Genomic DNA, 144,179 nt, shown 5'->3' with positions numbered 1-144,179 from the left:
TATCAATTTATATATGTTATTGAACTCCAAATTTGAAGTATAATATACCAAAATGACCAGGAAGAAAAGATCTATATGATTCTAGCATCAAATCATATTAACAACATCAAGAACAAATTTTCATTATTTAATCTTTAATTAATTTGAAATAAAACAATTAAATAAGAAAAATACCTTGATTTCTGCACTAAAATAGTTGATGGATTCAGAAAGAGTTTTTCGAGAGTTTCGATTTGATATATAGCACGCTTGAATCGGAGTTCGATAACGCCTTCGTTCGTGTGTTTGATTATGAAGAACGCGACGTTTTTAGTGTTTTTCTCTGTAAATTCTATATTTCTACTGATCGATTATGATTATACGAATAAAATGATATAATAAAAGGGCTATATATATTTATAGAATATTTGTTCATGTTGGATCGTTTTAGATCGATAAATTAGTTACTAACCGCTAAGTAACTGCAAAAATGATCTGATTTGATACCCGTATTGAATTATTATCCAAACCGGGCTTCTTATAAAACACTTTATACGGAAATAATGTAATAGTATCTCGTCTTTAGAGAATACGGGTTTTGTTGATATATCGAAATAATTATCGTATCGAAAATTGTAAGTCGGGACGCGTACGGGTCAAACCGTAATCCGGATCGAATAAGTCAAAACACGAAAAATGTCCGTAATTACCAAATTAGCTTAGAAAGGGGTTTTCGGAAGAGTTTCGGGTTGTAAAAATGTAAAAACGGTTGAAGTTGGATGATTCCCAGCTTTATAAAATAATTTTGTAATTATTCAGAAAATAATTATTAAATCTGTAAATCATTATAAAATCATATAATGATCCAAAAATTACCAGAAAAATACCACAATTATCTATATTTTATTCTGGACATATTAAAATTAACATACTCATATCTTATTACATATAAACATGTAAATATAATTGTCAATCATCAGATAATTCACCAAAATTCACATAATAATCATATAATAATCATTTATTGGTAAAAATAATTACACGCGATATCCCGGATATTACATCCTCCCCCTTAAAAGGATTATGTCCTCAAAATCACACTAATGATTAGATAATGATGTATCCAAGTATCTCACATCCATTTTCTCAGGTTGATCCCTCAACCTTACAATTTTTCATAAACGTTTACTCGCAGCATCACTCACTACTTAATAGCCTCTTGCTGACATCAAATTCTATTGGTTGCTCATATAACTCAATTCAAGCCTCCATTTTATATAGAATGGAGCTAAATTAGTCTTTATGAGTATACACATATCAACACCAATGAGCCTGTTATACGTGTGGCGGTGAAGCCCACTCACTTACACTTATCTTGCCTATTTTACTGTTTCAAAAGGACCAGCATAATGCCTATTAATTCTCTTTTCTTTTTAACTCTAATAATTCGTGCTCATGAACGTTTGCAATAGTTACTGGTTATTGAACCCTTTTCCCACATGTTTCTCTGTTCAATTAACCTAGTTTGTAATCGCTTCCGATCGCATTCGAGGTTCTTTAATCGTTCTCTTACTCTTCTCGTCCATCTGCGAATGATATAATGAAATCATGGCGTATTATATTTCTAATGTTCCTGAAATTACTGCAAAATTAAAAATTAATGAGAAAATCTTGACTGGATATGATTGACGCACAAACTTATCTCTATATCTTATTTTTCTTGAATCATAATCGAGTATATTTGCTGAGCAAAAATCTCTTACTACTTTGAAGAAAGTACACTAGCCTGCAGGCATCACCGACTTATTCTGACCCATATTATCAATTATTTTGGTTCTAAGCAGTTCTCATAAGAAACTGATTACAATGCTTTCCTTGACGTCTGGTCACATATAACGTTTATTCTTTCTTTGTGCAATACTATCAGAAAGTCTTCTTTGACATCTATGTCTCGTATCATATTCTCGGAGTAGCTTGAATACCTTGAGTTATCGTAGCCAAATTCCTATCTTTTAGTTCCTCCTTACTTAATTCCCCTTCATCTAGGAATGGTGTATACTATTCTGGTTCGACATAATTCATCGTATTCTGAAAATTTCTGTCGAATCTCAAATAAATTAATTTTGATCATTTACAATCAATTTCTGGATCTGATGACGTACCCCCACTTCTTCAAATAACAACTAACCCACTTATTAGACAAACTATTTATTAATAAAAGGGAATGATTAGGTTTGGATAACCTATCGATAATGGTGCAATTAACGCTTTCCTCACCTTTAGTTCTCGGGTGATTTCACCACGACATCTCCTGGAGAAATGCATCCATCTAGCCTTTAATATTCCGCCTTAATTCTTGGGTAGGTATAACAATTATTTACATGTTTTCCTCCATTTTCTCTTCACGTCTGGTCACTAGATATTTTTCTTTTAGCCCTCGGTACTTGATTGTACTCATGGGATGCATTCCATAACTCAATTTACAAAAGTTTCCTAAATTTTTCACCTTACTTATGTCTTTCATATTACCCATATCTTACCTCTATCCTGGCATCTTATAAAGTTTCTTTATCACCCTTTTGATTCCAATTCCTCTCCTATTTCCGTTCTCATTCTCATAGCTCATTCACAACCGAACCCTTGATATTAATACTCATTTTGATGTCATATCGAATTAGATATCAATACAAACTTTGATGCTCACAACATTTCATACTGAAGTAAACATCAATCATCTATATTAATACCACTTTTGATATTTAAAAACAACTTAAGTATCAACATCAATCAAAAATTGAATTAAAACTGTATCTCGCATTTTATACAAAACAGAAATACTTGATAAATCATGTATTGTATGATTATCAAAAAAATTGAGAAACAAGACGTCCTTTAATAAAACTTTATTGCAGATGATAAGATCTCTTTGATTGTCTAGTAAAATCCGTATTGGTGTAGGTATTAACCTCTTCTTTATTCTACCTCCCTTCTTCCTTTCCTTCCTTCCTTCTCTTTGCTCTATCTTAAATCTTGAGTTCTTGAAAACATTCTTCTCACTTGTCTATACAGATAACTTTTTATTTCTTTTATCTATTACAAGGTCATATTCATCCAGGTAAAGCCTCATGCACTTGTAGCAACTTCTGATTTCTACTTGTATCCATACATTCTCCAAATTCCTCATTGCTTTGATTTTTGGATTTGAAAATCATATCAAAATTTGACTTAATCTAATTGGAATCAATTTCTATCTAACTAACCATTAATTTGGTAAAATCAACCAATTAATTCACTTAATTGATCAATTGCACCAAGTGATGACTAGCTAGATGAAATCAAAGACCAATTATATATAGTCAGATTGGCGGTAACAACCTCTTTCAAGAACCGAGATCACAATTGTTTGGAGTATCAACATGAATATCAATAACACACGGAAGTATACTTTCTATTTTTAAAAGTAGGGTATTTTCCAAAAATTTAGGCAACATCTCCTTTATATTATTGACTACCAGTCGGACTCAAGTCGACACCAACAATTAATCACACAACCAACAATCAACCCAGAAGTAGACCAATCACCTTCCGCCTTCAAAACTCACCATTTCACCACCATACATAACACTAACCAGTATGACTCATATCTTTAGTTCAACTTAAGATTATACAATACCTTTTCTCATATCTTTTGATTATAACAGAATATCACTACTGAGTACAATTATAAATTATTCTAGAATCCTTTTAGTTCGTGTTTCAATTCAAGCTCTCTAATTAACAATTTATCCATCCTTGAAAACATACACTTATTCTTGTTAGTCAACTTGTTCAACTTCTGATAACTAGTACGTGGTCTTAACCAACTCTATTATAATCTTGTGAAAGAATTCATTTGGTTTTACAACACCACATCTTAAAAATTGTTGTAGTCAAACCACCATACCTTCATCTCCCCTTATGTCTTTCCATACTGAACCTTCTTTGCTGACCCAGTTATAAGCATCAAATTTACCATAACTCACTTACTTGAGTGGGAAAGCTCAACCATCCTTTGATGAACACACTCAAAGTTTATTGATATCTAGCATTTCTTCGATCTTAAATCTTCATGAAAAATATTTCCCACATGATTGAGGTATGCTTCATCTTCATAACGTATTAATCGTGTATCTGGTTATCATTAAGAATTTCTTCATTCGCTTCACTTGTCCAATCAATCATTTGCCGTATCCGATATACGCAACTTTACTTTCTTATTCCTCTAGTTAATTTACCTCATACGGTTCACTAACTTCTCCAATTCACGCCAAAATGTAATACTTACAACGTATCATGTATATAGATTTCCGCTTCTGATTTGATATCTTCGCAACAACCACGTTATCGGCATAATGGTTCTTCTATGCACGTAAATGTTCACCACTTATTGGCTTACAATTATCCACATAACTCCATCTTCTATACTGGTTCATTTCACTTCCTTTTAAAATATTCAAAGAATAGACCTTTCATAAGAAGGAATTTGTGTATAGGATTCTGATTGGAAACTTTTTGTAAGGGATAAGAGTGCCAAGAAACAATCGGAAGGATTCTATAAATCAATAAATTATAATTGAAGAGGAAAGAATGAATGATGATTTAGATATGAGTGAGATAACCATATTTGTACTCAAGATGGCCAGCCTTTCATACTATATGACATATAGCACATGATTAGGTGGCGTCCCACCAGACTCTTCATCATTTCGACAAAGAGTCACACCATAACACTGCTTATCTCAAACGGAAAATAAGACTTGAGGGAAAAATGATTTTTCGAAAGGAATACAACAATTTTCTTATCACCTCATAGAGCTGATTATGAAAGAAGTTCATACTTCATTCGAGATTCATAAGAATATATAGGATCATAGGAAACAATGATATCATTGGTCGCCATCCACATTTCATCTGTTTACATCTTCAATGCTTGTCCGATCAATAGATCCCATTCCGAGTCATTAATTTTAGAAAGTTCTCTGAAATGCTTTCTTAATTCGATCGTTAGAATAATTTCCCATTTATTAGGTCTTTTATCTTTAGCGTCGCACTTTATAATTCGACCCAAATTGCACTCTTACGAGATTTACAATAATCACTTCAAATTTTGCTTACACTGCTGATTGTTCAACATATCACCTCCTTTGCTAATAACATTCTTCCTTTAAAAAGTCTGGAGATTTCCTCAATCTTCTTTACTCATACTCGGCTTCTTGTGAATCCACGTATTCTTTGAACTCTAATCGTCTCAGAAATTGGATGAATAGTTTCTCCTTACATTGGTTATGTCGTTAAACTTATCAAACAATATTTGCATTCTTCTGCTAGGGACAATCAAATCTTCTCCATAATAGCGAGTCCACTTAGCCTTCTAAATGAACCATACTAACTTCTAAAAACAAGTATTCTTGTGGATAATCTGAATCTTATAACAAACAAGAAACTCAAGTAGTAGTTTGACAACCAAGTTTTTAAAACTTATTTTGTTCCAAAGAATTTTAGAAATTTTTTGGCTAAGAAAATCTCTTTTGAAAACTGGTTTAAAATTTTGAAAATCATACACTAGGTCGTCATTATTATATGAGTTGGTTGTCGTCATTTTCAACTACCAGAAGGAATTTAATTAGGAAAACTATAAGGTCCCGTAAAAGGGCTATTTTAAGCTAGAAGGGGGGTTGAATAGCTTAATTACCAATTTAAAAATTGTTGTGGTGTTTTAAAAATGTTTTATCCCTTTTTAAAACTTTACCGAGTGGTTATGCAGTTTATATGTGTGGAACATAAAGTGTAAGGAAAGAAAATACCACACGGTGATTTTATCCTGGTTCACGATGGCACAACCTCTAATAGATTCGCTCACCCCTACTCCAGTCCCCGAGCTCCTCTCCCGGACTCAGAATTTTCCCTTAAAATAAACTCGCTCCTTTAGTAGGCGGAGAAGCCTTTACACCCTTTACAAGTATTTATCTTGGTGCGTAACATAAGGGTCACCACCTCAAAATAAATGTATTACCTACATAACTTATCTTAGACAATAACTCCCCCTATTTCTTCAAAGTTGTTATAGAGCCTTTGTGTGGACTTGGCTTCCTTAGTTTTTTTCGGTCTTGGATCTTAGTGATCCGGTCTTGGGACTTTCCTCTTCTTCATGGTGCGAAGACTACTAACTCCCCGTTAGTACGTCTAGAACTAGGGTCTTAGAACGAGAATCACCTCACGTCACTTCACCTCACTACAAAACTAACAAGACAATCCACGAAACAAAACAAGTAGGAAAAGATTTGTTTTGAACTAGTATGTTACTGTACTAGCCCACAAGTAGTATAATATTCAAATAAGAATATTAAAACTAATTAGTTATACTTGACTTATAATAAAACAAGATGGTCAGGTATATTTATAATTACTCCTTTATAGATTAAATAAAGTTGTGTAGTAATATGAGAAGTCCGTTTTATATTAAGCATGTATGGCTTATGACTTCATTAGTATTCTTCTTCTTTCGATTAATTATTTATGGATCGAAGAATACTTTAATTACAACCTCGGAGTTGTAATTTTACCTTTAAGTATATCAACTTAAGGTTTTAAGGTATACTTGTCTTTTGACTATTATAAGGTCAAAGTATACTCTTTTAACTTCAAGCACGTTTATAAGATTTATGAGTCTTAGCCAAGATCCAATTAAATAAGTGCAAGTAATTGTCTTAAGATTGTGCTTTCGAAGTTTGATCGAATAATTACGAGTATTTTATAAATATCGTAGTACAACCCCACGGAACACTAAAGATGTTAGAAGGGGCTTATACGATATGACTCGTAATTGTTTATATACACGATATGTGTTAGCCAAGATCCAATTAAATAGCGTAAATTAATTGACTAACTCGTGGATTTGATTCGTCCTTAATTTTAACGGATGATTACGAAGTAGTTTATATGGAACAAGCTATAATCCCCCGGAACACTAAAGACGTTAGAAGGGATTACACTTTTACTTCGTAATATTTTATATGTACGTTATTAGTTAGACAAGATCCAATTAAAGAGCATTAAGTAATTGTCTAACTCATACGATCCATTTTAAGATTTGACAAATTACGAAGTGTTTATATGAGACAAGTAATAATCCCCCGGAACACTAAAGATGATAAAAGGGATTACACTTTTACTTCATAATTATTTTATGAGCACGAATGAATGTTAGCCAAGATCCAATTAAAGTGCAAGAAATAATTGGCTAACTCGTACTTGTGTCAAATATAATCTCCCCCTTGGAGATAAAGTACTTTTCTTTTTAGATCTTCTTGTTGGAATTATTTTTTACGAAGATCGAGTACTTATTCGAATTCTGAGTTCGAATCTAAGTTCTCCCCGAGAACTTCCTTTATAAGAGAGCTTGTATTAGAGCTTAAGATGAAGTAGAGAAGTTAAGTACAAAGCTTAAATACAAAGAACTCAAATAAGAAGCTAAAATTAACCACTTTTGGAAAATGGTTGGAAAAGTTCGCCGGAAAAATTCGCTGGAGGTTCGCCCAGATTTTGGCTATTGGCCGAGCTTGGGCAGCCCTTTGGGAGGTCGGGAAGTGGTAGTGGATGAGCTCACTTGGTGGGATAAAGCTTGGTTTGGTGAAGCTAAGCTTGGGTTTCAAAAACCTTGTATATATGTAAGTATATAGAAGAGAGAGAAGATTTTTGAGAAGAAGTGTGTGTATAGAATTTGAAAGGGATGAAGAGAAGAACTTCTTGAAAAAATACCAGCAACTTTGTGGCTCTTTAGATTTTAGAAAATGGGTTGGGGTGGGAGTTTATTTATAGGAGGAGTTGGGTGGATTGAATGGTGGAGATTTGAGAAGGAATGAATGGTGCATGGAGTGTATCACATGGATTGATGACATGGCAAGTAGGTTGTGTTTCTTTGCAAGTGGGAAGGAAGCACAAGCTAGTATTCATTAAAATCTCAGCTGATATATATATATATATATATATATATATATATATTCCTATGCTTTTAATCATTCTTTAATTACTTTAATTAAGAATTAAGCACCATTAATTATGACCACCCAAAAAAATTTAAATAAATATCATAAAAAATATGATAATTACCTGAATATTATAAAATGATGTCCTGCAAGTTTTGGTCAACTTTAGTCAATGGTAAATAGGTTAAACGTGGTCAACTATAGGACCAACTGCCTCGATTTTTGTGCCCAAACAAAAATTCTCTGAATGCTACGAAATTTTTACCATACTTAGAAAATACCATTTAAATGATCCATACCAAATTTCAAGTAATTATAGCATGTGGAAGTATTTTATCTAAAATTGGAACTGTTCTGTCAACCTTTCTTCCGAGTAAAAATATCATTGGTCTGAAATAAAGGAGATGGATCTTTTGACCAAAGTTTTGACTTGTATAAATACTTAAAATATATTTCCTAATATATGAGATATATTTGGGTGATAGGAAATGTGTATGAGTATTTTTGAATAATTTTCTCCGAGAAATGCTGATTTTACGAACCGGGAGAAAATTACTGTAAGTATACATAAATGAGTTGCAGAACTGGATATTAATATTCGAAACATGAATATTAATAATCTTTGAATAAAAACTCTTTTTAATTTATGTAGAGATATATTTTGGAGCGAAGAGTTTAAATATTTTTGATATAGCACGAGACTTCTAAAGAATATTTCTGAAATATTCCTTATTCGAGCTTGTTGCCATATTTCTATTACAACACAGATCTAAAAAAAATATCATATCTTGATGTTTCTTCTTTGATCATATTGCCTTAGAGATATATTCCTTAAAGATATAGTTTTGATATTTTGCAAGAATGGAATATCTCTTTTATTTGTTTAAAAGACATGATTTTGCTAGTTTGACTTTGATTTGGATCAATTAAATTCATGTCCTAGTGGAGAGAATCTACGTGTTCTTAATTTTATGTTTAATCGTACAAATACCAAAATAAATAATATATCGAAGATATCTTTTCAATCTTCCCCTTTTTGGTATTTTCCAAACAAACATAAAATTATCAGTGTATGTTTCCCCTTGGTGTATGCATAAATTTTTTTGAAAAATATTTTGCACATTAAGCATTTATGTACTTAAAGATTAAATCTCTTTCTTGAGATCCTGCAAAATACTTTGTTAGATGTATCATACAATAATAGAACACAGATAGATCCTTGTATATCAAAAAGATAGCAAGTATAAAAGATTGGAATTTAGGAGTCCAAACTTATATTTGTTCAAATTGATCATATATGCCAAAAAGAGTGTATATATATTTATGAGAAAGAGTTTTATTTAACATAATTGACTAGGTGAGCATAACAATTTGATAATAGATCTAGTCAAGTGCATGCAGTTTTGAGCATATAAAGATGAATTCAAAAACTGTTTTGCATTGATTGACCTTAACTAGACTATTTAATAGAAGTGGAACTCGTTAATCAAATACTTAAGTTTAAACAGTAATGCAACACCTTTGAAATATATCATACAGTGAACAAAGCAGTTGTATAAATTCATTTTTATATCATGAGTATGGTTTTTGTTGATTGTATATATTTTTGAGAATACTAGACTATGAGTTTTATTGATTGTATTAATGCAAAACAATGAGACTAGTGTTTATCATGCATTTGTAATATGAAAAATTGTATTTGTTAATGATTTCTAATTTTACGCATACATGCATTTTTGCATTTTTTTTCATTCTTTAGAAATCAACAGGATACATGAATACAGGACTTAGTGTTTTACAAAGCATTCTAATTTGTCAATCACATTATACACCAACTGTCACTAATACAAACTATTCTCTTGGTACAAAGTCTAACACTAATACATACTATTTTGTCTTTTAGACAATTCTGGCCAATTTCATGTTACAAATTCCAACACTAATACAATCTATGTCTATTCTAGGTCTGAGTAACAGACTACACAGTTTGGAGGTCTAATATATTCTAAGGAAAAACCACATTTCTAAAATAACCGAAAACAATACATATAAATCCATATTACTGATACGCTAGAAATTTTACACAGTCAATTACCACAAAAGGTACAGTTGGATTGGTTTAAGATGGAACACAATACATCAATCTAGTGTGTGTATGTGAAGTAAAATGACCAGAGGTTGAAAATATATACCTATTTTACCTTATGGATTCTGACAGACTGCTTGGGAATTCAAGTGGTGTTCCTTGTGTACTTTGTAAAGCTCTTGCTGGATTTAAAGGACTCAATTTTTCCAATCTTTTCTTCTGGAGTTCATTCAGGGACATATGAGTCTTCTTGCACGTCAATTAGATACAATACAAGGACTACCCTTTGGTAATTTGTCAGTCTTAATAGTGCACAGAGGATGTTAAAGACAAATTACATATGCATTGTATAAAGTATCCGGTCATAGCACATGCAGCAGATCAATTTAAGTTTATTAACTATGAAAATCGTGCAGAATGGTAAAAAAAACATATAGTTTGATTTCTGATTTTATAAATATCTCTTTTAAGTATAAATTAGAAGTTACTAATTGCCACAAGATACTGGACAAGGCAGAGTACAACAAAACTGAATTTGACAAACATTATCGACTCTTATACTAGCAGTATTATCAAAATTAGAATAGAGAAACATGATAGTGTTCACATTTTCCTGCATAAGATGGATAAAGACAGATTTGCAAAAAAATAAGCCATGATATATTACCAAAAGTGTTCTCAATAGTCAGTGTGGTTCACTGATTATTTAGAACAAAATCCTGAACCTGTTTTAAGTCATTACAAACCAAAGAAGTGCATACACTTCTAAAATTCAAAGATCAACAAGGTTTAAATATTACATACCCCAACACAGAATCCTTACAAAGTACAAATACATCAGAAAATAGCAAAATAGGTACATAACAGCAAGTACGAGTACAATATCATATATCAGACTTCATCAAATAGCAGAATCAAGCAAACTTAACCAATCACATTTCTATTAGCATCACATATATGAACCAAATCAGGCAAATTATCAATGAGTTGACCTTTAGCACCCACATTAACTTCTTCTAACTCATGAATCATAGCAGTGTTATCATGCATAGGGACTTGAAAGGAAGAGACAATGTCATGATCATTCATGCAAGGAGTTCCTAGAGTAGATGCAGCCAAATGCTCTAATTATGAAATCCTATATTTGCAAGAGGTAGTGAGACTCTCTAATGCTCCTACTTTTTCTTTAATCTCATTATTTTCTTCCTTAACCCTCTTAAGTTCAAGTTTTAGTTCATGAAACATGGTTTTTACAGACTCAAACTTAGACAGAAACACATCTTCCTCTCTAATGAATTGAGGAATAACTGTGGGAGTTGCCTCTTGAGGCTCACAATGCATCAGGGGCACTTATGGCCTAATGTGTTCATTAGTGATTTGAGAATCAGCAAGATTAGAAAATGCTTCAGGCATGCTAATGTTGCAAAGTGCAAAGAAAGATGAGATTAGCATACCATAAGGCATATAATCTACAAGATGTGCATTGATCATGTTTAGAGGAATAACATAAGATATGCTGAAATGGATTTTGTTTGCGCATAAAAGATACATGATTTTCATATCAAAGAAATTAAAGTAATTACTTTGATTTGGTTTTGGCATAACATTTTCCCTAATGATTAGAGCAATATGCTGAAAATTGCCAGTGAAGTGTTTGAAATGAATATCACAGTTAACATCACATAAACCATCAGGAATGTCAGATTTACAAAAAGTGGCAAGCATTAGTTCAAATTCAGATTTTTTAAAAACAAAGAGAGAGAAGATATCCTCACAAGACAACTCATACAAATGCAAAGGTAAATGCAGTGCCCTATTAATGCTTTTGTTATCAACACAAATGACCTTTTTGTTGACTGATGTAGTGAAATGCAATATGCCATCTACCACTTTTATGACATTCATGTTACAATAGAACTCTCCCATGAGGTGTGTGCAGTAGTGCTTACCTAAGTTATACATGAGACCATCCCATCTAGCCCTTCTAATTAAGAATTCCACTTCACCCTTCACATCAACACAAGTACCAGGTTGGACATTTTTGATAAGTTCAAGAAACTTTTTGGTGTTTGAAGGGTTTGACAGTTTTGGTGGAGGTGGCTTTGGTGTGTTCATAGAGGTGTTTGTGTTTTATCTTAAGTTAGCTTTTCTGGTGTATACTTTGGCTTGCAAGGGTTTAGGAGGTCTAGGGTTAGGGGATTTAGGGTTTTGATATTTTCTGCTTTGATAGAAAGGTATGGTATGGTTTTATATCCCTTTCTGAATTGTCTTGGAGGGAGGTGTCTTTTGTGATAGTGTTTAAGTTGTGAGGTTTGAACAGGTTTGAAAGCAGAGCTCTTATGGTGATGAAACTGATTTTTCTCCATATCTTCAAGAAGATATGGGTTTTCAATCAGTGGTCTCGGTTTAGGGTAAAAAGGGTTAGCATTTGGGTTCATGTTGCAAGTGAAGTGGATTTTATGCAACTAGTGTGTGTGTGTATGAATGCAGCATACGAGATATGCATGTATATATAACCATTTAACACAGATGCATAGAGAAAAGAGTTTTTTTAAAAAAAAATTAAGATTTTTAGAAACTATTTACTCTTCATGAACAGTGAAACACATTTAATGCATGCATGGCTGTGTTACAGAAAAATCCAAGTCTTTTATGAGTAGATACTAGGATGATGCATATGAGAGAATGATGTAATGCAGCACATATACATAGATTCATAAACTATGACAGCAGAGAATAAAGAATCTATTAATTCTTTATCTTTTTGTCTACTTTAAAAAATAGCACAGTACATAAGTACAAATTTTAGAAACTATGTGACATAAAGTTGATATCCTAGCTTACTCTATTACACAGGAACTGTACTTTTAGTGCAGAAGCATTTAAGGATGAGATGTGTGTGAAGTGAGTTTGATAGAAGAACTGAATTTTTAATGTAAATAAAATCTGTTACATTTATTTCTCAAGAAATTATGTTATTAATGAGATGCTGCCAAGGGAATGTCATGCATATTAAACATATAACAGGGCATACACAATCAGTTTTCATTTAATTCAAATAGCATTCAAGGCAATAGAACACTCAGATCATTTATATCAGATATAACACTTTAAATGCAGTGAGTTAAAATAAAATATGACCTTAATTTTCTAAGTGGCCATTAATCACAGCAGTGATCCAGATACAGGGATGCTCAAGGCTCCCCTGCCAGGTCTTACTATGAGGTCAGTGTATGTTTGTGCAAATATTTACTAATTATTAACCAAAGTTTAAGATTGCACAGAACTGATTAAGTTGATAAATAAGTCAAATAAGATCACTGAAATTATCATGACATGTTGTTGCAGTAAACAAATAATCCAAACATCACAGAAATTTTGATGATATTGCATTTATCTTATCACAGGATTCCATAGCACTTAGAAATGATCAAGTGAATGAGCACATATGTACACAGTAGTAAGTAGCTTATAGAGGTGATAGCTATATTGTTTTGACAGATATGATATATCTTCATAGAACAGCTCATATTTTGCAAGTAATCAGATAAGCAACATAAACAAAAGTTTATCATTCATCCATACCTTGGATTATTTATACAAAGTATATTTTGCAGAGTTATTGACATATAATTATTCATACATTTAGCATAGAGAAGCATGCCAGAGTCTTTATACATAAATTTCATTCAAGATTTATAACTCAGACTTTGCCAAATTTTACCTTAAACTGCATAAGATTCTTTAATCTGTTAAAACAATTAATCCATAATAAACTTGATTAATCCAACATATTATGATTTAGTATAAGTTTTGAATCTTAACAACAAATTTCAAACAGGTTAGCAAACACAGACTTCACAAATATATATCTATTAAATCAGGCTCTGATTTATTAACCATCAAGCTTTATCATATCTAATTTGCTTCTTAGTGCTTAACAAATAGAGTTCAGACAATTCATTTTAGCAATTCTCAGTTTGTTAAGGCAAGCAGATCAAGTCTCATAGTTAAAAAATCTAGTTATATATTTATAAATACACACCATTAGTCAGAACAAGGTAGAAATATATATGTAAAAAACAAGAATTTGACTGTCAAGCATACAATATTCATGAATTTTATTTCAATTAACCATTTTAATCACAACAACAAGAATACAGTCGAATTCAAATCAACTGAGTCATAAATACAATAATCAACTCCAATCTGACCAACTAACATTATCATGAATCAAAGCATCAATCATAATTCTTATCCAAGGTTCATGTTATAAAAACAAGCAGAATTGAGTTATTAAATCAATTCAACACAGATTTTCAGAGACTTAAACAATATATATTAATGGAATTTAAAGAGAAAGTTTCCAAAATGAACTCATAAACAGTCACAAACTCCATATCAACCATATGATTTTGCAATAATCCGAAACTTAATACTTTTAATTCGAGCAATCATAAAATAAGCTAAATATCATATCACAATTGTATCAACCATATACCATTTACTACATTCTTATCAAGAATAAGATATGATTTAATCAAATCATGCTCAATTCAATTTCAGTCGAATGCCCTTAACCACAGATTCAACCAAATGAGACTGAAATAAACAAGAAAAAATCACCTGAGCCTATAGTCTGGCCTGACTAATAGGACTTACCTGGTTGACTCAGTCGCGGACTGAGTCAACTTCCGATTCATCCTTTTTCCGCATGCAGCCGTTGTATCTTCTTCTCCGAGAAGATATCACAATAACCAGTCTTCTCCTGTCACACAACTTGAAATCGAGTTAGGTTTTTGCTGAATCAATTATTCAAATAAAAAAATGAGTGTGTATATATATATAAAACATCGATTTAATGTCCGATTTGATGATTCTCGTTCGATTTATGTATAAATCGTCGATTTTTATCACCGGAAATTGATTTGATTTCACCAACCCAACCATGATTATTTATTAATCGTATGTTCCTAACTACGACTAATCCACTGTAAGTATAATATCTGATGAATTTTATCAAGAATCGAAGATAAAAGATGAAGAAATTGATTTAGGGTTCTTCGAAAGAGGCGGAGAGAAAAGGAGAGGTGAGAGAGTTTAGAGATTAGGGTTACGAATGAATAGAGTGAGTGCACTGTACAAAACAGTGAATGGTTTATATATTTTGTTGAATGAACGATCATGATTGATTATGGCAAGGAATAGACGGTTGAGATTAGAAGTTATAAACAAATTTTGGGCTTTTGACAACAAATTGGGCCAAACAGCAAAAAATGGATTGGGTTTAATTTTTGATAAATAGTTTTATATTTTGTTAAAATATATGGGCTTAGATAGAAGTTTTTGGGCCTGATAAATTTTGATTGGGCCGGTTAAAAGTAATCCAAAAAATATATTTGAAAAACTATATTTATTAATATAGCTAAAATTATTATATATTTATCCTTGTATAATTTTTGCTGAAATTTATATATATATATATAAATATTACATAAATATATATATACTAAAAGAACATATATTTAGATATATCTCAAAAAGATGAGACTAAATATATATATATATATTTAAGAACAATATATATATATATATGTATATATATATGAATAATAATCAGTTTATATAAGAAACACTTCTAAATATTTATAAATCTCATGGAATAATAAATATTCACTCAATTAAGTTTATTTTCCCGGTTAATCTGGGCTATTTAAGTTATCTTAATCCGATCAATAAATTTCTTTATTGAAAAATCTGAGTTTCAGATAAACTTAATAACCTGATCGGGAGAATATCCTTATCGTTGAGACTTCTTTATAATTCTCAACTGTTCTTTATATAAACCATTATTTCGTAAATTCCAACATTCCTAAATCCAAGCGGAGTTTAGTGTATCTTTCGGAATTTAATGGTTTTTTTAATATGTCAGTGAGATTGATCTCAGTATCAATATGAGTCATTTTTATATCGCCTTTATTGACATGATCACGTAAAAAATGATGTCTCACATCTATATGTATAGATCTAGAATGTAATACAGGATTCTTGCTAAGATTAATAGCACTCGTATTATCACATAAGATTGAGATCACATCAAATTTTATATTATAGTCAGCTAGTGTTTGCTTCATCCACAGTATTTGAGCACAACACTTTGCAGCTGCTATATACTCAGCCTCAGTTGTTGAGATGGATACAGAATTTTGTTTCTTTGAAAACCAAGAAACTAAACATCCACCGAGAAACTGACAAGTACCACTAGTACTTTTTATGTCGACTAAATGCCCGGCATAATCCGAATCAGAAAAACATACTAAGTCAAATGGTATTTCTTTTGGATACCAAAGACCAACATCGGTGGTTCCTTTAAGATATCTCAATATCCTTTTTACGTCGGACAAATGAGATTCTTTAGGTGCTACTTGAAACCTAGCACACTTACAACACTATATTGAACATCGGGACGATTTGCAGTTATATAAAGCAAGCTACCAATCATTCATCGATATTTCTTTGTGTCTACGGGAATTCCTTTTGGAGCTTCCGTTAATTTATCGGATTTAGACATAGGAGTAGAGATGGGTTTGGCATTATCCATTTCGAATTTTTTCAACATCTCTTTACAATACTTGGATTGAGAGATATGGATGCCTTCATCAGATTGCCTTATTTGCAATACCAAAAAGAAGTTTAATTCTCCCATCATACTCATCTCGAATTCTTTACTCATATTTTCAGAGAATTCTTTACATAGTGCATCATTTGTTGATCCAAAAATGATGTCATCTATGTATATTTGTACGAGCAATATATCATCTTTTTCTTGCCTCGTAAATAAGGTTTTATCGGCCGTTCCCATCTTAAATTTATTGTCTAGTAGGAACTTGCTCAACCTTTCGTACCATGCTCTTGGGGCTTATTTTAAGCCATATAGAGCTTTATATAATTTATAGACATAATCGAGATGTGTTGCATCTTCAAACCCGGGAGGTTGTTTCATATATACTTCCACTTCCAAGATCCCATTTAAGAATGCAGATTTCACATCCATTTGATAGACTTTGAAATTTTTATGACAAGCATAAGCCAATAGCATTCGAATTGATTCAATTCTTGCTACCGGTGCATATATTTCATCAAAGTCTATACCTTTCATTTGGGTATATCCTTGTGCAACTAACCTTGCTTTATTTCGAACTACCGTTCCATTCTCGTCTAATTTATTTCGAAATACCCACTTTGTGCCAATTATGGAAGTATCATGAGGCTTAGGGACAAGTTCCCACACTTTACTACGAGTAAATTGGAGCAATTCATCTTGCATGGTAGAAATCCAATCCTCGTCTAATAAAGCCTCTTTTGCGGTCTTAGGTTCTATTTGAGATAGAAAACTAAGCTGATTCACAACATTTTGAACTTGTGATCGCGTTTGAACTCCCTTCCTTAAGTCTCTAAGTACATTATCTAATGGATGACTTTTTATAGTGGGAATTGCTTGAGGAAGTTCATCTTCCTTTTCGTCCAATTCTAATGGATTTTTATGTACGGGAGTCCCGAGATCCATATTTTCGAATTGTCGAATAACCTTTTCAATATCATCTTGTTCAACATTTTCTCGGTCAACAAGATCTTTATATTTGGCCGGTGGTTTACTTTCATCAAAAGCGACATTCATAGATTCTTCCACCACAAGCAATTTAAGGTTAAACACTCGATAAGCTTTACTATTGTTCGAGTATCCAAGAAATATACCTTCGTTTGATTTAGGATCAAACTTCGTAAGGTACTCTTTTGAATTTAATATGAAGCACTTGCTTCCGAATACTCTAAAGTAACTTAGTTTCAGAGTTTTTCCAAAATATAACTCATAAGGAGTCTTTTGTTTTATAGGTCGTAGCAAAACCCGATTAAGAATATGGCAAGCGGTTGACATAGCCTCGGCCCAAAAATATTTAGGTCGACGATATTCATTTAGCATTGTGCTAGCCATTTCTTGGAGTGTTCTATTTTTCCGTTCAACTACTCTGTTGGATTGAGGAGTGTATGGAGCTGAAAAATTATGTGTGATGCCATATTCATCACAAAAGTTGGTGAAACTTAAATTCTCAAATTCTTTACCATGATCAATCCTTATATAGACTATGGTTTTATTTTGTTGATTTTGAATCCTTTTACATAAAGATGAGAAGGATTCAAAAGCATCACTTTTGGCTTTGATAAATTCAGTCCATGTAAATCATGAATAATCATCCACAACTACCAACATATATGAGCAACCTCCGAGACTTTGTATAGGAACCAGACCAATAAGATCCATATGTAGTAGCTCGAGAGGTCTCGAGGTAGATACCATAAACTTTGCTTTGTGAGAAGCTCTAATTTGTTTACCAACTTCGCAAGCTTCACAATCTTTATGATAGTTTAGTTTTGGTATATCCTGGACATGGTCTTTAGTTGATATATTCTTTATCAACTTCATGTTGGCACGTCCTAATCTTCGATGCCATGGCCATGGATCATCATTTATAGTGATTAGGCATACGTTCACTTGCTTGCTCATGTCACATGTATAAACATTTTTATTTCTAGGGCAAGTGAGAACCAACTTTCCAAATTTATCTAATATAGAACAATGAGTAGTGTAGAAAATTACCTTGTAATCATTGTCGCATAGTTGACTGATGGAGAGAAGATTGTACCTTAACCCGTTGACCAATTGAACGTCGGAAATTTTAACTTTCCCATTTCCGATATCCCCGATGCCGACAATGTTTCCTTTACTACTATCACCAAATGTTACGCTCCCCTTGGTAACCTTTTTAATGTTGTTCAAGAGTGACTTATTACCGGTCATATGTCTTTAACATCCACTATCAAGGTACCATATGTCTTGTTTCGCGGCAAGACAAACCTACATACATGATTAGTTAAATTTATAGGTACCCCCTTGTCTTGAGGGTCCTGGGGTTAGTACATCATATATAACATTTGATTTATGAACGAATCTAGGCATGGTATAATTATCATTAGGCATATAAATATTTCTAGATGCATAAGGCCTAGTTTGAGGTTGATAATACCTAGAGCTATCATGAAATCTTGATGGAGCATGATAAACATTATATATATTATTAGCATGGTAAGTAGCATAAGCATTTCTACTAAGAGGTTCTTGTTTTCTAAATGCATTACCATTTACATGATATTGCGTGTTTCTATTTTGAAACATAGTTGGTTGATGAGACCATTGTTGCCTTGGATTCTTATATTCCATATTTTTATGAGGCACACATTTATCATCTTTCTTGTATGCTTCCTTGCGAATCCATACATGCTTCCCCTTAATTTCATCATTCTTGAATTTGCAATATTGAATGGTATGTCCCATTTTATTGCAATAAGAGCATTTATAAGATGGTGATTCGGGTGAAGTCTTTATTGGTGATACAAATCTCCGAGTATTTCCTTTAGGAGGAGAATTCTTATTATATCCCAAACCTTCATGATTATATGAGGTTTTTGTATGCACCATTTGATCCAACATCTTATTGCCTTTTATAAATCTTTGAATGACTTCTTCAAGATTTTCATTTTCTTTCTTTAAGGCATCAATCTTGTTGTTAAGGATTCTTTCTTGATCCTTAATTTGAGCTATGAGTTTATAATTTTCTTCTTTTAGCCTTAGAGCTTCACCTTTAAGCTCATTGGTTTCTAATAGCTCATTTTCATTATCAAGATTGTTTGTATAAGATGTTTCTATATCTTGAACATTTTATTCATTTAGAATCTTTAAGTTCAATAGATCAACGTGAAGTTTATAAATATTATCATTCAATTGTATCTTTTCACGTTCCATCTCTTCGTCTTTGAGAATTAATGATATATTATCTGTTTCAAGGTTGATTATATTTTCTTGAAGTTTATTTACTTCAACCTTAATAAGATGGTTTTGATCTTTTAGAGATGTAATCTCTTTTTCATCTTGGACTCTTGAGTCCATCATCCGAGTATACTCTTTATTTTGAGTATGATGTATTTCTTCTATTTTCATTTTCTCGGACCATACTAAGTGAAGCCTTTGATCAACATCTTTGTATTTACTTTTATATTCTACCACAAGTCCAATTAAATCATACTTATTCATTTCCATAAGTGATAAATTAGATTCATTCAATAATGATTTAATTGAGACATAGTTAGATGTTACCTCTTCATTTGTAGAGGAGACTTTCCTAGATGTAGTTTCTTCTCCGAGAGACATCAAGCATAGATTCACCACTTCTTCACTAGCTTCCGGAGCTTCTTCATCTTCACTTAGATCCCAACCATTTTCGGCCACGAGACTTCGTCCCTTTGAAAGTTTAGGACATTCTCTTTTATAATGATCGGGTTGTTTACACTCAAAACACACGTCTTGTGTTTCTTCCGGAGATGGATCTTTAGGTTTTGGAGGAGTGTAAACAGGATGGTTTGTAGAGGCATTGGCATTACTATAGGTATTTATATTTTGATTGCCTTTGCCTTTATTGTAGCTCGTTGACGGATAATTATTCTTATAGTGGGAAGAATAATTTTGAGAGTAATTTGGCCTTCCGTTAGAGTTAAAAACTCTTTCTTGATTATTTGATTTTAGGAAGCCTTTTCCGTATCTTTGAGCTTTGCTTTGAAGCACACGACGAAGTTGTTTCGTGAGTAGAGCAATTTCACTCTCATCGAGATTTTGGAGTTCCTCGTTTAACTCATCGTCGTTTTCATCTTCATCAATTAATATGGCTTTTAGAGCCATATTTTTCTTTTTATCCTCCACTTTTGGAGCAACCTTTTCCGAAATATTATCTTCTTCGTAAGCACGAAGATTTCCGAATAGGTTATCAATCTTATACTCATTTAAGTTGTGCATCTCTTTTATAGTAGTGACTTTAACCTTCCAACTAGGAGGTAGAGATTTGAGCACTCTTCTATTCTTATCATTTTGAGTATAATTCTTTCCATGTTGAGATAACTCATCGATAATATGAGTAAATCTTGTTTCCATATCGATGATATTTTCTCCTTCTTGGAGTTTAAAGTTCTCGTATTCTTGGATCAATGTATCCATCCGATAATCTTTTATATCAGTGGTTCCTTCATAGGTTACCACTAATTTGTTCCACATTTCTTGTGCCGACTTGCAATTATTTACTCTTTTATATTCTTTTTCTGCAAGTGCACTTGTGAGAACCATTTCCGCCTTTGCGGCTATATTCATTGTGGCTTCATCCTCTAAGTTGTATTCACTAACCTTCTTTTCGACGATGATGTCATCGATAGTTTTGGTAGGAATGCGAACACCGTCTTCGATAGCCATCCAAACTTTGACTCCTTGAGATCTAGCATAAATGTGAAACCTCATTTTCCATGTTGCAAAGTTGGTGCCAGAAAATAGAGGAGGTCGTGAGCTAGATAGACCTTCACCATATCAAACGGGATTAATATACGCCATTCCAGATCACTTTTTGTTGTGCATGTAAATCTGCAAATCACTTAACAAATACGTTAAAAAGCACCGCTCTGATACCAATTGTAAGGTCCCGTAAGAAGGCTATTTTAAGCTAGAAGGGGGGTTGAATAGCTTAATTACCAATTTAAAAATTGTTGTGGCGTTTTAAAATATTTTATCCCTTTTTAAAACTTTACCAAGTGGTTATGCAGTTTTTATGTGCGGAAGATAAAGTGCAAGGAAAGAAAATACCACACGGTGATTTTATCCTGTTCGCGATGGCGCACCCTCTAATAGATTCGCTCACCCCTACTCCAGTCCCCGAGCTCCTCTCTCGGACTCGGGATTTTCCCTTATAATAAACTCACTCCTTTAGTAGGCAGAGAAGCCTTTACACCCTTTACAAGTATTTATCTTGGTTCGTAACACAAGGGTCACCACCTCAAAATAAATGTATTACCTACACAACTTATCTTATATAATAACTCCCCACTATTTCTTCAAAGTTGTTGTAGAGCCTTTGTGTGGACTTGGCTTCCTTAGCTTTTGCCGGTCTTGGATCTTAGTGATCCGGTCTTGGGTCTTTCCTCTTCTTCGCTGTGCGAAGACTACTAACTCCCCGTTAGTACGTCTAGAACTTGGGTCTTAGAACGAGAATCACCTCACGTCACTTCACCTCACTAAAAAACTAACAAGACAATCCACGAAACAAAACATGTAGGAAAAGATTTATTTTGAACTAGTATGTTACTGTACTATCCCACAAGTAGTATAATATCTAAATAAGAATACTAAAACTAATTAGTTATACTTGACTTAAAATAAAACAAGATGGTCAGGTATATTTATAATTACTTCTTTATAGATTAAATAAAGTTGTGGAGTAATATGAGAAGTCCCTTTTTATATTAAGCACTTATGGATTATGACTTCTTTAGTATTCTTCTTCTTTCGATTAGTTATTTATGGATCGAAGAATACTTTAATTACAACCTCGGAGTTGTAATTTTACCTTTAAGTATATCAACTTAAGGTTTTAAAGTATACTTGTATTTTGACTATTATAAGGTCAAAGTATACTCTTTTTAACTTCAAGCACGTTTATAAGATTTATGAGTCTTAGCCAAGATCCAATTAAATAAGTGCAAGTAATTGGCTTAAGATTGTGCTTTCGAAGTTTGGACGAATAATTACGAGTATTTTATAGACATCGTAGTATAACCCCACGGAACACTAAAGATGTTAGAAGGGGCTTATACGATATGACTCGTAATTGTTTATATACACGATATGTGTTAGCCAAGATCCAATTAAATAGCATAAATTAATTGGCTAACTCTTGAAAATGGGTTGGGGTGGGGGTTTATTTATAGGAGGAGTTGGGTGGATTGAATGGTGGAGATTTGAGAAAGAATGAATGGTGGATGGGGTGTATCACATGGATTGATGACATGGCAAGTGTAACACCCCCAGATCCGGGGTCGGGAATCCGGGTTGTCACGGTCTTTCTTTCCACAATATCACTTTACTTAATTAATAATAAATACCCTCATGCTGTGACCCCACACTAACACACACCACAACTCGTTATAGTCTCAGAGATGAAATTGAAATAAGTACAAGTCTTTGAATCCAAAATTTAAAATTATTACAACCCAAAATGATTACTTGATAATTTACAGTTAATTGCCATTATCTGCCACAAGTTATAATTATACATAATTGGATTCTCAAAAGTAGATGGTCTAAACTACAATGGATCTACCTCTGCAGCTATAGCAGCTACAATATCAGCGGGAAGACGCGGGACGCTTCCCACGCGCTTGCGCTGGGTCTGCTGGAGTCTGGCCATCTCTCCTAACTGTTGTTGTGTGATGAAGAAATAAAGCAAGAGTGAGCCTTACAGCTCGCAAGATAATATATATAGTGGTAACAATAATATAAGTATCTAAATGGATACTTAATAGCATCTCTATCATATGCAAGATAATTACTTGCTAGATATAAGTAAAAACAAGGAATGAAGTTACCAATACTACACCACACTTATATCATATAAAGTTACTTGAACTGCCACCGTTCGAAGTATTATAAGTTTTAAGAAAAACATCCCATAGATGAGACCACAAGTTAAGACTTGAATAGATTCAATCTTTGAAATATTATTGAATGAAAAAGTTATGAGATACTTTATTTAGTCCTGATATATATACATATCCACATATATATATCCCGAAAACATTTCCTGGAACCTCTGTTATGTGAAGCATGAACAGAGTTCGAAACATCCAATGAATTTTGGAAAGGAAAAGAATTTTGGCATAAACCCGATATCTCGCTGATCAGGCAAAGATACCTATAAGTAACCTTTTCTACTAGTAGATGGACGAATTCCCCACTGGTCATCACCCTGGTCATAATTAAGACCTATGCTGGACTGCCACTCAGCCACTTATGCATTTGATGGACTCCCACTGAGCCACTTACACAATAATAGACCGTACCCCGGCCTGTCGCTTATGCCGACTCAATGAGAGGGGCTTACTTCCCGAACGTTGGGCAAGTAATCAATTCATTTACCAAATCTGCAACCTTGTTGCGAATATAAAATACACCACAGAGCCGGATTCCCCAGGTTTTGAGCGAGTATTTAAATCCCCTTAAAAGGAAGATCTTAAATATAAAAATGAGTTTTGGGATCCGCTCTGACTTTTAAAAATCATTTTGAAGACTCGAAAACACTTTAAAGAGTGTTTGGAGTAAGGCTGATTTAATGAAGTAAATCAGTCCCCAGAATATTTAGAAAATGACTGAATATTATTATTTAAATAATATTCCCATAAAGAATAATCTTTATAAAAATAATTGAAGTAGAAGTATTAAAACTTATACTTGAAATAAACATTAAATAACCAAAGATATACTTATATGAAAGTATTATCTTTATTTGAATAATCGAAAATAAGTTTGATTATTGACATCTTATTCTTTAATAAAATAAAGAATATATCTCAGCAAATAATCGGAGTCATAGATCCTCAAATGAATATTCAAATAATATTCAATAAATAAAATAAGCTGAGTCATAATACCTCGAATGAATATTATAAATAATATTCATTAAATAAAATAAAGGAGTCATACATCCTCAAATGAATATTCAAATAATATTCAATAATTAAAATAAAAGGAGTCATAAGTCCTCGAATGAATATTCAAATAATATTCAATAAATAATATAAAAGAGTCATAAGCCCTCGAATGATATTCGAAATAATATTCAATAATAAAATGAAGTTTAAAGTTATCGAATAAACCTTATTCGATTAATAGTTTGGAAAACTATAACCATATATATATATAAATATATATATATATATATATCCATATCCATATAAAATCTACTCGGGATCCTCGACTCTCGGTTTTAGAAAATATTTTCACCCTTGGGTCCCTATACTAAGGGTATATGCAAGATACAACTATCCTCTAGCATAGGTATTATCAAATAAACCAACAGATATATATCTCAAGAATATAAAATAGGCATGCATATATACCATATCACATGCTACAATATATCGCAACATTTGCTAAATAACAATCATGCAATATCACAAGATAATGCATATACATACATTTACATCACAACAACAGTGTATCGGATAGAATACTTGCCTGAGCGACTTGGGGGTGAGAAAGGCTCGGGACGAGTCTGGTAACCTATAAACAACAAGTAAGTTGGAATTAAACCAAAATCACTTGTAAATCTATACTTTAACTAACTTAGACTCTAACGCTTGTTTTACGCTCACCGATTCGCTTAAGTCACTCGGGTACCCTCAGCTCCATCATTTTTAATAATTTAATCTTTACGAGTTTTAAAGCGATTCCTTCGCGAATGACTTACCAACTGCCTAACACACTTACCATAAATGTTTCACACATTAATTAACCCTTTTTGGTCTTTAACCTAGGTTTCAAAGTAAGGCGAGGGAAAAAGTTTCGTTCGCGAAACGCCGTTACTTGAAACGGTCGTTTCTCCTAAACCGTAAATCGGAATCGAACGAACTACATATCAAAACGAAGCTCGTAACATGAGCTATCTAAACATGGCAGTGGTAACAATTTAGCAGGGGGTTCTCGGGTCCTAATGCTATGCACAAAAACAGTCCAAAGAAAATCGGACGTTACGACGGCTATGTTTACGCGATTTCCCATTTTTAAACTACCCACAATCAACACAAACCATCCTCAAATCCAACACACAACAAACACCCATCCTTATCACATCATAACAACCCCAACCAATTCAATTTAACCATTCATACTTATGCTTAAACTTTACTTTAATCATTCTTAAGTTTCTTTAAATCAAAACCACTAAATTACCATTTCATTTCACTACCATTCCAAATCTCAAACTCTAATCATAACAACAACTACAATAACATCCTACTCATCAAAATCACCTTATAATATATATGAACCTAGGGTTTGAAAATGGTATACCTTCCTTGAAGTGGTGGGTTGAGCTAGGAAGCCTTAAGAAGCTTGGAGAAGCCTTAGGAAAGCTTGGATCTTCAAGAAAAACAAGAAAAAGTTCAAGTTAAAAACTTGAAAACACTATTCATTGTCTTCTTCATTGATTAAATGGAGAAGCTAGAGAAAGAATTAATGGCTTAAACTCATGATATAGCCATAACTAAGCATAAAGATGGTTAGGGAATTTTCTTACCAATTAAGGATGCTTTGATCTTGATTTTGAGAATTTTAGCTTTGAAAAAAAGTGAAAAGCCGAGAGCTAGGTGATGAACAAATGCCTTGGCTGATTTTTTTGATTTTGATGAAATGATTTGCTAGTTGGTTGGCTTGGTTTTGTTTTTGATTTAGCAAATTACCACCTTGCCCTTGAATTTGTGTGGTCCTTAATCAACCACACCTCCCTTCTTCCATGTCATGCTTATGTCACCCTTATGATGTCATCCTCCCTTCCTTGTCTCCTTTCTATTGGTTGGATGACATCACTCCCATTAAACCCTTTGATTAGCTTCCTAATCGTTTGCCTAACGACCGCTGATCTGTTGTACGGTTCGCTTAACTTTCGTTCTCGTTTATCGTTTGAAGGATCATACCCGGGATCTTATTACTTAGGTTCCCTTAACCTTTCTCAATACGTTATATTCCTTTTTATGATCCTCTATTATAATCCTTTAATTTAAATCCTTTTTATTCTGTTACCTTATACTCAATTCTCTCCGTATCTTGTGGATTTCCGGGAAAAACCAAAGTGTTCGGAATTGGGTTCTGACGATATTTACATACACTTATATACTTCATATAGTACTAATAAAATCCCAGAATATCCATAACAGAACCCCTACATAGTGTGGCGTGAAAAGTTTTCTCATTCAGCTAAAACACTATTCACAAGGGTTACAAAAATTTGAAAAATTTTGGGGTTATTACAGTCTCCCCTCCTTAAAAGGATTCCGTCCCGGAATCAAACAGAAAACAATTGGGGGTACTTTTCTAGCATTGCGCTCTCTAGTTCCCAAGTCGATTCTTCCACATTATGATTCTGCCATAGTACTCTGACTAGCTTGATCACCTTGTTCCGAAGCACCTGCTCCTTCTTATCCATAATCCTTACTGGCTTCTCCACGTAAGTTAGATCTGGCTGCATATCCACCTGCTCGTACTCCACTATGTGCCTGGCATCTCGATGATACCTCCTTAGCATTGACACATGGAACACATTATGAACTTGTTGCAAATTAGGGGGTAGGGCTAGCTCGTAAGCTAACTTTCCAATCCGTCTTAATATCTCAAAAGGTCCAATGTATCTTGGGCTTAGTTTTCCTTTCTTTCCGAACCTCATTAATCCCTTCCAAGGGGATACTTTCAACAGTACTAAGTCCCCTACTTCATATTCCTTGTCCTTTCGGGCTAGGTCTGCATATTTCTTCTGTCTGTTTTGGGCTGCTACAAGTCGCCCTCTGATAAGATCCACTATATCTTTGGTCCTTTGGACCACTTCGGGTCCGAGCATCTTCCGCTCTCCTACTTCATCCCAGTATAAGGGAGATCGACACCTTCTTCCGTACAAGGCCTCATAAGGCGGCATCCCGATGCTAGCATGAAAGCTATTGTTATAAGAAAACTCGATCAACGGCAGGTGATCATCCCAACTTCCTTTAAGGTCTATTGCACAGACTCTCAACATATCCTCTAGTGTCTGGATGGTCCTTTCACTCTGTCCATCCGTCTGGGGATGGTACGCGGTACTCATATTTAACTTGGTCCCCGCACATTCCTGAAAGCTCCTCCAAAATCTGGAGTTGAACCTTGGGTCTCGGTCTGAGACAATGGACGCTGGGACTCCATGTCGCGTCACTATTTCCTTAAGGTAAATGTCCACCAGTCTATTGACTGTGTATCTCTCGTTGATAGGAATGAAATGAGCTGACTTTGTCAGTCGGTCTATAATTACCCAAATGGCATCGTGATTGGCTTTCGTCCTTGGTAAGCCTACAACAAAATCCATCGCTATCTGTTCCCATTTCCATTCGGGAATCTCCAGGGGTCGCAAAAGTCCACTGGGTCTCTGGTGCTCTGCCTTTACTCTTTGGCAAGTTAAACACTTGTTCACCCATTCTGCTACGTCCCTCTTCATGTTGGGCCACCAGTAATATTCCTTCAAATCCCTATACATCTTGGTACTTCCTGGGTGAATGGAATACCTTGAACTATGGCTTTCATCCAAAATCTCATCTTTAAGTTCTTGAACATTCGGAACCCAAATTCGGTAGGAATACCTCATTATCCCTTTATCATCTTTCTCAGTATGGATCTCCTCTCCAGTCATTGACTTTCTGTCTTCATTCATTATTTTCTCTTGGCACAATCTGATCTTTTCCAATAATTCTGGCTGCATTGAGATCTCAAAAAGCTTTTCAGTTCCGGTTCCGGTTACCTTTACCTCTATTTCCATTTTCTCAAAATCCCTTATCAACTCTTCCGAGGTCGTTATCATTCTGAGTCTTTCCTTTCTACTAAGGGCATCAGCCACCACATTGGCTTTCCCTGGATGATAGAGAATCTCACAATCATAGTCCTTGATTAGTTCTAGCCATCTCCTCTGGCGCATGTTGAGCTCTTTCTGCGTAAATATGTACTTGAGGCTCTTATGGTCTGTGAAAATCTCGCACTTCTCTCCATACAAGTAGTGCCTCCAAATTTTTAAAGCAAATACTATTGCCGCGAGCTCAAGGTCATGAGTAGGATATCTAACCTCGTATTCCTTCAGTTGTCTCGATGCATACGCGATAACTTTACCGTGCTGCATAAGCACACATCCTAATCCTTTGTGCGACGCGTCACTATATATCACAAAATCTCCTTTTCCATCCGGCAATGCCAATACCGGAGCCGTTATCAACCTTTTCTTTAATTCCTGAAAACTGTTCTCGCATTTCTCCGTCCATTCAAACTTCTCTGTCTTACGAGTAAGTCGTGTCAAAGGGGCTGCGATCTTCGCAAAGTCCTGCACAAATCTACGATAGTAGCCGGCCAATCCTATGAAACTCCTCACCTCTGTGGGTGTGGTTGGCCTTTCCCAATTTGAGACTGCCTCTATCTTGGAGGGGTCGACCAATACTCCTTCTTTATTGATCACATGTCCTAAAAACTGTACTTCATTCCGCCAGAATTCACACTTCGAGAATTTGGCATATAACTGCTCCTCTCTGAGTATTCCTAGAGCTATCCTCAAATGCTCTGCATGTTCTGCCTCAGTCCTTGAGTAGATCAAAATATCATCGATAAAAACTATCACACACTTGTCCAAGTACTTCTTAAATACTCTATTCATTAAATCCATGAAGGCCGCTGGGGCGTTGGTTAATCCAAAGGACATTACCAAGAACTCATAATGCCCATACCTGGTACGGAACGCTGTCTTGGAAATATCTTCGGGCTTAATCTTTAGTTGGTGATATCCAGTTCTCAGGTCAATCTTGGAAAAATAAACAGCATCCTTTAGCTGGTCGAACAGATCGTCTATTCTAGGTAATGGGTACCTGTTCTTTATGGTTAGCTTGTTCAACTCTCGATAGTCTATGCACAACCTCATGCTCCCATCTTTCTTCTTAACAAATAAAACTGGTGCTCCCCACGGAGACACACTGGGTCTTATCATACCCTTATCCAAGAGTTCCTGCAATTGGATAGCTAATTCCTTCATTTCTAACGGGGCTAACCGGTAAGGTGCTTTTGAAACTGGCGCCGTCCCTGGGGCCAACTCAATAGCAAATTCAATCACTCTATCGGGTGGTAATCCCGGAAGGTCTTGGGGGAATACATCTTCAAATTCGTTGACTACTGGAATATCTTGTAAGTTGGGCACCTCCTTCTGTGTGTCCACCACATAGGCTAGGTAAGCCTCACTTCCTTTTCGTAGCATCCTCTTGGCCTGAGCCATGGTCAAAAATTTCTGCGTCTGCCTCTTTCCTCTAAATATAACTTCTTTCTTCCCGGGGATATTTAACTTAACTTTCTTCCCTTTACAGTCTATCTGAGCATCGTTGCTAGATAGCCAGTCCATTCCCAAAATCACATCAAACTCCCCTAATTTAAAAGGAATCAGATCAACACTGAAAGATTGCTCCCCTATGCCTATCTTACAGGCGGGGTGAATCTGGTTAACAGGAATAATTTCATGATTGGCTATTTCTACTTGTAAGGGTTCTATCAAGGGTTTAGCCTTAAGTCTTAACTTACGCGCAAAGTCCTTTGATATAAAAGATTTAGTTGCTCCCGAATCAAATAAAACATTTGCACTGACTGAATTTAGAGAAAGGGTACCTGCTATCACATCTGAATCTTTCATAGCATCCTGGACTGTCATGTTGAAAGTCCTCGCAGTAGGTGGCTTATTAGAAGCAGCCCTGCTTGCTCCCGAAGCTGCTGGTTTGTTCATTGGGCATTCCTTCTTCCAATGACCCGCGCGTCCACACTGATGACAATTGGTGGTTGGAACGACGGCAGGGGTTGATGATGGGCACTTAGTTGAATAGTGGCCTTCCCGACCGCACTTAAAACAGGTTACTGGCCTTCCCTTACACTCCCCAGTGTGGTTCCTTCCACATCTGTTACAGGCTGGCAATGGGGGTCGAGACTGGTTGGAATAGGACATTCTTGACTTCTGGCCGCCCTGGCTCACACTCACACTCATTGGTCGCTTAAACCCAGTGTTCCTTCCTGGCAGGGACACTGCTCCTCGATTAAACCTAGTTGGGAAGCTCCTTCCTGCGGAACCTCCACCCATGCTCATACCTTTCCTCTTTATTCCTTTCTTCTCTCTTTCCTTCTGCATCTGTTCACTTCCGACTTCTACAATCGTTGCTTTTTGCACCAGAGTGGCATAGTCCGTAAGCTCAAGGATTGCCACCCTATTCTGAATCCATGGTTTCAGTCCCTGCTGAAACCTCCTAGCTTTCTTTTCCTCAGTGCTCACAAACTCCGGCACAAACCTTGATAATTCAGTAAATTTCGCTTCGTACTCTGCTACAGACAAATCATTCTGCTTTAGCTCCAAGAACTTGAGCTCCATCTGGTTTTCCATAAACCTCGGGAAATACTTTCCCAGAAACAACTGACTAAATCTCTCCCAGGTTATAATAGCATCTGTCTCCATGTTTTTCTTGGCCTCCCACCAGTAGTTAGCTTCTCCTTTCAGAAGGTAGGTAGCAAATACAGTTTTCTGTGCCTCATCGATACTCAAAATCTCAAAAGATTTCTCCATTTCCTTTAACCATGCCCTTGCCTCAACTGGGTCGGCTGATCCGTGGAACTCAGGGGGCTTAAGGGACTTAAAAGCCCTGAAAGAGTTTGCCACATCATTGTTACTTCCTTGAGGGGGTGGGTTGGGTTGACGTTCCAAATTCTGTCTTAGGAGTTGCATGAACTGGCTCATGGGATCCATGCCTGGGTTTGGTACTGGTTGCTCAACCTCGGTTTCTCCTTCTTCAGCCTCTATCTCAAATCCCTCAACATCATATGTTTCCTCTTCCTCTTCATACAGGGAGTCATCCTGTTCCACATAATCCTCATCTTCCTCTTCACTGTGATCTTGGTTTCTATTGTCCTGATTATGGCTTCCCTGGTCCTCGGACCCAGGGTTCGCCCTAGTTCCAATCTTTCTTGGCGGCATGATTCTGATAATAATAAAAACAATTATTGAGAAAATTCAACACTAGGTCACAATCATATACAACATTGTGCCTTGCACAGCTCTTATAATGGGGAGAACGTATATCGCAATTCTATTATTTTAAGAAAGTTCTAATACGAAGTGCAGTAATAATAATAATAAAACAGTGATCCCGTCACTATGGAACTGAACTGAAAGGAAACAAATATATACATAATGCGAGAATACATAGTTTGATCTGGTCAAAAGTACAACAGTGCTACAGTCATCTGTCCCAAAAGTGATACACAAGAGTCTATCTGTCTAGTCAGAAAAAGGGATGCTATATACAAGTCAACTATCCCGGAAAATTGGCTCTTACTAAGGCCTCGGCTAACTAGACAACTAGACTATTCCATCATCAATCCTGAATCACACACCCGAACGGGTCAGCTCCCAAACCCTTTCCATCGCACGACGGAAGATATAGTCGGCCTGCCGCCTGGAGATCCTACCATGCCTGTCCCCCTGGAGAGATCTGAGTCTCGCTCGGGACGTGAGCTCTATCCCCGTAAGCTCCCTCCTCAAGGATCGGGGTATAGAAGCCCTGGTCTCATAAGCTCGGGCACGCCTACCCGCCCTCTCTGCATCCAACTCCCTCCTGGCCTCATCCAGTCGGGCCTCGGCAACAGCCACTCGGGTCCTCAAAACATCCTGAACATATCCATGAGCTAACGAAGACTGTCTCTGGGCAGGGTCAAGAGGTGGTGAATCCGGAGCCGCTGAGGGTGCCTCCTCGGTCTGCCTAGGCTCGGAAGTATGGGTCTCTGAGCTGTCATCATCAGGAATCCAAGATAGTGGTGGAGGGGTAGGGGCTCTGACCACCGGAAGTGTGGGTAAAGGGATACCAGCATACACTACCATAGATCCAACACGCTCCTCAGCTACTGGGACCTCATCCGGGTCCTCCTCATCTGGAATAGCAATAACCTCTGTCTCTGACTCCTCTGAGGGGTCCTCCTCATCTGAAACAGCAATGACCTCCGTCTCAGGCTCCTCTGGGGGGTCCTCCTCATCCTCCTCCATCTCAGGCTCCTCCTGATCCTCAACATCCAGCAATGCCTCATCATGCTCACGCTCGTACATCTCAGGGTCCTCCATCTCAGGCGCCTACACGTTAAACGAGCTAAGTTACTATCATGATACTTATAAGGGTTCCCGTAAGGGTTTTAGCTGTCAGTACTACTTTAAGTAGTCCGACCATGAACTTGGCAAGAGTTCTTATTATCTTTGTGAGTTTATTATTTTATCGTCGCATCATCTCTGAGGTTTATAACGCTTAGCTCTGATACCATTTCTGTAACACCCCCAGATCCGGGGTCGGGAATCCGGGTTGTCACGGTCTTTCTTTCCACAATATCACTTTACTTAATTAATAATAAATACCCTCATGCTGTGACCCCACACTAACACACACCACAACTCGTTATAGTCTCAGAGATGAAATTGAAATAAGTACAAGTCTTTGAATCCAAAATTTAAAATTATTACAACCCAAAATGATTACTTGATAATTTACAGTTAATTGCCATTATCTGCCACAAGTTATAATTATACATAATTGGATTCTCAAAAGTAGATGGTCTAAACTACAATGGATCTACCTCTGCAGCTATAGCAGCTACAATATCAGCGGGAAGACGCGGGACGCTTCCCACGCGCTTGCGCTGGGTCTGCTGGAGTCTGGCCATCTCTCCTAACTGTTGTTGTGTGATGAAGAAATAAAGCAAGAGTGAGCCTTACAGCTCGCAAGATAATATATATAGTGGTAACAATAATATAAGTATCTAAATGGATACTTAATAGCATCTCTATCATATGCAAGATAATTACTTGCTAGATATAAGTAAAAACAAGGAATGAAGTTACCAATACTACACCACACTTATATCATATAAAGTTACTTGAACTGCCACCGTTCGAAGTATTATAAGTTTTAAGAAAAACATCCCATAGATGAGACCACAAGTTAAGACTTGAATAGATTCAATCTTTGAAATATTATTGAATGAAAAAGTTATGAGATACTTTATTTAGTCCTGATATATATACATATCCACATATATATATATCCCGAAAACATTTCCTGGAACCTCTGTTATGTGAAGCATGAACAGAGTTCGAAACATCCAATGAATTTTGGAAAGGAAAAGAATTTTGGCATAAACCCGATATCTCGCTGATCAGGCAAAGATACCTATAAGTAACCTTTTCTACTAGTAGATGGACGAATTCCCCACTGGTCATCACCCTGGTCATAATTAAGACCTATGCTGGACTGCCACTCAGCCACTTATGCATTTGATGGACTCCCACTGAGCCACTTACACAATAATAGACCGTACCCCGGCCTGTCGCTTATGCCGACTCAATGAGAGGGGCTTACTTCCCGAACGTTGGGCAAGTAATCAATTCATTTACCAAATCTGCAACCTTGTTGCGAATATAAAATACACCACAGAGCCGGATTCCCCAGGTTTTGAGCGAGTATTTAAATCCCCTTAAAAGGAAGATCTTAAATATAAAAATGAGTTTTGGGATCCGCTCTGACTTTTAAAAATCATTTTGAAGACTCGAAAACACTTTAAAGAGTGTTTGGAGTAAGGCTGATTTAATGAAGTAAATCAGTCCCCAGAATATTTAGAAAATGACTGAATATTATTATTTAAATAATATTCCCATAAAGAATAATCTTTATAAAAATAATTGAAGTAGAAGTATTAAAACTTATACTTGAAATAAACATTAAATAACCAAAGATATACTTATATGAAAGTATTATCTTTATTTGAATAATCGAAAATAAGTTTGATTATTGACATCTTATTCTTTAATAAAATAAAGAATATATCTCAGCAAATAATCGGAGTCATAGATCCTCAAATGAATATTCAAATAATATTCAATAAATAAAATAAGCTGAGTCATAATACCTCGAATGAATATTATAAATAATATTCATTAAATAAAATAAAGGAGTCATACATCCTCAAATGAATATTCAAATAATATTCAATAATTAAAATAAAAGGAGTCATAAGTCCTCGAATGAATATTCAAATAATATTCAATAAATAATATAAAAGAGTCATAAGCCCTCGAATGATATTCGAAATAATATTCAATAATAAAATGAAGTTTAAAGTTATCGAATAAACCTTATTCGATTAATAGTTTGGAAAACTATAACCATATATATATATAAATATATATATATATATATATATATATATATATATATCCATATCCATATAAAATCTACTCGGGATCCTCGACTCCCGGTTTTAGAAAATATTTTCACCCTTGGGTCCCTATACTAAGGGTATATGCAAGATACAACTATCCTCTAGCATAGGTATTATCAAATAAACCAACAGATATATATCTCAAGAATATAAAACAGGCATGCATATATACCATATCACATGCTACAATATATCGCAACATTTGCTAAATAACAATCATGCAATATCACAAGATAATGCATATACATACATTTACATCACAACAACAGTGTATCGGATAGAATACTTGCCTGAGCGACTTGGGGGTGAGAAAGGCTCGGGACGAGTCTGGTAACCTATAAACAACAAGTAAGTTGGAATTAAACCAAAATCACTTGTAAATCTATACTTTAACTAACTTAGACTCTAACGCTTGTTTTACGCTCACCGATTCGCTTAAGTCACTCGGGTACCCTCAGCTCCATCATTTTTAATAATTTAATCTTTACGAGTTTTAAAGCGATTCCTTCGCGAATGACTTACCAACTGCCTAACACACTTACCATAAATGTTTCACACATTAATTAACCCTTTTTGGTCTTTAACCTAGGTTTCAAAGTAAGGCGAGGGAAAAAGTTTCGTTCGCGAAACGCCGTTACTTGAAACGGTCGTTTCTCCTAAACCGTAAATCGGAATCGAACGAACTACATATCAAAACGAAGCTCGTAACATGAGCTATCTAAACATGGCAGTGGTAACAATTTAGCAGGGGGTTCTCGGGTCCTAATGCTATGCACAAAAACAGTCCAAAGAAAATCGGACGTTACGACGGCTATGTTTACGCGATTTCCCATTTTTAAACTACCCACAATCAACACAAACCATCCTCAAATCCAACACACAACAAACACCCATCCTTATCACATCATAACAACCCCAACCAATTCAATTTAACCATTCATACTTATGCTTAAACTTTACTTTAATCATTCTTAAGTTTCTTTAAATCAAAACCACTAAATTACCATTTCATTTCACTACCATTCCAAATCTCAAACTCTAATCATAACAACAACTACAATAACATCCTACTCATCAAAATCACCTTATAATATATATGAACCTAGGGTTTGAAAATGGTATACCTTCCTTGAAGTGGTGGGTTGAGCTAGGAAGCCTTAAGAAGCTTGGAGAAGCCTTAGGAAAGCTTGGATCTTCAAGAAAAACAAGAAAAAGTTCAAGTTAAAAACTTGAAAACACTATTCATTGTCTTCTTCATTGATTAAATGGAGAAGCTAGAGAAAGAATTAATGGCTTAAACTCATGATATAGCCATAACTAAGCATAAAGATGGTTAGGGAATTTTCTTACCAATTAAGGATGCTTTGATCTTGATTTTGAGAATTTTAGCTTTGAAAAAAAGTGAAAAGCCGAGAGCTAGGTGATGAACAAATGCCTTGGCTGATTTTTTTGATTTTGATGAAATGATTTGCTAGTTGGTTGGCTTGGTTTTGTTTTTGATTTAGCAAATTACCACCTTGCCCTTGAATTTGTGTGGTCCTTAATCAACCACACCTCCCTTCTTCCATGTCATGCTTATGTCACCCTTATGATGTCATCCTCCCTTCCTTGTCTCCTTTCTATTGGTTGGATGACATCACTCCCATTAAACCCTTTGATTAGCTTCCTAATCGTTTGCCTAATGACCGCTGATCTGTTGTACGGTTCGCTTAACTTTCGTTCTCGTTTATCGTTTGAAGGATCATACCCGGGATCTTATTACTTAGGTTCCCTTAACCTTTCTCAATACGTTATATTCCTTTTTATGATCCTCTATTATAATCCTTTAATTTAAATCCTTTTTATTCTGTTACCTTATACTCAATTCTCTCCGTATCTTGTGGATTTCCGGGAAAAACCAAAGTGTTCGGAATTGGGTTCTGACGATATTTACATACACTTATATACTTCATATAGTACTAATAAAATCCCAGAATATCCATAACAGAACCCCTACATAGTGTGGCGTGAAAAGTTTTCTCATTCAGCTAAAACACTATTCACAAGGGTTACAAAAATTTGAAAAATTTTGGGGTTATTACAGCAAGTAGGTTGTGTTTCTTTGCAAGTGGGAAGGAAGCACAAGCTAGTATTCATTCAAATCTCAGCTGATATATATATATATATATTAAATATATATTTTCCTTTTCTTTTAATCATTCTTTAATTACTTTGATTAAGGATTAAGCACCATTAATTATGACCACGTAAAAAACTCTTAAATAAATATCATAATAATATGATAATTACCTAAATATTATAAAATGATGTCCTGGAAGTTTTGGTCAACTTTAGTCAATGGTAAATAGGTGAAACGTGGCCAACTGTGGGACCAACTGCCTCGATTTTTGTGCCCGGATAAAAATTCTCTGAATGCTACGAAATTTTTACCATACTTAGAAAATACCATTTAAATGATCCATACCAAATTTCAAGTCATTCTAGCTTGTGGAAGTATTTTATCTAAAATTAGAACTGTTCTGTCAACCTTTCTTCCGAGTAAAAATACCATTGGTCTGAAATAAAGGAGATGGATCTTTTGATCAATGTTTTGATTTGTATAAATACTTAAAATATATTTCCTAATATATGAGATATATTTGGGTGATAGGAAATGTGTTTGAGTATTTTTGAATAATTTTCTCCGAGAAATGCTGATTTTACGAACCAGGAGAAAATTACTGTAAGTATACAGAAATGAGTTGCAGAACTGGATATTAATATTCCAAACATGAATATTAATAATCCTTAAATAAAAACTCTTTTGATTATATGTAAAGATATATTTTGAAGCGAAGAGTTTAAATATTTTTGATATAGCACGAGATTTCTAAAGAATATTTCTGATATATTCCTTATTCGAGCTTGTTGCCATATTTCTATTACAACACAGATCTAAGAAATATCATATCTTGATGTTTCTTCTTTGATCATATTTCCTTAGAGATATATTCCTTAAAGATATAATTTTGATATTTTGCAAGAATGGAATATCTCTTTTATCTGTTTAAAAGACATGATTTTGCTAGTTTGATTTTTTGACTTTAATTTGGATCAATTAAATTCATGTCCTAATGGAGAGAATCTACGTGTTCTTAATTTTATGTTTAATCGTACAAATACCAAAATAAATAATATATCGAAGATATCCTTTCAAAAACAATCAGATAAGAGCCCATTTACTTCCAAATATCTTCTTCCCCTTATTAGGTCCATTTTGCCTTCATTGGTCGAGAAAACTCCAGTTACCGTTGCATATTATCTAATTCATAACTTCACTTATAGTCTTCCATAATGGTAACACTCTCATCATTATCTCTTACAATTATTGAGTATAACATGTCTATCCAGTAATTATCAAATCTATTTTATAAAACAAGGTCGACTAATATTACAGCACATTACTACTATACGTATCATATTTGGTCATAACATCATTATCTATTTCCAAGAAAACTTTTGATTTCCAATATTCTCAAACTTCTTTAAAATCCATCTAGCTCACTCCACAAGATAATCATTAGTGGCATACTTACTAGTAGCTCCATATAACCTGATAGCAGCTATTTTTTGGAACACAGGAATCTTCTCTCTAGGTTTCTTCTTACCCTTCTTAATATCTCTTGTACCCACCATATGTTGTAACTCTCGAATTCATTCTCATAGGTGCTATTACTTCAAAAGACGGGTTTTAAACTGATGGTATAGAACAAGGTGTAGGGTAGACAGAAAAGATGCACTCACAACTGAATATTTGGTAGAGCCAGAATCAACATGTGGGGAACTCTCGAATAGGTAGTCTCGCATCAGGGGATGAGATAATGGCTTGAAAAGGTGAAACCTCCGTAATCGGATGTGATATGGCTAATACCGGTGGAAGAGCAGAGCGTGAATCATATGGTAGTCATCCGATTGAAGGCTCTGAATGATTAGAAAATCCTGGGATAAAAGAATCTTCCATCGCCGCTATCTGAGAATCACGTTGCTAGATAAGAATCTCGAATCTCATCACGAATCATACTAAAACCTACTATTTAGTGGCACTCAACCTTTCGATGTCCTATCTTTCTATTTCCTAATCCTAATCCTAACCCTCTATCCATTCCTGAAAATCTAGGCTTGTTTCAGTGACTTATAACTGGTGGCTCTGATACCAAACCTGTGAAGCCCTCCAAACCTAGGTCTGAAGTTTGGGGATCAAAACAAACACACATAATATATAAACCTGTATATAAAATATTATATGCATTGACCCTTCTTTACATAACCACGGATCACAATAGGTTAAAGTATGAAAATAAGCCACAACCTTAACTTTTATTAGATCATACCAAATCCCAACTAGTTCAACTTACAACTGATAATGATATCATTCTTACAATCTCGCATAACTCATCTACAATATAAAACTCCTACTAGCTCGATCCAACTTAACCTGAAATTCTAGCTCGCACACTGTACTGGGGATCCTCGTTACCAATAATTTCCTTTTCAACTGTTGAAAATATTAAAAGGTTTGCAAGAGTGAGCTAACTAGCTCAGCAAGTCATAATAACAACAACTGATTTAAACAATGACCAATTGAAATGAATTAGAAGAATCAAGTTTTTGAATAAGCAATGATTAGAATTGGATATTCATTTTTCATTTTAAAAACCAAAGTTAGGCTGCTAATCAGTCACGCACTAACCCCGAGCAAGGCTCCCAACTTTGCTCTATATACTGGATCCAAGGCACACATTGTCCTATTATGACCACGAATCTGGTCCATATTTAAAAACCATCCAAAACCCTTTAATAACAATATGATAAACAATGTAATTCAATAAGCTGAATCATAAACAATATCTATCTTGAACCATAGGGTGATTCACAATACCATGAAGGTATAACAAGAAATTCAAAAAAATTGGCTTTCAATCAAGGAAAGAATCAGAAAGTAGAAGGCCAATGGTTCAAGGGTTACAAGCATTGATCTTTCTGTTAAACAAGGCATACGGGTTGGTATGTCAAGCAATTCAATATAAGAAATCAGTATGTGGTAGATATGTATTTGTGGAGTAGTATGTCTGGCTCGTATCCGAGAATTCAACAATCAATGGGTTATAAAGAATAAGGCTTATGGCTCAAGATCAATAAGAATCAGTGTTCAAGGTTGAATAATTTGAAGCACTTACAATATAAAACATGATATTTTTTGAATACTAGCAACATGTTATGAGAAAATTCGAAAATATTTGCAGTATATCTTTAAGAAGGTTCAGAAGTACTTTCCTTGTCACAGATGATTTCCAACTTTACTTTTACTCATCTAACATTTATACTTTTCAATCACTTTTCTTCTTTTTCTATGCCTTGCCTCTATTCATCAATCACTTGCTTTCTTTTTCTACACTTCAGTTCTATTTACTAATCACTGGCCTTCTTTTCTATGCCTCGCTTACTCTTCTAGGCATCACAATTATCTATCAATACTCAATCTCATATCATTCTAATCGTCACAAGCTTCTAATTACCCTTCGTTTCACCGAAATCCGACGTACGGATTGAAAATTATGATAAAATAGTCAAATAATGCATGTACAGTCATTTTATACAACAATCGGGTCACATATAACACATAGCACATAAGATATTCAATTAAAATAATTATTAAAAGAAGATTTGGGTTTAAAATGATTTTCCAGGTATTTAATATGAATTTTTGAACATTCTTCAGAATTAAAATGGTTCTCCGAATCATTTTATAATTAAATAACATAGTTTAAATACTCAGATTTGGACTCAAAATCATTTAATACTGATTATCGAGCCTTGAATATATTTTAGAATAATATTTTAAAACTCGAAACTATTTTTTAGGATTTTTAAATAAATTTGAAATAATTAAATCAAATTAAAATAATTAATTAAAATCAATTAATAAATAATTAAACTAATTAATCAATTAGTATTTAAATTAATTGATTAATTAATTAATTAAAAATTAAATAAAATTAATTAAATAAATAATTTAGATTTATTATTGAATTAAATATAATTTTCAGAATTAAAATAATTATTTTTGGAATTTTTGGAAATTAAAAATAATTTTTGAAAATAATTTATAAAAGAAATCTGAATTTTGAAAGAATTTAAAACAAAAATCTAAAATTTGTAAAGTTCTGGAAACTTTAGGGCCTAAAGTGCAAAAACGGGATTTTATAATTTGTTTAGAACAAGAATGGATTGAAACCGGGTGAGGAATCCGGGTCACCAAGAACAGAAACGGGTTCTTCACGAACCCAGTTTCCGGTGACCGGAAGCACTCTCCGGCGATCCCGATCTTCACCCAATCCTCACTTTTCTGCTCAAGGTTCGTCTGGATTGTGTTTAAAACCTCAACAGCAGTCAGATTATAACAAGAACGATAGTAAGGCGTCCCCAGAGCCGAAGCTCCGGAAAAATCGCCATTAAAGCCAGCCGGTTTCAAGCTTTTTCTGGCGAATCGAACAAAGAAGCTAACACAGAAATTAAATACATTTATCGGCTCATTTTGAGACGATCTATTGACTGTTATTGCTTAATTCAACCTAGAATTAACAAAAATGAAATACCCAATTTGAATCTAGAACATTCAATCGATTTAAACCTTAATTTTTAAATTCCGAGAATCAAACATCAATTTCTATATGTTGTTGAACTCCAAATTTGAAGTATAATATACCAAAATGACCAGGAAGAAAAGATCTACATGATTCTAGCATCAAATCATATCAACAACATTAAGAACAAATTTTCATAATTTAAACTTTAATTAATTCGAAATAAAACAATTAAATAAGAATAATACCTTGATTTCTGCACCAAAATAGTTGATTAATTCAGAAAGAGTTTTTCGAGAGTTTCGATTTGCTATATATCAGGCTTGAATCGGAGTTCGATAACGCCTTCGTTCGTGCGTTTGACTATAAAGAACATGACGTTTTTAGGGTTTTTCTCTGTAAAATATATATTTCTACTGATTAATTATGATTATACGAATACAATGAAATAAAAAAGGACTATATATATTTATGGAATATTGGTTCGTGTTGGATCATTTTGGATCGATAAATTAGTTACTTAGCCGCTAAGTAACTGCAAAAATGATCCGATTTGATACCCGTATTGGATAATTATCCAAACCGGGCTTCTTATAGAACACTTTATACGAAAATAATGTAATATTATCCCGTCTTTCGAGAATACGGGTTTTGTTGATATATCGAAATAATTATCGTATCGAAAATTGTACGCCGGGATGCGTACGGGTCAAACCGTAATCCGGATCGAACTAGTCAAAACAAGGAAAGTGTCCGGAATTACCAGATTAGGTTAGGAAGGAGTTTTCGGAAGAGTTTCGGGTTGTAAAAATGTAAAAACGGTTGAAGTTGGATGATTCCCGGCTTTATAAAATAATTTTGTAAATATTCAGAAAATAATTATTAAATCTGTAAATCATTATAAAATCATATAACGATCCAAAAATTACCAGAAAAATACCACAATTATCTATATTTTATTCTAGACATATTAAAATTAACATACTCATATCTTATTACATATAAACATGTAAATATAATTTTCAATCATCAGATAATTCACCAAATTCAAATAATAATCATATAATAATCATTTATTGATAAAAATAATTACACACGATATCCCGGATATTACCCTTATGGGCTAAGAGCTACGTTGAAGCTTATGAGTTGATTGAATTGATGGCTGCTAATGAATACCAGAACCCAACTCTGAGACTACCTCAAGGCAATGTAGCAGGAATTCTGGAGGTGGATACAACTACTGCTATAGCTTCTCAACTTAAGGCTTTAACAATGAAGGTGGATTCTTTGGCTAATTATGAAGTTAATGAGATCACAAGTGTTTGTGAGCTTTGTGCGGGTGCACATGAAACTGAGCGGTGTGCTATTTCTAGTGAATCAACTCAGCTTGTAAGCAACTTTCAGAGGATGCAACAACTAGTTCCTGCCACTTATCATCCCAATAACCACAATCATCCTAACTTCAGCTGGAGTAACAATCAGAATGCGGTGCAACAGCCTTATCAGCAGTATGCAGCAAAGCAATTCAACCCTCCTGGTTTTCAACAATCACAATATGCCAAGACAACAACTCCAACTTAAACAACTACCGCATAGAAGTACAAGTCAATCTAATGAAAAATATGAATTTGAGGAGTTGAGGCTCATGTGCAAGAGCCAAGCGATTTCTATCAAGACTCTGAAGAATCAAATTAGGCAGATTGCCAATGCTTTGTTGAATCGACAACCTGGTACACTCCCAAGTGAAACAGAAGTTCCAGGAAAGAGGGAAGCAAAGGAGCAGGTTTAGGCAATTACATTGAGGTTTGGGAAGGTTGCGAACCCCGAAACATCTCAAATTCCAGAATCTGAAGTTTTGGCTGAAGAAGATGTGCAGAAGGAAGCAGAAGTGGAATCAAGGAAGAAAAATTTGGAACACACTCCTCCTGAGGGTAATATAGGGGAGAAACAGGTCTATCCTCTACCTCCTTCTCCTAAGAGGCTGTAGAAGCAAAAGTTGGATAAGTAATTTTCTAAATTTCTAGAGGTGTTCAAGAAACTTCATATCAACATACCTTTCGCAGAAGCTCTTGAACAGATACCTAGATATACAAAGTTTATGAAAGGTATTCTCTCTCGGAAAGTGAAGCTCGATGACTTAGAGACCGTTGCTCTTACGGAGGAATGCAATGTTGTGCTGCAACAGAAGTTACCTCTGAAGCTTAAAGATCCTGGAAGCTTCACTATTCCTTGCACTATTGGAAACTTGTCATTCGACAAATGTTTATGTGATTTGGGAGCTAGCATCAATCTGATGCCTTTGTTTATCTTCAAGAAGTTGGGTTTACCTGATCCAAAGCCTACATATATGTCCTTGTAGTTGGTCAATCGTTCTATTACATATCCACGAGGCATTGTGGAGGATGTCTTGGTCAAGGTGGAAAAACTCATCTTTCCTGCTGACTTTGTAATTCTTGATTTCGAGGAGGATAAAAAGATTCCCATAATCTTGGGAAGACCATTCTCGGCTACTGGCTGAATTTTGATTGATGTGTAGAAGGGTGAGCTCACTATGTGAGTACAGGATGACCTTCAATGTTTTTAATGCCATGAAATTCCCTACTGATGAAGAAGAGTTCTTTAAGGTGAATTGGTCGAATCTGTGGTCACTTTAGAGCTTGATCAAACGCTGAGGTCTGATGCCTTAGAGAAAGCCTTGATGGGGGATTCAGATAGTAAAGATGACAAAGGTAATGAATAGTTGCAGTATTTGAATGCTTCTCCTTGGAAGCGAAGGCTGGATATGCCTTTTGAATCTCTTGGATTGTCAGAACTCAAAAATGATAAGGGGCGTCTCAAGCCATCTATTGAGGAAGCTCCTACACTCGAGCTTAAGCCTTTGCCTAAACACATGAGGTATGCGTTTGTAGGTGATTCATCTACTTTGCCTGTTATTATTGCATCTGACATTTCAGGTAGTGATGAGGAAAAGCTCTTGAGAATTCTGAGAGAGTTCAAGTCAGAAATTGGATGGACTGTAGCAGATATTAAGGGAATCAGCCCTTCTTATTGCATGCATAAAATTATGCTTGAGGAAGGAAGCAAGCCAACTGTGGAGCAACAAAGAAGGCTAAATCCTATCATGAAGGAGGTTGTGAAGAAAGAAATTCTTAAATGGCTAGATGCAAGCATCATTTATCCTAATTTTGACAGTTCTTAGGTGAGCCCAGTTCAGTGTGTGCTGAAGAAAAGAGGCATCACAGTGGTTTCTAATGAAAAGAATGAGCTCATCCCGACTCGAACAGTCACGGGGTAGAGAGTTTGCATGGATTACAGAAAGCTGAACAAAGTCACGAGGAAAGATCACTTCCCTCTTCCTTTTATTGATCAGATGCTTGACAGGTTGGGTGGGCATGAGTACTACTGTCTTCTGTATGGCTATTCGGGGTATAATTAGATTTGCATCGCTCCAGAAGATCTGGAAAAAACTACCTTCACTTGTTCATTTGGTACGTTTGCCTTCCAAAGAGTTTCTTTTGGGTTATGTGATGCACCAGCCACATTTCATAGATGCACGAGGGCTATCTTCTCTGATATGATTAGAAATAATGTTGAAGTGTTCATGTACGACTTCTCTGTCTTCGTAACTTCTTATGATGAATGCTTGCACAATCTTTGTTTAGTGCTGAAAAGGTGTGTTGAGACCAATCTGGTTCTCAATTGGGAGAAATATCACTTTATGGTGCAACGGGGCATCATTCTTGGGCACAAAATTTCTAGCAAGGGTCTTGAGGTGGGCAAAGCCAAGGTGGGGGTCATTGAAAATCTTCCTCCACCAGTTTCAGTTAAGGGAATCCGCATCTTTCTTGGTCATACGGGTTTCTATCAGCATTTCATCAAGGACTTCTCTAAAATCTTGAAGCTGTTGTGCAATCTGCTAGAGAAAGATGTCCCGTTCAAGTTTGATGATGAGTGTCTAGCTGCTTTTAAGAGATTAAAGAAGAGCTTGATCACGGAACCTGTCATAACTGCACCTGATTGGAATAAGCCTTTTGAAATGATGTGTGATGCGAGCGACTATACAGTTGGAGAGGTTCTTGGGAAAAGGAAGAACAATGTATTTCATGTGGTCTATTATGCTAGTAAGACCCTCAATAGTGCTCAACTAAACTACACTATTACTGAGAAGGAACTCTTAGCCAATGTCTACGGTTTTGAGAAGTTTCGATCATATTTGATTGGGACGAAGGTGACAGTTTTCACTAACCACACTGCGATTCGCTATCTCATCTCGAAAAAGGATTGGAAGCCTAGATTGATTTCATGGGTTCTTTTACTACAAGATTTTGAACTGGAGATCAAGCATAGATGTACCACCCCCAAATCGGGGATCGGGGGTCCGGGTTGTCACGAGTCCCATTTCCCTTAATAACACCCAATCTTAATAAACAAACAACTACTACGTACTGTGACCCCACAATAAACACACACACCATAAGTTATAGTCTCAGAGATGAATATCCAAAAATAACACAAGTCATTTTATTCCACAATTATAAACCATTTAACCATAAAAAGGGTTTCTGAATAATTTACATATTATTTGCCATTATTACAATTCATAAATATACATAAGTCTGGCACAACAAAAGTTGAAAGCCTAGCCTACTGGTAGCTCCTACCTCAGCTACAATGGCATCAACGCCTACATGAAACTGTAGAACGTTTCCTAACCGCTCACGAATTGGGAGCTTGATCCAGTTCATCTTGTCTATCTATTGTTGTGTGATGAAAGAAGAAAGCAAGGGTGAGCAACAAGCCCACCAAAATAATATGTATAATGATTTACAATATGTGAGCATCCTCATAGTACTCATGAAAGTCTTGGTCAAAAAGAAATGAACCAAGTTTGTTATCTTAACGCGACCAAGTCGCAAAATATTCAGTATATATATATAATTTTCACAATCTTTGAAATCCTCTGACATGTATAATATACACAGGGTTCTAGTTTATAACTGTATAAAAATATCGTTGCAAGGTGATCTCATATATCTAACCTTGTCTTAACATTTTTCTGAAAATCTTTGACATGCATAAGATAATCATTTACTAGATATAAGTTTAAAAGCTGAAGTTTCAAGATACTCCAATATACTTATATCTTTTCCGAATACTACTTGAACTACCACCGTTCAAGGTATAATCCGTTTCAAAAGTTCATCACATAGATGAGACTACAAGATAAGATTTGAATAGATTCAATCTTTGAAATATCGTTATAAATAATGAAGTTACGAGATACTTCATTAAGTCCCGATATATATACACCTATATATATATATACATTTCATACACTCCTTGAAAACCTCTATTATGAAAATTATAAACAGAGTTGTAATATCCAATGAATTTGGAAAGGAGAAAATCTTGGCATAAACCTGATATCTTGCTGATCAGGAAAAGATACCAATAAGTAACCTTTTCCACTAGTAGATGGACGAATTCCCCACTGGTCATCACCCTGGCCGCAATAGGACCTTATGCTGGACTGCCACTCAGCCACTTACGCATTTGATGGACTCCCACTGAGCCACTTACACTTTCATGGACGCCCGCTGTGCCCATATTGCTTATGCCGACTCAAATAGATGAACTTACTTCTCGAACGATGGGCAAGTAATCAAGATGTTTTCTCAAAATAGCAACCTCATTGCGAATGTAAAATACACCACTGAGCCGGATCCCTCAGGTTTTGAGCGAGTATTTAAATCCCCTTCGAAAGGAAGATCTTAAATATAAAAATGAGTTTTGGGATCCGCTCTAACTTTTAAAAATCATTTTGAAGACTCGAAAACATTTTTAAGAATGTTTGGAGTAATGCTGATTTAATGAAATAAATCAGTCCCGATATATTAGAAAATATCTGAATATTATTATTTAAATAATATTCCCAAAAGGATAATCCTTATAAAAATAATTGAAGTAGAAGTTTTAAAACTTATACTTGAAATGAATAATAAATAACCAAAGATATACGATCTTTATTTAAATAATCAAAAATAAGTTTGATTATCGAAACATTATTCTTTACTAAAATAAAGAATATTATTTAGTAAATAATCGGAGTCATAAGTCCTCAAATGAATATTCAAAGTAATATTCATTAAATAAAGTAAAGTTATCGAATAAACTTTATTCGATTAATAGTTTTGAAAAGTATAACAATATATATATATATATATATATTAATATATATATATATATATTATACTCGGGATCATCGACTCCCGGTTTAGAAAATGTTCACCTTTGGGTCCCCTATACTAAGGGTATACGCAACTATTGCTTATCTCTAACATAAGTATTATGCAATTTATAAGCATTTGAGTTAACAATTAGATATCAAGATTACGAAACAGACATGCATATAAATATCATATCACATGCTCCAATATATCGCAAGATTTTGCTAATAATAATCATGCACTTATCACAAGATAATGCATATACATATATTTACATCACAACAACAGTATAACGGGTAGAAAACTTGCCTGAGCGACTGGGGTTGGTAAAAGGCCTGGGACGAGTCTGGTAACCTATAAACAACATATAAGTTGGAATTAAACCAAAGTCGCTTAAGAATCTATACTTTAACCAATTAGACCCTAACGTTCGCTTTTGCGCTTAACGATTCACTTAAGTCGCTCGAGTACCCTCGGCTCCACCATTTTTAATAAATTAACCATTAAGAGTTTTAAGGTGATTCATTCGCGAGTACACTCCCAACTGCCTAATCCACTTTACATAATTGTTTTATACTCTAATTAGTCATTTAAGGGCCTTAACCAAGGTTTCAAAGTAAGGCGAGGGGTAATGGTTCGGTCGCGAAATGCCGTTACTTAAAACGGTCATTTCTCCTAAACCGTACATCGGATTCAAGCGAACCACATATCAAAACGAAGCTCGTAACATGAACTATCTAAACATGGCAATGGTCAGAATCTTACATTGAGTTCTCGGGTCCTGATGTTAAGAACAAAAACAGTCTAAAGTAAATCGGGCATTACGACGGCTATGTTTACGCGATTACCAAATTTTATCCTACTCCAAATCCTTCCACAATCAATCCACAATCATTACTACAACCAAATCCATCCATACAATACTACAACAGCCCCAACACCTCAAGTTCTCCAATTTATACTACTTTTCAATCATGAACTAAAAGCTTACTTAAGTTCATTAACTAATAATCAAGATTTAGAACTCCAAAAACATCACAAAACCAACTAATCTCTAAATATTCAATAACCATGCTTCTCATGAACCATACCAAATACAAAAAACCTAAATATACAAAAGTAGGGCTAGGGTATGAGATTATACCTTCCTTGGTGAGTAAGAGTAACTAAGGAGCTTGGAACAACCTTGGAAAATCCTTACTAAAGCTTTATCTAAACAAAAACACAAGATCAAAATTTCAAGTTCTTGAAAAACACTATTCACCAAGAACTTTGATGAATCTTGAGCTTAAACTTATGGCTCATCTAAGTTATGAATTATGGAAGCTAAAGAAACAAACCTCTTGAATTATAAAGGTGTGTAGCTTAAGTTTTGAAAAAATTTCCCTTGCTTTCCATGGAAAAGCCGAGAGCTTTCTTGAAGAAAAGGAAGTCAAGTTTTGTTTTTGTTATTTGTTTTGCTTGCCTTGGTTGGTTGCTTTGTTTTGATTAATTACTTTTAACCATGGTCAATTTTGTGTGGTTTAGAATCAACCAACACTTCCTTCCCTTTTTGTCATGCTCATGTCATCCTCTTATGTCCTCATCCCACACTTGTCCTCTTCTTGTTGGTGAAATGACATCACCCTCCACTAACTCTTTGATTAACTCCTAATCACTTGGCTAATGACCGCCGATCTGTTATACGGTTCGCTTAACTTTCGTTCTCGTTTATCGTTTGAGGGATCATACCCGGGATCTTATTACTTGGGTTCCCTTAACCTTTCTCAATACATTATATTCCTTTTATGATCCTCTCTTATAATCCTTAAATTTAAATCCTTTTAATCATGTTACCTTATACTCAATTCTTTCGGTATCTGGTGGATTTTCGGGAAAAATCAAAGTGTTCGAATTTGGATTCTGACGATCTTTACATACACTTATATACCACATAGAGTACTAATAATATCTCAGAAGATCAATAAAAGAACCCCTACATAGTGTGGTATGAAAAGTTTTCTTATTCAGCATAATCAACAAAATCACTATTCATAAGGGTTTCAAAAATTCCAAAAATTGGGGTTATTACAGTCTCCCCTCCTTAAAAGGATTCCGTCCCGGAATCAGATAGAAAATGAATAGGGATGCTCTCTTAACATTGCACTTTCTAACTCTCAAGTAAATTTTCCCACATTGTGGTTCTACCACCAAACTCTGCCTAGTTTGATAACACTTCTCCTAAGCACTTGTTCCTTTTCGATCTATAACCCTTCCCGGTTGCTCCATATAGGTTACGTCTGGTTGCATGTCTATGCGCTCATATGCCCCTATTTGTCTGGCATCCGGATTACACTTCCTTAACATTGATACGTGGAACTCATTACAAACTTGTTGCAGGTTCGTGGGTAGGGCTAGTTCGTTTGATAACTTCCCAATATGTCTTACTATATTCAAGGGTCCAACAAATCGTGGGCTTAGCTTTCCTTTCTAACTGAACCTCATCCATCCTTTCCAAGGAAATACCTATAACAACACTAGGTTCCCTACTTCCTACTCTTTGTCATTTCATGTCAAATCAACATACTTCGTGTGTCCATCTTGGGCTACTACCAGCCGTCCTCTGATTAAATCTATTATATCCTTGGTCCTTTGGACCACTGCTGGTCTAAGCATCTTGTGCTCTGCAACATCATCATATCATAAGGGAGATCGACATTGTCTTCCCTCAAGGATCTTATAAGGCGACATCTCGATAATGACATATGATCTATTGTCGTAATAAAACTCAATCCGTGTTAAGTGGCCATTTCAAATTCTTTCAAGTCTATTGCACAGACTCTCAACATAGCTTCTAGCATTATAGCTTTTGCTTCTCAATACTCCTTCTTTTCTTGGTCGTAGTTATTACTATCTTCTGTACATAATACTATACTAGTTGCACTTTTGCTCGTTAGCGTTCTATAACCTTTTAATACACGCGTCAACCTTAGTATCACGAATGTGTTTCCATTTCGAATACCACCATACTCATACTACCCCTTTTTCTAACTACTTCTATCTTCCAAAGCTTGATCCATCATATAGAAGTAAAAGAATTTATTGAGAGATCACTATGATCATGAACACTTATTCTATTGCATAGTTAGTACAAAAGGTGGCCAGCCTTTAGTACTTGACAAGCAATTAAACAACATGTGGTATCCTACTAGGCTTCTATCACACAGATAGATAGTCATTCGGCAATACTTCCCCTTCTGGAAGGGTTGTTCTTCTCAGCTTATACAAAATGAAAAGGAGAGAAAAGATTGAATTGAAGAGAATTGTATATATATAAAATATACTACCACAAAATATCTGGCTTGGAATCTACCTCTGAACTATAGAGGTTTGTCATAGGAGAACAAAACATATACATATATATATATATCAACATCAAGTATTATAGGATCGCATTTCACGTGCCAGAATATTTACTATTCCGTCCATCATTCCATGGATCCATGCTCTTGTTCGAGCTCATAAACACTCACTTTTGAAACTCTCTCGACATCGAAACTCGAATAAGGGATTTCATTCTAGACATCATTGTTACTAGAATTCTATGCTCGCACTGCAACCTTCCTCGTATAGTAATACGACTCTCTATTCATAAGAGGGAATAAATATATAATATGTAAATAATCCACTAGGTAGTCTATCAATGATAACTTATATATCAACACGACCCCATTAGGGGTACTCAATCTCAACATCCATTACAATACAACTCTCACGGTTGTAATTGGTTCATTATTCAAAGAATCGTTGATGCATTACTATAGTCCACCACGGACCTACTATAGTCATTCATTTTCCATGAAATCTTCATATCTAACCATACAAAGTCCATACCTACTTATCGAATTCTTCTAAGGAGTTAACATAATCACCATTCATAATTCATGAAGAACACTCCAGATCCTAGCGTACATTCATGACATGAAGCAGATAAAATTGCAGAAGAGTTTCAATCAAAGCAACGATAGCAGGTTAATACCCTTCTTAATCATATGCCTTCAATAAAAGACTTAACTCAAAGGTTCGTTTAGTCCTTGAAACATGGTCCTGGCTTATCTCAAGATAGTACCTTCTAAGATAGATAGCCCGCTCATGGCGATTACACGAATTAAACCTTTACCCAACTACTAGTATGATTGAGTATTACACAGTCATCAGAAGGAATGTCAATCTTCCGAACCGTAATACAACCTTCCCAGCTTCAACCATCATCACTGTATTCCTCTCGCATGAGCGCCTATAATTATCCTATTACATTTAAAGTGTCGGCCACCTCTTTGGCCTTTCCTGATAGTAAAATTTCCTTACAATCAATGTCATTTTAACCACCTCCAACTAAATTTTCTACCTCATTTCAATCACTGCTTATGTGAAAATGCTTTTCTTAAATCCTGGTGAGAGAAAAAAAATCACAATTTTTCCATAAGTCATTGCCTTAGTCTTTAGATGTGAACATTGTCACGACTGACTCTCGATCATATTTAGGACGTCTCTTATCTTGGGTCCTTCTTGTTTTCACCAATCTCGACCTTCATTGGGTCGATCTATACTTTCTCATGGTTCAACACGTGCCCACCTGGCATTATTATAATTAGCTCATATTTTCTTTATCAAAATTTCTATTCTTGAGAACTTTGAATATTACCTTTTCCCTTGTAAAACCTCTAAGGTCATCCTTAAATTCTTCATCCGGTACTCCCTAGGTTCTGGGCATATCAAGATACCATTTACTAATACTAGAATCATTATCTATAGAGTTCTGAAAACTTTCTCCACTGATCTTTAAAGATTGTTGTTGCCTTAATCCTTCATTCCGTATTACCCAAACTCATAATGTCCCTATTAAGGGTGAAATTCCAACCTTTATGCATTCCTCTATGGTTCATCTCAAGTTATCGAGGTTTCATCCTTAATTCCACCTTTTTTAAAAAGGTACTTGCATCCGTCCATAGATAAATCAAGTCATGTATCCCCAATAAGGGTGTCTTATTCAATCATTCCAACCTCGATAGTCTATACCAAGTTTCACAATAGCATCTTTATTCAAGTTGAGGTCAATCCATATGGCCTCCAAAAGATAAAAATGGTTATCCGCTTTTCTTTCCTAATTTGGTAATGATCACTTGGATGTTCTGGAAGATATTGGTCGTGTTCAACGTGAACTCCTTCTTAATAAATCCTTATTTACTTTTATTGTTTATCTCAACAGTCATCTCAATGTTGGGATATCTTTCATACCTGGCATCTCCCTTTCTAAGTATCATGCCCCCGGTCTTACACTTCACATTTTTGAAGGTCACTCCTTTATCCAATTTTCCTAATTTCTTACTTCCTTGTCTCCTCAGTCTATCCGCGTCTCATTAATTATCCTTCGAACTATCTCAAGGTTTCCTCGAATCCTCCCAACTTACAGGGGATAAAATATATGTATCTCTTATGCCTTCAACCATCAACTCTAACTCATGGTGAATCACCTTCATCCTGACGATTACATACTTTTCTATTTCTATTGCTACGAGTCTTTAGGGTTTCCTCATACCCAAATCCCTTATCATTCCTCAAACTCTATTGTCTTTATTTTCCTTTCCACTTCAGTTTCTTTTTATTTATTTTCCTTTCTCTTACAATCATTTTATGAACCCACTAATCATTTACTTCAAAAATCACGTCGTTCTGGGATTCTTGTCCTCAGAACGAATCTTGACAACTTTTACAACTTAGATTCATAATTCATCACACTCATCCGCCTTTGTTCTGGCCCTAAAGCTTTTACACTTCCTCCATAACCTTGGGAAGTACTTTCCCGAAAACAATTAATTGAACTTTAATCAGTTTATTATAACCTCTGGCTTCGTGCCTTTTCTTGGCCTTTCACCAGCGGGTGGCCTCTCTCTTAGGAGGATAAGTGACAAAAACAGTCTTTTATGATTTGTAACTCATTTAGAATCTCAAATGATTCCTATATTTCCTTTAGCCAAGCTCTTGCCTCGACTGGGTCAACTTGTTCTTTGGAACTCTGAGAGCTTAGCGACTTAAAGGACCAGAAAGAATTTCTCACTGCATTGTTTCCTCAGGGTGGTGGTTGGGGATAATAGTCTAAGTTCTATTTAGGCAGGTCCATGAATTGCCCAATAGGATTACCATCCTGGTTCTCCCTATCTTGTTCGACTTCTATTTTCTCAGTATGAAATGTTTCAACCTTCTCCCATAATCGGGGTTATCTTATACCTTAAAAATCCTTGTTTTTCATTTCATTATATTATGGGTTCTTTATTTCTTGATGGCGACCTCCCTGACTATCACATTCAGGGTTTGCCCAAAATTTTATTCCTCGAACTATGCTTTTCATCTAAGATCTCGTCCTTAAGCTCTTGAAGGTTTGGAACCCAAATTCTGTAGGAATACCTCATTATTCCCTGATCATCTTTCTCGGTATTAATCTCTTCTCTATTTGTTGGCTCTCTGCCTTCATTCATCACTTTTTCTTGGCATAATATGATCTTTTACAATAATTCGGGTTGTATTGCAATCTCAAACAGCTTTTCGGTACCGGCTCCGGTTACGTTCACTCCTATTTCTATTTCCTCAAAATCTCTTATCAACTCTCCCAAAGACATTATCATCTTGAGTCTCTCCTTTACACTAAGGGCATTAGCCACCATTTTGGCTTTCCCTGGATTATAAAGAATCTCATAATCGTAATCCTTGATTAGATCTAATCACCTCCTCTGGCGCATGTTGAGCTCTTCTTGCGTGAAAATGTACTAAAGCACTTATGGATTATGTAAATCTCGCACTTCTCTTCATACAAGTAGTGCCTCAAATCTTTAGGGCAAAACTATTGCCACGAGCCCAAGCTCATGGGTGAGGATATCAAATTTTATATTCCCTTAATTGTCTTGACGCGTACGCGATTACCTTGTTGTGTTGTATAAGAAGCACCCTTATTCCTTATGCGAAGCATCACTACACATCACAAAATCTCCTTTTTCCATCTGAAAACGCCATCATAGGGGTCGTCACCAATCTTTGCTTCAGTTCTTAAAAGCTGTTCTTGCATTTCTCTTTCCATTCGAACTTCTCAGTCTTACGAGTAGCCGCGTTAAAGGGGCTACTATCTTTTCAATCTTGAACGAACCTATGGTAGTGACCGACCAATCCTACCTCTGGTAGTTGCCCTAACCATGGTTATCAATTCCTCAGCGATCATCTCTTCAGTCTTGCTAGGATCCTCCACGAGATCCTTCTCAACAACAATCCCTTCGGGGACAACATCCTCAACCGCTACATCCTCAATATAAATATCATCCGGTCCCTCATTAGGGTGTTCCATTGGATCCACAATTCGATCCCCAATCAGTAATAAAACATCATCGTGCTGTTGCTCCTCAACCTCAGGGTTCGTAGTCCCGTTACCATATACGATAACGAACTACGCTTCTATCACGATATTTATAAGGGTTCCCATAAGGGTTTTAACTGTTAGTACTACGTTAGGTAGCCCGACTATGAACTTGGCAAGAGTTCTTATTATCTTAGTGAACTTATTATCTTAACATCACATCATCTCTGAGGTTTATAACGCTTAGCTCTGATATCATTTCTGTAACACCCCCAAATCCGGGGTCGGGGGTCCGGGTTGTCACGAGTCCCATTTCCCTTAATAACACCCAATTTTAATAAACAAACAACTACTCCTTACTGTGACCCCTTAATAAACACACACACCACAAGTTATAGTCTCAGAGATGAATATCCAAAAATAACACAAGTCATTTTATTCCACAATTATAAACCATTTCACCGTAAAAAGGGTTTCTGAATAATTTACATATTCTTTGCCATTATTACAATTCATAAATATACATAAGTCGTGCACAACAAAAGTTGAAAGCCTAGCCTACTGGTATCTCCTACCTCAGCTACAACGGCATCAATGCCTACAGGAAACTGTGGAACGTTTCCTAACCGCTCATGAATTGGGAGCTTGATCCTGTTCATCTTGTCTATCTGTTGTTGTATGATGAAAGAAGAAAGCAAGGGTGAGCAACAAGCCCACCAAAATAATATGTATAATGATTTACAATATTTGAGCATCCTCATAGTACTCATGAAAGTCTTGGTCAAAAAGAAATGAACCAAGTTTGTTATCTTAACGCGACCAAGTCGCAAAATATTCAGTATATATATATACTTTTCACAATCTTTGAAATCCTCTAACATGTATAATATACACAGGGTTCCAGTTTATAACTGTATAAAAATATCGTTGCAAGGCAAGGTGATCTCATATATCTAACCTTGTCTCAACGGTTTTCTGAAAATCTTTGACATGCATAAGATAATCATTTACTAGATATAAGTTTAAAAGATGAAGTTACAAGATACTCCAATATACTTATATCTTTTCCGAATACTACTTGAACTACCACCGTTGAAGGTATAATCCGTTTCAAAAGTTCATCACATAGATGAGACTACAAGATAAGATTTGAATAGATTCAATCTTTGAAATATCGTTATAAATAATGAAGTTACGAGATACTTCATTAAGTCCCGATATATATACACCTATATATATATACATTTCATACACTCCTTGAAAACCTCTGTTATGAAAATCATAAACAGAGTTGTAATATCCGATGAATTTGGAAAGGAGAAAACCTTGGCATAAACCTGATATCTTGCTGATCAGGCAAAGATATCAATAAGTAACCTTTTCTACTAGTAGATGGACGAATTCCCCACTGGTCATCACCCTGGCCGCAATAGGAACTTATGCTGGACTGCCACTCAGCCACTTACGCATTTGATGGACGCCCGCTGAGCCCATGTTGCTTATGCCGACTCAAATAGATGAACTTACTTCCCGAACGATGGGCAAGTAATCAAGATATTTTCTCAAAATAGCAACCTCGTTGTGAATGTAAAATACACCACTGAGCCGGATCCCTCAGGTTTTGAGCGAGTATTTAAATCCCCTTCGAAAGGAAGATCTTAAATATAAAAATTAGTTTTGGGATCCGCTCTAACTTTTAAAAATCATTTTGAAGACTCGAAAACATTTTTAAGAATGTCTGGAGTAGTGCTAATTTAATGAAATAAATCAGTCCCGATATATTAGAAAATATCTGAATATTATTATTTAAATAATATTCCCAAAAGGATAATCCTTATAAAAATAATTGAAGTAGAAGTTTTAAAACTTATACTTGAAATGAATAATAAATAACCAAAGATATACGATCTTTATTTAAATAATCAAAAATAAGTTTGAATATCGAAACATTATTCTTTACTAAAATAAAGAATATTATTTAGTAAATAATCGGAGTCATAAGTCCTCGAATGAATATTCAAAATAATATTCATTAAATAGAATAAACAGAGTCATAAGTCCTCGAATGAATATTCAAAGTAATATTCATTAAATAAAGTAAAGTTATCGAATAAACATTATTCGATTAATAGTTTTGAAAACTATAACAATATATATATATATTAATATATATATATATATATATATATATATATTATACTCGGGATCATCGACTCCCGGTTTAGAAAATGTTCACCTTTGGGTCCCCTATACTAAGGGTATACGCAACTATTGCTTATCTCTAGCATAAGTATTATGCAATTTGTAAGCATTTGAATCAACAATTAGATATCAAGATTACGAAACAGGCATGCATATAAATATCATATCACATGCTCCAATATATCGCAAGACTTTGCTAATACTAATCATGCACTTATCACAAGATAATGAATATACATATATTTACATCACAACAACAGTATAACGGGTAGAAAACTTGCCTGATCGACTGGGGTTGGTAAAAGGCCTGGGACGAGTCTGGTAACCTATAAATAACATATAAGTTGGAATTAAACCAAAGTCGCTTAAGAATCTATACTTTAACCAATTAGACCTTAACGTTCGCTTTTGCGCTTAACGATTCACTTAAGTCGCTCGAGTACCCTCGGCTCCACCATTTTTAATAAATTAACCATTAAGAGTTTTAAGGCGATTCATTCGCGAGTACACTCCCAACTGCCTAATCCACTTTACATAATTGTTTTATACTCTATTTAGTCATTTAAGGGCCTTAACCAAGGTTTCAAAGTAAGGCGAGGGGTAATGGTTCGGTCGCGAAACGCCGTTACTTAAAACGGTCGTTTCTCCTAAACCGTACATCGGATTCAAGCGAACCACATATCAAAACGAAGATCATAACATGAAATATCTAAAAATGGCAATGGTCAGAATCTTACATTTAGTTCTCGGGTCCTGATGTTAAGAACAGAAACAGTCTAAAGTAAATCGGGCATTACGACGGCTATGTTTACGCGATTACCAAATTTTATCCTACTCCAAATCCTTCCACAATCAATCCACAATCATTACTACAACCAAATCCATCCATACAATACTACAACAGCCCCAACACCTCAAGTTCTCCAATTTATACTACTTTTCAATCATGAACTAAAAGCTTACTTAAGTTCATTAACTAATAATCAAGATTTACAACTCTAAAAACATCAGAAAACCAACTAATCTCTAAATATTCAATAACCATGCTTCTCATTAACCATACCAAACACAAAAACCCTAAATATACAAAAGTAGGGCTATGGTATGAGATTATACCTTCCTTGGTGAGTAAGAGTAACTAAGGAGCTTGGAACAACCTTGGAAAATCCTTACTAAAGCTTTATCTAAACAAAAACACCAGATCAAAATTTCAAGTTCTTGAAAAACACTATTGTAATAACCCCAATTTTTGGAAATTTTTGAAACCCTTATGAATAGTGTTTTTGCTGAATGAGAAAACTTTTCATGCCCCACTATGTAGGGATTCTGTTATGGATATTCTGAGATTTTATTAGTACTCTATATGGTATATAAGTGTATGTAAAGATCGTCAGAATCCAATTCCGAACACTTTGGTTTTTCCCGGAAATCCACTAGATACGGAAAAAAATGAGTAAAAGGTAACAGGATAAAAAAAAAGGATTTAAATTAAAGGATTATAACAGAGGATTATAAAAGGAATATAATATATTGAGAAAGGTTAAGGGAACCTAAGTAATAAGATCCCGGGTATGATCCCTCAAATGATAAACGAAAACGAAAGTTAAGCGAACCGTATAACAGATCAGCGGTCATTAGGCAAACAATTAGGAAGTTAATCAAAGAGATTAGAGGGGATGATGTCATCCAACCAATGAGAAGAGGACAAAGAGGGAAGGATGACACCACATGATGACATAAGCATGACAAAGGAAGGAAGGGAATGTGGTTGAATTAGAACCACACAAAGTTTAAGGCTAAAAAGGTAATTAACTAAAACAAAAACCAAAACTACATCCACCAAGCCAAGAAAATCATTTTTCATCAAAACAAAATTTTATTTTCATCACCAAGAACATTGCTCTCGGCTTTTCCTAGTTTTCAAAGGGAAAATTTTCAAAATTCAAGTTCAAGGCTTCCTAAATTGGTAAGATAATTCCCTAGTATTCCTTATGCATAGTTATGGCTATTCTATGAGTTTAAGCCTCCAAATCATTCACAATCTTCTTCAAGAAATCAATGAAGAAGACAATGAATAGTGACTTCAAGAATTTTAACTTGATTTTCTTGTTTTTCCTTTAAGATCCAAGCATCCCTAAGTCATCTCAAGACTTCTTAAGGCATCCTAGCTACTCACACCACTTCAAGGAAGGTATATCATCTCCAAACCCTAGCTTTACTTTGTTAAATAGGATGATTCTAGTTGTTATGGTGATATAGTAGCTTAATGCTTGTTGGTTTAGAATTTGGGTTGGAGTGGTAGTGAAATGGATGGTGAATCTTGTTGTTTTGGTTAAAAGAACTTAAGTATAGTTAAATTCAAGCTTAAGCATAAGTATAAATGTTAATATTGAATTGATTGGGGCTGTTAAGATGTGGTATGGATGGAGTTTGGATTGGGATGTGATTGTGGCTTGATTATGGGTTGTTTTGAAATGGTTTAAATTTGGGAAATCGCGTAAACATAGCCGTCGTAATGCCCGATTTACCGTAGACTGTTTTTGTTCTTAACATCAGAACCCTTGAACTCACTGCTAGGTTTTGACCATTGCCATTTTTAGAGAGTTCATGTTACGAGCTTCGTTTTGATATGTGGTTCATTTGATTCTGATGAACGGTTTAGGAGAAACGGCCGTTTTAAGTAACGACGTTTCGCGAATGAACCCTTACCCCTCGCCTTACTTTGAAACATAGGTTAAATACCTTAAAGGACTAATTGAAGTATGAAACATTTATGTAAGGTGTAATAGGAAGTTGGTAAGACACCCACGAAGGAATCTCCTTAAAATTCATAATGGTTAAATTATTAAAAATGATGGAGCCGAGGGTACTCGAGTGACTTAAGAGAATCAGTAAGCGCAAAACGAGCGTTAGAGTCTGAGTTGGTTAGAGTATAGATTTACAAGTGACTTTGGTTTAATTCCAACTTACTTGTTGCTTATAGGTTACCAGACTCGTCCCGAGCCATTCGTAACCCCCAGTCGCTCAGGCAAGTTTTCTACCCGTTATACTGTTGTTGTGATGTATATGTGTATATGCATGATCTTGCGATAAATGCATATTTGTTATTAGCAAATTCTTGCGATATATTGTAGCATGTGATATGGTATATATGAATGCCTGTTTCATATTCTTGGATTATATATCTGTTGGTTAAAATGCTTACAGTTGCATAATACCTATGTTAGAGATAAGCGGTATTGAGTTTACCCTTAGTATAGGGGATCAAAAGGTGAACATATTTCTAAACCGGGAGTCGATGTTCCCGAGTATAATATATATATTTTTATATATATATGGTTATAGTTTTCAAAACTATTAATCGAATAAGGTTTATTCGATAACTTTAACTTTATTTTATTATTGAATATTATTTCAAATATTCATCCGAGGACTTATGACTCCTTTATTTTATTATTGAATATTATTTCAAATATTCATCCGAGGACTTATGACTCCTTTATTTTATTTACTGAATATTATTTGAATATTCATTCGGGGACTTATGACTCAGTTTATATTATTTAATGAATATTATTTGAATATCCATTTGAGGACCTATGACTCCGATTATTTACTGAAATATATTCTTTATTTTATTAAAGAATAAGGTGTCGATAATCAAACTTATTTTTGATTATTCAAATAAAGATAGTACTTTCGTATAAGTATATCTTTGGTTATTTAATACTCATTTCAAGTATAAGTCTTACAACTTCTACTTCAATTATAAGTATAAAGATTATTCTTTATGGGAATATTATTTAAATAATAATATTCAGATATTTTCTAAATACAATGGGACTGATTTATCTTATTAAATCAGCATTACTCCAAACACTCTTTAAAGTGTTTTCGAGTCTTCAAAATGATTTTTAAAAGTTAGAGCGGATCCCAAAACTCATTTTTATATTTAAGATCTTCCTTTTAAAAAGGGGATTTAAATACTCGCTCAAAACCTGAGGGATCCGGCTCTATGGTGTATTTTATATTCACAACAAGGTTGCAATTTTGGTAAATGAATTGATTACTTACCCAACGTTCGGGAAGTAAGTCCATCTATCGAGTTGGCATAAGCAACATGGGCTCAGTGGGCGTCCATGATAGTGTAAGTGGCTCAGTGGGAGTCCATCAAATACATAAGTGGCTGAGTGGCAGTCCAGCATAAGGTCCTATTGCGACCAGGGTGATGACCAGTGGGGAATTCGTCCATCTACTAGTAGAAAAGGTTACTTATTGGTATCTTTGCCTGATCAGCAAGATATCAGGTTTATGCCAAGGTTTTCTCCTTTCCTAAATTCATTGGATATTGCAACTCTGTTTATAATTTTCATAACAGAGGTTTTCCAGGAGTGTATGAAATGTATATATATATAGGTGTATATATATATATATATATATATATATATATATATATATATATATATCAGGACTTAATGAAGTATCTCGTAACTTCATTATTTATAATGATATTTCAAGGATTGAATCTATTCAAGTCTTATCTTGTAGTCTCATATGGGTGATGAACTTTTCAAACTGATTATAACTTGAACGGTGGTAGTTCAAGCAGTATTCGGATATAAATATATTGGAGTATCTTGTAACTTCATCTTTTAAACTTATATCTAGTAAATGATTATCTTGTGCATGTCAAAGATTTTCGGAAAAACGTTGAGACAAGGTTAGATATAGGAGATCACCTTGCAACGATATTTTATACAATTATAAACTGGAACTCTGTGTATAATATACATGTCAGAGAATTTCAAAGATTTTGAAAAGTATATATGTATATATATACTGAATATTTTGCGACTTGGTCGCGTTAAGATATCAGCTTGGTTCATTTCTTCTTGACCAAGACTTGCATGAGTACTATGAGAATGCTCATATATTGTTAATTATTATACATATTATTTCGGTGGGCTTGTTGCTCACCCTTGCTTTCTTCTTTCATCACACAACATCAGATAGACAAGATGAACAGGACCAAGCTCCCAATTCACGAGCGGATAGGAAACGTTCCACAGTTTCCTATAGGCGTTGATGTCGTTGTAGCTGAGGTAGGAACTACCAATAGGCTAGGCTTTCAACTTTTGATTGTACCAGACTTATGTATCTCTATCAATTGTAATAATGGCAAAGAAATGTAAATTTATTCAGAAACCCTTTTAAGGTGTAATGGCATATAATTTTGGAATAAAATGACTCGTGTTATTTTTGGATATTCATCTCTGAGACTATAACTTGTGGTGTGTCTGTTTATTATGGGGTCACAGTACAGAGTAGTTGATTATTTATTAAGATTGGGTGTTGTTAAGGGAAATGGAACTCGTGACAACCCGAATCCCCGACCCCGGATTTGGGGGTGTTACAACTATTTATCAAGAACTTTGATGAATCTTGAGCTTAAACTTATGGCTCATCTAAGTTATGAATTATGGAAGCTAAAGAAACAAACCTCTTGAATTATGAAGGTGTGTAGCTTAAGTTTTGAAAAAATTTCCCTTGCTTTCCATGGAAAAGCCGAGAGCTTTCTTGAAGAAAAGGAAGTCAAGTTTTGTTTTTGTTATTTGTTTTGCTTGCCTTGGTTGGTTGCTTTGTTTTGATTAATTACTTTTAATTATGGTGAATTTTGGGTGGTTTAGAATCAACCAACACTTCCTTCCCTTTTTGTCATGCTCATGTCATCCTCTTATGTCATCATCCCACACTTGTCCTCTTCTTGTTGGTGAAATGACATCACCCTCCACTAACTCTTTGATTAACTCCTAATCACTTGGCTAATGACCGCCGATCTGTTATACGGTTCGCTTAACTTTCGTTCTCGTTTATCGTTTGAGGGATCATACCCGGGATCTTATTACTTGGGTTCCCTTAACCTTTCTCAATACATTATATTCCTTTTATAACTCTGAACTAATTAGGAGTTATTATTAATTCAAAATTCCTATTTGTATAATAATTAAGTCACACATTATTATTTAACAACTGAATTTCATAATTGATATTAGTACATTCGAATAAAATTATTTATCTAATTAATTAGGTCATACTTAATTACTATTATAAATAATTTAAACTACTTTTATTTAATTTTAGATCCAATATAAATTAAATAATCCTTCAAGTATTCTATGTGTGTGACCCTATAGGTTATTATTACGTTGGCAACGAATTTTAAATCTAATTTAAAATCGTAAACAATGAGCGGCGTCTAATAATACATCACTGCTATCCAAGTAATAATAATTCAATCGGTGATTGATTTAACCTTTCGTGAATAATGTACAATGTAATATAATCCCTTTAACCAAATATTATAGATTAAACAAGAAGCATGTAATTTGTCATCCTCGTCATAGTTTAATCCAAGTTTCCTTGATAAATGAGTAGACTATCATATCAAATCAACATTTGAGTGTGGCCACGCATTTCATAGTCTAGCTCGCAGAAGAGACTAATAAATTTCACGCCTAAAATTAGGAGGGTTAAATCCTTTCTAGATCATTCATATTTCTCATATGATTCATAATATACCCGAAATACACTTTTATCATTACCCGATCAAAGATAACTTTTAATATAATCAAAGTACATTAAATCTCATATAAAAATATAATGATTTCAAGTCTAAGGACGATTACATTTATTATCATTGTGAGAATAACTTATGACACAATAGATATGTAGAATCTCACATCGGGTCTGTTCAGCACCATGTATATTTACATATGCCTGTGTTTTTTACTGTTTTTTACTTTAGTATCACTATAACTATAATCAATGAGATGTGATCATCAATCAACAAATACACCAGTCTTAATGCATTATTATTGTATCTTAATAATAATACTCGACTAGGGACCTTTAGGAATATTGATACTATTCTCATAATCTCATTTCTAAGTCAGGTACTTAGAGATATAGAATTGCATATCATATTCCAAGGACATTTATTAATCTAACATTTATATCGTAGTAAATTAAGAGTTGATAAATTATAAAGAGAATAATCGATAGAACATAAACATTAATTATCCAAATGTCTTAAACTAAAACATCATAGTGTTGTCTCTAGGGCACAAACACTAACAATTGTATCATATTTTTATTTATTTATTTAATAATTACATTTTTAATAATACAAAAGTACAAGTCGTTATATCAAAACCCTTTACTTTGAGCAAACTTGTTGATGTTTAAATTAGATGCAAAGTTTTGCGGATGCATTATATTCATTTGAGGAGTGAACATGTTTTTCATTTCAGACATGTTCAATGACATGGTATATGCAGAGAAATAAGGACTAGGAATGAATGGCATGTTATTGTAATTCTGATTAAATACATTTGGCATAGGCAAAAAATGTATGGTATACATAGAAACAGATTTGCAATTAGCAGATAGATGATTAACAATATCATACTTCGCTCATGTTTTTCTAGGAATATATATATCAGGAGTGTAGTTAATGTGTTTGTTAATTCCTAGCTTGCCATTTCTATTATTCTTTTTCTTGGTGCATATACTTATCTTAATTTTATACTTCAATTCCTTGTTGGATAACTGGCCTATGTTCTTCTGCTTAACATCCTTGGTCTTTGTGCTCTCACCAGTCACAAAGTTTTTGCTAACTGAACCATAATTTTTATCAAGTTTTCCAGTTTAGAAGAAATGTCCGATTCCTTCAACGAGTAGATTTTATCCGTTGAAACTTTATCCTTCAAGGGATAATCACTGTCCATTAACTCACATCATTCACTTTCAGGTTCGAGTTTTAATATATCTATGTTCCAAGCAATATCATAGAAAGAGTCAATGCCTTGAACTTCCCTGATCTTTTTATCTACATTCCTGGATTCTTTCCATTTAGCAATGATAGTCTGTTCAAGTTCAAGTTGATTCTTTAGAGTTTCTTCTCTTTTTAGCATATCAAGCAAATCATATTTAACTACCAAGTAATACTTTTTTATTTTCATAAAGTCATGCAAGTGAGTTTCCAACAATGAATTTTTCTCAACATGCAAAGCATTAGATTCTTTAACTCTTGCATTTTCCTTTTTGAGAGATTTTAAAGTAACATGCAACTAGTGGCTAATGATGATGGTCTTGAAACGAGGTAGTCACTACTGATCTTTCTAATCTGAGTCATTTCCATCAGCCCAGTCATTCTTTAATGATGAAAGCCTTCTATTTTTATCTCAAAAGATCAATATATTTCTTCTTGTAATCAACAACTTCACCACTTCTAGGATTATTTGACTTTCTACTTTCATTTCCAAAGTGTTCAGCTGTTTTGAATTTGGATTTACTAACCAACCAAATTCCTATTTGTACTGGACACCTTTTTGAATGGCTCGGAGAAAGATTTTCTTTTAAATTTCAAATTAGAAAATCTTTTTAACAGAAAATTTATCTATGTTCATCCAGCTCTTCTAGATCATAGGTTGAAGAGGAGTCACTCTAAGTTTCAACAACTTTAGCTTTTTCTTTAAATGATTTTGATCTTGTTTCTTCATCTTTATTGGTTGCAGATTCCACCTTGGATTTCACTTTCTTATCTTAGTGATTTGATGTAACAAGAGCTACATATCTATCTTTTCTTTTACCCTTTTAAATATCTTTATCCTGTGGTATTTTCAGCTCATAAGTCTTCAAGATACCATACAGTCTGTCAAGAGTATGTTCCCTATATATATATATCAGTTTCTGATTGAGACTATTGTTGACGTCCATTATTTTGGAAGAGATATTATGAATTTCATAATAAAGTCTTTAATTTGATAGACTCTTCTATGCAACTTTAACCCATTCAAGAGCTTTTGCTATTTGTTGAATGTTTTATTCGAGCCTTTTCCAGGAATAGAGTGAAAACACCCCACTATTGTACAATGAGTTGCATCTTGTTTTCTCCAACCTATCACTAGTACAGAAAAGTCATCTGTGTCGCACTTTTTACATCGGTTGAATATAGCACCGACGCTTAAACACACTTCAAGCATCGGTTGTAACTTTAACCGATGCCTTTAGGCATTTGTGCATAATCTGTTGCGTCGGTCTTTGATACAACCGACGCTTTTGAAAATCTGTAGCGTTGGGCTTTAAAACGCCGACGCCTAAAATCCTATATAGCGTCGGTCTTTATAATGCTGATGTTATATCTTCTACATACAGCATCGGCATTTAAAATTCTGACGCTGTAGATTTGGTTTAAAGCGTTGGCTTGTAAATGCCGACGCTACAAATTTGGTCTGAAGCATCGGCGTTTAATTGCCGACGCTGTAGATTTGGTTTAAAGCATCGTCTTCTGAATGCCGACGCTATAGGTTGTGATTTTTTAAAATAATTTTAACAAAAAATTTAAATAATAGTAAGAAATTATTATAATCATTAAAAATAGTAGGAAATTAAATATATAGGATATATTGAACTCTAAATTCTTTTAAAATATAAAAGAAATTAAATAAAATAATTTTATAATTACAAAAGAATTGATATTTCAGAGAACAATTCTAATAATAAATTAATTAATTTAAATGTTAATAATTAGTAGATTTGAAATGTTATTTTTCAAATTTTAAAAATTAATTGAAATTTTAATTTTATACAAATAAACTTAGGTGTTAAGAGTGGATAGTGCATGCACTAATGCAAATACTCCATAATAAGTGTCTTTTTTAAAAAAATCTTCTATATTAAATTTTTTTAATTAACATGAATCAAAATTTTTAATTTTACCTACATTAATTATAATATATTTTGATTTGAAAAATAAATACAAAATTATTACTATGCGAGTGTAATATATAAAAAAACGTTGATATTTATCGAATAAGAAAAATAAATAACAATAATGACAATTAATTATATGATTGGATAATTAAGCTCCAAGGGATCGAGTATTTGAAAAATAATTTGAAAAATGAAAATTGAAAATAACTAACGTATAACAAAGAAACTAATAAATAATATTTATAAAAGAGGTAACAATAAAATTTTGGTTGGTAGTCATTTTGGTCATATTTATTATATTTAAAATAAAACACATATCTGAATATTATATATATTTGAAATAGAAAAAAATTTAAAATAGAACACATGTGTGCATATTATATTTGAAATAGAAAACAATTTTTATTTGAAATAGAGACTAGTTTAAAATTTGACACATATATGTATATTATATTTTAAATAGAAAACAATTTTTATTTTAAATAGAAAACAATTTAAAATAGAACATATATATGTATATTATATTTGAAATAGTGAACAATTTAAAATAGAACATTTTTTTATATATAAAACAAAAACAATACCAGGAACCCAGTTATCCTTATTCCTCGATACCCTATTCTGCTGCGAATTCGATACCCTATCCAACGGGGACTGAGGCGATCACTCATTAAAACATAACAAACTTCAGGTAAATTTACAATATAGGGTCGTATGTATCTATGTATCTAGATATACAATTTGACTACAAACTGTTTGATAAAGGTCTCATGAGAAAAAAATTCTGAATTTGAGATTGAAGGAAGTGTATTGGTATGTATCTTGGTATGTTAGTTGTAAATAGGAAAAAAAACTGAGTTAAAGATTTGATCAGGAATCAAGACAGACAGTTTTATTGTGGTTTTAGTTGTCAAGTAAGCAGTTTCTCAACCACTGTTTCTTAACAATGGTGTAATTAATAAGAAACATACAAAGTTGAGAAAATATGAATTGTCTTACATGAGTTTTTTTGGTGTGTAGGAGTTCTCATGGGAGTTATATACGTTAGTGTTAAATTATAATCTCATTGATTAAAAATACTAACTTGGTCAGAAGGAGCATGGAGGACATGTTAGAGGGGTTGGTGGAGGAGCCAAAATTAAAGATGTATTTGGATCAGGGAAAACTAAACATAGTGGCCTTGTCTCGATGGATGAGTTGGCCACAATTATACAAGAAATTACTAAGAAAGTTCATAAGGAGTTTGAGGAGAAGATGAATGAAATGATGAATTCAAAGCTTGAAGGTATATTTAATCAATTGAACCAGAAGTGTGTGTCAATTTCAGGTGATCAGTTTGTGAATAATTTTGGTACACCAAAAAATGAAATTGTTCGAAGCAGTTGTCAGTCGGTACATGATTCGGTACATGGAGAAGATCATTTCACAGATCTCAAGGTAATAAATAAACCTTTTTATTTGGAATATCTAAACACTAAGGTTAAATGTTAATTTTTAATTTACAAAAAGGATTCTAGCGGTTTGATATTTTTTACTTGGTATTTGTGCTAATTTATGCATTCCAGACTCCAACACTTTGTTTTCTTTGGGTAATACATCTGGAGAAAAAGAGAGTTATTGCAGCAAGGGGGACTGTTTTTCCACTAAATAGTGGAGGGGTTAATATGACTCATAATAGCCCGATTGTGCCTCACAATGTCAAAGTATCAGTTGATGATGTTGTAGCTGAATATCAACTAACCCCACTTCCTGTGTCATGTGATGAACATAAATGGTAGGAAATGCAGCATGTGGCTTTGTTCAATGGCCGAAGGATCTTGTGACATTAGGGCAGGTATATGTCTTGTGAGGTGAAAGTTTATTCCAGATTTTTTTTCTCTCATTTATTTACAGTTTTTCATGTTTGTAATGGTTTTTGACCATATGAGCCGATATTATTGGAGAAGAAGAGTGAGACTAGCCTCAAGAAAAATGTTCAGGTGCCAAAAAAAATTGAAAGCAAAGGTTCAGTGACTCCTATAAAGAAAACCCCACCATTGCTTGATGATGACATACGCTCAAGTGAGCATTGTCGATCTCTACGTTTCTTGCTTAATAAGAGACCTCCCACTAAAAAAAGTGAGGTTTTTAAGTATGAAGAAAATGGAGAGGATCCAATATACATCACGCCTGAAGATGTTGATCAATTTTTGAAAATTAGTTGGTTAAACGTATCCGTTTTGGAAATATTTCTAAAGTAAGACCAAGTTTTTTCTTCCTTAATTACTTTAAAATCTGTCAACACACGTGCTTATTATGATAAGTAATTTTTGTAGGTACGTTAGCACTTTGTACAATGATATATTTGGATTCATGTTACCCTCTATATTAGCCATAACACATAATCGTGACTATCAACGTCAACGGGAAGTAGCTGATTACATGACAAATGTTTTGGTAGAAAATAAAAAAAAAACCTTTTATCCTAGCACCATACATCCAAGAGTACGAACAAAATAAGTCTCTATCACTAATTTTATTACTAGTGTAATCCAAAATATTTATTACATATGTTTGTATCATTGCAGCAACCATTGGATGTTGCTCCTGTTTTGTCTCAAGGAAAGTGCTATATATATGTTTGATCCATTGAAACAAGAACGGAAAATACGCTTGGCAACACCCGCCCTAACATAAGTTAAATATGAATTTTAGTTTTGCATAATGCATTGTTCTAATTTCATAATAAATGTGAATAAGGATGTATGCTTAATTCACAGGGCATATAAATTATACGTACGAGAAGGTGGATTAATAAATAATAGAAAAGAATTTCGCTGGCATCATTCTGAGGTTTAGGTATTACTTGTTTACATGTTTGATCTTTTTTTTATGTTTTTTTATACATAACTTGAAAAATGATGTTGCTTTAGGCGTAGTGTCCTCAACAAGAAGGAGGCACGAAGTGTGGTTTTTTCGTTATGAGGTACATGCACGACATAATCATGCTTTCTCAAAAAAATCCACCATAAATTGGAAAGTGGTAAGAAAAATAATGTCCATATTGTTTTAGAAATATTGATCAAATAGAGAATTTTTTAATACTTTGTCTTTCATATTTTGAAGGGTCTTGGTTCAAGGAACTATATCAAAAAGGAAATTAAAGAGATACGAGAGCTTTGCGCACAATTTTTTACTTTAGAATGTTTCTAACGAGGTAATTCTTTTAAATTTTTAGAACCTCCATTTGTGCTATAAGTACTTGATAGAAGCATATAACCATTTTATAATTGGATGTGTTGGTTGATTTTATTTGTTTACAATATGTGTGGAGAAGCATAAAAGTATTTCCTACCTTGCTATTTCAAACATTTAACCGAAATATAGAATCTTCGTGTTGGATTAATTTGCATGATTGTGAATTTATTTTTATTGAACATTTCAGAGAAAAATGAGAACGAATGGTCAAGCATTTAAAAGCATCTCATGTTCGTGTCAAAAGAGAATATGTAGTTTTGCGATCTCGATTTACAGAAAGAAAAGGGGGACTTGAAGATTTTGATGTACTTGTTAGGGGAGACACATGAAGTGTTATTTTATTTGTAAGGGAACCATAATAGAAAGAGTTGGATGGTATTTGTAATTCAATATATACTTTTCTTTCAAGATTGGTATATTTAAATTTTCTAAATTTATTGTAATATATAATTTTTAAGTTGTACAATTTAATTTTTTGGTGTACTATATTTTTGGGATTTTAGTATTAATTGTATAATGAAACAGGTTTATAGAAAATATATAAAATATCAATGGAAAACAGGAAAAAAATAATTTTTCAGTGACAAAAAGCGTCGACATTCTAGGTAACCGACGTTATTGATGAGAAGCAAGTGTGTCGGCATTTCTGCTAACTGATGCATTTGGTGAGAAGCAATAGCGTTGGTTAACAAACAGGTGAACCAGCGCAACATGTGACAGGCAAGTGCATCGGCATTTTAGTGAACCGACGTAACAGGTGAGAACTAATAGCGTCGGCATTGGATATAACCGACGCAATTAATCAAACCAAAAGCGTCAGCATTTTGTTCAACCGACGCATTACAAGGCGACAAATAGCGTCAGTTATATCTATAACACCGACACTATAAGTCAAACTATATCGTCGGTATATTAACCTATAACGTGTGTCGTTTAACCGACGTAATTAATGTTTATGTGTCGCTCATTTAACCGACGATGTAGGTCCATACCTATAGCGTCTCCCACACTTACTTCGCCACTTGACCGACGCCTTAGTGCTGTTTTAACCGACGCTAAAAGTCTAGACTGTATTAGTGTATTCAGATCCTTCACATAGAGTTTGAATGGTATCCCAAACATCCTTAGCTGTTAAAGCAGTTCATGACACATTCAAACATGTTAGAATCTATACCATTAAAGAAAATATTAATAGTCCTCTTGTCTTTGTTGACTTCTTGAAGGTCCTTTGGGGAATAATCATTTAATTCTTTACAATAATTACATCTACACCAATAGTTCCATCAGCTGCTGCAAGCCCTGTGATAGTCTCCATAAGGACATGATGACTGTTGTCAATACAAATAACAAAGCTCTCATCTTGGGACATCAAGTGAAGTCTTATTTTCAATTTCCTGTGAGAATAATATTCCTTGTCGAGCATTGAGATCTTCACACCAACATCCTTCTTATCCATGATTGATTGAGTAACTTCAGGATCTTTAAACCTTTTGTAAGTTGATAGCTTACTTTGATACCAATTGTTATTTAATCTCAATCAATAACAAGATATTTTGTAGAATGGGGGGGGGTTAAATAGAAATTACAATTTTCAACTTTCTTGAACTTTAACAACCACTAAAGAGAAATGAAAATACAAGACTTAAAATTTTTAGGTGGTTTGTTTTATAACCTACCACCTGAGCTATATATGGAATAAATAATTTGTGTAATTATTAAATAATTTCACAGCTTCTTTTCCAGTGTTTTTCTCAAAAGTATTGCTCTCAACTAAGCTCAATGAAAAACTCTATAAACTTATTTCTTACTTAAAACACTGCTTATAATCGGTTTATATATTACCAAGTTACAATCTTTACTAGTCAATTCGCAGCACAATCTTCAAAGTCCAGTAAGATCGCTTCTGTATTCTAGCCTGTGAACCTTGACGAATGAGGAAAGATTTTATCCTGATGTATTGATTTCAATATCCCTCCAATTTGTCATGCATGGAAATGGAATGTTTCTTCTTCTTCAGAATCCAAGATCACATGCAAGTTTTATCTTGACTTCCATTTTTAAACTGAGATATTCCATTAACCCATGTGCTTTGTCAAATATGATTTCTATGCTTAGTTAAGTCATTGTCAATTGCTATTTTCTAGAGATTGATGATGTATTCATCTAACAGTTGATGATTTGATGCCTTTTTCCATTGATAGTCTATTCTTCCTAGCCATTGATGACTCAGTGTACTTAGTTAGAATTACATGGCATTTCATATTTACAATTAATCATTCTATTTTATTTATCCATTGAGTCAATTATATAATTACATCAATGACTATTTATTTAGATCTACATGCAAATATTGCAAATCTTATCAGTTCATAAGCTACTTTGTCAATGGATATAGGAAATGGTATTTAGCCATTGACAACTACATCTACTTAATAAATAGTTACTGTAATATCCCGTATTTTTTTAGAATTATTATTATTATTACTTAAATATGTTTATGTGTTGTTCTGATATAAAAGGAATAAAATGGTGGATATTGTATTCATGTTTGATGAATTCATGTCGTTAAATGACGCAATATGCTAATTGTTAAATGGTGTTCGTCCCTGTTGGTTTTCTGAAAATATTTACTTAAAGGTATTATTTTCAAAATGCTTATTTTAAAAGCTCATCGTTTTATCGATAACGGTAAAACTGAGTGTATTTTCCCGTCTTGAGGATCGAGTAGATATTTTGCTCGCCTCAATATTTAATCTGTGTCGGAAATATTACTTGGTATTTTATCCGTGTTACCTGGGTATAGGGTGAGGTTTGAAAACATTTAAAAATAATATTTTACCGCTATTTTGATACGTGTTAAATGAATTATTACGTGTTTAATATTATTTAAAAGTGGGTATGACCATGAATTAGCATGTGATAGAGTTGTGTGTGGTCCCGTAAGGACCAGAGTATTTTTTGGATACTCGCTACGTGTTTAAAATGCATTTGTATGAATTGATCCACAATCTGGATGCGTATTTATTTGCGTCTTTATTGAGGTACTCATTTTATCTCGTTTTATGTGAGTCTGAATGTATTTTATGTGTTTTCGGGGTTTTCTGTTAATTTAAGAATCGTTTCTGTTTTCAAAAATAAACGGACCGGGACCCCACCGGGACGTCAAAGCCCACAAAATTCACGTTTTTATTTCTATAGAATTATTCGTATTTCAAATACCCAGTATTTTTGTATTTTTGAATTATTCGCAATTTTCGGGAAATTATGATATAAATTTTGTATTTTATTGCTTTTAAAATTATTCCCCATAATTATTATTTTTGACCCTAGTTATTTTAATTATGGGAATAGAAACACCCTTAAATGATTTTAGAGTATTAATTTGTAGATAATATAAATAGCTACATAGTTTTATTTTATTCATTTTAATTATCGAAAAAAATCAGAAAAATAGTAATATTGAAGAACAAGGGTTGGGGGTGTGATTTTTTCTTGAACATAAATCGAATGATTTTGGGAGTTACAGGACTCCGTTGTTAGCGCTCTTGATATCTAATTAAATCCCTTGAAGAGAGCTTTCTGTTCGTACCAAGATCATCATCAGAGGTTGCTTAGTTTGTGTTTTCATTTTTTTTCAAAGTTTTGATCTGAATTGGGTGTTTGCTATGAGATGTTTTTCGGATGTTTCTATGATCATGAATATCTTCCTTTTGCTCTGTAAAATCGATTTCATACCTTACTTGAATCATTTGATTATCGAAAGTAGGGGTGAGCAGAAAAAACCGAAACCGAAAAATAACCGAAAAAACCGATAAACCAAACCGAAAAAACCAAACAGCTAAAAAAACCGAAGAAAACCGAACTGACAAAAACCGAATTAGTGGTGCGGTTTCGGTTCCGGTTTTCAATCAAAACCGAACCGAAATTAACTGCACCGCTATATTATATATATATATATAATATTATGTATATCTGTTAATGTTTGTGCCCTAAAGACAACACTATGATGTTTTAGTTAAAGACATTTGGATTATTAATATTTATGTTTTATCGATTATTCCCTTTATAATTTATTAATTCTTAATTTACAACGATATAAATGTTAGATTAATAAATGTCCTTGGAATATGATATGCAATTCTATATCTCTAAGTGCGTGACTTAGAAATCAGATTATAAGAATAGTATCAATATTCCTAAAGGTACCTAGTCGAGTATTATTATTAAGGGACAATAATAATGCATTAAGACTAGTGTGTTTGTTGACTAATGATCACATCTCATTGATCATAGGTATAGCGATACTAAAGTGAAAGACACAGGCAGATGTACATGTACATGGTGCTGGAAAGACCCGATGTGAGATTCTATATGTCTGTTGTGTCATAAGTAATTCTCAAAGTGATAATGATATAATGGTCCTTAGACCTGAAGTAATTATATTTCTATACGAGAATTAATATACATTAATTCCATTAAAAGCTATCCTTGACTGGGTAATGATAAAAGTGGACATTGGGTATATTATGAATCTTATGAGAAATATGAATGATCTAGAAGGGATTTAACCCTCCTATTTTATGAGTGATATTATTGGCCTCTTGTGTGAGCTAGACTATGAAATGCGTGGCCACGCTCAAATGTTGATTTGATATGATAGTCTACTCATTGATCAAGGAAACCTGGATTAAACATTGATGAGGATGACACACTACATGCCTCTAGTTTAATCTATAATATGTGGTTAAAGGGATTATATTACATTGTACATTATTCACGAAAGGTTTAATCGATCACGGATTCAATTATTATTACTTGGGTAGCAATGATGTATTACTAGATGTCGCTCATTGTTTACGGTTTTAACTTAGATTTAAAATTCGTTGCCAATGTAATAATAACCTATATGGTCACACAAAGAATACTTGAAGGATTATTTAATTTAAATTGGATATAAATTAAATTAAAGTAATTTGAATTATTTATAATATTAATTAAGTTTGACTTAATTAGATAAATAATGATATTCAAATTTACTAATATTAATTATGAAATTTATTCGTTAAATAATTAAGTGAGACTTAATTATAATACAAATAGGAATTTTGAATTAATAATAACTTCTACTTAGTTAAGAGTTATAATTCATTTTTCTACTCTCTATATAATATCTCTTGTGTGGCTGATTTTTTTTGGTAAGCCAGACTTTTATTAAAACCCTAGCCACCAAGAGAGAAGATGGAGAGAGTAAGAAGAAACGAGTTTGTGCTAGTACACATCAAATCCTTGAGTTCAAGCATTCGTTTGGATACCGATAGAGCGTAGATCGTGAGTACGGGATGTGTGGTGATTGAATAAGCTTTGGATCTCCATTAGTCAATCAATTGGTAAAGTTTCTTAAGGTAAACAATCTGATCTACGAATTAAATATATGTTTTTCGCATGGATCCTGCGGTGGGTTTTGAAAATTCTGATTTTTTACGTTTTTAATTACTATTTCCGTTGCGTTTATGTGCTCGAAACCCTAACAATGGCATGAGAGCTACTTGCGAAAAGTGTTTAATTCATTTATGTGTTTACTGGTTTTATGATGATAACATGTATACAATATTCCATGATTGTTATGTATCCGATTTTGTATATTTTACATGTTATTATGTTTATATATGTGTATGTATATATATGTTTTGAATATATGATATTCATGAGAGTTGTATAATCATATGATTATTATATAATCTGTATATATACTGATATATACATATTTTGTGTTTGTTCTTATTATAAGAATTGTATTTGATACGATCTTGAATCGGATGCCGCGGATTTGTTGAAATCTGTGTCTGGTGTCCGATTTTGGCAAACAAATACGCTATTTCATATGGAATCGAGCGTCTGAACGTAACAGATAGCAGAAGCTATCATCGACTGATTTGTAAGGCGTTTGACGTCGGTTAGACCCTGTAATCTGTGATTTAATGTTATCATATTTAATTTCGAATTTTCTGATTTCTTCAATATTTGGTTTTTATGACTAGATCATGATGGGTATGATATGTTAAGATCAGATTATGTGTTTTAAAATGTTATTTTGTGTTAATTGAGCATGGTGGATGGTTATGGCTAATGACCTTAGGTTAATGGTTTTGGTTTTTTAAATACGGCTTGCATGTCGTTTAATCTTGTAATTATTAAATCTTGAATGTAACTTGAATTCTTCTTGTAAGTTCATTAGATTAGTTTTCATATTTCATTCTTGTAATGTATATGAAGACATGAAGATTTGAAGATCAAGGGTAATCCCACATGGAGGCCATCCAAGGAAGTAATACAAGAAAGAAGACATGTAATAATTAGCCTGTATTTATTTTCCACCTTAGATTGACCTAGATCTTTGTCATTAGCTTGATAAAGATCACATAAGATGAAGCCATAACCAACCACGTTTATTAATTGCACTTTACATATATATACGCATATGATGAATGTATATATAGTAGTTTATAAAGATGCATGCTTAATTAGATTAAGGATGTTTGTATTAGATACGACACCCATGCCATGCTTGCTAAATAAGATAAAATCTGTAAAGATTCAAGATTTTAAAATGAACAAACGATTATGAGATTCTCGTGTTTATAAAACACGGAATAAAATATCAATTTTCTTTGTTTGTGACATGGGGCGATTTTGTCAAAAACGAGTTCATTGAACTTGTAAGGTTGTGGGTTTTAAGAGAGACCGTTATGACTCCCTCACTACCTGGAAATCAAACCATTGATGAATATTGATTTGAAGTATTTGATTCAAGGAAAAATTGGGAATCTCTTTATGATGGGATCATGATCGTTTTAAAATTAACAAAACCGTAAAGTTAATATTAAGTTGATCAGATGCCTTCCAATGCGTCCAATGCGTTAACCCCTAGATCGACCAGGAGTGGGTTCGCTAAAGCGAAGTACTCCCATCTATTGTGGGAGATGTGTTGAAGTATATTGATACTTTTTGACTATTGGGTTTGACTTAACTAAGTTATCACAATAGGATTGTGAACTTAGAGACATAGAGTTTGGCGAGATTTATTAGATAAATATGAACAAATGTTGTTCCACCAAGGTATCCAAGAGTTATATAATTGATATATTTGACAAATGTTGTCTACCTAAATAATCATATTTTAGGAAAAAAGCCAAAGCTGACCTAACGTGTGGTTAAATATGGATCTTGGCTTACTAGAAAGGATATTGAAGATATTTTTTTTCCGAATTAATAGTTAGGGCTATTGATTTGATAAAAATAGTGGGAGATATATATTGTGAATATATAAATAAATAATCACTTAAACATAATTTAATGATCATCTGTAGACTAAGTCATTTTTATGCACTTTAATATTATAGATATCAAATGACAAATTACACAAATAACTTCTCTATGTAATAGTCCTTGAGAAGGACAAGCTGACATGAAATAATTTCCTCGATCATGGGAACTTGAGGATTGTCCTCAGGTTCAAGGATGTCACTCAAACCCCTCCCTTATTTCTTCTAGCTGAGAATGAAACATGTGCTGAACAAAATGCTTACCAGAAGTAAATTGATAATGCAATCGATGTTTCATGTCTCATGCTTGTAATTATGAGTGCTGAGCTTTAGAAGTAACAAGAGCATAATAATGCTTATGATATGATTGAGCACCTTCAAAGGATGTTTGAAAGATAGACTTGTCAGAAAGATTTGACAATAATAAGGCACCGTACTTTGCATTAATGGGAGAATGATATCTGGTTGGACCACATGTTCTAAAGATGATTGGTATATGTGCCTTGATATTTTGGGTTTTAAGAATAGTCTAGAGACTCAGCTTGATTTGATCAAACAATCTTTGAACAACTTCTATTCTTAGTTTGTTAAGAACAAAAGGAATGAGATAGGCAGAACACTCACTAAGTTGTTAAGCATGTTTAGAACTGCTGAAAATAACACGGTAAAGGCATGAATTACGTCCATATTGATGATCTACACATGGAATGCAAATGGGAAAGGAAAGTGGACAGGCAAGGTGAATATTTGATCTTATTCAGTGCCAAACCAAAGTCCAATCCCAAAGGGCTTTTGAAGCCTAATAGTGGGATTTCTAAATGAGATGATTGTCATTTCTGTGGAAATAACTGGATGAATGGAAGTTAAATTATCGAGCTTATTTAGAAGATCTAAAAAAGAAGACTATAAATGGTCAAGCTTCAGGTATAGGGTTAGAATTGGAGCAAAAGTTGTTGTTCTAGTTGAAGGAACTCGATACCTAATATTGCCCATAAAGCGAGATTGAGAACTTGATAAATTGTTATTACGTGCCTGACTTTAGTGGATACATTAAGTCAATTTCTTGTCAGGACAAGAAAGTTTTTCATTTTAATTAAATAAACAATAGTTATTTATTCTATTTCAATGATAAGACTTAAAATGTTGCACAATTAGTTAACAATTTATATGTTCTAAGTTGACTCAAATCAAACATTGCCTCTAGAATTGTCGTTAAGCCATATTAATGAGAAACACATTTCTGAGTTATATATAGATGAATACTTGGATACGTTTGATTTTGAATCATACAGAAGATGCGAACTTTGTCTCATTGGAAAAATGACTAAAGCTTCTTTTACCTGATCAGGTGAAAGGGCCACCAAATGATTATGACTTATACATAATGATGTATGTGGTCGAATGCGTATGATGGCAATGAGGGGCTTATACTACTTCATAACATTTACTGATGATTTCAGTAGATATGGATATGTGGTTCTTATGAAGAACAAATCTGGTTCTTTTAAAATGTTCAAAGAATATAAGGCCGATGTAGAAAAGAAAACAAGGGAAAATTATAAAAGTTTTACGATCAGATCGTGAAGGAGAATACTTAAATCTCAATTTCAAGAGTTTATTGGAGGAGTGTGATAGTGTATCATAACTTACTCATTTTGGAACACCTCAATGGAATAGAGATTCTAAGAGGAGAAATCGTACCTTGTTGGACATAGTGCGATCGATAATGAGTCAAGCGGATCTTCCATTCAGTTTATGGGGTTATGCTCTAGAAACGGCTGCATATATACTTAACCAAATTCTGACTAAAGCGGTTCAAAAGACTCCATATGAGATATGGACTGATAAACATCATAGCATGTCATTTATGAAAATTTGGGGACGTGAAGCGTTTGTTAAATGTTTAGCCTCTGACAAGATTGGACCAAAATTAGATAAATGCTATTTCATGGGATACCCAAGTGAAACTAGGGTATAGTTTTTATAATCCTTTCGAGAACAAAGTGTTTGTTGCTCGGGCTGCTGTATTTTTTGAGGGAGAACTACTTTTTAAGATAATCAGAGGGAGGACAATACATCTCGATGAAGATCGAGAACCACATGATAACATTGAACTAGAGTTGGAATAAGATTAGGATGTACATCAAAATGTTGAAAGTAATCCCGTCCAAAAAACACGGGTTATTCATAGATCTAGTAGGATTCACCATGAGCCCGGGAGAAATTATGAATTTCTTTTGACTCAAGATGGTGATGTGATGCTTACGGATAATGATAAGCCTCTCAGCTACCAAGATGTTATGAACAGTTTAGACTCCGAGAGATGGCTAGAGGCCATGAAATCCGAGATGAAATACATGTATCAATATAAAGTATTGACTTTAGTTGATCCACTCGAAGGGGTAAAGCCTATAGGGTGCAAGTGGGTTTTCAAGAAAAAAACTGACATGGATGGTAAAGTATAGACCTATAAGACGCGACTAGTGGTAAAAAGTTTTAAACAAATTCATGGTATAGACTATGATGAGACTTTTTCACCGGTTACTATGGTCAAGTCCATCAGGATTTTGTTAGCAATAGTTGCTTACTTTGACTATGAGATTCGGCAAATGGATGTCAAAACTGCTTTCTTATATGGGAGCCTTGAAGAGGATGTATATATGATACAACCTGCGGGTTTTGTCGATCCAAAGTTTGCTAAGATAGTTTGTAATTGCTTCTATCTATTTATAGATTTAAGCAAGTCTCAAGGAGAATGAATATTCATTTTAATAAAACGGTCAAAGTGTTTGGCTTTATTCAAAACGAAGATGAACCATGTGTTTGCAAGAAGGTTAGTGGGAGCCGTGTGACATTCCTAGTATTATATGTAGATGACATATAACAAATAAGGAATGGCATATCTTCTCTACAGGCTGTTAAGAATTGGTTGAGAAATAGTTTCTCGGTGTAAGACTTGGGCGATGCTACCTATATATTAGGGATCAAGATTTATAGAGATAGACTGAAAAGCTTAATCGACCTAGTCGGAGTACATACATTGATAAAATATTGCATCATTTTAGGATGTAAGAGATAAAGAAATGATATGTTTCGATATCTTATGGGATAGTGATCTTAAAGGCTAACTGCCCCCTAAATCATTAGATGATAAGAGCCGTTTGAAAAAGCTCCATATGCTTCGTATGATTTGAGCATGACAAACATATACCAGTCTAATCCAGGTGAGGGTCACTAGATAGTTGTCAAGAATATTCTTAAGTACTTAAAGAGGACTAAAGATTTATTTTTGGTGTAAGGAGAAGATAGGGAACTAGTTATAAAGTGTTACACTGATACTAGTTTCTTAACCTAATTTATGGATAGACAAGGATAATTATGTGTCTATGCCTGGTTTTTGTTTTGTCTAAATATAATTGATGTTAGCTTGAATAGTTCACAGCAAGAACATTGATTATTCTATGGAAGCCGAATATATTGATGTTTTTGAAACAACCAAGGAGACTGTTTAGGCATGTCCTTAAGCGATATTACCTTATTAATGAGATTAATGATCAAGGAGATATAAATGTAAAGTGCATAGTAATGATAGTATTGCAGACCCACTGACTAAGGCTTTGTCACAGCAGAAGCACGATGGTCATACTAGTTCCATGAGTATTAGATACCTAAATGATTGGCTCTAGTGCAAGTGGGAGATTGTTAGTGTTTGAGCCGTAGAGACAACACTATGATGTTTTAGTTAAAGATATTTGGATTATTAATATTTATGTTCTATCAATTATTCCCTTTATAATTTATTAATTCTTAATTTACTGCAATATAAATGTTAGATTAATAAATGTCCTTGGAATATGATATACAATTCTATATCTCTAAGTACGTGACTTAGAAATGAGATTATGAGAATAGTATCAATATTCCTAAGGTCCCTAGTAGAGTATTATTATTAAGGGACAATAATAATGCATTAAGACTAGTGTGTTTGTTGAGTGATAATCACATCTCATTGATCATCAGTATAGTGATACTAAAGTCAAAGACACAGGAAGATGTACATGTACATGGTGTTGGACAAACCCGATGTGAAATTCTACATGTCTGTTATGTCATAAGTAATTCTCACAGTGATAATGATGTAATGGTCCTTAGACCTGAAGTCATTATATTTCTATACGAGAATTAATATACATTGATTCCATTAAAAGTTATCCTTGACCGGGTAATGATAAAAGTGGACATTGGGTATATTATGAATCGTATGAGAAATATGAATGATGTATAAGGGATTTAACCCTCCTATTTTAGGAGTGATATTATTGGCCTCTTGTGTGAGCTAGACTACGAAATGCGTGGCCACGCTCAAATGTTGATTTGATATAATAATCTACTCATTGATCAAGAAAACCTGGATTAAACATTGATCAGGATGACACATTACATGCCTCTAGTTTAATCTATAATATGTGATTAAAAGGATTATATTACATTGTACATTATTCACGAAAGGTTTAATCAATCACCAATTCAATTATTATTATTTGGGTAACAAAGATGTATTACTAGATGCCGCTCATTGTTTACGATTTTATATTAGATTTAAAATTCGTTGCCAATGTAATAATAACCTATAGGGTTACGCACAAAGAATACTTGAAGGATTATTTAATTTAAATTGGATTTAAATTAAATTAATGTAATTTGAATTATTTATAATATTAATTAAGTTTGACTTAATTAATTAGATAAATAATGATATTCAAATTTACTAGTATTAATTATGAAATTTATTTTTTAAATAATTAAGTGAGACTTAATTATAATACCAATAGAAATTTCGAATTAATAATAACTCCTAATTAGTTAAGAGTTATAATTCGTTTTTCTACTCTATATATAATATATCTTGTGTGGCTGATTTTTTTTGGTAAGCAAGACTTTTATTAAAACCCTAGCCACCAAGAGAGAAGATGGAGAGAGTAAGAAGAAACGAGTTTGTGCTAGTACACATCCAATCCTTGAGTTCAAGCATTCGTGTGGATACCGATATAGCGTAGATCGCGAGAGCGGGATGCATGGTGATTGAACAAGCTTTGGATCTTCATTAGTCAACCAATTGGTAAAGCTTCTTAAGGTAAACAATCTGATCTACGAATTAAATATATGTTTTTCCCATGGATCCTACGGTGGGTTTCGAAAATTCTGATTTTTTACGTTTTTAATTACTGTTTCCGTTGCGTTTATGTGCTCGAAACCTTAACATATACATGTATATATTATCATAACCCGATTTTAATATTTTGTTAATTAAATATTTACTTAACATTAATATGATAAATTGTATAATATAATACCATAAATTAATTAAGATTAATATGTAAATACTCTTAAATCATTATTTTTTTAATATGTATATAATCAATTTTATCATATGTTTTGATATATACTCTTTTTTTCATTGTCGTGATCATATATTTTTGTCATATTTCGTATCTATTATTTAAGATAATATGAATTATACATTCTAAAATTAAATTTATGAAATATATAAATTTTATTTAACGAATTCTAAAGTGACACATATTTGGTGATTAATGTAATATTATCATTTAATTTGATGTTTTTTTTATCCAACACATTACCAAGAATAAATCGTACAAATAAAAAATGTATAAAAAATTGAATAAAAACCGATACCGATGAATGGTTAACCGAAACCGAAAAACTGTTTTAAGCGGTTTGGTGACGGTTAATATCAATTAACCGAACCGAACCGCATGTATTGGTTTGGCTACGGTTAATGCTAAAACCGCACCATGCACACCCTTAGTCGAAAGTTATAGGTCGAGTTCTTATTTTTTTGATTTTTTTATTCAATTTTATGAGTAATTTGTTGATGATTCAAAGCTATGGTGGATTGTAATGAATTGTAGATCACCTAAGCTTCAATTTGGTATATGAATTGTTGATTTTGGTTTAGAATCGAACGAAATCGGATTCTTCACCGGAGAATTCAAGGTCCCGCCGAGTTTAATGGAGATTTGGCCGGAGTTCGAAATAAATGGTTGTTTGTCGGTGTTGTCTGCATAGACCCAACGGAGTCAAGACGAGGCTCATCGGAGTTCCGGGGAAGCCGCCGGAATCTAGGTTCGTCCAGAAACCGACCGACTTCAACCCGACCCGAGAGCTGTTCGTCCTTGACCAGTTTTCCTGATTTATTCGACCCGCATTTGATCCAGTTGCCCCAACTCTTTTTGCATAAGAACTGTTTCTGGTTATTTTGTTTTATTTTTAATGCAAAATTCTTTTTTCTTATTTTCAAAAATCATTTCTTTTAATTTTAAAAATCATTTATTTATTATTTTAAATTCTAAAAATTTTCTTAATTGTTTTAAATTCCAGGAATTATTTTTGTTATTATTTTTAAAAATCCATTTTTAACTATCTATAATTTGTTTTAATTAATTATTTATAGATTTAATTAATTGATTAATTCATTTAATCAATTAATTTTATTTATAAATAGCTAAATAAAATACAATTATTTATAATTAATTTAAATAAATGCTAAAAATTGTATTTAAGCTTTTAAAAATTATATTTTGGTATTTGAAAATCAATTATTATTATTATTAATTGATTTATTTTCATTTAATTCTTATTTTGTTCATAATAAATAAACTGTTTGTCCGTTTAATACGAAACGAACGCGTATAGACTCAGAAAAACATTCCGCTTTCCATAAAAATACTTTTGAAACCTAATTTCTTTTGTATAACAATGTCATATGGTTTGCGAGTCATTCTGAGTCGAGTTTTGAGCGATAAATCATATTTTGACCCGATTTCAGTTTTAAACGTACTGAGTCGAACCTTTTAACAAACTGAATTATGTGTTATATGAATTATGTGATATGTGAGTTATCTGTTTACGTGCTATGTGAGTCACGTACGTATGTGGGTCAAGATTCTTGTGTTGACTGTTGTAATTATGTGTGGGCTATCGTATGGGTAGACGATAGGATTTTGATGTGTAGTTCGTCGAGTAATTATCGTTTAGACGATTAAAATGTTATTTTCTAATTATAGATATGAGTCTTTCAAGACGATCAGGACCAGATGGAATGGATGAAGACTAGAGTTGAATAGTATGGAATATTAGGTTGCAGCACTGCATGAGCAGTAGATCAGAGATTTAGCGAAGTAAAATACGGTGATGCCTTGAGATGCCAGACTGAGATAATTGTGTTTCTACGAGTGTGACTAACTGCTAAAAACCAAAAGGCAAGTATCCCTATTATCACTTATTATTCAAGTAATATTTATTCTGAATCCTATTATGCAAGTTTCCTACGCTATTCTAATTCCAGAATAGTTCAATATTTTACATATCCAACTGCTTAGGATTATGCAAGTATTGTTTTCCATATTCTCATTTCAAAATAGATAAATATTTTACATATCGCTGAATGAAATGCTTATTATGCAAGTACTTTTCTGTTATTCTATATTCAGAATAGTTAAATGTTTCTACTTATTAAATTACTGGATTTATAAATGTTTGGATTTTGAGAAAAATGATTTGATTGCAAGTATTCCCGCCCAAGTGAATGGGGGATAAAATTATTTCGGGTGTCGATTATTATGACCTCTTTCAATAAAAGGTTTTAAGATTGGATGAATGCGTAAGTGAATGGGGCGGACGGTCCAACGGATGGCCAAGTGTTATATGAAATATTATGACACAACTTATGCCACAAGCATATATATTGCCGTTCTATTTAAGTACTCGTGTCTTGGGACATGTTTCTGCGAATCATGATTGTAACGCCGTCCAGACCCGGGGTATAAGTCTAGGGTTACGAGCTAATCACCAAACTTGTACAAGCTTATTAATAAATAATAAAGAAATGAAACTAAACCCCTTAACAACTACCAGGACCTTTTTAGGTTGAAGTATGAAAACAAGAACCACTATCTACTTTTATTACAAACCAACATTCAAAATCTCACAAACTTTCTTTATTACAAACCATTGTCTAACTCATTTTAAACTAGGTTCAGCTTTTATTCAAACACACATACTATCTATCAACACTCCACCTGCTCGGGCAACTCAAAGCTTTCTTCCTGGATAGGGATCAACATCTTTGGTATAAGAGGATCCCGAGGCTTGACCCGCTTCTTTACCACTCGTGTTCTGACGGGTTTTATATTTCTTCTTAACTGAAACAATAAGGTGAATAATAACAAAAGGGGGTGAGCCAAAATTGCTCAACAAGTCTACAAAATATACACAATGTTAAAGCAATATAACTGAATCTGTATCCCAGGTTTATCTGCAAAGATATAACCTCATAAAAATCAAAAGAAGGCCATTGCTGGCGAATACAAATGAACTACACTGGAGTCAAGTCGCAGCTATACCCTGCTGATCAGCCAGGATACAGTGCAGATCTATATCTCACTATATAGATCTCGTCGGGCACCCAGGCACTACAGCCCATCTCAAGGATCCGGTTATGTTCCGGTCCTTAGGATTAAGTAACCTTAATCCCCAAAAGTAATGTTATCCAGTCCCTGGAATAGCAACCGGAACAATCGGTATACTTTGATATATTCTAATCACCAGAATATATTAATAATTGTGAGTAATAATTGGAATATGAATAATAAATTCAAATGAAAAGAATAATTCAAGAATCGAACTGAGATATGAATAAAGGAATTAAGGTAATGTAAATGTAATAAGAATCTGAAGAGAATATCACTATTCTGGAAAATAGAATAGAGGAGAAACTTGCCTTCTGTGCGACTTACTGCAATTAAATCACTTCCGTCTATCCCCTACTTGACCTGCCTTGCTGGCTTAGTTTCTGTTAGCAAAATAGATTGGTTAAGTCATTTTGTACTTCTGTCGTACCTTAAATCGACTTCATTTTGTTCCTACTATTTACCCATACGTTTATAACCAACTCGAATATTACATATAAATAAGTAAGACTCGATTAACCACATAATACACATAAGCACATAAGCACATAATCGTTTTTATAGTTAAAATAATTTTTAGGATCGAAATCGATTCGCTGATTGCTCCGTTGATCACCTTCTGCTTCATTTCCCATTTTTCCGGAATTTTTCAAACTCGTCTCGGCACGCATTTCGACTGATAATCAAGCAATCTATAAAATCAAATAATTTCGAGAAGAAATTAGGTCTTCATATTATTTTTAGTGAAAATAATTCATTTTTTCTAAGTCAACAGGCTTTCGTTTCGCTCAATTCGGACTAACGGTTGAATTATTATCAATTAAACACTGATAATTCAATTTATTATTCAATATAAATAATTATTGCTACTTTTTAAATCCCAAAATAATTTTTAAATAATTATTTAAGAAAAATCAAAGTCAAAAATAATTTTTTTATAATTTTTTTGGGGTTAAAATGAAGAAGTTATGATTTATCGAACATTATGTGACTAATTATCGAAATAACTAATCACTTTTTAAATATTTAATAAATAAATAACTAATAAATAATTAATAGATAATTATTTACTAATTTAAAATAATTAATCCCTAATTATTAGGATTAATCACAATTTATTGCAAATATTTACAACTCATCGTTATTTATTTGATTAGATCGATTATTTACAAATAATCAATCGATTTAATTAACTGATACGCTATTTATCGAATAACTACGAATTATTCGAATTATAAACCAACTCAACGATTAATCACTCGTATAAATACGAGCTACGCACTATACTCGAATACTACCGAATTAATATATTATTATCGGAATTTAAACGATTCGTCAATCAATTAATTATCGGTATTTAATTATACGATACGAACAATTACTGCAACATTATTCGAATAACTAACGCTCGAATAATAATTCTCATTATCGAATTACTACTCGCATAGATACGAGTTACTCGTATTATTTAATCTTTAATTAATTACCTAATTACTAATTAATTACCTAATTACTAATTAATTAGATAACTAATAAATAATTAGATAAATAATTAAATAATTAAATTCGAATTTATAAATTAATAAAATAATTCAGAAATTAATAATATTATTTTTCAAAATTCAAAACAGATTTTTTTAGCTAATTATTAGAATTATTAAAACTAACTTCTAATTTATAAAATAAAAGTAAATAATTAGAAACTCAGAAACAGTTTCAGGAAAATGAAGTTGAGGTTGGGTGGATCAAAACCGGGTTTGCATTAAAACCCAACCGGGTCGGGTCCGGGTTGGCAAGAACACCCGCGGGTGTTCTTCACGTTTCCAGAACCCGGCGGAGTTCCGGCCACCGGAGTCCGATTCCGGCGAGTCCAATTCTGGGGAAAACTGCGTAGTTTCGATCCGATTTTGCTGCCAAATAATTTGTTACCATCCCAGCTGCATATCCCCGCCGTCCATCACTTCAACCACCCGCTGTCTCATCTTCCCCGGCGAAAATCGATTCAAAGTCCGGCGACATCAACTCCATGGCCGGCGAGCTCGGTTTCGCGAAATCCAACACCAAACAATCCGATTTCTATGCCAAATTAAAGCTATAAAGTTCTACAATCACTTCCTATCATCAATCATAAGCAAGAACTTCTATAAATCTTAAAAAAACGAAATCAAAATAGTAAAACCCAAGAACTTGACATATCGATTTGGGGGTTGTAAAATCAAAATAAAAATACCTAATCACTACTAGGACTACAACAAATCTAACTACATCAACCAAACAATCAAACGATTCTTCAAAAATCAAAAATCGAAATTCATGCCAAGAACATCAAAATTCGATTTTAAAATTTAACCAACCTCAGTTGATGTTGTAGATATTAATAGATTCGTCTCTTTGAGAGGATTAATTTGGTTATCGAGCAAAATCAGAGGTTTAGTAAATCTCCTGCAATCAGGGTTTGATCTTCACCTTCTTTCAAGAACAAAACTCTCACCCACACTCTCTAATTTCTTTTTCTTTTTATTTAATTCTGATTTTTAATTGTAATTAGCTAATTAATTATCCATAAATCTGGTATTTATATTTATAAAAATAATACCCCTAAATAAAATAAAGGGGCCAATTACACTCCTAATAAAAATATTTGGCCCCAATTTTTATAATTTTTGGGTATTAATATTAAATTTTTAAATATCCTATAAATACAAAATTAATGCTAAAAATTCCCAAAAATTGTGATTATTACAAAAATGCAAAGAAAAATGATATATGATAATTTCATGATCATATAAAAATAAAAAAATGTGATTTTTGTGGGGTTTTTGGTACCCGAAGGGGCCCGGAAAAGCCATTTTTTGCGAAAAAGGTCAATTTATAAAACGTCTAGGGGTTCAGAATAACGATATGATATAAGGCATTTTTGGCAAAATAGGGCCAATGATTTTGTTTGAAATACGGGCTTTTAAAACATGGTTTTGAGTTGTACGAGTTTTGATATAAGATATCTAACTTACAATAAAACACTCAATAAATGTCCAAACACGTTTGGATCAAAACAGATAACACGTAACACATAGCAGTTAAGGTTTAATGACTCAACACATTTAATCACATATAAATGACATATTAATACACATATTTTATTATAAATATGATATCATACAATGTAAATTTCCCGGTCGTTACATTCTCCCCCCCCCCCTTAATAGGATTCTGTCCTCAGAATCTTCTACGAAAACAAATGAGGGTATTTCTCTAACATTTCATTTTCAAGCTCCCAGGTTGATTCTTCAACCACTGGGTTTCTCCACAATACTCGCACTAAATATACAGACTTATTTCTCAACACTTTCTCTCGCCGATCTAAAATTCTTACCGGCTGTTCTACAAAAGACAAATCTAGTTGGATATCTATCGGTTAATACTCTATTACATGCCTAAAATCAGGATTATATCGCTTAAGCATTGACACGTGAAACACATTGTGAATATGTTGCATATGAGGCGGTAACGCTAATTCGTATGCAAGCTTTCCTACTTTCTTCAAAATTTCAAATGGTCTGACGTATCATGGCTTCAATTTACCCTTATTGCCAAATCTGGTCAATCCTTTCCATGGCGATATTTTGAGTAGTACGTGTTCTCCTTCCTGATAGTCCATATCCTTCCTTGCTTGGTCTGCATATTTGCGTTGCCTGTTTTGCGCTGCATCGAGTCGTTTTCGAATAAGTTCAATCTTTTCTTTCATTTGCTGAATTAATTTTGGACCCAAAATTTTACGTTCTCCAACTTCATCCCAGTGTATTGGTGATCTGCATTTTCTCCCATATAGTGCTTCATACGGTGGCATTCCAATGCTGGCGTGATAGCTGTTATTATAAGAAAATTCCACTAGGGGTAGATGCTCCTCCCAACTGCCTTCAAAATCAATCGCACAAACTCGTAGCATGTCTTTAATCGTTTGAATAGTTCTTTCACTTTGCCCGTCGGTTTGCGGATGATAAGCGGTACTCATGTTTAATTTTGTTCCAAGGCATTCTTGAAATTATCTCCAAAATCTTGAATTGAAATGAGGATCTCGATCCGATACAATAGATATTGGAACTCCATGTCGCATCACAATTTCCTTGAGATACATGTGCACTAATTTGTCGAGCGAAAATCTTTCATTAATTGGTAGGAAATGTGCCGACTTTGTAAGTCTGTCAATGATTACCCATATCGCATCATGATTTGCCCTAGTCCTCGGTAGTCCTACCACAAAATCCATCGCTAGATGTTCCCATTTCCATTCAGGAATGTCTAACGGTTGCAATAACCTGCTCGTACGTTGATGTTCCGCTTTAACTCGCTGGCATGTATAGCATTTACTCACCCATTCTGCTATTTCCTTCTTCATATTCGGCCACCAAAAGTTTTCCTTCAAATCGCGATACATTTTTGTGCTTCCTGGATGAATGGAATACTTCGAATTGTGCGCATCCCGCATTATTTCTTCTTTTAATTCTGCCACGTCAGGGATCCAGATTCTCGATGCAAAGCGTAAAATTCCTTCATTATCTTTCTGAGTTGTGATCTCTTCTCCCGTTAAGTCATCATCTTGACTCATTACTTCATCTTGACAACGGCGAATCTTTTCTAGCAACTCCGGTCGGAAAGTCATAGCGTAGATAGTTCCTGCAGATTCATTGGGAATACGAATCTCGATTTCCAATTTGTCGAATTCCTTGGCCAATTCTTCACATGAAGTTAACCGATTCAATCTTTCTTTTCTGCTTAGCGCATCCGCTACAACATTTGCTTTTCCTGGATGATAACTGATTGTAACATCGTAATCTTTAATCAATTCCAGCCATCGACGTTGTCGCATGTTCAGTTCTCTTTGCGTAAAGATATACTTCAGACTTTTATGATCCGTGTAGATTTCGCATTTTTCACCGTAGAGATAATGTCTCCAAAGCTTCAATGCAAATACGATCGCTTCCAATTCCAGATCATGCGTAGGATATTTCTGCTCATGGGGTTTAAGTTGTCTCGAAGCATATGCAATGACATTACCGTGTTGCATCAATACACATCCTAGCCCGCGATACGAAGCGTCACTGTAAATGATGAAATTTCCTTGCTCGTCTGGCAGTACAAGTACTGGTGCGGTCACCAACCGATTCTTTAACTCTTGAAAACTTTCTTCACACTTATCATTCCATTCAAACTTTTCACTTTTTCGGGTTAACTTGGTCAACGGCGTTGCTATCTTTGCAAAATCTTTGACAAATCTTCGATAATACCCTGCCAATCCCTAGAAACTTCGAACTTCTGTCGGCGTCTTTGGTCTTTCCCAATTCAACACAGCTTCAATCTTTGCTGGATCAACTTGGATGCCTTCTCTATCGATGATATGCCCTAGAAATTGTACTTCCCTTAACCAGAATTCACATTTTGAGAATTTTGCCTAAAATTTCTCTTTCCTTAGAATTTCCAAAACTATCCTCAAGTGTTCTGCATGCTCTTCTTCTGTCTTGGAGTAAATCAAGATGTCATCAATGAATACAATCACGAACTTGTCCAAATATTTCTTGAATATCCTGTTCATCAAATCCCTGAATGCAGCTGGCGCGTTTGTTAAACCGAATGCCATTACAAGAAACTCGTAATGCCCATATCTCGTACGAAACGCAGTCTTTGGAATATCTTCAGCTTTAATCTTCAATTGATGATAACCTGAGCGTAAATCTATCTTCGAAAACCATGCAGCTCATTTTAACTGGTCGAACAAATCGTCGATTCTCGGTAAAGGATACTTGTTCTTGATAGTGAGCTTATTCAATTCCCTATAGTCGATGCACAATCACATACTGCCATCCTTCTTCTTCACAAATAACACTGGTGCACCCCATGGGGATACACTAGGTCGTATAATACCTCGGTCTAGGAGATCTTGCAGTTGCGTTGACAATTCTTTCATTTTGACTGGAGCCATTCGATACGGAGCTTTCGAAACTGGTTCTGTACCTGATGCTAGATCAATCGTGAACTCAATTTCTCGATCTGGCGGTAACCCTAGAAGCTTGTCTGGAAAGACGTCCGGAAATTCACATACAACTGGAATGTCTTCTATTCTAGGGCTTCCTTTTTCAGTATCTAACACGTAAGCTATGTACGCCTCACATCCTTGTCGAAGCAATCGTTTGGTCTGCACTACAGTGAGAAATTTATTCTGCTGCTTTTCGCCCTTGAATATTACCGTTGCCTTTTCCGCAGTTCGCAATTCAACTTTCTTATTCGCGCAACCTATCTGAGCCTTATGACATGCTAACCAATCCATTCCCAAAATGATATCGAATTCTCCTAGCTTAAAAGGGATTAAATCTACAGAAAAATGATGTCCGGCTACTTCTACATCACACGCAAAACATACTCGATCTACCGGAACTTGGTCGTCATTCGCTAATTTTATAATTAACGTCTCGCCCAACCATTCAATTTCGCAATGTAACTTATCAAGAAATTCTTCAAAAATAAATGAACGGGTAGCTCCAGAATCAATTAATACTTTTGAATCTACGGAGTTCACCAAAAGCGTACATGCAATCACACTTGGATTCTGTACTGCTTCTTTCATGGTCATGTTAAAAGTCCTTGCTATGGGTTGAATTGGCGGCTGTGGCGGAGGTAATGCCAATACTTTCGGAATACTGGCTGCCATTGCTGGTCCTTTACAATTCCTAGTGATATGCCCTCTCCTTCCGCATTGATAGCAAGTGATTTCTGCTATTTTTCCTGTCGGACATTCGTTAGAGTAGTGCCCTTTCTGCTTGCATTTGAAACATGTCACCTCTTCTTTAATACATACGCCGGTATGCTTGCGTCCACAAGTTTTGCAATACGGCACTGGAACCTTAACAATTCCCTGCTGGTTGGAGACTTGGAAACGATTACCTGCTTTTTGTGTACCCTATCCTATCCTTTTGAAATTCAGATTTGCCCGGGCTTGAAATCCCGGCTTTCTGTTGAAATGGTCTTGGAAACTTCCTTGTCCTCTGTCTCGTTGAGATCTTTCACTTTCCCCTTCGATGATCAAAGCTTTCTGGACTACAGTAGTATATGTTGCTAATTCAAAAACTGCAACTTGTCCGCGTATCCATGGTCGTAATCCCTCTTGAAATCTCTGCACTCGTTTCCCTTCAGTGTCCACCTGTTCCGGAACAAACCTAGCTAATTCATTAAATTTGGCTTCATATTCTGTTACAGACATACTTCCCTGCTTCAGCTCTAAAAACTTTATCTGCATCTGATTCCTTACATAGCGAGGAAAATGCTTTTCTAAAAATAACTCTTTAAACTTATCCCAAGCAATAACATCTTCACCCTCTAAAGCCTTTTTAGATTCCCACCAATAATTTGCCTCTCGTTTCAACAAGTAACTAGAAAAATCAGTCTTCTGGTCCTCACCTACCTTCACTAGTACAAAAGCTTTCTCTATTTCCTTTAACCAGGTGGTAGCTTTAATAGGATCAGTAGACCCATCAAATTCTGGAGGTTTAACTGACTGAAACTACTTAAAAGTAACAACAGGTTGAGGCTCAGGACGAGGTGGTTGTTGTAACATTTGTTGTTGTATCTACTGTTGTATCTACTGTTGCTGATGCTGCATCTGCTGCTGCATCATTACCATCTGTTGTTGCATCAGATGGAATATTTGGTTCATGGTTTCATTAGTCTGGCCTTCAGAATTATTGTTAGAGGTCTCAGCCCTAGTCTTTCTTTTTGGTGCCATCTTCTTCTGATAATAAAACAGGTGATATTTATTTAACAGTTTAATAAATAATTGACAGTATGTAAGAAAAACAATTTATCCGGTATTACTAACATGATTTATATAAAGAAAACAGTTGCTGAATATAAAAATTAGAAATGTAAGCAGTTAAATAAAATGGTTATCCTTTTCTGTTTTTTTTTTCAACAGGAATTATAGTATAAAAGACTGTAAAGCAGTAAAATGAAAGTAAATGCTGTAAAACTGGAAAGACTGAAATTTAAATAAAAGAAATTTGAAAAGTTCAGTTTATATATATATGACACCAGCCTCAGGTGTAAATGCTTGATACAAAAAGTCTCGCTCCGCTGGAAGTCATCGGGGCTACAAGTCATACAACTACTACAGGTCAAAACCTACTACAGGTTAAACTACTAGTACACACATGCACACTACTCACTAGGTCATACTACACTGCCTCTATGTACATCTATACTCTGAAGTCACTGTCTCATATGTCCCTGACTCAGAACCCTGGTGGCACATGACTCAACTCCTCCTGCAATGCCTCTAGCACTGTCTCGGTAAGTCCCAAAGCTCTATGATATGCTGTCTCTGCACTAATATCCTGCTGTCTCAGATCCATAAGCTGCTGAGAACTAACTCGGTGAATCTGACGTAACCTCTCCCTCAGTATGCAATCTGATCGTAATGCTCGGACGGGACCATCTGCCTGCATCTCAAACAATCCAAGAATCTCTCTACACTGGGTCTGCCATCGAACCATCTCCTCTCTCTCTTCCTGAAAACGCTGATAAGTAACTGTATGATGCTCACTAAGATCCGTGCTAGAACCTCGAGAAGATAACGGCCCACCGACTACTATCTCATCCATAAACTCCTGCTGCGGAAACTGATATACTCCAGGAATAGGGGCATAAATAGCTAAAGGGGCAGGAAATAAGACTGGCTGCTCCATAGGTGCATACACTGGTGGCTCTGCCTCTGGCTCTATCTGTGGAATATCTGGAATCTCAGGCTGCGGTACTAGAATATGCGGCTCTAAATCATCCCACTGTGGAAGATCAATCATATCAGGAACATCAAATATCGGAAACTCCAAAGGTGGAAAGTCAGGCATCTCTGGCTCAATTAAGGGAAATAATCAACAAAGTCTGGTACCTCTAATGGAGGTGGTATCTCTGGTGCTGGTCCAAATGGTAATAGTGGAGGTGGTGGCAATGGAGGAAAAACCTGCACTGATGTTGGGGCTAGTACTGGTGCTGCTACTGGGTCTGACTCAGTCCACTCTGAGGAAGAAGCCATCTAATAATATACCAAAGAAAAGAAAAGGTGACTAAACAATTCTAAGATTTATACTTTCCTATTCTAATCTGACCTAAATCCTAACACTATTCTTCCTAATCTGACTATCCCTATCTTATGTGATCTCTCTATCCTATCTTAATCCTAATGTTCTTATTTTCAGGGACCAAACCTACAGCTCTGATGCCAAACTGTAACGCCCTCCAGACCCGGGGTATAAGTCTAGGGGTTACGAGCTAATCACCAAACAAGCTTATTAATAAATAATAAAGAAATAAAACTAAACCCCTTAACAACTACCAGGACCTTTTTAGGTTGAAGTATGAAAACAAGAACCACTATCTACTTTTATTACAAACCAATATTCAAAATCTCACAAACTTTCTTTATTACAAACCATTGTCTAACTCATTTTAAACTAAGTTCAGCTTTTATTCAAACACACATATTATCTATCAACACTCCACCTGCTCGAGCAACTCAAAGCTTTCTTCCTGGATAGGGATCAACACCTTGGGTATAAGAGGATCCCGAGGTTTGACCCGCTTCTTTACCACTCGTGTTCTCACGGGTTTCATATTCCTTCTTAACTCAAACAATAAGGTGAATAACAACAAAAAGGGGTGAGCCAAAATTGCTCAACAAGTCTACAAAATATACACAATCTTAAAGCAATATAACCGAATCTGTATCCCAGGTTTATCTGCAAAGATATAACCTCATAAAAATCAAAAGAAGGCCATTGCTGGCGAATACAAACGAACTACACTGGACTCAAATTCGCAGCTATACTCTGCTGATCAGCCAGGATACAGTGCAGATCTATATCTCACTATATAGATCTTGTCGGGAACCCAGGCACTACGGCCCATCTCAAGGATCCGGTTATGTTCCGGTCCTTAGGATTAAATAACCTTAATCCCCAAAAGTAATGTTATCCAGTCCCTGGAATAGCAACCGGAACAATCGGTATACTTTGATATATTCTAATCACCAGAATATATTAATAATTGTGAGTAATAATTGGAATATGAATAATAAATTCAAATGAAAAGAATAATTCAAGAATCGAACTGAGATATGAATAAAGGAATTAAGGTAATGTAAATGTAATAAGAATCTGAAGAGAATATCACTATTCTGGAAAATAGAATAGAGGAGAAACTTAACTTCTGTGCGACTTACTGCAATTAAATCACTTCCGTCTATCCCCTACTTGACCTGCCTTGCTGGCTTAGTTTCTGTTAGCAAAATAGATTGGTTAAGTCATTTTATAATTCTGTCGTACCTTAAATCGACTTCATTTTGTTCCTACTATTTACCCATACGTTTATAACGAACTCGAATATTACATATAAACAAGTAAGACTCGATTAACCACATAATACACATAAGCACATAAGCACATAATCGTTTTTATAGTTAAAATAATTTTTAGAATCGAAATCGATTCGCTGATTGCTCCGTTGATCACCTTCTGCTTCATTTCCCATTTTTCCGGAATTTTTCGAACTCGTCTCGGCACGCATTTCGACTGATAATCAAGCAATTTATAAAATAAACTAATTTTGAGAAGAAATTAGGTTTTCATATTATTTTTAGTGAAAATAATTCATTTTTTAGAGTCAACAGGCTTTCGTTTCGCTCAATTCGGACTAACGGTTGAATTATTATCAATTAAACACTGATAATTCAATTTATTATTCAATATAAATAATTATTGCTACTTTTTAAATCCCAAAATAATTTTTAAATAATTATTTAAGTAAAAGCAAAGTCAAAAATAATTTTTTTATAATTTTTTTGGAGTTAAAATGAAGAAGTTTTGATTTATCGGACATTATGTGACTAATTATCGAAATAACTAATCACTTTTTAAATATTTAATAAATAGATGACTAATAAATAATTAATAGATAATTATTTACTAATTTAAAATAATTAATCCCTAATTATTAGGATTAATCACAATTTATTGCAAATATTTACAACTCATCGTTATTTATTTGATTAGATCGATTATTTACAAATAATCAATCGATTTAATTAACTGATACGCTATTTATCGAATAACTACGAATTATTCGAATTATAAACCAACTCAACGATTAATCACTCGTATAAATACGAGCTACGCACTATTCTCGAATACTACCGAATTAATATATTATTATCGAAATTTAAACGATTCGTTAATCAATTAATTATCGGTATTTAATTATACGATACGAACAATTACTGCAACATTATTCGAATAACTAACGCTCGAATAATAATTCTCATTATCGAATCACTACTCGCATAGATACGAGTTACTCGTATTATTTAATCTTTAATTAATTACCTAATTACTAATTAATTACCTAATTACTAATTAATTAGATAACTAATAAATAATTAGATAAATAATTATATAATTAAATTCGAATTTATAAATTAATAAAATAATTCAGAAATTAATAATATTATTTTTCAAAATTCAAAACAGATTTTTTTAGCTAATTATTAGAATTATTAAAACTAATTTCTAATTTATAAAATAAAAGTAAAATATTAGAAACTCAGAAACAGTTTCAGGAAAATGAAGTTGAGGTTGGGTGGATCAAAACCGAGTTTGCATTAAAACCCAACCGGGTCGGGTCCGGGTTGGCAAGAACACCCGCCGCAGTTCTTCACGTTTCCGGAACCCGGCGGAGTTCCGGCCACCGGAGTCCGATTCCGGCGAGTCCAATTCTGGGGAAAACTGCATAGTTTCGATCCGATTTTGCTGCCAAATAATTTGTTACCATCCCAGCTGCATATCCCCGCCGTCCATCACTTCAACCACCCGTTGTCTCATCTTCCCCGGCGAAAATCGATTCAAAATCCGGCGACATCAACTCCATGGCCGGCGAGCTCGGTTTCGCGAAATCCAACACCAAACAATCCGATTTCTATGCCAAATTAAAGCTATAAAGTTCTACCATCACTTCCTATCATCAATCATAAGCAAGAACTTCTATAAATCTTAAAAAAACGAAATCAAAATAGTAAAACCCAAGAACTTGACATATCGATTTGGGGGTTGTAAAATCAAAATAAAAATACCTAATCACTCCTAGGACTACAACAAATCTAACTACATCAACCAAACAATCAAACGATCCTTCAAAAATCAAAAATCGAAATTCATGCCAAGAACATCAAAATTCGATTTTAAAATTTAACCAACCTCAGTTGATGTTGTTGATATCAATAGATTCGTCTCTTTGCGAGGATTAATTTGGTTACTCGAGCAAAATCAGAGGTTTAGTAAATCTCCTGCAATCAGGGTTTGATCTTCACCTTCTTTCAAGAACAAAACTCTCACCCACACTCTCTAATTTCTTTTTCTTTTTATTTAATTCTGATTTTTAATTGTAATTAGCTGATTAATTATCCATAAATCTTGTATTTATATTTATAAAAATAATACCCCTAAATAAAATAAAGGGGCTAATTACACTCCTAATAAAAATATTTGGCCCCAATTTTTGTAATTGTTGGATATTAATATTGAATTTTTAAATATCCAATAAATACAAAATTAATGCTAAAAATTCCCAAAAATTGTGATTATTACAAAAATGCAAAGAAAAATGATATATGATAATTTCATGATCATATAAAAATAAAAAATGTGATTTTTGTGGGGTTTTTGGTACCCGAAGGGGCCCGGAAAAGCCATTTTTCGCGAAAAAGGTCAATTTGTAAAACGTCTAGGGGTTCAGAAGAACGATATGATATAGGGCATTTTTGGAAAAATAGGGCCAATGATTTTGTTTGAAATACGGGCTTCTAAAACATGGTTTTGAGCTGTACGAGTTTTGATATAGAATATCTAACTTACAATAAAACACTCAATAAATGTCCAAAACACGTTTGGATCAAAACAGATAACACGTAACACATAGCAGTTAAGGTTTAATGACTCAACACATGTAATCACATATAAATGACATATTAATACACATATTTTATTATAAATATGATATCATACAACGTAAATTTCCCGATCGTTACAATGATCCAGTGCTGTCACACGGGATGATTAGCATATGATAGTTCGTCCGTCGGAGAAAGATTCCAATCTAAATTATTATATCTTTTTTCATTTATCAAGTATTTTGGTTTCGAATAAAAGGTGAAATGCAGTTTTGATTCAGTTTCTGATTGATGTGGATATTCAGGTTGTTGTTAAATATCAAATGTGGTATTAGTATGGATGATTGATTTTGACTTCAGTATGGGATGTTGTGAGCATCAAAGTTCGTATTGATATCTAATTTGATATGACAACAAAATAAGTATTAATATCAAGAGTTCGGTTTTGAATAAAGTTTATGATTCATTCCATAATCATTTTTTCATGTTAATGTTGTTTACGATATTTCCTTAAACACAGTTTTACGAGTTTTATTCTCCACCTGATTCAAAATATTGCTAAAGCATTTTTGCTCAAAAATATATATTAAAAAGGGTGTTGAATATAGTGAGAAATAATTATCCGATTCTTTAATAAATTTGCTTATTCAACAATTATGATTTCAAATGTTCTGCATTAATGCAGATGTCGGTTTTATATCAAAATGATCCTATATATGCTATATTAAACTTGCTGAACATTTCTTTCGCTCATACTTGCCTGTTTTTAAATTTAACCTCCAGTGAGGATTAGCTTGTGCTGTTTAGCCGCGTAATTCGAGGAAGCGAAGAAGAAGCTTTTGGAAGGTGTTGGTCCAGGGTTTGCGGACTAGTGTAAGTTCTATTGTATAAAGTCGTGTTTATATATATGTATTAGTTATGTTATTAAATTTTTGGTCTAGTATACTTCTTTTCGAAGTTATGTTATTTTTGAGTTTGGGAATTTGTTATGTTATTAAATTTTGAGTTTGGGAATTAGTTATGTTATTAAATTTTGAGTTTGGGAATTTGTTGAAAAGAGTTTTAAAAGAAAGTGAAAATTTATTTTTGGAATTTGGATATCTTGTTTCTAGAACTATAACCTTAAAAGATCTTAAATTATTTGGGGTCATAGATGATAAATATCTCCTGCTAACATTTATTTATTGTTTAAACATGTTATTTTGGATTGAGGTTTGTTGCCAGACACCTGTTTCATAGTAGTTGCTGCTTTCCCATAATAGTAGTTACCACTTGTTTCGTGTTTAACCGGAGTAGAAACAGAGCCGACGACCAAATCCTCTGACCCCGGATTTTGGGGTGTTACAGGTTGGTATCAGAGCTGAGGTTATAGTAAACTAGAAATGAGAGTGTGTAAGAGTGTGTATAGCTATCTGAGGACGCTTGAGCTCATATCGAGTTCCTATTGGACTATTGGATATAGTACCGACGAGTAAGCTAAGATATGCGCATTCGTTTGAGATGGTTGTGATGAGCTGGAAAAAACTCCTGGCAGTTGCAAACTTATATTGTGGAATCTTTTGAGGCTACTACGATTCGACGTCGATGGAGATTATCGATATCCTTGGAACGTGAAGAAGTGTCTAGAATTGGTTGACGAGTCACCAGAAGAATTCAAATAGAAGATTAGTATTGAGACTTTGGCAATACCTTCTCTTTCTATAACTTCTTTTGACCTCTCTGAAAAGAGGTATCTATTAGAGGATATACTTTCTAACACCCGTTTAGAATCTTGTTTTCTAGAATTCAATTTCTCCAGAAATATCAGCTTTGAACCTTTTCAGTTTTGGATTCGGGAATTGTCCTAACAACTCATTTATTAGAAATCTTTATTATTCACTTGATTTTGAATTCATTTCATTTTTTTTATTCTGACTGAGATGAACAACCCTAACTATAGGGGACACAAGGTATACATGTCTGTGTGATAGGAGTTGGATGAGACACTATCACTTGTGTGTGTTGTGACTATAAGAAGGTTAATAACCTTTAGTAGTGTCTTAATTTGGACACGCAATACCAAGTTCATTTGTTCATATTGATCTCTCAGTTATTCTTTCATTCTAACAATACTTTCTCAAAAAAAATTCAGATTTTGGTAACCACAATGGTGAGACATCCGTTATGATATAAAATTCTTTTCTCTTTGGAATTCCATAATTTTATTATTTCAAATTGTTAGATATATTTGATAATGTCATGTCTAATATGATTTGTGTTTAGTTTTTCAGATCTTACTTAACAGGACAAATCAGTACTTAACTGGAAATCAGTACTTATACTGGAGTCAGGACTTAAGATATCAGAACTTAAATTGTCAGAACTTAAGTTATCAGGAGATATTTATCAGGAGATAATATCAGGACTTAAGGAGGCGTTCAGATAAGGAAGGCGGCTGATTGAAAGGAAAGAAGATCAAGACAAACGCAAGAAGACATATGCATGAAGAAGGAATTCTATGAAGAATAGAATACTTGGAAGAAAAGATAACTAGTTGATATATTTTAGGAAGCAGAATTATATTTCATATCAATTAGAATTTATCTTATAACTGTGTAGTATATAAACACGGACATAGGGTTTACACTATATGTGTTATCATAATCTAAGTTATTATTCATTGTAACTTTAGCATCTCTCGTGATAATTTGTTCATCACTGAGAGAGGATAGTTCCATATTGTAACAGAGTTTATTGTGTTGAATAAAATCTGTTTTCTGTTACTTTTGTTCTTATATTCGATTTGATTGTGATAAACACTGTATTCAACCCCATTCTACAGTGTGTGAGACCTAACAAGTGGTATCAGAGCAGATCTGTTAACACACAAACATTTTAAGATCCAAAAACAATCATGTCTGAAGAAGAACAAACTCCAACCAAGCATACCAAAATTGAAGAACCTCCAAAGACTCAGATCTATAATCGATATGAGACTATTAGAGTTCTCATACTGAAACCATCTGAATATCCCATATGAAAGGTGAGGATGTCTATGTTTCTGGAAGTTACAGACCGAGAATACCTTGAAAGAATCAATGAAGGACCACATAAGCCAACCAAACTCTCTGTTGTAGTTGCAGGTGAACCAGCAAAGTCTGTACCAAAGGAGAAGAGTGATTACACTGCTGAAGATATCTCATCGATTGCTAGGGATGCTAAGGTACGACACTTGCTGCATAGTGCCATTGATAATGTCATGTCAAACAGGGTAATTAACTGGAAGACTACAAAGGAGATATGGGATGCCTTGGAGACAAGATGCCAGGGAACTGACTCAATTAAAAAGAACAGGAAGACTATACTCACTCAAGAGTATGAGCACTTTGACTCAAAACCTGATGAGTCATTGACTGGTTTATATGACAGATTTGTTAAACTCTGGAATGATTTGTCACTAGTTGACAAGGAATATGATCTTGAAGATTCAAATCTTAAATTCCTGTTAGCTCTTCCTGAAAGTTGGGATTTGAAGGCCACCACTATAAGAGACAACTATAATCTTGAAGAAACAACTCTTGATGAAATTTATGGGATGCTCAAGACTCATGAACTTGAGATGGAACAAAGAAGCAAGAGGAATGGAAGAAAGTCAATGACAGTTGCTCTAAAGGCTGATGAGGAATCCCCCAAAGCAGCTGCCTCAAGAAAAGGTAAAGGAAAAGCTCTCATCACAAAGTCTGATACTGAGTCATCAAGTTCTGATAGTGATGATGACTCAGAAACTGAAAGCTTACCTGAGATGGATGTTGGTGAAGAGATGATGAAGCTGGGTGCTTTTATGGTGAAAGGAATCACAAGTATTGTATACAGGAAATTCAGAAAGGGAAAGAAATTTTCCAGGAAAGGTGCAAGTTCTGATAAGAAGGGTTTCAGAAAATCTGAAGGCAAAGCAGGAAAGTCTGACAGAGGAGATTACTCAAATGTCAAATGCTACAACTGTGGTGAGAAAGGCCACATATCTCCTAATTGCAAGAAAGTGAAGAGTGACAAAGGCAAGGCTCTTGTCACAAAGAAGAAAAGCTGGACAGACACTTCAGATTCTGAAAGTGAGGTGAACTATGCCTTGATGGCAAATGCTGATAGCAGTTCTGATGCTACTGAGTTAAAGGTACCTCAAACTACTTATGCCTTTCATACTGATAATATTATTGAGTTGAGAAGATATCTTAAAACCATGATCATTAGTTATAGAGATCAAACTTTAACATGTGAAAGATTAACTTCTGAAAATCTTGCTTATAAAAAAAGGAATGATTATTTAGAAAAAGAGTTAGTCATGTTCCATCAAACTCAGAAAGATAGAGATGATGCCTTTTATGTTAGGGATGAAGTACTTAAAGTGAATGAATCAATAAAAACTGAGTTAGAAAAAGAAAGAGAGATTATCAGGACTTGGACTAACTCTGGCAGAACAACTCAGAGTTTGTTAAGTAGTGGAAACTGGAAAGAAGGCTTAGGTTATGGAGATGATAAGAATGATAAGGGAACTGTAGAAATTGAGCCTATATTTGTTAAACAAAAGCCAAAGGTAAATCCTGTTAAGTTTGTAGCTGTAAAGTCTGATATTGATACATCAGAAGTTAAAGAGAAATTAACTTCTGATAAACCAAAACAGGATAAGCCAACTGAAGTTAACATAGGCTTAATGACAAAGAAGCAGCTTAAGCATAAGCTAAAAAAAGTTAAGAATGTAAACAAGGTAAAGCTCCCTAGGAAAAATAGGAATGGAAAGGAAGGTGTGAATAAAAGTAATGATTATAAACCTGTTCCTAATGCTCCTAGAAAGAAATGTTATAACTGTGGAAATTCTAACTATCTAGCTTCTTTTTGCAGGAAAAATAAGAATATAAACTCCTTACCATCAAAGTCAGGAGTTAAGAGTCAGTCTGTTAAATATAGGCCACAAAATCCTTGTTTTCATTATGGTAGTTTATGGCATTCCATTTATACTTGTAAGGAATATCATAGTTTGTACTAAGATTATTATCAAATAAAACCTTCTTTAAAGAAAGTTAGCATTATTCCTCCTAGTGTAAGTTCTGATGCAAAGTCTGATACTGTAAATGCTGATAAGAAAAATGTTAACATAAACTCTGATGCTAAATCCGCTGCAAATGTTAACAAACTTAATAAGGCCAAAGGATCCAAGCAAGTCTGGGTCCTTAAAAGTAATCATTAGTGGTCTTTGTGATTGCAGGGCAACAGGAAAAACATCCTAGTTCTGGACAGTGGATGTTCAAGACATATGACTGGAAATAAAGCCCTGCTATCAGACTTTGTGGAGAAAGCTGGCCCAAGTGTTTCTTATGGAGATGGCAACATGGGAAAAACTTTGGGATATGGCAATATCAATATTGGGAATGTCATCATTGAAAAAGTAGCTTTAGTCTCAGGACTTAAACACAATTTGCTGAGTGTTAGTCAAATCTGTGACATAGGTTATCATGTGGATTTCTTTGAAGAACACTGTGAAGTTGTTAGCAAATCTACAGGTAAAGTTGTTCTGAAAGGATACAGACATGGTAACATTTATGAAGCCAAGCTTTCAACAAGTATTGATAGTTCAACAATCTGTCTGTTAAGTAGAACATCAATTGAAGAAAGCTGGAATTGGAACAAGAAACTCTCTCATTTAAATTTCAACAATATAAATGAACTAGTCAAGAAAGATCTTGTGAGAGGATTGCCAAAATCAGTATTTGCTCCTGATGGCCTTTGTGATTCCTGTCAAAAGGCAAAACAAAGAAAATCTTCATTCAAGAGCAAGACTGAATCTTCAATTCTTGAGCCTTATCACCTACTTCATGTTGATCTATTTGGTCCAGTGAATGTCATGTCTATTGCAAAGAAGAAATATGTTATGGTCATAGTGGATGAGTTCACCAGATACACATGGGTGTATTTCTTGCACACAAAAAGTGAAACTGCATCTATCTTGATTGAACATGTCAAACAACTGGATAAAGTGGTTAAAGACTTTGTGAAAATCATAAGAATTGATAATGGCACTGAGTTCAAGAATTTGATTATGGAAGAGTTCTGCAAAGACCAAGGAATCAAGCAGGAATTCTCTGCTCCTAGAACTCCACAGAAAAATGGATTTGTTGAAAGAAAGAATAGAACTCTTATTGAAGCTGCACGAACTATACTTGATGAGGCAAAGTTACCAACCTATTTTTGGGCTGAAGCTGTACAGACTGCTTATTTTACTCAAAAGGCAACAGTCATTAACAAGCATGGAAAGACACCATATGAGATGGTGAAGAAAAAGAAGCCAAATCTGAAGTATTTTCATGTATTTGGATGCAAGTGTTTTGTTCTTAAAACTCATCCTAAACAGCAATCCAAATTCGATCTAAAAGCTGATGAAGGAATTTTTGTTGGATATCCACTTTCCACAAAAGCCTTCAGAGTCTACAATTTAAGAACAAGGGTTATCATGGAATCTATCAATGTCTCTTTTGATGATAAGAAGATTACTGGACTTGAAGATTTCAATGATCATGATCAGCTGAGATTTGAGAATGAAGTTTTAAATTCCTACAGTCTAAATCCTGATACTGCAAACTCTGATGGATTAAACTCTGATGTTATTGAAACTGTGGTGACTACGCCAAAGGAAGATGCACCTGTGCAAGGGGAGCATACTGAAGATACAACCATATCTCAAGAAGCATCAGAACCTACAACAGGCTCTTCAAGTTCTGATTCATCAAGTTCTGTTGGGCCAAGTTCTGATAATTCTGGGAACTCCAATTCTGAAGGATCCAACTCAGAGAGCATAATTTCAGGGGGAGCATCAGAAAAGATTGATGAAGATAGCATGGATCATAGGGGAGCATCCAGTTCTAGAGAAAACCTTCCATCTGCAAGGAAGTGGACTAAAGCACATACACCTGACTTAATTATTGGAAATCCTTATGCAGGTGTCAGAACTAGAACAGCTACATCAAATAAATGTCTCTATCACTCTTTTCTTTCTCAGACTGAACCAAAAAAAGTGGAAGAAGCTCTTCAAGGTGCTGATTGGCTGCAAGCAATGCAGGAAGAGTTAAATGAATTTGAAAGAAATAAAGTCTGGACCCTAGTGCCAAGACCAAAGAACAGATCTGTTGTTGGTACAAAGTGGGTGTTCAGAAACAAAACTGATAGTGATGGCATAATTACAAGGAATAAAGGAAGGCTGGTTGTAAAAGGGTATTCTGAACATGAGGGAATTGATTATGATGAAACATTTACACCAGTTGCTAGATTGGAAGCCATAAGGATATTTTTGGCTTATACTGCTCACAAAAAGTTTGCAGTCTTTCAAATGGGTGTAAAAAGTGCTTTTCTTAATGGAGAATTGGAAGAAGAAGTATATGTTGAACAACCTCCAGGTTTTGTAGATTCAAAATTTCCTAATCATGCTCCAAGAGCATGGTATGAGACATTATCTCAGTTTATTCTGGAAAGTGGATTTAACAGAGGGACTATTGACAAAACACTGTTTTATCTCAACCATGGAAATGACTTACTTTTCGTGCAGATATATATTGATGATATCATTTTTGGTTGTACAAATGACAGACTTTGTAAAAGGTTTGCGAAGCTAATGTAGTCAAGATATCAAAAGAGTATGATGGGAGAACTTAGCTATTTTCTAGGCCTTCAAGTCAAGCAGAATGAAGAGGGAACTTTTATTTGTCAATCTAAGTACACCAGAAATTTGTTGAAGAAATTTGGAATGCAAGATTGTTCAAGTGCATCCACTCCTATGGCCACTGCAACAAAATTTGATAAGGATACTGGTACATCAGTAGATATTATTGATTACAGAGGTATGATTGGCTCACTACTCTATCTAACTGCAAGTAGACCTGATATCATGTATGCTACCTGTCTTTGTGCAAGATTTCAAGCAGATCCAAGAGAACCTGACTTAACAGCTGTGAAAAGAATTTTCAAGTACCTTAAGGGTATAGCTGATCTGAGATTGTGGTAACCTAGAGAATCAGACTTTAAGCTAATAGGGTACTCAGATAGAGATTTTGCAGGATGTAAAATTGACAGGAAAAGCACAAGTAGAAGCTGCCAATTTCTTGGAGGCAGATTAGTTTCTTGGTTTAGCAAGAAACAGAAGTCAATTTCCACATCAACTACAGAAGCAGAGTACATTGTTGCAGGAAGCTGTTGTGCACAGATTCTTTGGATGAAGAATCAGTTACTGGATTATGGGTTAACCTATTCTAAAATCCCTATTTACTGTGATAATCAAAATGCTATTGCTATGACAGGTAGTCCAGTTCAAAACTCAATGACAAAGCACATCAGCATTAGGTACCACTTCATAAGGGAACATGTGGATGAAGGTACAGTGGAATTGCATTTTGTTCCAACATATCAACAACTAGCAGATATCTTCACAAAACCATTATGTGAAGCAACCTTTACAAGATTGGTAAATGAACTTGGAATGGTTTCAGGTTCTTTTTCTAAATCTGCCTAGTTTATATTCTGATACATCAGACTTTATCATCAGTATTTACAAATATTACTATCTTTGTGTATTTTGTGTTTAATTGAAAAATTTTCAAAGTGCTGATTGTTGTTTGATGTGAATTTCTAAACTCTGATAGTGATATGAATATTTCTGTAACTATTCAATCCAATGAGGATAACTGTGCTGGATGCTGACCTAGTAAACTTTAATATACTGATATCCCATGTCTGAAGTAATTGTTTATGTGGAAATCTCTTAACACAAGAAAATTCTGATATTGAGCTTTAGTTAAAGTTTACTTTGTGTATCTTATTACTAAGTCAAAAACTAGAATAGTGCTTCTTATCTGTTAAGTTCTGATGTTAGTAAATCTGGAGGATGTACTAAGTGCTGATAAGCCTCACTTATCAAAAGAAAAGAAATAAAAATCAGGTACTCCTTTGAGATCTAGAATGTGGAAGGGAAGACCCAAGTGCATTGCTGGTATTAAGTAATATGCATTAGAAAAGCAAAATAAAATTTTCTTGGTGACTTTTCACATTCTCTGATTACTGGAGAAATACTCTGATAATAACATAAATTCTGATAAGCAGTTGTGACTCACTTATAATGAGAAGCCACTGTAAAAAGGAATTTCAAAAGATGCATAAAATGAGAACAAAACAGTTGAGGTGGACTCATGCAAGAACTCATTCTATAGTAGACTTCAGAGTGATGACAGATTTTAAGCAAAGTTCTTAGTTATGCCTTATTTCTAAGATGTACTGAAGTGAATCAAACTTTACTCTTTGTCTGATATTTAGCTTAATGCACACACATACACTCCATATGAATGATGAAAATTACTGTGGTGATAAATGCCATTTTGGATGAACAGTTTAAGTGTTAGTTGCATAAATTCTGAGGACAAGTTCTGATGGAAGTTCTGATGATTAAGTTCTGATATACCCATATCAGTATTTGTGTGAAGAATTACAGGAATAAACATTCACTTTTCGAGTTAAGAAGCCATATTCTGATGACTTTTAAATTCTGATAATAATCAAGTTCTGATGCTGACGTGGCAGTATTTATTTACTTGGTTTATTTTTGGTCATTACCTCAACGGTCACATATTTTTTGCAGAATATTGGTTTATGTTAGATAAAGCAGTAATAATCATTTGTTTAGTGGGAACAGTTTTTTTAAAAATTGAACGTGCAAAGTAATAATTGCTTATTTACCGTGCCCATTAACTTTTGCCTTAACTGCTGTATGTTTGACAGGTGTAAAGGTCTGTTCCACTCCTCATTAACTGCTATAACGTGGGTTGTCTAAGTAAAAGAGATAAAAGATTTTCAAATCTTTTATTCATATTTTTATTCTATTTCACTCTCTCTCTTTTCTTATTCTCTCACATTTTCTGACGATTCACTATACAGACATTTCATTAAACACTTTTCAGGCAAACAAGATTTTCGCTTATTTTTTATGGCGCCCAAGGATTTAATTGTTGATGGAGCCAAGTTTGTACTAAATAACTATGCTGCAATCTTTAACAAGGCTGAAGCTCCATCGGTTTTGCACTTTGTGCAAGATTTCTTAGCAAATATTGAGATTGGGTATGCTTTGACCCAACCTTAAACCATTTCAAGCCAACAAGTATTGACATTTTGGCAGACTGGGATTTTTGATGATGGTGGTGATACTGGTACTCCAAACATCGTATTTGAAGTAAATGATGTTGAACATGTAGGGCAGTTCACAAAGCTCTCCACTTATCAGAAGGCTGTACATTCTCAACAGTGTAGGACCCTGTTCTACAGCAGCTTATGGCCAGTTTGGGCTATGAGAAAAGTTTGGGAAAGCTTGGACAACTGAAAAGAGCAAATATCAAGAAAGAATGGAGTTTTTTCTTTGATTGTATCACTAAGGCATTCGCCAATAAATACTCCAACTTTGATGTTATTCCAATCATGAGTCAGCAAATCGGGTATGCTCTCATTCATCAAACTCACTTTATTTTGCAAGTGTTGTGCTAGGTTTCATAGGGAATAGGATGACAGAGGATAGGAATGTAGTATACTTTGCTAGATTCTGTCAGCTTATATATACTTTTTGTTGTGCTGATGAACCCCAACCTACCACTGATTTAATTCTACCCTTTAAGCTTGCAAAAAGGGCTTTTAATGATTTGTTAAATGCTGACAATAAGAAACAAGTGGTTAGACCTTTACAAATACCTCAGTTAGTGAAACAGATACTGGTAAATGCTGATGCACAAACTTACACATCTGTTTACCCTGATATTCAACCCACATCACAGCCAACATAACAGCCATCAGAACATACCACATCTACACAAACACCTCCAACTTCTCAACCTCAACCTACTCAACCCTCAATCAGGACATATTTCAAACCATCAGAGTCATCTCAACCTCAACCTTCAGCACATCCTGTGAAGCCTTCATCTTCCAAACCCAAGAGGACTAAGATAGTACCTCAGTCTCAACAGAAGAGAAGGAAAATTTTTATGAGAGATGAGTCAGACAATGAGGAACAGGTTCCAATATCAGAACCTGTTGTAGTAGAACCTGAGAAGGTCTCTTCTCAGAATGATACTGTCACTGAGAGTTCTAGGCCTCTCAAAAGGCTTAGAAAGCTAAATCCTGATGATAAAGCTCCTACAGTGTCTCCACCCTTGAAGAAAATAAAAAAGCAAAGAGCTCACAGGGACACAGTTGAGTCAGATTCAGAAGATGATGAAGCAGCTAAGGAAGGGGGTCAGGAATCACTGATCCTAACAGAACCAATTGTTATTGAATCACTTCCTTCTGCATAACCAGAAACTGCTCAAGACGGAGTGCCTACACCTCCTGTGTCACCTATAATTGAACAAGTACATACTGAAGACCCAGGTACAAGTGCTGAGATTGATATTCATAACTTGATTGTGCCTGAGGTTCTATACTTGGAAGCTCCACCAACTCAACTCACTCCACCAACAACACCAATTCTAGATGCTGATTTTAATGAAGATATTCCTACCACACCAATTCTGAATCTGGATGATGAAAATCGGATTTTAGGTGGACATCAAGGTTTGGCTGTTGATCGGAACTTAGTTGCAGATCAGCACTTAGAGGATGATGTTGAAGCCTCAATAGCCTCACATACTGTTCTTTTATCAGAGGATGCTGATGATGCTGACTCTGTAAGTTCTAATGCTGCTAATGCTGAACATACTGGTGAAGCTGCGGCAAATGTAGATGCTGATGCAGCTGGTCCATCAGGACATGCACATCAACAAGCTCCAAACAAAGCTGATTTAATCAAGAAGTTTGTTAGAGAAGATGCACCAGTAACTTGGAGTGAAACTCCTAGAGGAAAGGAGTGGACTAAGGAATGGAACAAAGTTGATTTTGTTCCTACTTCAAACATACTTGCTGAGCAATTGGCTAAAGCTGATGAGATGCTAGTCAATGATGATTTCAAGGCACAGCCCAGAGTTACTGCACTAAGTACAAGGCACCTTCAAGGTCAACAATCTGTAACTCAGGCCAAGGTAGAAAAAATTCAAGAATCCATAAATCAGCAAGATATGCTTGTCAAGATGGACAAGAAAATGTTTTTAAACCTACCTTTGACAGAATTGAGTACATTGAGAAAACCCAGGAGAAGCAACATGCTCAGATTGATGAAATTCTGAAGAATCAAGCTTCTCATCAAACCCAACTCAATGAGATCCAATCCTCAGTGGAATTGCTTGTCGCTCTTCTTTTACCTGCTGATGCCAAAAAGGGGGATAAAGTAATTAAGTCTAAATGCAAATCTGTTAAGACACTGAAGGGAAAGGATGATGGAAAAGATGACCAGGGAAACTCTGGAATGGGTGGAGGTCATGGTCAAGGCAAAGGTTTTTTATCAAGCAAATCTGGAACTACAAGTCAAAGAGCAAGTTCTGATACTGGGAGAGGAATAAATTCTGATACTGGTAAAAGGATAAGTTCTGGTGAACATCTGGAACTTGATGAGGAAATTTCAAAACAGTTATTTCTTAAAGAAAATCCAGGAATGGACTTTGAGAGTCTAAAGGAAGAAGAAGCTAGACTTAAAGCAGAAAAAGTCAACTTCAAATCTAAAGCTTCTGTTGTTGAAAAGAAACTTCCTAAGCCTAAGGGCATTGTGATAAAAGAAAGGACAAATTCTGAGGCAACTAAAGTTAAATCACAAGTGGAGATAGATCCAAGGTCCAAGGGCAAAGAAAAAGTTGATGAACCTGTAAAGGTTTATGTGCCAGTCATGGATGAAGAAATATCTGATGAAGATGCTAGTCTTACTCTGATGAAAAGGAAGATTTCTTAAACAACCTCTGACATGGCTCATGTTGTTCAGAGTCAAGATGTAGTAAGTTCTGATATGACAGTGAAGCAAGCAACCTCTGACATAGCTCAAGTTGGCTAGATATCTAAAGATAAGGAAAAGGAAACCTCTGACATTGCTCATGTTAAACCTTCAAAGATACTCCTACCAGGATTCACCAAAGCTAAACAGACTCAATCTTTGAAGACTGCAACAAGTGGTTTTGAAGCAAGAGTTGTTATAGGAAAGGAAGGAAGAGATAAATCTGGATTGGGTAGTGCTGATGAAAGAAGAGTAAGAACACAACCAATGATCCAACTTCTTTAAGTGAACCAGGTGTTGGAGCAACTCCTGAAAGATTGAATCAACTTAAATCTGTACAAATGGTTTACCATACATTTTTTAAAGAACACATCTTGTTATATTTTATGACAGATGGAAGGGTATACCATATTAGGCAGAATGCTATACCACTGAAGTATTTTGAGGAACTGGAACATGTTCTATTCTTACTTCAAGTGAAGAACAGATTAACAGATAGTGTTGCAAATTATTTGAAGACTCAAATTCAAAGACAGAAGAAACTTAACTCTGTAAAGTTTGACAGCACATACTGTCCCAAGTACAGAGATCACAAAGGTGATATTGTCGAGATGAAGCCTAACTCTGCTAAGATTATAACTATTTTTATAGGTTATAAGGCTGTGGAATTCAATCTTGAGTTTGACAAGGCATATTTGATCAGACTAGATCAGGATATAAGGAAAGCTAGAATAAATAATTTCAGGGCTGCTATCTTTCAAATTGGTGAAGATACAGTTGAATTGAAGAATGCTAAAGGAGGATGGTCAATGAACTTAAATATGCTGAGAGATGTTTGTTGAAGAATTATCTCAGAACAACTCCTGATATCAAAGAGATCAGTAATTGAAGCCAAGTCAAAGATCTACACTGCTTAAATTCTGATGTGTATATAGACTGAAGCTGTTATCAGACCTTGAGGATGGTAAAGCTACATGGACTATAAGTTGTAGTTATCTAGTCAAATTTTCATGCATTTGTACTTAATGTTTTTGACATCATCAAATATTTGTTAAACTTGTATATTATGCTAATTTACAAGTTGGGGGAGATTGTTAGATATATTTGATAATGTCATGTCTAATATGATTTGTATTTAGTTTTTCAGATCTTACTTAACAGGACAAATCAGTACTTAACTGGAAATCAGTACTTATACTGGATTCAGGACTTAAGATATCAGAACTTAAGTTGTCAGAACTTAAGTTATCAGGAGATATTTATCAGGAGATAATATCAGGACTTAAGGAGGCCTTCAGATAAGGAAGGCGGCTGATTGAAAGGAAAGAAGATCAAGACAAATACAAGAAGAGATATGCATGAAGAAGGAATTCTATGAAGAATAGAATACTTGGAAGAAAAGATAACTAGTTGATATATTTTAGAAAGTAGAATTATATTTCATATCATTTAGAATTTATCTTGTAACTGTGTAGTATATAAACACAGACATAGGGTTTACACTATATATGTTATCATAATCGAAGTTATTATTCATTGTAACCCTAGCAGCTCTCGTGATAATTTGTTCATCACTAAGAGAGGACAATTCCATATTGTAACAGAGTTTATTGTGTTGAATAAAATCTATTTTCTGTTACTTGTGTTCTTATATTTGATTTGATTGTGATAAACACTGTATTCAACCCCCTTCTACAGTGTGTGAGACCTAACACAATATTCGAAGGTATGCCAACCAAGTTGAGACGAGTTATCCTGGTCATTGAAAAGAAAGACTTTTGGATGGGATTACCAATAGCAACAGTGGATTGCAATGCGATTAAAATATTGGTGGTGTATAACGAAGTCAGTTTGTTTCTTTACTTCTCTCTCTATTTATCTCTATCTCTCTTTCTTTTTCTTTATCTCTATCTTTCTCTCTATTCTTCTTTCTCGTAATCAGTATAAGTGATTCTATTGAGAAATTGGTCAAAGGATATGGATGGAACAATGGTGCGGAGTGAAGCTCCCGTGATAACTGTGTGGTATAAGGATTGCAGTGTTATTTGAAATTTTGAGAAAAGTTACATATACAAGATTAGAAAGTTGGTAAAAAGATCCCTAGTGCTCTCTTCTGCTGATTCCGAGGACAGATCCTTATAAGGGGGGTAGATTGTAATATCCCGTATTTTATTTAGAATTATTATTATTATTACTTGAATATGTTTATGTGTTGTTCTGATATAAAAGGAATAAAATGGTGGATATTGTATTCATGTTTGATGAATTCGTGTCGTTAAATGACGCAATATGCTAATTGTTAAATGGTGTTAGTCCCTATTGGCTTTCTGAAAATATTTACTTAAAGGTATTATTTTCAAAATGCTTATTTTAAAAGCTGATCATTTTATCGATAAGGTAAAACTGAGTGTATTTTCCCATCTTGAGGATCGAGTAGATATTTTGCTCACCTCAATATTTTATCTGTGTCGGAAATATTACTTGGTATTTTATCCGTGTTACCTGGGTATAGGGTGAGGTTTGAAAACATTTAAAAGTAATATTTTACAGCTATTTTTCTACGTATTAAATGAATTATTATGTGTTTAATATTATTTAAAAGTATATCTGTGTTAGGAAATGAATAACACACAGAAGGGGGGGTGAATTTGTTTTAATGTTTTTGTGCTTTTCTTGAATGTTAATGGTTGAACAAAGTAAACTAAATCTTGTAATGAAATGTGTTCATGCAGAATTTAAGTTTGCAGAAAATTAAGAACACAGATCTTCAAAACTCACTTAATTTTATATTAAAATTAAGACTGTTTGCTACAAAATTTCTAGGCTCTTTGTTGATAAAGAGATTAGCTTCTCCTCGAGAGTGTTGCAATAAATTTGATCTAAATTGTTACACCTAACTAAAGGACCGGTGTTAACTTTATAACTTAGTTAATTACTGGCTTACACAGTGTGTAATAAGATATGCTATTAGCCTTTCTAAACTGTCACTTGTCATTTCTGTTTATAGAAAAGTAGATCTTCCATTTCTGGCTTAGCATATCTTTAACATCCCATGTTCACTTTGATCTTCCTTTGTCAGTTAATCTTTACCATTGATCTTGCACATTCTTCAAGCTGCTTTTTGTAGACTTGTCTATCCAGCTGTTTGGATTGTTTGTTGATTGTTAATCTAGGATAATGAACTGATCTGCAACTTTGTACTTTAAGATTTTATCTCGAGATCTCCAGTTTATTTCTATAGAGCATTTGACATCTCGATAAGTATATTGGCTTATCGAGATCTCTATTACTCTATATTTAGTTTCTTTGTAGAGGTCTTTCGTTCTCTATACGAGAATTTTAGTTTGTCGAGATCTCTAGTCTTCACATCTTCACTTTGACTTATCGATAACTCTTAGTTCTCTAGTAGCTTCTTGACTTGTTGATATCTCAGAGTTCTCTATTCAAATTTAACTTGTCGATATATCAGAGTTCTCTAGTGAATTTTGACTTATCGATATCTCTGAGTTCTCTAGTGGAACTTGACTTATCGATAACTCAAAGTTCTCTAATGAATCTAGACTTGTCAATAACTCTGAGTTCTCTAGTGAAGAAATGACTTGTCAATATCTCCAACATTATGTCTTCTTGACTTGACGATATCTCTCTGAGTTCTCTAGTAGCTTTCCTGACTTCTCTATAAGCCATTCTGGAGTTCTCGAATGACTTCTCTATAACATTAAATCTGTGACTTGTAGAGATCTTGACTTAAAGTATTTTTCCTAAAACAGCTTTATTCAGCTCCAAGCTTCTTTATAATTCTTCTGAGGCATGATCTTCTTGATCTTCTTCCTGATAGAATTCTTAGACTTGATACTGTTTATAGAAAAAGGCTCTAGTCTGCTCCTTTGACATTTTTACAGACTTTAAATGTTACAAGTACAAAATACAGATTAAGATCACAATACAACTTACTTAGGGTTGACAAAATGTCTTAGTTTTGTTAGAGTACATGTATATCTTGCACAGTAATCTCTCCTAATTGGTGAGAAGATTGCTTAACACGCATTCATGTCTGTTAACAAGACTAACCCCAAGCTTAACAGGTTATGAAAAGTAACAGTTCATTATTCGCTTTAGATTAGATGTCCATTTAGCTTTTCTTCATACCTTGATCAGGGATACTAATGATATTGTTATCTTCAGTAATCTTTGACATCATCACTTATGTATGACAATCTCCCCAACTTGTTCATTATGAAATTATGCACAAGTTCAGATTGATGATGTCAAAACTCTATCTAAATGCAGAAGTCAATCTTCCCAATCTTCTCAGTGCATTTAGATTTACTCTTATCTCCCCCTTTCAAAAAGAGAGTATTATTGTCTGGCAACATCCAACAGCTGTTTTTGCATTTAGATATATTCTCCCCCTTTTGACATTATCTTGAGGTGGGAAAGATCAGCTAGATGCATGTTGTTCAAGCTTGTGTCATTGTCCATTTGGAACAATATCTGCATCTTCAAGCTATAGTGATTTCAACAGGGAGAATAGGAGACTTAGATCGGCAGAAAAAGTCTTTTAGTAACACAAGTCCTAAACTCTCTATTCTTTTAAAGTAGTCTCTCTACTTCTCACTGCACTAGTCTCATGACTTTTGAGAGTCAGATTTCCTCGCAAGGATTACTAAATCCAGACACTCATCTACCTCTCCTTTTGCCAGAAAGATCCTGCCTCTCTTATTTTCTATTTTTCACTCAATCTTTTCTCTCATCCTCACATGAAATGATCAAATGTTATTTGACCAACAGAAATAAGAAGTGGCTGATAAGAGTTGTCTGTGATCATATGATTAGAGGTGATCCATATAGGTCTAATCATACTCATTTCATCACAAAAGAAGATATGCATTTCATACCTTGTGAGATTTTAAAGAAGCAGCTGATTAATTTAACATTAGTATGCAGCTACATCTTTCATCAGTTTCAACTGTTCTCACAAGGTTCTCAGTGATTCTGCCTTCATCACCATTTTGAGGTAATAGTTCATGTGGGGTTGGAGATTCAAGAGTTGTTGTCTGACTTTGACATCCAGGTTCTTGTGTACTCTATTCCACTGTTTGAATTTTGAGCTTCTGTTAACACTATTTGTTGTGCAGTTATGTCATGTTTTTCAAGAGATTCTTCCTTGTCTTCTATACTATATGAAGTATAGATTCTTGTGGAACATGGATCAGGGAATGATGTTGTTGTTATGCCCCATTAAGACATAGGTTCTTGTGTGCGTGATCCAGGAAGTAAGAATCTTTTGATAGTCCCATCTATATGTCCAAGAGTAATCTCCTTTACTCTCTTTTAACTTTGTTGTTGTAGGAACTTTTGACAGCTTTCCTTAACAAATCCTCCCTAAGGTTCACATGATAGGGTTGATGAGCTATTGTGAAGACCATTCACATATGAAGTTCTGGTCCTTTCTTTGGAGATGAATCAGAATTGCTTGTAGCATTTCTGATTTAGTAAGCACAAGTATCCTCTTCATGAATTTTGAAAGTTTTAAATAAGCATGATCTTGGCTTATTACAACCTTATTTTCTCAAACAACAAACCAAATGAAGAACATTTTGTGAGGTTTCTGTCCTTTTGTAAAACAGGTTCCTTTTGAGAGTTACCTGAGTGGGATTGTGTTTGAGTTTGTGTTTGTGTTGCTGTTCCTGGGTGAATTACAGTTTGGATGTGAAAGATGTATTAACTGCAGTTTAGTACAAATGCCCGTTGGGTGATCCATAGATCTCAGAAATCTTGTAATTAACAAGTTTCTTGCAATTTTTAGGCAAATTCAGAGAATTTTGCAAAAATTTGATTTTTAAAGATGTTGACATACAAAAGTTAAGAGATTTAAAACATAAATCAAAAGTGATTTTGTATAATATTCTACATTACTTATCCATTGATATGTCTGATGCATCAGATGAAATCAAATGTGTTATCTCTGCTTCGAGTGATTTGTCTGAGTTTCCTATTGTTGCCTTCAAGAAATTGTGTTTACCCTGTACTGCATTGAACATATGTAACTTTATGATGTTTTCAGTTGCATACAGTATTACAGAAAATATGAAACTCAGATGAATTGTAAACACATAGCAAACAAGACACAAACAGCTTTAAAATAGAGAAGGTGAAATATTTTTATTAATATTGAAACAGAGTATAGGAAGATATAGATTTTAACAATTTAAACCTTAATCCTAACTACTGTAGTCTCTGCCTCTTCTCAGCTTCAATCCTCCTTGCCCTGTGTTGGTATGCTCTGGACATGAAGTATGCAAGAGAAATGATCCTCTTTTGCAACTCTAGAGCAGCAAGGCGTTCCTGCTCAGCCACCAAAGCACGTCTCTCTTGCTCGAGAGAGACTTCTCCCTCAAAAAATAGAAAGTTTATTTGATCATCCCAAGAGAGTTCGTCAAAAACATCAAGGGGAACATCAAAAGGGCTGGAAATGATCCCTTTGATGCGGACTCGAAGCCCAAAAGGGTCCTAATAGACCTTATTATCAGCCGAATGAAGGGCTGGAAGATAAACACCATTGTTGAGCGTGTAGAATACAGGAGCAGCCATTGGATAGATTTTAACAAGATGAAGATTTGGAGTTCGGGTATTTTTTGAGAAAAAGAAATAGTGATGAATAATGAAGAGAGAAGAATTTGAATTTATAGGGGGAGAAAAAAAGCCAAAGAGACACTTGAGTTACTCTATGAATAAGTGTTTTAACCATACACACATTACGCGAATCTAGGCAGTTAAAAAGTGACTTAACTTTCAAGCTTAACTATTCCCCATACAAATACTCAAGAACACTTACAAAAAAGGTTTAACTATTCCCTATGCAAGTACTCAAGAACACTAATTAAATCAAATACTCCGTACTGAGAAAGATTTATTTTGAATAAAATTCAAAAATACATAATTAACACACAGTCAAATAAATTCAACTATTATCAGAATTCTCAAAACATCACATATAATATACTAGTCTACTTACATTAGACTAACATATTCCACATTTGATCAAAAATATGCACATAAGCACGTAAATGTGTCAATAAGTCTGAGTAATTATAGACAAAGTATGTCAAAAGTATTTTGCTGAACATAATTTATGAATTAAATTATTCCAGTTTTCCATACTTTTTGCTTCTTTTGATATGTTATTTATTAACTTTACATGTTTGAGATATTAATTAATAAATATACAGTTTATTCAGAATTTTTGAAAAATTCTAAGTTGATATATGTATCGAGAAATCTGGGTATTTATAGAAAAAGTAAATGCCTTGTCGAGAACACAAAAATAGACATTTGGAGTTTGTCTATTGAGAAGTCATTTTAAGAAATGAAGTACATATCGAGAAGTCATTTTAAATTACCCTTTTAGAGAACTCAAAATTGAATTATCGAGATGTCAAATAAATACCCAGTTTGTCCAAAAAGTGGACTGAATTAATTCCAACTTTTATGTGAATAAATTCAAAAATAAAAATTAGAATAAATTTTCTAAGAGTATTTTACCAAAATAATTAATTAATTTAAATTTTCTCAGTTCTGAGTTATTGATATGTCAACAATTATACTTGCTATATGTTAGATATATTTGAGATGTCATGTCTAATATGTTGTGTTTAGTTTCAGAACTTAATATCAGGACTTACTGGAAATCAAAACTTACTGAAGTCAGAACTTATATTAGAACTTAAGGCCGTCAGGATTTATATGAGGACTTAAGTGCGGATACTTCAGATAAGGAAAGCAGCTGATTTACAAGAAAGGATCGTGACTAAAACAATAGAAGATATGCATGAAGAGTTAGAAGACTAGAAGACTTGTAGAAGATATCTGATTGATATATTTTATGAGACAGAATTATATTCCATATTAATTAGAAGATATCTTGTAACTGTGTACTATATAAACACAACTTAAGGTTTACATTATATGTGTTATTGTCACGCCCCAACTTAAACAGCAGATTAAATATAGCTATTACAACATTTTAAAAGAAATAACATAACCAAATCCAAGATCTTACAATTTAGGGTTTGGAACAGCCCAACACTACCAACTATTACATCTGATTTTAAATACCGAGTCCTCACACAAACTACTATCACTTATTATACCTGAGCTCGAACATAAGCATCAGCATCACAGGTCTTACGGGCATTCTGCTTGAATCTAACCATAGCTGCTAGCTGTAATATCAGGGTAAAGCAAGGAGTGAGCCAAATGCTCAACAAGTGCTAAACAATATGATACAAAACATAAATCGAGATATACATTAAAGAATGACAATGGAAAGACCTAACCACTGATAATGAGGGATAAAACTTTGGGTGATGGCATCATTTTGTTTGTATCAAAACAATTTCAAAATTATACCGTTTAATCAAAATCATTTTATGACGCTAGGGATTACAGCCGGTGATCAGCCGCGAAGTAATCCCGAACCTCGCTGGGTTCTAAAACATTAATGGGAATCCCTAGGCAACTTTTAAGCCTAATATAAGTGTGGAAAGGACTCGCGTCTCAGTCCAGATCCACTATTCAAAGAAAACATTTATCCCCCTTTGGGACTGAAAACCCACATTTTATTTATTTCAAAAACTGATGCCGAATTATAACAAAATCTCTTTTTATAGTAAACATCTTTATCAAGGGATTATAGATCAACTCGAAACACGGGGAAATGGTACTAACTCTCAAAGCCATGAATCACAAAACTATACTCTATTAGGGTAACTGAATGGTTTTCATATTTCAAAGTTTGGAGAAAGGAATTTAGTGAGGCTATTGGATATCATGAAGGGAAATGCCAAATTGGGCTTAAAACAATGGTTTCTCATCAAGGTTCAAGTGCTGGATCATCAATGAGGTAAGCTTCATGAATACTAAGGGTGTTAAGGTATGAAGAAATGATTTTTAGCTCAGGATATATCAGAATTGTCAAGCTTTAGGATATGAAAGAGAGGTATCAATCAATGAGGAATCACTTTGATAAGTATCTGACTTTCAGGTTTCAAGGTAAGGTTCTATAGGGGTTCAAGTATCACGATGAGATATCAATACTTAGGAATCATCAACATGTTAATCAAGAGAATCAACCAAGAGTTATAACTACCCTTTTCTTTTATCAAGGCATTCGAATTACTTTAATATACTATCATGATAAGACTACTTTGCAATACGTACTCGAGGGTTCATGGAATCTCTATATAATTCAAAGATAAACATAAGATACGCTTGATTTAATATATCAAATAACACAGGATAGTTGCAGCAATGTATGAACTATTAGCAGTAAATACGAAGGACAAGTTGAATCACTTGCCTTGAGAAAGGGTGGTCTGGTCTGACTGGTAGGAGCAACTGGAGCTTCACTCGACCTTTATGGCAAGTTTTCCCTCGTCTTGAGATCCTACATAAATAATAATACTCTTCATTATAATATACTCCCACCAACTAAACCTATTTACAACTCAAAATTAAACATGAATGGCACTTAGGCCTATATGCACTTAATTTTATATTCACCTTTAAATTACAATTGTACAGACATAGCCACATAATCACATATCATATATTAATACCAAATAACACCATATACACCATAATGCAACACTAGGCTTGGATGATCTCGACTCACAACTTAAGTCACTTGGTCGCTAAACTAGACAAAGTCTTCAAATTTTGGCTTCCTAACTCGATGTGCCTTTACTAAAATATCCAAAACCTATTGACCCTCACTTGTGCCTTTTTCTCTACTGACCTTATAATATCTTACAACTATGGTGGTCAACCTAAATCTCACTCCTAAGTGTTCTAAAACTATGTGATAAGTGAAAGTGCTCACTGGTGCAAATTTCAGAATGCCAACTATGGTTTCTTGAGTGCATTAGACACTCTTAAACTACAATTTTTCCTTCAAAACTTTTACACAAGACTCTCCTGACCTAAGGGCATCTCACAAACTTGATGTGGCTCAAGGGCCTGGCTTGGGCCTTCTTGGGCCTAAGCTAAGAGTCCAAGGTTCCCCTGTTTTTCTGGGCAGAAAACGCCCTGACTTGAATTAACTTGTGACACATGGTTCTAACTCATATCCTATGAAATATGGTTGGAAAAACTTCCCTGACACACCCTCTAACTAAGGCCCAACAGGGCCTAATGGGGGCCTACCCATGACATGGTCAAATCTCCCTATTTCTAAGTTGCAACAAAACTGTCCCCTGCTGGACAGATTTTGTTATTCTACTTGTGCACCTAACCAAATGACATGCAAACCTCCAACCAACACCTAAAACCTTTTATATACTCCCAATACTAACTTCTGGTGGCTTGGGCCTCAAAGTGCACATCAATGACATGGTCAAAACTCACTCTAAACCTCAGGGTACTAAACTGATTTTCTGCAGAAACTATAACTCTCCTTTCTCCAAGGTTTTGACTTGACAAACTCAACTACCAACAACCCAATACCCAAACCAAGACTTAAACATGGTGATCTACTGAACTAACTCCCTTATTCTCAAAATAACTTTGGTGGAGATCATCCTTTACCTATGGTACAATTATGGCAAAATAAAAGAAACTACAATTCACAACTCACAAATCATCAAGTTTTTGAACCAACAAGATATGCATTTTTATAAAAGATAACCACGAATTATTACCATGCATCAAGGAGCATTAATCAATATTAACACCTTAATCCTACTGAAATTAAAGCTTACTAAAAAAATCTTTCCAAATGATCAAAATCTTATAACATTCTAAGAGAAATTCACATGCATGCATGTCCTCGAGTTTTGCAAGCCAAACAACATGTTTTCTAAATATGTTTTACCAAGAAATTTACATGCAAGCCTAGCATGAGCTATATCTAGATGATCACTTAGCATGCAAGGAGTTTCATCAAATTTTTACCATAAAATTCAAGCCATTATCACATAAACATGCAAAAATTGAACAAAGCAACAAGAATAGTCTTAAGGACCATTCATTCGGCTCCCCTATGGTCCTGGCCGAATGAAATGGACGGGAATGGCCATTTAACCATCAAGAGTTTCCTTCTCAAGACTTGGCACTTCTCCATTCTTTGTAGTCCTCTAAAAAACAACCCTAAACTCACAAGAATCAAGGTTGTACTTTCAGTTTCAACTAAAACCTTTACATGCAACCTTAAAACTTAAACTTTCTACTCAAAACTCTTTGAAATATGAGTGATCTTGGTATGGGAAGTAACATTTACTTGTATAGAGGGTGGAAGCTTGGTTGAGGAATGAAGAAAAATGGGGAGGGGGTGGTTTCGGCTAAAAGCCGAGAGTGAAGGAGGGAGTAACCGAGAGTGAGAGAGAGGAGGGAGAGAATAATGAGTGTGGTGGTGAGTGATGTATGAAATGATCATATCTTTACTTGTTTTATGGTTTTTGTGTTGTCAAATATGAGTGGAAATAGGAATTGACATGATTACCCTTCCACTTGTACTTGGTTCAATTTGCATGCAAGGGTAAAGAAGGTATTTGGCTAGAAAATAAGAGTTAGTGGGGGTGGTTATTGACTCTTTAGCCCTTTTGGATTGAATAGAAAGGATTTGCATGCAAGGATAACTATGTAATTTGCTAATTATGACAATTAATACTTAAAAAGATTTAATTTTATAAAATAAAACACAAGTTCAAAAATTATAAAATTTATACCATAAAATAGCTTGGATTTTTGGAAATTTTATAAAACTACTTTTGAAATTTGTGAGCAAAATAGCTTTTAAAAAGAAATTTACTCAAGGTTTAAAATATTCCTTATAAATCAAAAAATGAAAGAAATAAATAAACTTTTGATTTGAAAAATCATATACCACATATCGAAAATTTAAGACACAGAAATTCTCATTCACACAAGCATACAATAGTTGAATATATTGGCATTCGGCTTTATAATTACACCAAATTTACAATTAATATTACACAGAAATGTCGGGTGTAACATCCTCTCCCCCTTAAGGGATTCTGTCCCCAGAATCTAAGAGAACAGATGAGGATACCGGGAACGCATATCAGACTCTAACTCCCAAGTCGATTCTTCGACCTTAGGGTTCCTCCAAAGCACTTTTACTAACTTTACTGACTTATTTCTAAGGCTCTTCTCTTGCCAGTCGAGTATTTTAATCGGTTGCTCCATAAATGACAGGTCTGCCTGAATTTCTACAGGTTCATATTCTATTATATGGCTAGCGTCAGGATTATACTTCTTAAGCAATGACACATGGAACACATTATGCACATGCTGATACTGAGGTGGTAAGGCCAACTCGTAGGCCACCTTTCCCACTTGACTCAATATTTCAAAAGGACCTATATATCTAGGTGCTAACTTCCCTTTCTTGCCAAATCTCATCAACCCTTTTCTAGGTGACACCTTCAACAAAACAGCTTCGCCAATTTGGAATCGAACGTTCTTACGCGCTGGATCCGCATACTTCCTCTGTCTATCTTGAGCAGCAACCACCCTTTTCTGAATTAACTTGACCGAGTCATGCAACTGTTGTACCAATTCCGAGCCGAGAATCTTTCCTTCTCCTACTTCGTCCCAACTTGTTGGGGATCTACATTTTCGCCCGTACAAAGCTTCGTATGGTGGCATGCCGATACTGGAATGATAGCTGTTGTTGTAAGAGAATTCAATTAACGGCAAATGGTCGTCCCAACTTCCTGCAAAATCGATTGCACAACTGCGCAACATGTCTTCAATTGTTTGGATTGTCCTCTCACTCTGGCCATCAGTCTGCGGGTGGTACGCCGTGCTCATATTCAACTTTGTGCCCAGACATTCCTGAAATTGCTTCCAAAATCTCGAGTTAAATCGGGGATCTCTGTCTGAAACTATTGATACAGGTACTCCATGCCTTAGTACGATTTCGCGCACATACAGATGAACCAACTTGTCCAGTGATGACTTCTCGTTAATTGGAAGGAAATGCGCTGACTTCGTAAGACGATCAATTATAACCCATATTGCGTCATGCCCGGATTTCATTCGCGGTAGTCCTACTATAAAGTCCATAGCGATATTTCCCATTTCCATTCTGGAATCTTCAGGGGCTGAATTAATCCGCTTGGTCGTTGATGTGCTGCCTTCACTTTCTGACAAGTATAACACTTCGCAACCCATTCTGCCATGTCTCGCTTCATATTTGGCCACCAAAAGTTCTTCTTTAAGTCTCGATACATCTTGGTACTTCCTGGGTGGATTGAAAATTTTGAATTGTGGGCTTCATGGAGGATCTCATTCTTTAATTCAGGTACATGAGGAATCCATATTCTGGAAGAAAACCTTAGTATCCCTTGCTCATCCCTTTGAGTATTAATCTCCTCTCCAGATAACTGATTCTTCTCTTTCTCCATTACTTCTTCTTGACATTTCTTTATCTTTTCCACTAGTGTTGGCTGAAAAGTCACTGCGCGACAAACTTCCTCAACTTTTCCACAATCACAAAGTTCCAGTTCAAATCTCTTATTTCTTAAGATAATTCCTTTGGTGATGTCATCTTCTTCAGCCTCTCTTTCCTACTTAGAGCATCAGCCACAACATTCGCCTTTCCAGGATGGTAATTTATCAAACAGTCATAGTCCTTGATCAATTTCAGCCATCTCCTCTGCCTCATATTGAGCTCCTTCTGAGTGAAAATGTACTTTAAACTCTTGTGATCCGTGTAGATTTCACACTTCTCTCCGTAGAGGTAATGTCTCCAAATCTTAAGTGCGAACACTATGGCGGCTAGTTCCAAGTCATGCGTCAGGTACTTTAACTCATGCAGTTTCAACTGTCTTGACGCATATGCGATTACCTTACTGTGTTGCATTAACACACAACCCAATCCCTTATGTGAAGCGTCGCTGAATATTACAAATTTTCCTTGATCATCCGGTAGCACTAACACCGGAGCTGTTACCAATCTCTGTTTCAACTTTTGAAAACTATCCTCACATTCTGCACTCCATTCAAACTTTTGATTCTTTCTGGTTTACTTGGTCAATGGCGTGGCGATTTTTGAAAAATCCTTGACGAACCTTCTATATTATCCTGCCAACCCTAGAAAACTTCGCACTTCCGTAGGAGTCTTTGGCCTCTCCCAACTCATAACTGCCTCAATCTTTGCCGGATCCACTTTAACTCCTTCATTTCCAATGACATGCCCCAAAAATTGTACTTCCTTTAACCAGAACTCACATTTGGTAAACTTGGCATACAACTTCTCTTGACGAAGTATTTCCAATGCTATCCAGAGGTGCTGCTTATGTTCTTCTTCCGACTTAGAATAAATAAGGATGTCATCAATGAATACCACGACAAATTTGTCCAAATACTTCTTAAATACTCGATTCATCAGATCCATAAATGCGGCCGGGGAGTTGGTCAGTCCAAATGGCATTACTAAGAATTCATAATGCCCATATCTGGTCCTGAATGCGGTCTTGGAAATATCTTCTTCTTTGCTCTTTAATTGATGGTATCCCGATCTCAAATCAATCTTTGAAAAGCATTTTGCTCCCTTCAGCTGGTCAAAAAGGTCATCTATTCTTGGTAGCGGGTAGCGGTTCTTGGTCGTTACCTTATTCAACTCTTGATAATCTATGCATAATCGCATACTCCCATCTTTCTTCTTGACAAACAGAGCAGCTGCTCCCCATGGCGACGTACTTGGCCGTATCACTCCCTTATCCAACAATTCTTGTAGCTGGCTCGCCAACTCTTTCATTTCTGCTGGTGCCATCCTATATGGGGCCTTTGAAACTGGTTCCGTGCCTGGAGCAAGGTTGATCTCGAACTCGATTTGTCGATCTGGTGGTAAGCCTGGTAGTTCGTCGGGAAACACATCGGGAAACTCGTTAACTACAGGAATATCTTCTATGTTAGGGCTGCCTTTTTCTGAATCCACTACATAAGCTAGGAACGACTCACAAACTTTTCTAAGTAGCTTCTTAGCCTGAACGATTGTAAGAAATAGTTGTTCTTGCCTCTGCCCTTTGAATACTACCTTCTCTCCACTCTTCGTCTTTAAATACACTTTCTTGGTCTTACAATTAATCTGAGCGCTATTTTCTCCTAACCAATCAATGCCTAAAATTATGTCAACCTCTCCCAACTTGAAGAGTATCAAGTCGGCTGAAAACTTATACCCCGAAATATCAATCTCACACTTTGGACAAAATTGATTCACAGGAATCTTCTCTTGGTTCGCAATTACCATATTTACTACCTCACTCATAATCATTTTATCACATTGAAGCTTATCAACAAAAGATTCTGATATGAAAGATCTTGTTGCTCCCGAATCAATCAATACTTTAGCTTTGACATTATTGAGTAAAAGTGTACCTGCTATCACCTCAGAATTCTGAACAACATCCTTCATCTTCAAATCAAATGTCCTTGATGTTGCTTGCGGGGTTGGTGTAGGTGGTGGAGGTAATGCCAATACCTCGGTTGGCACGCTCGCACTGGTACTTGCCACGTTCATTAAAGCTTTGACTGGTTCGGTTGCCTTGCACTCCCTAGCTATGTGTCCAGTCTTCCCACACTTGTAACACGTAACTCCTGGCTTCGGCATCTTGCACTCATTCGCCAAATGTCCCTTCTGATTGCACCTATAGCATGTCATGCTCAGCTTATTACATAATCCAGAGTGCCTTCTTCCACAGTGCCTGCATTCCGGTCTCGGGAACTTATTTTCTCCAACTTACCCTTGGCTTGCCTGACTGCTCCCCTTTGATTCTTGCCTTTTACCCAAATTTCCCTTCTTTTGAAAATTTCCACCCTTCTGGAATCCGATCCTCTTTACATTCCGACCTTGTGAACTTCCCGCTTCAGACTTTTCTGCATAAAATGGAACCTTCCTCTTCTTGTTATCCCTTTCTTTCCTTGACAACATCCCATTATTCTCAATCAGAGCAACTTTCTGTACTACTCCCGCATAAGTATCAAGCTCAAACATAGCCACTCTATCTCTGATCCAAGGCTCCAATCCTTGCTGAAATCTCTTCGCTTTTTCCTCCTCAGTACTGGTATACTTTGTCACAAACCTTGACAACTCTGTGAACTTCTTCTCATACTCCAATACAGTCATGTTCCCTTGCTTCAGCTCCAAAAATTTGAGTTCCATTTGATTCTGCATGTACTTAGGGTAATACTTGTCCAGAAATAACTTCTTAAATCTCTCCCAAGAAACCTGCTGAGTGACTTCCAAAGCTTTTACTGATTCCCACCAATAGATGACTTCACCCTTCAAGAAGTAAGTAGTATACGGCGTCTTCTGATCGTCTCTTAACTCTACCAACTCAAAAGCCCTTTCCATCTCCTTGATCCATGTGTTAGCTATTACTGGATCAGTGGTATCATGAAATGCAGGTGGTTTCACATTCTGAAAAGCCTTGAAAGTGACAATTTGTCTAGGTGGTACTGGTGGTTCAGGTGGTTGGTATGGTTCACGGTTATCTTGATTTTCAATTCGTTGTTGAAGAGTTAGTTGTTATTGAGCTATAACATTGGTTTTCTGTTGCAAAGTTTCCAGTAGTCGAAGAATATTCGGGTCTGTGGTGGATGTGGTTGTTGGGTTCTTCTTTTTGGGAGGGATGATCCTGAAATAAGAGTTATGTTAAAACAGATATGAACAATTCGAGGGTATCGCATGGCATTCTTATCTACATATGAGGTCAAGTTTCAAATTAAGCAGATATGGTGATGCATATAAAAATGTAAAATAACAGTTGAGAGCAAATGGAACAATAGAACATAATTATTGAAATTTTAAAGGTCACAATACATAGGATTAGGACAAAGTCTGATTCTAGGAATAACAGGCTTGTTTAAAGGAAACAACGGAAACAACTGGGGATTCCACAGAGTCTGATAGTACAACAACATGAAAGGTAAATGGAAAGAACTAAGGCTCCACTCCATCTGAACGGGGCTTGGTAGTCTTTTCCTCTCGAAGCATCTTCACAATGCTCTGGAGCTCATCCGCCACCATCTGAATGACATACTGGCTGGTACGGTCCCGGTGCGCTGGCATCTCCTCAAGCTTAGTGTTGACGTACTGAACCAAGGTCTCAAGTCTCATAGTCATCTGCTCCTTGGGCTTCCCTTCGTAGTTTCGGCTGTCCGGATACACGTTCTTCAGTCGGTCGTACTTGCCCTGAAGCATGTCAAACTCGTGCCTCAACTCAGCATACACAGTGAAAGCAATAATGTCGTTCGACCAAGAGGATGACGAGGAATGCGCCCTTTGCTGACAACCAATAAGAGGAGTATTAATAATAAATTTACTTAACCTACTCTCTCGCATAATATCTATAACCTACACACATATCCTAGAACCTATTTGGGCTGTCCAGGGACTCTAAACTGTAGCTCTGATACCAAAACCTGTCACGCCCCAAGTTAAATAGCAGATTAAATATAGCTATTACAATATTTTAAAAGAAATAACATAACCAAATCCAAGATCTTACAGTTTAGGGTTTGGAACAGCCCAACACTACCAACTATTACATCTGATTTTAAATACCGAGTCCTCACACAAACTACTATCACTTATTCTACCTGAGCTCGAACATAAGCATCAGCATCACAGGTCTTACGGGCAGTCTACTTGAATCTAACCATAGCTGCTATTTGTAATATTAGGGTAAAGAAAGGAGTGAGCCAAATGTTCAACAAGTGCTAAACAATATTATACAAAACATAAATCGAGATATACATTAAAGAATGACAATGGAAATACATAACCACTGATAATGAGGGATAAAACTTTGGGTGATGGCATCATTTTGTTTGTATCAAAACAATTTCAAAATCATACCGTTTAATCAAAATCATTTTATGACGCTACGAATTACAGCCGGTGATCAGCCGTGAAGTAATCCCGAACCTCACTGGGTTCTAAAACATTAATGGGAATCCCTAGGCAACTTTTAAGCCTAATATAAGTGTGGAAAAGACTCGCGTCTCAGTCCAGATCCACTATTCAAAGAAAACATTTATCCCCCTTTGGGACTGAAAACCCACATTTTATTTATTTCAAAAACTGATGCCGAATTATAACAAAATCTCTTTTTACAGTAAACATCTTTATCAAGGGATTATAGATCAACTCGAAACACGGGGAAATGGTACTAACTCTCAGAGCCATGAATCACAAAACTATACTCTATTAGGGTAACTGAATGGTTTTCATATTTCAAAGTTTGGACAAGGGAATTTAGTGAGGCTACTGGATATCATGAAGGGAAATGCCAAATTGGGCTTAAAACAATGGTTTCTCATCAAGGTTCAAGTGCTGGATCATCAAGGAGGTAAGCTTCACGAATACTAAGGGTGTTAAGGTATGAAGAAATGATTTTTAGCTCAGGATATATCAGAATTGTCAAGCTTTAGGATAAGAAAGAGGGGTATCAATCAATGAGGAATCACTTTGATAAGTATCTGACTTTCAGGGTTCAAGGTAAGGTTCTATAGGGGTTCAAGTATCAGGATAAGATATCAATACTTAGGAATCATCAACATGTTAATCAAGAGAATCAACCAAGAGTTATAACTGCCCTTTTCTTTTATCAAGGCATTCAAATTACTTTAATATACTATCATGATAAGACTACTTTGCAATATGTACTCGAGGGTTCATGGAATCTCTATATAATTCAAAGATAAACATAAGATACGCTTGATTTAATATATCAAATGACACAGGATAGTTGCAGCAATGTATGAACTATTAGCAGTAAATACGAAGGACAAGTTGAATCACTTGCCTTGAGAAAGGCTGGTCTGGTCTGACTGGTAGGAGCAACTGGAGCTTCACTCGACCTTTATGGCAAGTTTTCCCTCATCTCGAGATCCTACATAAATAATAATAATCTTCATTATAATATACTCTCACCAACTAAACCTATTTACAACCCGAAATTAAACACGGATGACACTTAGGCCTATATGCACTTAATTTTATATTCACCTTTAAATTACAGTTGTACACACATAGACACATAATCACATATCATATATTAATACCAAATAACACCATATACACCATAATGCAACACTAGGCTTGGATGATCTCGACTCACAACTTAAGTCACTTGGTCGCTAAACTAGACAAAGTCTTCAAATTTTGGCTTCCTAACTCGATGTGCCTTTACTAAAATATCCAAAAGCTATTGACCCTCACTTGTGTCTTTTGCTCTACTGACCTTATACTATCTTACAACTATGGTGGTCAACCTAAATCTCACTCCTAAGTATTCTAAAACTATGTGATAAGTGAAAGTGCTCACTGGTGCAAATTTCAGAATGACAACTATGGTTTCTTGAGTGCATTAGACACTCTTAAACTACAAGTTTTCCTTCAAAACTTTTACACAAGACTCTCCTGACCTAAGGGAATCTCAAAAATTTGATATCGCTCAAGGGTCTGGCTTGGGCCTTCTTGGGCCTAAGCTAAAAGTCCAAGGTTCCCCTGTTTTTCTGGGCAGAAAATGTCCTGACTTGAATTAACTTGTGACACATGCTTCTAACTCATATCCTATGAACTATGGTTGGAAAAACTTCCCTGACACTTCCTCTAACTAAGGCCCAACAGGGCCTAATGGGGGCCTACCCATGACATGGTCAAATCTCCCTATTTCTAAGTTGCAACAAAACTGTCCCCTGCTGGACAGATTTTGTTATTCTACTTGTGCACCTAACCAAATGACATGCAAACCTCCAACCAACACCTAAAACCTTTTATATACTCCCAATACTAACTTCTGGTGGATTGGGCCTCAAAGTGCACATCAATGACATGGTCAAAACTCACTCTAAACCTCAAGGTACTAAACTGATTTTATGCAGAAACTATAACTCTCCTTTCTCCAAGGTTTTGACTTGACAAACTCAACTACCAACAACCCAATACCCAAACCAAGACTTAAACATGGTGATCTACTGAACTAACTCCCTTATTCTCAAAATAACATTGGTGGAGATCATCCTTTACCTATGGTACAATTATGGCAAAACAAAAGAAACTACACTTCACAACTCACAAATCATCAAGTTTTTGAAACAACAAGATATGCATTTTTATAAAAGATAACCACGAATTATTACCATGCATCAAGGAGCATTAATCAATATTAACACCTTAATCCTACTGAAATTAAAGCTTACTAACAAAATCTTTCCAAATGATCAAAATCTTATAACATTCTAAGAGAAATTCACATGCATGCATGTCCTCGAGTTTTGCAAGCCAAACAACATGTTTTCTGAATATGTTTTACCAAGAAATTTACATGCAAGCCTAGCATGAGCTATATCTAGATAATCACTTAGCATGAGAGGAGTTTCATCAAATTTTCACAATAAAATTCAAGCCATTATCACATAAACATGCAAAAATTGAACAAAGCAACAAGAATAGTCTTAAGGACCATTCATTCGGCTCCCCTATGGTCATGGCCGAATGAAATGGAAGGGAATGGCCATTTAATCATCAAGAGTTTCTTTCTCAAGACTTGGCACTTCTCCATTCCTTGTTGTCCTCTAAAAAACAACCCTAAACTCACAAGAATCAAGGTTGTACTTTGAGTTTCAACTAAAACCTTTACATGCAACCTTAAAACTTAAACTTTCTACTCAAAACTCTTTGAAATATGAGTGATCATGGTATGGGAAGTAACATTTACTTGTATAGAGGGTGGAAGCTTGGTTGAAGAATGAAGAAAAATGGGGAGGGGGTGGTTTCGGCTAAAAGCTGAGAGTGAAGGAGGGAGTAGCCGAGAGTGAGAGAGAGGAGGGAGAGAAGAATGAGTGTGGTGGTGGGTGATGTGTGAAATGATCATGTCTTTACTTGTTTTATGGTTTTTGTGTTGTCAAATGTGAGTGGAAATAGGAATTGACATGATTACCCTTCCACTTGTACTTGGTTCAATTTGCATGCAAGGGTAAAGAAGGTATTTGGCTAGAAAATAAGAGTTAGTGGGGTGGTTATTGACTCTTTAGCCCTTTTGGATTGAATAGAAAGGATTTGCATGCAAGGATAACTATGTAATTTGCTAATTATGACAATTAATACTTATAAAGATTTATTTTTATAAAATAAAACACAAGTTCAAAAATTATAAAATTTATACCATAAAATAGCTTGGATTTTTGGAAATTTTATAAAACTACTTTTGAAATTTGTGAGCAAAATAACTTTTAAAAAGAAATTTACTCAAGGTTTAAAATATTCCTTATAAATCAAAAAATGAAAGAAATAAATAAACTTTTGATTTGAAAAATCATATACCACATATCAAAAATTTAAGACGCAGAAATTCTCATTCACACAAGCATACAATAGTTGAATATATTGGCATTCGGCTTTATAATTACACCGAATTTATAATTAATATTACACAGAAATGTCGGGTGTAACAGTTATCATTATCGAGAACATTATACATTATAACCTAGCACCTCTTAATGATATTGTTCATCACTGAGAGAGAGCAACTGTTCTATTGTAACAGAGTTTATTATATTGAATATATTTGATTACTGTTACATACTTGTGTTGAAATCGATTTGATTGTATAAACACTATATTATAAACCCTTCTATAGTGTTGTGTGACCTAAGAAGTGGTATCAGAGCCTTTCTGTTAACACATATACAGTCAGATCCAAACAATCAATCATGTCTGAAGAAACACAAACTCCAACTAAGCCCACTAAAACTGAAGATACTCAAAACACTCAAACCTACAGTCGATATGAGACTATTAGGGTTCCCTTACTGAGACCATCTGAGTATCCCATATGGAAAGTGAAGATGGCTATGTTTCTGGAAGCTACAGATCCAGAATACCTTGATAGAATTAATGAAGGACTATATAAGCCTACCAAGCTCTCTGTTGCAGTTGCTGATCAACCAGAAAAGACCATACCAAAGGAGAAAGGTGAATACACACCTGAAGGTATCTCATTTATTGCCAAGGATGCAAGGGTAAGGCATTTGCTGCATAGTGCAATTGATAATGTCATGTCAAACAGGGTAATTGGATGCAAAAATGCAAAGGAGATATGGGATGCTTTGGAAATAAGATACCAGGGAACTGATGCGATCAAAAAGAACAGGAAGACTATACTAACTCAAGAGTATGAGCACTGTGACTCAAAAGCTGATGAGTCATTAACTGATTTATATGACAGGTTTGCCAAATTCTTGAATGATCTGTCACTGGTGGACAAGGAATATGATCTTGAAGATGCAAATCTAAAATTCTTTTTAGCTTTTCCTGAAAATTGGGATTTGAAGTCTACTACCATAAGAGACAACTATGAACTTACTGAAACTACTCTTGATGAAATTTATGGTATGCTCAAGACTCATGAACTTGAGATGGATCAAAGGAGCAAGAGGCATGGAAGAAAGTCAAGGTCAGTTGCTCTTAAAGCTGATGAGGAATCTCTTAAAGTTGTTGTCTCAAAGAGGGGCAAAGGAAAGGCTCTCATCATAAAGTCTGATTCAGAATCATCAGATTCTGATGATGATGATTCAGAAACTGAAAGTTTACCTGAAGTAAAATGTTGATGCAGAGATGATGCAACTGTGTGCTCTTATGGTGAAGGGTATCACAAAGATAGCCTACAAGAAATTCAGAAATGGCAAGAAGTTTTCCAAGAAAGGTGGAAGTTCTAATAAGAAAGGGTTCAGAAAGTCTGAAGGCAAAGGAGAAAAGTCTGACAGAGGAGACAACTCAAATGTCAAATGCTACAATTATGGTGAAAGATGCCACATATCTCCTGACTGCAAGAAAGGAATAAGTGATACAGGCAAGGCACTTATCACAAAGAAGAAAAGCTGGACATACACTTCAGATTCTGAAGATGAGGTGAACTATGCCTTGATGGCAAATGCTGACAGCAGTCCTGAAACTGCTAAATTGAAGGTACCTCAAACAACTTTTGCTTTTCATACTGATGATATTACTGAGTTGAGTTTATATCTTAAAACCATGTTCATTAGTTTTAGAGATCAGACTTTAACAAATGAAAGATTAACATCTGAAAGTCTTGCTCTTAGAAACAAAAATGACTATTTAGAAAAAGAGTTAGTTATGTTCCATCAAACTCAGAAAGAAAGAGATGACGCTTTGTATGTTAGAGATGAAGTGCTAAAACTGAATAAATCTCTTAAATCTGAAATAGAAAAGAAAAGAGAATTCATCAAAACTTGGACTAACTCTGGCAGAATAGCTCAAAATATACTAAGTAGTGGAAACTAAAAAGAGGGCTTAGGTTATGAAGATGATAAAGTAGAAAAGGAAAATGTGTCATCTAAACAAAACTTTACCAAGAAAGCTGAAAAGCCTAAAGTTAATCCTGTTAAGTTTGTAGCAAAAACCGTAATGTCTGATTTTGAAAAGTTGAAAGATTCTAGAACATAAGTCAAAGAAAAGTCAACTTCTGACAAATTAAAACAGGACAAACCAACTTCGGTAAACATAGGTTTAATGACTAAGAAGCAGCTTAATCATAAGCTGAAAGAGATTAGAAAGGTGAACAAGGTAAAGGAAGCTAGAAAAATAGGAATGGAAAAGAAGGTGTGAATAAAAGCAATAATTATATGCTTGTTACTAATGCTCCTAAAAAGAATTATTATAACTATGGAAACTCTAACCATCTAACTTCTTTTTTGCAGGAAAAATAAAGATATAAACTTTTTACCTCCTAGATCAGGAGTTAGAGTCAGTCTGTTAGGTTTAAACCACAAAATCCTTGTTTTTATTGTGGTAGTTTATGGCATTCCATTTATACTTGTAAGGAATATCATAGTTTGTACTATGATTATTATCAAATAAAACCTTCTTTAAAGAAAGTTAGTGTAATTCCTTCCAGTGTAAAGTCTGATGCAAAGTCTGATATAAAATCTGATAAACAGCATGATAGCATAAACTCTGGAACTAAATCCGCTGCAACTGCTAATAAACTTAAAAAGGCCAAAGGATCCAAGTAAGTCTGGGTCCTTAAAACTAACCAATAGTGGTCTTTGTGATTGCAGGGCAACTAGAAGAACATCCTAGTTCTGGACAGTGGATGTTCAGGATATATGACTGGAAATAAAGCCCTGCTATCAGACTTTATGGAGAAAGCTGGCCCAGAGAAAGCTGGCCCAGGAGTTTTTATGGAGATGGAAACATCGGAAAGGCTCTGGGATATGGCAATATCAATCTTGGGAATGTCATCATTGAAACAGTAGCTCTTATCTCAAGACTTAAACACAATCTGCTAAGTGTGAGTCAAATCTGTGACAGAGGTTATCATGTGGATTTCTTTGAAGAACACTGTGAAGTTGTAAATAATTCTACAGGAAAAGTGGTTCTGAAAGGTTACAGACATGGTAACATATATGAAGCCAGACTTTCAACAAACTCTGATGGTTCTGCAATCTGTCTGTTAAGTAGAGCATCAATTGAAGAAAGCTGGAATTGGCACAAGAGACTCTCTCATTTAAATTTCAACAATATAAACGAGTGGGTAAAGAAAGATCTTATGAGAGGACTGCCAAAATCAGTATTTGCTGCTGATGGCCTTTGTAATTCATGTCAAAAGGCAAAACAAAGAAAATCTTCTTTCAAGAGCAAAACTGAATCCTCGAGTCTTGAGCCTTATCACATACTGCATGTTGATCTATTTGGTCCAGTCAATGTCATGTCTATTGCAAAGAAGAATTATGCTATGGTTATAGTGGATGAGTTCACAAGATACACTTGGGTGTATTTCTTGCACAAGAAGAATGAAACTGCATCTATTCTAACTGATCATATTAGACAGCTGGATAAATTGGTTAAAGACTCTGTTAAAATAATAAGAAGTGATAATGGCACTGAGTTCAAGAATTCAATCATGGAAGAGTTCTGCAAAGAGTATGGAATAAAGCAGGAATTTTCTGCACCTGGAACTCCACAGCAAAATGGAGTTGTAGAAAGAAAGAACAGGACTCTAATTGAAGCTGCACGAACTATGCTTGATGAAGCAAAGCTACCAACCTACTTTTGGGCTGAAGCTGTGCAGACTGCTTGTTTTACACAGAATGCTACACTCATAAACAAGCATGGAAAAACACCATATGAGATGGTGAAGAAAAAGAAGCCAAATCTGAAATACTTTCATGTATTTGGATGTAAATATTTTGTTCTTAAGACTCATCCTGAACAGTTGTCAAAATTTGATTTAAAAGCTGATGAAGGAATTTTGTTGGATATCCACTTTCGACAAAAGCCTTCAGAATCTACAATTTAAGAACAAGGGTTGTCATGGAATCTATCAATGTATCTTTTGATGATAAAAAGATTACTGGACTTGAAGATGTCAATGATCATGATCAGCTGAGATTTGAAAATGGAGACTTAAATTCTGATCTCGTAAATTCTGATGACTTAAATCCTGATCCTGTAAGTTCTGACGGGTTACGTTCTGATGTCATTGAAACTGTGGTAATTACTCCAAAGGAAAATGCACCTGTTCAGGGGGGGCAAGCTAATGATCCTACCACAACTCAAGACTCTCAAGAAACATCAGAACCTGTCACTGGATCTTCAAGTTCTGATTCATCAAGTTCTGATGAGCCAAATTCTGATAATTCTGGAAACTCTGATTCTTCAATTCCTGAAGGATCCAACTCAAATTCTGAAATTTCAGAAAGCATAACTTCAGGGGGAGCATTAGAAAATGCTGATGGGGACAGCATGGATCATGAGGGAGGATCCAATTCTAGAGAACAACTTCCATCTGCAGGGAAGTGGACTAAAGCACATACACATGACTTAATAATTGGAGATCTTGAAGCAGGTGTCAGAACTAGAACAACAACATCAAATGAATGTCTCTATCATTCCTTTCTATCTCAGGTTGAACCAAAGAAAGTGGAAGAAGCTCATCAAGATATTGATTGGGTGTAAGCAATGCAGGAAGAGGTAAATGAATTTGAAAGAAATAAAGTCTGGACCCTAGTGCCAAGACCAAAGAACAGATCAATTGTTGGCATAAAATGGGTGTTCAGAAACAAAACTGACAGTGATGGCATAATTACAAGGAACAAAGCAAGGCTGGTTGATAAAGGTTACTCTCAACAGGAGGGTATTGACTATGATGAAACATTTGCTCCAATTACTAGATTGGAAGCCATAAGAATCTTTTTGGCTTATGTTACTCACAAGAAGTTTAAACTCTTTCAAATGGATGTGAAAAGTGCTTTTCTCAATGAAGAATTGGAAGAAGAGGTATATGTTGAACAACCTCCAGGATTTATAGATCCAAAATTTCAAAATTATGTCTACAGGCTTGATAAAGCACTTTATGGCCTTAAGCAAGCTCCAAGAGCATGGTATGAGACTTTAGCTCAATTACTTCTGGAAAGTGGATTTACCGGAGGCACAATTGACAAAACTCTGTTCTACCTCAACCATGGAAAGGACTTACTTTTGGTACAGATATATGTTGATGATATCATCTTTGGTTCTACAAATGCCAAACTCTGTGAAAGGTTTGCAAAGCTAATGCAGTCAAGATATCAAATGAGTATGATGGGAGAATTTAGCTATTTTCTGGGACTTCAAGTCAAGCAAAATGAAGAAGGTACTTTCATAAATCAATCCAAGTACACCAGAAATTTACTCAATAAATTTGGAATGCAAGACTGTTCAACTGCATCCACTCCCATGACCACTGCAACCAAGTTAGATAAAGATACTGGAGCATCAGTAGATATTACTAACTATAGAGGTATGATTGGCTCTTTACACTATTTAACTGCAAGTAGACCTGATATCATGTATGCTACCTGTCTTTGTGCAAGATTTCAGGGTGATCCAAGAGAACCTCGTCTAATAGTTGTGAAAAGAATTTTCAAGTACCTCAAGGGTACATCTGATCTAGGATTGTGCTATCCTAGGGAATCAGATTTTAAGCTAATAGGTTACTCATATATAGATTTTACAATATGCAAAATTGACAGGAAAATCACTAGTGAAAGCTGCCAATTTCTTGGAGGTAGATTGGTTTCTTGGTTTAGCACGAAACAGAAATCAATTTCCACATCAACTGCAAAAGCAGAATATATTACTGCAGGAAACTGTTGTGCACAGATTCTTTGGATGAAGAATCAGCTACTGGATTATGGGCTAGAATTTTCAAAAATACCCATTTACTGTGATAATCAAAGTGTTATTGCTATGACAGGTAATCCAGTTCAACACTCAATGATAAAGCACATCAGTATTAGGTACCATTTCGTAAGGGAACATGTGATGGAAGGTATAGTGGAATTGTATTTTGTTCCAACAGATCAACAACTAGCAGATATCTTCACAAAACCACTATGTGAAGCTACTTTTACAAGACTGGTAAATGAACTTGGAATGGTTTCAGGTTCTTTCTCAAAATCTGCTTAGTTTTTGTTCTCACGCATCATACTTTTATGATCAGTGTTTACAGATTATCTTATCTCCATGTAGTCTGTGCTTAAATTGTAATATATTAAATACTGATTGTTATCTGATGTAATTCTATATACTCTGATAGTGTTTTGAATGTTCTGTTACTATTCACTCCAATAAGGATTAATTGTTAGATGCTGCCTTAATAGTCTTTAACAAACTTTTATCCCATGTTTGAATTAGTTATTTATGTGGAAATTCATTAACACAAGCAAATTCTGATTTTGAGCTTAGTCAAATTTACGTTGTGTATCTTATTACTAAGTCACAAAATAGATTCTTGCTTCTTATCTGTCAAATTCTGATGTCAATCTTAAGGATGAACTACATGTTTGATAAGCCTCACTTATCTGAAGAAAAGAAAAGATAAGAAAATTGAAGTCAGGTACTCCTTTGAGATCTAGAGTAAATATGTGAAAGGGAAGACCCATGTGCGTTGCTGGTATTGAGTTATATGCATTAGAAAAGTAAATAAATTTTTTCTTGGTGACTTTTCACATACTCTAATTACTGGAAAAATACTCTGATAATATCATAAATTCTGATAGCAGTTGTGACTCACTTACACTGAGAAGCCACTGTAAAAAGAATGTTAAAAGATGCATAAAATGAGCACAAACAGTTGATGTGGACTCTTGTATAAATTTATTCTATAGTAGACTTCAAAATTGAAGACAGATTTTAAGCACTTTTTTTAGTTATGCCTTATTTCTAAGATATACTGAAGTTTATCAGACTTTAATCTTTATATGATCATTTACAAATGCACACACTCTCACTCCATATGAATGATGAAAATTACTGTGGTGATTAAGTTGTTTTTGACAAACAGTTAAGTATTATTTGCATAAATTCCAAGGACAAGTTCTGATGAAAGTTCTAATGATTAAACTCTGAAGAAACCAGTCAGTATTTGTAGGAAGAATCACATCAACGGACATTCACTTTTTGAGTGCAGAAGTCATGTTTTGATGACCGTTAAATTCTGATAATAGTCAAGTTTTGATGAAAATCCTGATGGAAACTCTGATGCTTATGTGGCATTATTTATTTACTTGACTTATTTATGGTATCTACTGTAACGGTCATATTTATCAGAAAGTAATTATGTAATAACCCCAATTTTTGGAAATTTTTGAAACCCTTATGAATAGTGATTTTGCAGATTATACTGAATGAGAAAACTTTTTATGCCACACTATGTAGGGGTTCTGTTATGGATATTCTGAGATTTTATTAGTACTCTATGTGGTATATAAGTGTATGTAAAGATCGTCAGAATCCAATTCCGAACACTTTGATTTTTCCCGGAAATCCACTAGATACGGAAAGAATTGAGTATAAGGTAACAGGATAAAAAGGATTTAAATTAAAGGATTATAAGAGAGGATCATAAAAGGAATACAATATATTGAGAAAGGTTAAGGGAACCTAAGTAATAAGATCCCGGGTATGATCCCTCAAACGATAAACGAAAACGAAAGTTAAGCGAACCGTATAACAGATCAGCGGTCATTAGGCAAACAATTAGAAGCTAATCAAAGAGATTAAAGGGGATGATGTCATCCAACCAATGAGAAGAGGGAAAGAAAGGGATGATGACATCGCAATGTGACATAAGCATGACATAAGGGGAAGGAGGTGTGGTTGGTTTTTAACCACACAATTTTCAAGGTTAATAAGGTAATTAACCAAAAATAAATCAAAAACAACCAACCAAAGAATCAAATCAAAGCAAAAACACAAAAAAATCTCTCTTTCTCCAAGCTTGCTCTCGGCTTTTCTTCTTTTTCAAAGAAGAAATTTTCAAAAATCAAGTTCCACGCATTGTTAAATCACAAGGTAATTATCTAAGGTTCCTTGTACATAGATATGGATATGCTATAAGTTTAAGCTCCTAATTCCTTCACAATCTCTTCCAATAAATCAAGGAAGAAGATGGAGTAACCTTCAAGAAATAACTTTAGTTTTCTTGATTTTTTATGAAAGATTAAGGTTATACAAGCAAGGATCAAGGTTCTTTAGGCATTCAAAGCTCTTGTGTTGTGTTAAGAAGCTTCAAGGAAGGTATAATCTCTTAACCAAGCTTTGTTATTGAATGTTAAGAGCATAATATGAGTATTATAGTTCATGAGAGGCTTGATGGTTGTGTATGTAGAGATTAGTTGGTTTTGGGATGTTTTTGGAGTTGTAAATCTTGGTTGTTGACTAATGAACTTAAGTGTAGTTTAAATTCATGATAAAGAATAGTATAAATTGTTAATGTTGAGTTGTTGGGGCTGTTATGATAAAGTATGGATGGAGTTATGATTGGGTTGTGATTGTGGGTTGATTGTGAGATGATTTGGAGTGGTTTAAAATTGGGTAATCGCGTAAACATAGCCGTCGTAATGCCCGATTTACCGTAGATTGTTTTTGTTCTTAATATCAGAACCCTTGAACTCACTGCTAGATTTCGACCATTGCCATGTTTAGAAAGTTCATGTTACGAGCTTCGTTTTGATATGTAGTTCGTTTGATTCCGGTGTACGGTTTAGGAAAAACGACCGTTTTAAGTAACGGCGTTTCGCGACCGAACCATTACCCCTCGCCTTACTTTGAAACCTTGGTTAAAGACCTTAAAGGACTAATTGGAGTATGAAACAATTATGTTAAGTGGATTAGGCAGTTGTTAAGGCACTCGCGAAAGAATCGCTTTAAAACTCGTAATGGGTAATTTATTAAAAATGGTGGAGCCGAGGGTACTCGAGCGACTTAAGTAAATCGTTAAGCACGAAAGCGAACGTTAGGGCTCTAAATGGTTAAAGTCTAGTTTCTTAAGCGACCGGGGTTTAATTCCGACTTATGTTGTTGTTCATAGGTTATCGGACCCACTCTAAGCTTAAGTCTATCCGGGAGCACTCAGGCAAGTTTTCTACCCGTTATACTGTTGTTGTGATGTATACACTTGTATATGCATTATCTTGTAATAGATGCATGATGGTTATATTAGCAAATTCTTGCGATATATTGTAGCATGTGATATGGTACATATGCATGCCTGTTTCGTATTCTTGCCATATATATATCTGTTGGTTCAGTTGATAATACTTATGCTAGAGAATAGCGGTAATTTGCATATACCCTTAGTATAGGGACCCAAAGGTGAAAGCATTTTCTAAAACCGGGAGTCGAGGATCCCGAGTAGATTTTATATATATATATATATATATATATATATATATATTTTATATATATATATGGTAATAGTTTTCAAAACTATTAATCGAATAAGGTTTATTCGATAACTTTATTTTATTAATGAATATTATCTTGAATATTCATTCGAGGACTTATGACTCCTTTAGATTATTTATTGAATATTACTTGGATATTCATTTAAGGATGTATGACTCCTTTATTTTATTTAATGAATATTATTTATAATATTCATTCGAGGTATTATGACTCCGCTTATTATTTATTAATATTCTTTATTTTATTAAAGAATAATGTTCGATAATCAAACTTACTTTTGATATTCAAATAAAGATATTACTTTCGTCTAAGTATATCTTTGATTATTTACTATTCATTTCAAGTATAAGTTTTCCAACTTCTACTTCAATTATTTTTATAAAGATTATTCTTTATGGGAATGTTATTTAAATAATAATATTCAGATATTTCTTTATATTGAGACTGATTTACTTTATTAAATCAGCATTATTCCAAACACTCTTTAAAGTGTTTTCAAGTCTTTAAAATGATATTCAAAAGTTAGAGCGAATCCCAAAACTCATTTTTATATTTAAGATCTTCCTTTTAAAAAGGGGATTTAAATACTCGCTCAAAACCGGAGGGATCCGTCTCTGTGGTGTATTGTATATTCGCAACAAGGTTGCTATTTTGATAAAAGAGTTTTTGATTACTTACCCAACACTCGGGAAGTAAAATTCTTGGAACAAGTTAATCCATTAACAGGCATCACCTGGGAAATATCTGTGAGTTCTCCTTTCCAACTAGATACGACTTCTTGGTGGAGCTGTATCAACAAGTTTCTACTTGGGGAAAGGGGGAACGAGCTTTACGTTTCAGAGTCATGGATTTCATCTGAACTAGGAGTGGCGTAAGTGGTCGAGTGGCGCCGGCCCAGCCTTATTATATTGGCACAAATGGCCCGGAAGTTCCGCTAAGGCGGTCCATTCCTTATGAGTTCAGTGTTCGGTTGACAAGTAAATCCGACAGGTTCTCCTCTACATATAGAAAATGGTGGGGTTGCACTACTACGACTGATCATCGTAAGTGGTCTTCCTGGCGTGGCAAACTCCCGTAATGAGTTCATCATCCAATTGGATATTTCTGCAACACTACCCAGAGCACTTCGATAGAAAGACTACGGTTGGGCGATTGTTGAGTGTTGGCAGGG

Source organism: Apium graveolens, chromosome 8 (assembly GCF_009905375.1).
Source record: "Apium graveolens cultivar Ventura chromosome 8, ASM990537v1, whole genome shotgun sequence".
NCBI lineage: Eukaryota > Viridiplantae > Streptophyta > Magnoliopsida > Apiales > Apiaceae > Apium > Apium graveolens.
The sequence above is the reverse complement of the archived record's forward strand: the minus strand, read 5'-3'. Positions refer to the sequence as shown.